We start from the raw sequence: 143,972 nt of genomic DNA, 5'->3' as shown, positions 1-143,972 counted from the left end.
AGATGTGGATGTAATCTAGATTAAAGTTGGGATTAAAAGCAAACGGGTTACTGCCTGAAACTAAATTTACTTTTTTTTTCCTCCCTGGGATCCCAGTGATTCCAGTGCAATCACTTTTGGCGTATTGTGGCATCTATTGGCCATATGGCATCCAATTTCAGGGACTATAGCTCTAGTGAGATTTATAGGCACAGTGGAATCTGTAATGGGAGCTATATGTGAGCATATGGCCCAGAGGTCATTAGTCTGAATGAGGCAGTCCAACTTTGCATGATGAGGTATGATGGATTACACAGATTAAGGCTATTATCCATCTGTATTTTCAATGGTTTAAGAGACATTGATACCCTGAACAACAGTATATGCATGATATGTCAAGGGATTCACATGAATCATAATTATAAAAACAGTTGCAGGGATGATGCATCTTCATATAAGCAATAAAGATGCAGATCAGGTAATAAATATGCTTTTGGCTGTTCAGATGGTTGGATGGGGCTCAGCAGTTTTACTGATGAATCTCCACATGAAAAAAGGTCAGTCAGAAGTCATCGCTCACGCGTTCTAACACCCATGCTACCATACTATTCAGTATGCCAGAAAAAGTATACAAAGTATGTGAAATGCAGTATGCTAAAAATACCAGGATTTCCTACCGATCACGTCAATACAAAGAAAACCGAGAGAGCACGGACATTTGACAGCTCACTGACAGACGACAGCTCATATGACAGAATGACAGACACTGCAATGACAGATGACATTCATGTGTCAGTACCTTTCCTTTGTACTCAAAAATGTTGCACTGAGGCTGTGATGGATATAAGAGCAGGAGGGTCAAGGTTCAAGCCGTACTGTCATGACGAAGTAGTATATTATAATTGTATGCAAACTTCATCCAACAGTATGTACTTTGTGAGGGCAGCAGAAAAAGTGTGATTTGGGACACACTCACAATTTTCATGCCACTCACTGTAGTGGCACAAAGAATAACATCTTATATTGCATTTGTAGAAATCTCTCAAGGACAATAGCGTTTTAATTGCAAAATGTATAACTATGAAAGCAAAAGTGGGAGACAAGCACTACTCAAATACTCACCATCATGAAGATCGAAAGTCGGGTGAGGTTTCGTACTGTACACCACAAAACTTTTCTGGAGCTTCACAGAAGAAAAGCCTTGCAGCATTCTCCTCAACAATTATTGAAATAGCTGGGGACTTGTTTTAAAAACTGAAAAACAACTGAAAGAAAGCACAATGTGATCCAAGTGTCCTGAAGTACAGAGATCCTGTTTTTATTTGAAAAGACGTAATTTACGCCCTTTTTGAAGCTGAATTCTTCACTGTAGCTGCTAAGCTAAAGGCGTTAGCATGTCGAGCATGTAAATAACATCTTTTCAAATCAATTTGGGATGTAAGGCTTTCTGGAGACTTGGATCGCTCCAGACGAGCTGTATGGAGCCATTTTATGTTTTTCTTTTACTTTTATTTTCCTATTTTAGAAAAATACAAGGGTACACCTTCTGAATTCAAGTTTTCTCTCCTTCAATCGCAGTTTGGTGTCCAGCGGTGTTCATTCTCAGGCAAACTGAGCCATGAGCCAATTAGCTAACGGTAGCTAGCTACAGCCAAGGACAGCTAGCAAAGACCGGCAGGTGTTGGTTACCCTTGTTATAGATAGCTATGCTGATGGCACACTCGAGGCGTATTTGAGTGTGTGATTGTACCCTGTCTAATGTAATGCACATTCTGACATTTCTGTCACCTCAGACAGGTCGACAATATCCAACAATCACCTCATCATGTGTTAAACTGCAGACTGCCATGATCAAACTTGTGCACCCAAAATGGAAAACGATCGCCATCTTTTTACCAGACATCAATACCTGCTTCACATTCCGTCTTAGTGACAAACCTCTTTCCTCCACATCACACTTTAAAAGACTATTAGCTCATTGCACTGCAAATCAGAGGGTGGATGATAACTTCAACGATTCAATGGTTTCCACACAAACCTCTCATTATATTTATGCTTGATAAATGACTCCCATTACTTCTGTTAATTAACCAATCTCTCCAAACTGCAGCCACTGGAAATAAAGCTGTGTTTTTAAGCCACTTGTTCAGCCTTTGATTTGTCTCTCCAAAATAAATGGGGGTAATATCAGTGTTGAGGCTGTTAAGCCAAATTGTGCGACTGTTTCCCAGACTGCAAAAACACTTCAAGACCATCAGGAAGAGCCGGTGAATATTTTGCACTGCTGAATGAAAATAGGACAATTCATGTTTATTTTAATGAAGATTTATGATCACATACAATGATTTTTTTTTTTCACAGAGGCTCATTATTTTTTTCTGGTATTCGCAGAGCCTCTCTTCTCAGTGTCTTGCACAAAAACACACAAAGAAACAGAGGCTGTTTCTTCGGATCTTATTGGGATGGATCTCCTGTCAACTCCCTCATCAGCCTCCTTTCTACTGGGGTCATGTCTGCAGGCTCATCACATACATTGTTGCTGCCAAAGACTCAAACCCCCTGCTAAACACAAACTGCACGGCTCTTACAGTTTCACTCCATGCCCAGAATAAGGCTCCCTGCATTGCGGTATCAGCACAGTATGTCTTTCTATATTTTTTCTTTCTTCTTACTGTCTTTTCTGAATTTTATTTTCAGACTTGTCTGTATCTCTTCCCTGCTTCTCTTTGTCTTTGTCTCTTCACTCTTTAAATCATACACTTACGTGACTGCTCAGCTGAAACAGTATGACCAAACCATTATTCAGAAGGTCAAACACCAGCGCATGTAAACACATCCATCAAAAGTTTGTAAAGGCATCTGACATCTTCTCTCTCTCTCTCTCTCTCTCTCTCTCTCTCTCTGACAAATGCTCTCTCACACACACCTACTCGCAATGCAGATTGAGGTTTTAGTGGGAGTTTTTCTTGCTCATTGAGAGTCTAAGGGCTGAAGGGGTCACCGCATGCATTCATTGTTCCCATAGCGTAGGCGTTGGGAAGCCCTTTGAGACTGTAGCTGTGATTAACAAGGCTGTACAGATAAACTTAACTCGAAAATGTGTGCTCTCTCGTTGCCGGTAAGTGAGGATGGAGGTGCATGGAGGTGAGGTACACTGTGAGGTGTTTTGATGGAGTAAGGTGATGATGGAGACTCAGCAGGCGCACCAGATGGATGGACTGTCATGTGTGTCTGCCTCCATCTAAAAAAAACTGGCTAACGCTTTAAACAGTTGGAGAAAAAAAAAGAAAATGAGAAAAAAAACAGTCTCATGGTATTGTCAAATTATCATTCTCTCCCACCACTGCACACCACTCAGATCCTACTGTAAGTGATCCAGCTCGGGGGAAGGTTTTCAAGAGTGACTCAGTTCTCCAGTCTCATTTTTAAAAAAATCATTTAAATATTAATGAAATAGCTAACTTTGAAAATTCCTGGGGCCACAGAAAGAGTGAGTGGGATGTGAGTGAGAGACTGCATATTCTAGCACATCTCCAAGTCTCACCATGTATATTTGTCTAATTTCTAGTTGAAAACATTTTATTACTCTTAATATATGTAAGTCTGAATCACCTAGAAAGTAGCTGTTTTTAGAGAATTTTCGCTTGTTCCACTGGCAATTTTATTTTACTTATTACAAGCTAGAAACATCTTGTATTCATTGGGGTTTTTTAACTTATTTTTGAATTGCCTTTTTTTTTTTAATAATTGTGGCAGTGACACAACTGTGCCACGCACTTTATACCTACAAACAGTTGTTTGTACAGTTGATCTTTGGACCTGTAACTGCTTTGAAACGGGTCCAAGGGACTTTCCTGACTTGTTCAAATAAAAAATACCCTCTTTCAGATCGCTATCATTGTAGTGTTTATGGCTGAGTCTAATGGGTGCATCAAACAAGCCCTTTTAAAATGGGCCCAGAAATATCACCAGCCATTATCAATCAGAATCACACAGAAGAAGTTAAGTTAAGAACATTTGTTTCACACAACTTTCTATAATCACCTAAATTGATTGTTCAAGTTATTGTATGTATATTTTGACATGTGTATGTCTCCTAATACATGTAACCTATTAAATGTATGGCAGTTTATAAAACAAGTTGCCCTCCATATAACTCTCACTTCTTGAGGTAGTTCTCAAAAAGGTTAATGACCCCAGAGCTAAGCTAAACGCTAGCTAGCTCTAGCTTCATATTAACATTCATACAGTATATGAGAGTGGTATCAGTCATATCATCTGACTCTCAGCAGAAGGCAGATAAGCACATTTCCCCAAATGTCAAGCTGTTCCTTTAACATGTCGTGTGTGTACTGTACATGCTGGCACGCCTCCAGTTACTGAAGTGAATGACCTCGTAGAGCCAGGTCTGATTTTCGTCTGGTTTTAAACTGTGAAGACCTTCCAGTCTCCACCCCCGAAGACATGAGAAGCAGCTTAAGGAGGTAATGGATATTTAAAATTCATAGCCCGCCTTACTTTCATCCTATATTTATATACTGATGAGGGTTCGGCAGCAGCAGTCAAGTGCTTTGGGGTCGTCTGAGCTGAGGGTTGTTTTGCAAGAAGTGTTTTAACTTTCGTAGCGTAGCTGCCACTTGACTTTCAGCGTTCTTCAGCCGTTAACTGATTGTGTTGTGTAACAAATGACAGAAGATTATGTGTGCAGATGTATATGTTGGCCTATACAGTAGATTTACATAATCAGTCCCATTACATCAAAACGAAACAAAGAAGGGGGGATGTATGAAACGATTATGGGGTGATATTGAGATGTTTTATGTATCAAATCATTTGGCCTCCAATGCAGTTACAGTATGTGCACCATGAAGTCGAGGTAGAAACACAAATATATTGTTGAGTCCTTCTCCTCTGGTTTGTGAAAGAAAATAAACCACACATTGATCGTTATTTGTCATCATTTAAACAATCATCTTTTTAAGAACAGATAAAAGAAAATTATATATATTAATATATAATAATATAAATAATATTCTATAACATTTCAATTTTTTTGTGACATGAGTTATAATTCCCATACTGCCTGTTGCAATTGCAGCACCACCACAATAAGACCACCTTGCACTGAGTTTCCCATTTTAGCACCATGTGAGGTTGAGCTCTTACCTCTCGTACTGTTCTTCCCTACAGCCATGGTTCCACTGGGCTGTAATGTCTTTTTGAATCCTCTCTTTGCTATGAGATATGATCAGTCTGTGTTTGCTCCCTGCTGTTTGCGTCAAGGTGGATGCACACCACAAGATTTCTGATAAGACATGGATCCAATTAAACCACACAGACACAGAAAATCAGGACAGGAAAAACCCTATAGATGCCGTATCCCACCATCTAGATGGAGAGCCCATGGCTCAGACTGGAAATGTAGAGTTTAATCAGCTGAACGAGTCTTCAAGGGGTCACGGGGTGTTTTCTCTCCCTAATTTAGATGAATGAAATGGAAAAGTGAAGAAAATCTCTGCCAACACTGCCTCACTGTAGGAGCACTAGAAGCAATTTGTTGAATAGCATCAAACGAGTATGTCAATGAAAAGGGAAAGAAAAGTTATTCTTCTGGATTTCTTTCTCGTATGAAAAGTGAAGTGAATGTTGGTTTATCAGAGGGCAGGAAAGAAATCAGCCTGAGGTTTGATGTGAATGTGAAAATGCTGGAACACAGAATTCCTTTTAGTGTGACAGAAATGAAGCAAGACAGAAAGACAGCAAGTGGTGAATTATCAAAGAGAGAAAGGGGCGGACAGAGCAGAAGAGAGTCTTTTTATCTGCCTTCTTATCACATATTATTCATAATGAGCTCAACTATGTGCTCGGACTCTGAATTAGCCCCTTACGTGGTGTCAACTTCAACCTTATGCCCCACCTTTCTTGAAAATAGCTTTACATACAAGATGCATACACACCTGCAAAAGCTACCTTAAGCTCAGCAGGAAGACAGCTTAAGCAGCAGCTATGAAGCCTGTAATTAAAGCAGAAGTCCTTCGACAGGAGGCTCGTCATACTGAATCACTATTCCAGAACCGTTGTCCACAAGGTTCATTTCAGTTGTGAATGATGACTACCAAAAGAGCATCTCAGTGGGAGAAACACCACAGTTAGAAACCAGAGAGATGCAAATTATTTTCAGCAATTAAAAGTGACTGGGGGGGCAAAATGTAATGGTTTGAAAGACCAGACTGAACGGGAGCTGCATCTGTTTATGAGGCTCATTTATCTGAAACATTTACATTTTGACCAACGTTCTGTCACGTAGCTGCTCGTGTGTTAGAACAGGTCACGCTGCCTAATTGTCCACAGTCACTACGGGATGCTGTGTTTGTGTCTCTCCCTCATCTGATGGATTGGTCCAAATAATCTCAAATAATTATATTACATATATGTAACATTTCCACATTAAAATATCTAAAAACAACTACACCTATCTTATATATTTTGTTGGGGTTTGATCATTCCTACAATGATCAAACCCCCAGAAATCCATAATTTTATTATTTTATTATATTATTTTATTTCATTTGGTTTGCTGTTACTATAACTTCTGGTGAAACATAGGTGACACCATGGATCTGTTAACGGAAATCTGGATATAGCGGAGCCCCATTCATACTTGTGCAAGCTGCTCAGAGGTGCATGAAGCTACAAGGTTTCCCTTCCTGGGTGTAGAATTACCCCGAGCTTCTGCATCGCCTCCGCATTATTTGTTTGCAGGTTTATTTGTTTGTTTAGTTGTTTATTTCTGACATCAAGTTCCAGTTTTCTGCCCTCCAAGGGAAAATGTTTGGGCACCCCTGCTCTAGAGAGTGTGATCAGTATGTTTGGGAGAAGTATCTCTCTGGCTCTATAGGAGGCTACATGTGTCAAATGATGCATAAGTATGATTTATATTTGTTCCAGTAGGATGAGTGAGTTTTACCTGCTAGTCTAGACTGCAACATTTGAATCATCAGATAGTGCCTGTGGGAGGATAAGTGCCCTTCAACTTGAAACATATCGTGAGTTGGCATCAACACACACATATTTGTGGCCTAATTGTTTATTTCTTAGTGTGAGAATGTGATTTAAGTGAGATAACAGGTTTGTACTGTACAAACAGATGCTTTCTTTTAGTTAAAAGCTCGGCTGTCTACTTCATTCTCTTTTGAGATGAATTTTCTCCATACTGTATATTTGATGTTGTATTGACAAGACTATAAAACTATCAGTGTAACTTATTTCATTTGTATTATGTTTATATTATAGTACATATTCTTATTTTTTCTGTCATTTTCTGTTATTCTAGAAACCACGTACACCCCAAGTGTAAACCTCTGAACCCTTTTGGTAAAGTACAAGAAACCTTTGAAGCATCGTCTGTTTTCCACCTGATACCTCAGAGCCATTCCAAACTCCACAACCTGCGATATTTATTAAGAGAGCTCAAACACCATCACAACAACTGAACAAGTGAAAAGCTGCCTCGATCATCTTAGTGAGTCATGACTTTGACCTGACCTTGCTCTATTCTGTATCAGATACGGATTTCTTCAATGATAACAGTCTCCAAATTGCTTTCGTCTTCAGACTTCTATTATCATCATCAATTTGACCTGGTATTCTGTCTTTGTGTACTGAAGGCAAAAACGATAAGAATGCCTTTCAGGGGTGTTATTGACTGTCTGTCTGAGATAGTACTGTCAATCAGGTAGTATGTAGTGTGATACTTGAATCACTCAGTAACTTCTGAAATGCTCTGATGAACAATGCATTACAGTGTCAGAACTTCTGAGAGCTGATTTCACCGTTTATAAGAGAAAGTTACTGCATTAGTTAAAAGACTGTATGATCTTAAGATACCTAAGATACAGTACCATATCTATGTCTATTCTGTTGTTATTTCATAATTGTAACTATTCAGTTGTTCTGGGTGGATTGTCATGAAATTTGGCACAGATGCCAAGATGGTCCCCACTTTTCCTCTAAAGCATGTCAAAATTTTCATATTAAATAAATATTTGAAGATCTGCCTGATGGATTGATCCATTATTTGGTACAGACATGTGTACAGAGTACTGACTTTTTCTTTTAGCATCACCATTTATTGACATCTTTCTTTTTAGTAACATCAACACAACAACTAGTGAATGGATTGCCACGAAAGTTGGTACAAATACAGTATATGTTGTACCCCAAAAAATAAATCATATTGACTGGCGAGACGCTTCTAGCGCCACCAGCAGGCTAAAGTTTTCATATATCCAGTGAAATACTGTACTATATCTCAACATCTCCAAGTTGGATTGAGGTGCCATTGGTGCATATATCCATGCCCACCTGATTTGTCCGATGCTGTTTTATGACCAAATAACTGCAACTCTAACGACATTCCCAGCAGCCTCAGCTGTTCTTTCTGTTTCTAGCGAATGTTAGCATGCAAACATGTCACATCAAGACGGTGAAATTGGTAAATCTTACCTGCTAAACGTTAGCATGTTTAACTGTGACCATGTTGCCGTGCTAACCATAGAGTAGGAGTGTGTCTCAGCAAAGCCTCACAGAGCTTCTGGCGTGTCTGTGGATGTATTATTTAGTGATGTTTATCAGGTTTTAAAATGCCTGGTTAAGAGAGGAAAATGCACGAGCATGCTTGTGATGGATTTATGTGTTGCAGTGTGGCACAGTGAGAACACATAGTATCTAATGGTGCTCAGCGTCAGTTCAATCAGGAAGCCGATCTTTTCATTCACCTCTCTCCCTGCTCCCTCTATTCACCTGACCATGGGGATTCCATGTACTCCCCCTGCATTGATCCAACCAGATTCTGCAACAGACACGTTCAGCCAATCATGTCTCTGCTGTCAAACTTAAAACCGCTCTCCTCTCTGCTGTCAGCTGTCATTTCAGGCATTCATGTGACCCTCCTCCACCCCATCCTCCTCCAGCTCATCATATCCAGTTCTACTCACCAGAATCAACTCCCCTGTCAACAGAACTCCAGGATCTTCCTCCTCCATCACCACCACCCGACTCTAGACTCCATCAGGGGGTTTTCCTATTCTACACACAGCTTCATCACTTCCCCAAATATAACTTCATCATGATGGAGTCTAACCACCAAACTTTCTCATTCTTTTTGTACACATGGCAATAAATATTCATGTTTACTCAAAAAATACATGTCACTCCTGATTGAAATGGGTCAATCTGTGTCAGCTCAGATCAGTGTTTGTTTAGATCTTTGATTTTTTTTAAATTTTACTTTATGTATATGCTGTTTGATACCAAAACTAATGTCAAATATTTTTCCTTGTCAGCTTTTCACCCCCCCCAAAAGAGCAAAGTCAATGTTATTTGTTCATTATCTCCAGAAATGTAACTCATACAGCCGTGACATTTGGTACAGACACAGACAACACTGCACAACAGATCAAAATGATTTAAATTCACAAGGCATTGTCATACTACTGGCCCATAAAAATGGAACAAAAAGCAAATGGGTGGTTTTGGTGCCCCAGGCAGTCGGCTAAGAAATATGCATGAGGACGTTTTCTGCTACGAATACAGTGTATGATTAATGTTGTGCCTAATTTCAAGGGCTCTTGATCAGAATCCAAGTTATGGCAAGCATATCAAGCCAAGGTTGCAATTTGTTGCAAGTCAGAGACGCCAAAATGGCAATGTGGACTCCAATGTGTGTGAAACAGAGTTTAAATGTGGGCACTTTGTGTGTAAAGTAACAAGTTCCTTACACATTGTCACCATGTTAAAATTAAACAACAAGACGAGACTATACAACCTGGAGAGAAAGATCAGAGGCACTGAAGTGGCTTTTAAGGACTTTCCTTTCTGCAAATAAGTGAATGTGTAATCAATTGAAAAACAAATCCCTCTTGCATCATTGTGTTCCTGTGTTACTTGTAGTACAGCATTAATCTCCAACTCACTTACCATATTATTACAGCAGCATGATGTGTTGAATTAAACATTACGTTTTTTGTAAGTTATCATTTCAATTTCTGTCTTCATGCTGGATACAAGCCTGGTATAACTCTGACTGAATGCGGAATAATTCAAATGTTCTATGATTCAATGAACTTTATCCATGAAACATTTGAAAACGCCCAGCTGCCTAAAACAATCTGAATTAGCCAGATAAAAAAGGAACACCAGCACCTTTAAATTGTTACATCAAGGCTGGCGGATAAAACAAATCCCTGCATCATCAGACACCAGAACATTTTCCCAACATTATCTTTGTTTATCCGTTCAGGAGGGGGGATGCAGACAAGCTCAGGGGAGTTATTCCCTTGTGAAATCTTTCTTTAAAAAAAAGAACCACTCCAACAGCAGCTGATCCCGCTCATTAAACCCAGGCTCTTCCTCCCTCTTGTATCTACCTGTAAACACCTTCGCATTTCCTGGAAACAACCTCCTGACTCAACACAGCTCTCACCTGGAGACCAAGCAGAGCTCGACATCAGCAGGTGAGATAAACCATTTACATGTTTGTACTATGTTTGAGCTGTGCGTGCTGCAGGCTGTGTCTTACAAACAGGAAACAAAAGTGTCCATGATTGTTTGTTAAATGATCTGTCGTTCCAAATGGAAGTGGTTTGGGGTAAGGAGAGGCTGCAGCAATTTTACTGGTGCTGCTCTTGTTTACTGTGGAGTTACAGTGCCTGGAGGACCAAGCAGGGATATATCACAATTTGGCAGCCATGATCTGGAACCAATATTTTGTCTGTCAGTGAATAAAAAGGGCAGCAGACATCCAGCGATATCAGGAGCTGTAGATTCTGTACATTATTGCTGGCTTAGATGACTGAGCAGAGGAGATTCCTATGGTTAACATTTAAAGGAATAGTTTGACATTTTCAGCAATCATCAGAGAATCCAGTAAGTCATTGAGCCTGGACAAGAAGTCAATGAGATAACCACTGCACAAAACCACAGACTGTCATTGTTTAACTTACAGTTTTATATGGATCCAGATGAACAAGATATATGTTCATTAGTGGGCTTTAGCTGGAAGATGGGTTTTTCTTTTCTGTCTAGCTAGTTCAACCTGTTTCCGGTCTTAATGCTCAGCTAAGCTATAGCCTCCTTCTGGCTCTATAGCTCCATGTTTAGCGCAGACTAATGAACATCACATGTCAACCAGTGAACATTATTTGCCTAATCCGTACCCAGAGAGGAGTGTAAAAACAACTTCTCCCTCCTCCCCCATCAAATATCTTGGTGTTGGTATGACTATTGGTACAATAACAAAATATTAACATGAGATTTTTTGATAAATAATCATCTGTAATATGGATCTAATGACTAAGTGGGCAAAAACAAATATAAGGGTAAGTAGAACAGGTAGAACAGTCTGGTAAAATTACCCTATTTTGCTGTAATGCAGCTTTTAAAAACAGGAAAAGGCAACACTTATGCCATATCACGACAAAACGATATCCAAAATCTAAGATGATATGTAGTTTCATATTAAGATAATGATATAATATTGATATATTGCCCCAGCCCTTAATGCCTGTCACATGGTTGGATTCTGACTTAACTCTAATAAGTGATACAATTGTGGAAATAGTAAGTGACAGAAGCTGCACTGCAGTCTGGTGGTTTGGTGACACACAATAAAGTTTACTGTCACCATGGTTGTATTGCAGTTCTTAATCTGTCTGAGTCACAGACTGATACATCACCTCATCGCTATGCATCCTGCAAACAGCTGTGAGAAATTTCTTTCAACTACTTTCAAGACAAGTGTACATGCTAGCTAGTTCAAGATCTTTTCCACACGAGGCCGTAGTGCTCACCCTGCTTTTGTCCACAGGTGCCGCCAGAATCAGCCCAAAAGAAAGTTCCTTGTAGCGGCTTTAACGCAGAGATATGTCAGAGCTGCAAACCTCAATATTCTTTTAAATTCTTGATTGCATATAGAGTATACGACCATGTGTTGACTTCTCATCACCAGTATAGATTTGTTTACCCGCCCACACATTTGTGGAAACGCTAATGAAAAGTTCTCATTATAGCTGGTGCTAGAAAAGCCTTGCATGGACATTGGATGACCCGTGTGCAATCGGCTAGTTGGCTGCCTCCCCTCGGCATCAACAACACCGCCATCTGGGTAAGCCCACACACACCTGTGCTTTCTGGGAGTGTGCCACAGCAAAGGCTGAAGCACTGAGGCAGAGGTGGAGGGCAGGAGACGAGCAGGGCTGGAAAAGAGGGGTCATTCGAAGGAAAGACTGTGCTTCAGCATATCCCTAATAGTCACTACAGCCTGTGAGATGTACTGTGCTATTCCCACGTAGATCAAATTCCTCCAGGCTTGAACGGCACATTTAATTCTGTGGGAAAAAAACATGCTTGTTCCAGGTGATGGTGATGTCAGGCATTAATGCATTTGGCAGAACCATTCTTACAAAAGTATCTGGGGATAAAGAGGAGGAGGTGGGTTTAGTGACGCACCTTCCCCGGCACCACTCGGGCACCGTACGAGCTGATCCGTGGATTAATGGTTATCCACGTCAAAAGGTCAAATCTATTTCCCCTCCGGCTTTCACCAAGTGTTGGCTGACTTTCTGTGTGTCTGCAGAATTTCTGACAAGAATTTCTGACAAGGTTGTCAGCTGCCCCCCACAGGAAGCCCACCCCTCCACACCCCTTTGTGCCGCTCTCCTATTCATTCACCAGAATATTCACACTCAGCTAAAAACAAAACCGACCGCCAAACGATCCTCGGGGGCTGAGAAAAGTGTGAAAATAGATGAAACTTGGATACCTGTATAAGGGGGTGCAGATGTGAAGTGTGTGCTGCACCACAGGAGCGGCGGTGAGTGTGTGGGTTGGTGTGAGTGTGCGTACATGACATGCTTTTTAAGTAGGGCTGAATCCGAAATGATCATTGACTAAGCCGTTTTTCAGAGAAGACAGAGTGCGGGAGGTGCCGAGGGCCAGTTTTAGAGAACCTGACTAGCCTAAAAATTAGCTCGAAATAACATCTTTAAACTTCCCCTCGCCAGGAACCAGCTGTGCAGAGTTAACAACATCGCAGTCCTTCTAATGAAATCATCAGAGACCAATCAGGCTCTGTCATGTTGCATATATGAATATGTATTATGGCTTCAGAAACACATTTCTTACTGATTCTGGATAGCTATAAGGAGAGTCATTGTATACCCACTTGCTTACTGATTAGAAAAACTAAAGCAGCAAACTGACTTAAATTACTAAGATTCAAATCTGTGATTAGGTGTGTTTGTGTGTGGCAAGGCTCCAGCCGGATCTGAGATAACACTTGTCTTTTATTACAATTACACGGAGATGGGAAGTAATGTTTACCACTAATCAGAAGTCCAGACTGTGAGCTGGTCACTTGGTGCCAGCACACTTTGTCCCTGTATGATTACCACCACATTCTTCCCTCTTAATGACCTTTGCTCATTACACAAGCTATCATATGATTGCATCACACACACCCAGACCGGCTTGTTAGCTTTTATAGCAATTATTGTGGTGCATGTGTGAGGGGCTGTTGGACACATTCAGGGTGCATCAGTATGCAGGGAGGTTGTGTCTTGTGTAACACTGCTGTTGCCTTGCTCTGCTTACATCCACAAATCATTAAAGTCTTGTTGTAAACACAAATCTTACAACACACCAACTCATGTACACACAACTAGATCCAGTGCTCAATTAAATAGCTATTTGTTGTGAATAAAGCCATCTTTGTTAGGGTTTTTAATTGGTCAAGCAGGGCTCAAAGCCCCATTCTTAGCCCCATTTTAGGGAGGTGAGGCACTTGACAACTAGAAATATACAGCCATATAATATATAGAAAATACAATGTTGTGTGTTACCATGTTAAAATTAGGGTGGCCCTGAGAGTCAAAATACCACAACATTTCAGAAAACGCAATGATATTTCACAAATTACCACAGTATTTGAGAAAACACAATCTTATTTCAAGATATGCTAATATATATATTGCTCATTTAATTTGTAAGGCAACAAGTAAACAGATAACAGGAGGAATCACAAGAGGAAACTGTGAAACAGATAGGCTGATGAAACAATGAAGCTGATGAAGCTGGTGAATTTGCAAAGACTGGGCGGTGATGGGGAGGTGGAAGGCGCGCGCAAAAAAGCAGCATTAATGAACTAGAGGCAGGAGACACTCTAATCAAAAAGACAGCTGCAAGATGATAGGCTAACAGTGAAGGTGTGTCGCAGTGTTGTTGGATAGATGTGCCCGGCTGATGTGAGCAGCTGATATCAATAACGGCCCCAGATCATGACAGGCAATTATGAGTAAGAGGAGTGAATGAAAGGATGGTAAGGATGAGAAATAAACTTAGGACTGAGCATGTGAAAGAGTAAAGGCTTCCTGGCTTCAGACGAAAACTAGCCTCTTGGCTAATTCTGGCATATTTACAGTGATGTTTATTAATATGCACTGCATTGTCCCTGAGAAATATGTTGAAAAAGATATTTCTGGGGAATGAAACCAACATTGCTGTTCCTAGAGCCACACCTCCGCCAATAGCGTGCCTGAAAAACAAGCCACGTTCAGCTAGAAGACCTTCCACACATAGAGTGAGGAAGCTGGCTGTCACCAAATTGTTTTTCCTTCAAAGACATGGACTTAACTGCATTTCAGAGTTATTGCATCACTAACTTTGCTGAATTTGCTGAAGTCTTCATGGAAAACACGAAATAAACAACAACAAAGGTTTAGTCAGCAATGTCTTGAAATAGCTGTTCTTATCTTTTTTTGTTAATAAAATCGAGTAAAAATACTCAATGTATGAAGGCAATGCTGCACATTAGGATGTGCAACATGAACCCTGATAAAAATTTAATGATTTTGAGTCAGACAGCACTAAGGCTCTTTTTTTAGGGCTTGTTTTGTGACATATAGGCGTAGCCTATACAGACAAACAGGTCCCTGCTGCAACAACAGCTCAGACATGAAGACAGATACAGTGTATTCTGGCTCGCTGAAGGAGCCTTTAGTGAAGAAGGCAAAAAGACATCAGAGGAGTCCGTCTGCCAATGAAACACAGCTACTAACACTTCCTTCTGTGCCCACTGTGTCAGGCCTCCCTCGCACCTATTCATTATTCAGATGGTGTTTCTCTCCATCTCTGCCACTGGTCTGCCCTTCCCAGTCATCCCCACCATAGATTTATAATTCATCGCCAATGCCTATAAATCTTTAATTGTTTTTAGAACACCCGTTGGGGATGTATAATTCAATGTTCTGTGTACTAAAACATGCTTTTTCCATGAAAGTGAAATATGGAAAATCCTCTGAAAAAGGCATGGACTGTTCTAATCATGATGTTATGTAACACAGAGCTATCCTGGAGAGCGAGCCCGGCCTACATAATTGTCTGGATGTTGGACAGATGCAGAAAAAGAAGATTCTTTTATTCCGACCCCCTCTGTCTCTCTATACCCGAGCAGAGCTGCGACGCTGTAACCTTCACCAGAACACGGAGCCGAAACTTTTAAATCTCTCAAACTAAAACTGTGAGTGGCCACAATAATATTGAAAAGTAGAAATATAAATATGCAAACGCACCAAATGGAACTCACTGTCTTGATGGTGGATGACTGCACTGTTTGACGGCGCCCACATCCGCAAAATGATACATTAGAATGAAGTGAAGTGTGGCACTGTGTAGTTTTGGAGAAGAAATTCAAACTCAGAATATTAATGAGGTAATAACACAAACTCAGAAATATTTATCTTTTCCATAACTGAATAAACAAGCTGTCCTCAGAGGAAAATAAGGTCCCAGAACACTGATTGAAGCTAGAAAGGTGGCAGGGTCCGCCACATATAAACAAAGTAAAACAGTATGAAAGTGTGTTGTCCTTTAAGGTCAGTTTGTTTATTTAGAATATTCGGTCAGGAAAACAAAAAGAATTTGTTTATTTAGTTTGTTTAGGCATCAAAAATCAGTCAGTGAAGATCTTTCTCTTATTAAAATTTCTTCCCCAAAACTACATGTTGCACCTTTAAATAGGCAAAAGCAGGCCAATGACTCAACCTAACGTTGTCATTAAAGTGCTTTAGCGTTGTGCTGACAGTCCCAGAAGATCTAATGTGATCAATAGACCATAAATAATCATTTGTTGCCCCATTAAAGCACCACTGCAAACTTTCCGTCTGCTGACTCTGAAGCTAAGAAAATTGGTCCAAACACTGTACACTTGGCTTTGCAAAGATTCTTGTCCCCAGTATCAGTCTGGCTCACTCCAAACCTTGGTGCTGTGCCTCTTTAGTGAACTGTAGGCCCATAAAAGAGGCGGCTCATAGGCTGCATTAAGAGTTTGCAAAAGTTTATTGGCAAATTGCACCACTGAGAGACACTCAAAGGCAATTTATGAGACATTTGTCTGAGCTGTTTGCGGGACAATGAAGCCATCTGACTGTAAAAAGTCTTGTCACATCTCCGTTTTTGCCTGTTCGTTACTGAGAAAGTCAACGTTACACAGTGATAGAGCCGATGATTTCAAGCGTAGGTTTTAAATGACTTTAACAGGATTACTTAGCAGTTTGATGACTGTTGGACTGCGTCATGACTCGGCCGGCACCTTGTTGCTTTGGTTTTGGTTTGTGACACATTCTGACACACTGAGCATCAGAGGATTCGTGTTAGCTTGCTGTGAGGCAGCAGGAGAGATGTGAGCATGGGGGAGCTTATCACATATGAAAGGAGTTGCTTGGCGCCACACTGTGACTTGCCCCATACAGAACCTTGTCTCGGCTGTCTGAGTCTGTAGCTTTATCTCAGCATGAGGGTGTTTATCATGTGCATATTAACATTGTCTGACCTTTTTTTAATTTTGATCAAAGTCTTGGCACTTCTAAGGTTGAATTGCTGTACAGTAGAAATTAATTGAAAACTGCTGCATTTCTGCTACCCAATTGGCAAAATAAATGTTGGCAATGTACATTTCTGCACATCTCGGATATGTTGAAACTTTCCATTCCTCTATGTTGCAACTTTAAGTTTCTTTAGATTACATTCTATATTTTATATTGTGCTTATGGTTGGGTTTTGTTGCCACCAACAGCTTTCGAAGTTTGGTCACTGGCTTGGCTGCCTTCTTGCCTGTAACTCCCCGGCCATCCCCTCCACCTACCGATATGAAAGGTCAGGTCATAACCACGTAATGTCAACGTGACATGACACTTTCTGGACATGTCAATGACGAGCAAATCATCAGTTTGCAGAATCATTAACTGCCAAGGAGGAGGAGCAGCTGTGGAGATGGTATCCACCTTCAAACACCTGGGCCTGCACATCTCCAACGACCTCACGCGGGCCACCAAAACAGCCAGCATCATAAAGAAGGCCCACCAACGCCTGTACTTTTTGAGGAGGCTGAAGCGGGCCGGCCTAAGCGCTGCTGTCCAGACCTCTTTCTACTGGTCTGTGGTGGAGAGCATACTGACATCCTCCATCACTGTTTGGTTTAGGAACTGCTCTGCTGCTGACAGGAAGGCGCTGCAACAAGTGATTAAGTCTGCTCAAAAATAACCAACAGCAGCCTCCCTTCCTTGGAGGACATTTGTGTCAGCAGGTGCAGAAGCAGAGTGTCATGTATTATGAAGGACCCCATCCACCTGGCACACCAAGTGCAGCTTCTTCCAGAAGCTTTGAGGCTCATGAACTCCCTGACTTAAAGTCTGTCCTCTGCACTTTGCACTTCTGCGACCACACACGGCTATTGATGCACTATTCCTTTAACATCCTGTTTGTTTTTTTAACTATGTGTTTTATTTATTATAGGTTTTTGGAAATGTATTTATTGTAGGGTCTATTTTAGTTATTACACTGTAAGTGTTATTTATTCTGGACCTGGGTAACGAATGTTGTCCCTTTATGTTTTTAACATGAACATATCTGAATATTCAACACTATATCCTGGCATCTGTGTGAACAGAATTTATCATTGCATTAGGGATACAATTCACCAATTATGTGCCAAACACACCACTCAACTACTTTGACATATGACTTTTGAAAGGCCTTGAAAGACATGGTAGGTAGCTTTAGAGGGACAGTTCGCCCCACAATCAAAAAAACATGTTTTTACTCCTACCTGTAGTGCTATTTATCCACCTAGATTATTTTGGTGTGAATTGCAGAGTTTTGGAGATATCGGCTGTAAAGATGTCTGCCTCATCTCTAACATTAAGGAGCTAGATGGCACTCGGTTTCAGGTGCTCAAAGCTCCAAAAACAATATACTTCAAAAACTCAACAGCAATGTCTTTTTCCAGAAATCATGACCCGGTCACTCAAAATATTCCACAGACGTTGTATGAAGTTTAATGTAGGAACTATTTTCTCTCTGCCAAACTACACGTATCACCATGCAGGATGTAAACATTAATGGCGCTCTTAACACCAGTACTCTGGATCCCACAGATTTTTTTTGCAAGACCTACCCTACTCTGTCTCTGATTGGTTTATATTTTTCACTAATGAAAGCCTCAACGGCATGGGGTTACATTATGTAATGTTATAAAAGGCCCAGTTCAGACCTTGAACATCCACTCACTGTGTTATAAGCTATAACGCAATATGTCCATCCTCAAAGTGTTTTCTCCGGTGAAGTTAAAGTTTTGAAATATGAAAAATTAAGCATAAACCACAAAAAGGCACAAAAAACACTTTGTTAGGATTAAGAAAAGGTCATGTTTTGGCTTAAAATAGCGTATCATTAGTTTGCAGAATCATTCACTGCCGAGGAGGAGGAGCAGCTGTGGAGATTGTAACCAACAATTAAGCATAAACCACATCATAACCAGGGTTGCACATAACTTTTTGAGGTTCGGTTCTCAAGGGAGCACCTTGACATGCTGCTTGGTATACACTCTTTATGCGGCGCCCTTATCCTACAAGCTGTCGTCATCGCTTTCCTCCTGACTGCTCTCCTCACTATCTTCTTTTTTACTCAAACGTGGTAGATGATGATGTAGGCCTTCATCTTTCTCCCTGGTTGAGCCTGTGATTTGCTGTTTGAATCCACAAGTCAACAGCTGACTTAGGGTTTAAACAGGGTTTAGACAAGTGAATGTGCATCAGAGACAAGAGTCTGACAGGCAGGATCTGTTCTTGCTTTTGGTTATATTGAGACGTGAAAATCCCCTCTTGCATGCAGCACTACTCAGTGGCAGTGCGAGTGACAACACAAGGACTTTCTGAATGTTGGTGTAGATACATGGATTGGTTGTCTTCACTGTGTTGACCAAGTCATTTACAGCGGGAAGCAGCCAGATGTTTTCCTGCTTGCTTCAAACGCATCCATTCCCTGACAGTGGAGTCTCTGTCAACAGACAACAGTCAAATTCTTTTGCTGTAACCTGAGGGAGTTGAACTGCAAAATGTCCTTGCAGATGTGTTTCAGGTCACTGTCATCACGTGGAGCCACTTGAATTTGAATGGCAGGTAGAAGCCTCCATATTTTCAACAGTGAATCTTGCCTCCATGCAGACCATCTGATATTGTGAAACTTTCCTAATTTCACAAATGCAATTCCTTTCTCAGCCCATATCTTCTTTAGTTGTTCTGTTCTTTTTGCACCCCTTTTTGTAAATTAAAGCTTTGCAACTTCACACTGGAGCAATTAAAAGTTACACAGCATGGAACTTTGCAATCAGTTGATTTGGCACTTCTCCAGAGTGTGGGCGGTACACAATGTGCACAAGGGAACCCCTGATGGCCACAATCTGACATCATTTTGGAACGACCCTGTTATAAACTCCATCAGTGCACACCGAGACCAACTTCTTCATCCACTCATTTTTTGATGAATGATAGCAAATCCTAAAACCAGAAAAATAGGCTAATGTAAGCTAGTTGCAAATTAAGCAAACTATTTTATATTTAATGTCTTGCTAACTTGGGGAGAAAGCCGACTAGAAAGAAATGTAACAGCTAATGATTAATGAACACACTTGTCACTATGATTGCTATCTTACCAGAGATGAATGGAGAAAAATCCTACTCCAGTGAGTAAACGTCTGTGTCCCAAAAATGGTTAGTACGCAAAAGGAATTCCCTACATGTTTTCTGCTGCACATCGTTTATTTTTACCGCACATGCGCACCAGTTATGTTCTCCCCTGATCACAACTGTCTGTTTGAAGGAAATAACTGGAATAATTTACATTTTCCCTTTCTGATTCATAATAATAGGGCTGCTCTCCCGTGCAGTAGACGATGTTGCTCCTTTATGTCTTCTACATGGATCATCAGCTGGTGATAAAACTGACTATTTGCTTGAGACATGTAACATAATATGTACAGCATGTGGCCATGCTGCTCATGCTCTTAACTCCGAATCACGTGCACTCACATGTACACACAAAAGCTTACAAAACAGTCTTGAAACTTTGCCCTGCATGCTGCGTGTGCCTTCGTTTTCAGCGTGTCGACACGCTGACGCATAGACAGGAAATGGGTTGCAAAGGTCTGTCCAGGTTCACAGCTCGTGCACGTGTGTTACACATGAACTCCAGCCCAGGATTTCACATGACAAGGCACATGTCTGACTTACTTAACATGCTTTTAAACCCTTCTCGTTGTTTTTGCACATTTAGATGCCTGTCAGGCATGGTGCACCTTCTGCTGTGTGATCGACACCACCACCACCACCACCACTTCATGTGACATGGCATCAGGTTACAGCACCACAACAAGCTTGTAGAGCTGGCCGGCAGGAGGAGCACCATGGCTTCAATCTGACCACAACAGGTACTGTATGGTGATTTTACACAGAATATCAAGTGTCTAACGTTTAAATTGTACAGTATTGTGACTGTTGTGATTCACCTTAGCTTGTATTGTGAGCTTTCAGGTCATGATCCAGATTTGGGTCTCGTCCAGTCACATGCACAGGGGGTAATCTCCATAATTAAAATGCTTGAAAATCCTTTATAAACAGGTTTTTTATGCAGTCTGCGAAGCACAATTATTATTATTTCTGTGTGCGTTATGTATTTTTCATTAATGGAGAGAGGAATTGAGCTAAATCCTATCATGCATCATAAATTTAATCTACTAGCACTGACTGTGGTCCACAGAAATGAAAAACAGCTTACAATGGCACAGTTTCACTCTTTATTCACTTCTGACTGATTTTAACACTGCTGTGTTCATTTCTCACAGGGTGTTTAAGCTGTCCTTGTGTCACAAATGATCTATTCTGCTTAAATAAAGATGTTTTTTGCAGATAAATGTCATATCCAATACCAGAAAATTTCACCTGGTGTACCTGTGGTGACTGATGTTTTATGTTAAATTCATAGCAGATTCATAAGAGTCTAACATGATGTTCATAAATAAACACGATGTAGCAGAAAAAGACCAATCCTAGCCTCTGGGTTTTGGTACTGTGGTTACACATGTGCAGACGGCTTTGGGGAGAGCTGGTTTGAGAAGACAGAATGAGATTTTATGTGTGGTGAGAAATACACCGTTAAAATTCTTCATAATAGATCTATTTCTTATGTATGAAGTCATTTCACAGGTGAAATAAAACAAAACTTTTGGAGAAGAAATTTAAACTTAAATTGTAATATTTACAATACTAATGAGGTAATAATACCAACTCAGAAATATTTATGTTTCCATAACTGAATAAACAAGCTGTTCTCAGTGGAAAATAAGGTCCCCAGAACACTGTTTGAAGCTAGAAAGGTGGCAGGGTCCGCCACATAGAAACAAAGTAAAACAGTATGAAATTGTGTTGTCCTTTAAGGTCAGTTTGGTTATTCATATTATTCAGTCATGAAAACAAAGAGAGTTTGTTTATTTAGATTGTTAAGACATGAAAGGCAGTAAATTCAAAAAATACATAGTGTCCCTTTAAAGTAAAGACTATATAATAGCAGATGACAAATGAGGCACAAGCATTAGAAATTCTATGTGTTACACAAATTTGGTGATTGCTGTACAAACAGGGAAGGAAATAACATTTTACTCGGTTATGGTTATGATGTGGTTTATGCTATAAAAACGTACTCCAATAAAATTAAAAGAAAGTCCCTTTAAATGTACTATGAGTAAACTTTACTGGGTAACAATTGGAAAAGGGGGGTTGGTGCTGATAATGTTATACCATACAGTATATGATATATAAGATTTTAATATGATAGATCTATTAAATTAAGGAACACCCAGCTGCTTTGTGTGTACTGGAGGAACATCACGCCATCCCATCACGGTTGTGCCATCACCAGGCAACTATGCACATGTAGATAGATTGTGCATACGACTGATTATCATTTATAAAATTGCTCTTCCTCTGTTAAACGTCAGTAGAATTAGGCAGAAAAGCAAAATTCCGGCAATTAAACAGAAAAGGCAGACAATATATAAAAGAGCTCTAAAGACTGTGTATGTTTAATAATCAGCTACTTTAACAGAATCAGATGGCCAACACAGAAATATATAGACAAACACAAACCACAGATAGCTACATTGAAACAAAAATATGTTTTTTTGCAAACAGCCTGGCATACACAAGACACAGTGTGTAGATGTTATACTCTAGAGAGAAGCACAGGCGTGAGGGAATTTGTTGTTTTACTCACCAGTCTGAACAGCATTCTGTGACTCTTGTGCCCCCTGAAGTCCTGCTCAAACTGCTTTAAGTTCAACTTCTCTGCTTGTTCATTCTCAAAGCATAAACCACCCGCCTGCCCTACTGGGCTCCTCAAAGTTTGTAAAAAGTCTGGAACTGAATTGGGCTCGGCGGTGTAAATGTAAAGAAGTACAATACTGGAAATAAAAAATGCTTTAAGGTGAATAATTTTTTTTTTTAAAGTTGTTACTTACATCCCTGTGTAAAAATGATCATTTTTATTGGTGTGTTTTCCCCGAGACGATTAAGTGTTGCAGATCAACATGGACTCTCCAGTGAAGGCTCACAAGGCGAGGACAGCAGTGGCACCAGCAGCAGCAGCAGCCCCTGATGGTGGCTACGCCTGGTTCATCCTGCTCTCCAGCTTCCTGGTCTTTGGCCTGACCTTTGGGGTCATTAAGTCCTTTGGCGTGTTCTATGTTGCAATACACAAATACTTTGAAACCACCGCAACAGGAACATCTTGGATTACCTCTATTGCGGTGGCTACCATTCATGTTGTAGGTAATTATCACAACCTTTCTTCTCTTTAAAGCCGCTGTATTTATACAACAACAAAAAAAACAACAACTGACAAACAGACGCTCTAGGACATCAATATGTTTTTTACTGTTCATTTTGAAAAATAATTCCTTAATTACACATTCATATCTTACAAATTCCCTCCACTCCTTTCTGACCTCGATGCCAAACACAGACTTCTTGAGCTTTTGACCACCAGGTGGCTCTCTCCTACATCTCAGGAGATTGTTCAACTGTAGGTGCCAAGACCTTTCTTGTATTTAATAAATTGTAACACTTAAATCAGACACAAAACTATAGGAAAATACAAGAAGTCTGTTTAAATTTTTGACCAAATGAGTGTGTGGGTAAATGAAATTATTATCTGCTGCAAATGTGGGAACTACCAGGCAGAGCAAGAGGCACTGGGATTAATTTAATAACTTAAACCTCTTTAAGTCTTTTAGGTTTAACTTAATGTCTGTTTTCAGTGAGAATATTAGTCAGACAGAATTATTTTTCAAGTGGTTCATAATCATACTTCAATTTTGTTGAAGTACTGTTTATGTCCTGAATAGGATTCTATGTAAGTGTCCTGTGTGTCCTTCTGCAGCTCCTATAGCATCTGCTCTGAGTGCTCGCTACAGCCATCGCTCCGTAGTGATAATGGGAGGACTGATCTGCAGCATAGGCGTCATGTTGGGGGCTTTTACTCGTAACCTAATTGAACTCTACTTAACAGTTGGGCTCCTAAACGGTGAGTGATTTAGACGCACGACACAAATTTAAAAGCATATGCACAACATGTGACATTCACTGGTCTCGTCTGCTGTAGGTTTTGGTTATGCATTGACATGGACCCCCACCGTAACCATGCTGGGCTTGTACTTTGAGAAGAGGCGGCCGGTGGCAAACGCTTTGGCCAGCGCTGGAGAGTGCGTCCTTACCTTTGTCCTGACACCTCTGTTCCAGCTGTTGATTGACAGCTACTCCTGGAGGGGTGCTTTGCTAATCCTGGGAGGTCTGCAGCTCAACCTGTGTGTTTGCGGGATGCTGCTGAAGCCCCTAAAAGCAACCAGAGATGTAACTTGTGACAAAGCAGAGGAGGAGGGCTTGCGCCTGGAATTGCTCCCAAAAGACGACTCAGAAGAGAGTAAACCAACCTACCTAGAGGCGGAGGAGCAAGGGATATCTGAGGCTTCTGATCAGGGGACAGTCAAAGCATGTCTTGAAGAGAGACCTAACTCAACCATGAAAGTACAAGACTCAAACAACAGGACTAAGAGAGGTGAACTCAGGACCAAAATCCTTCAATATGTTGATTACACCCTCATCACCAACAGCAGATTCATGGTCTACTCGATGTTTGGACTTTTTGCTGCACTGGGTTTCTTCGCCCCGGCTCTCTTCCTGGTTCCATATGCCCGTAGCAAGGGGATCGAGGAGTACCAGGCGGCTGCACTCATGTCCATATCTGCAGTGTTGGACCTGTTTGGAAGGGTGTTCTTTGGCTGGGTGGCAAACTTAAGACTGGTACAGACGGTACGTTGAGTTTAATGGTTGCCCAGGGCAACAATATCTTGAAAGCAGAGGTGTCAAATTCATACTCCAAACAAATATGGGGCGCCATATCATCAGAGCACCGGCTAACTGCTGGTAAGTGTATAATGCTGTTAGCTAGTTAGTTCAACAAACCATACAGCCAACCCCCTGAGGCTTGGGCTATATATTGGATTATCGTCTCTTGTACAAAGTGATATTATGAGAGTGGACCGCCAGGAGCTAGCTTGTTAGCATGCTAACTTCCATAAAGATCTCTACAACACAATGGCAAGAACCCATGTCAAAACTGTACTGTGCTATATTACTTATTATTCTTTTATTAAGTTTAGTTTTTGCATGTTGTAAACTTAAATTCTTACATATGCACTATTAAAGGAAAAAGTCAAGCATGTTCAATTTCTGGCCAAAGACGTATTTTGTGAGGTCTCACTGACTTTGACCTTTGACCTCCAATGTCTAATCAGTTCATCCTAGAGTCCAAGTGGATAGTTATGCCAAATTTGACCTTGAAAGGCAGATTTTTATACAGAGTCAAGCTTGACAAGACAGCAAATAAGCGTGCGTGAAGGCTGACACACAGTTTGTCTCTGCTCCGACCAGGTGCAGCAGTTGGCGGCTACGGTGATTCTGCTGGCTACTGTGTTGCTCCTCTGCCCGCTGGCCTCGTCGTTCTTAGAGCTGGCTGCTTTCAGCGCAGCTTACGGCCTTGCGTTCGGCGCCACGGTCGCCGTCCACATCACCGTGCTGGCTGAGGTTGTGGGGGTCCACAGGCTTGGCAGTGCACTGGGGTTCTTCATGCTCATTCGCAGCAGCGGAGGCCTGCTCGGACCGCCCATTGCTGGTGGGTGAGAAAGATGCTTTGATAGTGCGAGTACATGGTGTACTTACTTTGCATATCAAAACGAAGTGGATTTCAGCTTTGAGTTGTTGCTGTAAAATTCCCTGTGATCTGCTCCGCCGTGCTAACTGGCTGGCAGCAGGAAATAAACACAAAGCTGCACAGAGTGAAAGAACAGAATTGTATTTAATTTAGCGTACGTTAACATTTATTTTTGCTTCACAAAAACCCCAAATCATTAACTCAAGGTTACAGTGTCTATCATTTTCCTGGGCCCATTCTTCCAACGCATTAAATCTCACACAATGGATGTGCCTATTCACCGTTCAGCATTGTAACTACAGCCCAGTGAGCCTATTCAGCCAAAATGAGATTTTTATACCTTCATGACATGCAGCACCACCCTTCAATTAATCAGGAATTTTGTCGATGGTCCATCCCCCTGGAGCTGACGTTTTTATATTCAGAGAGCAGCTGTGCAAAAATTTTAATATCATGATACTTTATGGGTGTGTTAATTTCATGGCTGGTCGCTTTCTTAAACATTTGAATGGAGTTTCTTCACCGCTGACTTATCATTCTGTTTCCTGTCCAGGTTCATACACTGTGTCCGACACAACATGTGAACAACCGTGATACCAAAATGGCACAAAAAGGAGTAGAAAAAACAAAATGTCTTATAAATGGCAAATAGGATTTTCTTTTGTCTTTTTTCTTTTTTGGTCAAATTTATGGGCTTAGCAAAACATGATACTTTGATCACTTGGTCACTTGCAGGTGTAGCATACAGTAGGTTTATCAGAGTTATCTCACTGAAAACAGTTGGCTAATGTGTCCGAAAATAACACTGATAATACGTTGAAAACCAAAACAATGTACTGAAAGACACTAAAACGGTCAGTAGAGCTGAGAGCAGCAGATTAAAGCGATATGTCTCCGAAGCTTCATCACTAAGAAAACACTCTTCATAGTGATTATGAATATGATTAAAGTCTACTTGCCTGTCCACCAAAACTATGAACCACCACGCTCTGCCTGTGCACTCATAGCGCAGAGAAAGTGCAGTCTAAATTTCCTGATACCAAGAACTTCTGAGAGAGGCCTTAAGGCAAAGGGGTGGTATTTTTTTGGTTTGATACTTTCAAAATCAAGCCTACTCTCTCAGGTTACCAACCCCAGCTTTAACTTATGGGAAAATGCATAAAACATTCAACAAACACATGAAATATTATGGACAACCTCCATTTAAAGTATTTTGCAGGAATTTCACCCTTCTTCTCTCAGTGTTAAAATCCTCGTCTGCTTTTCATGAAGTACATTTCCTCTCTTGTAAGGAGGATGGATTTAGAAAGGAAAATCAATCCCGTTATCTGTGCACCTAACACGAACTGTCCCTCCAGACTACATTTTAAAGTAAACAAACAGGTTTGTTAGTGGCTGGAAAACTTCTCAAATGTGTGTTTTCAATTATCTTCATCAATCTATTCAACTGTGAAAAATAAAAAGTACTCAGTAGCTGTTAAACCAAAATGGCAGACGCCCCCAGTGCTCGCATCCACTAGAATAAAATCTTCTTTTCGTGTCCACTGAACATAAACAGTACAGTACTGCAGTCATACCACCCAAAGTGCTTCCTTCAACCCGCTGAACATTTGAGCCTGATTACTGAGGTTATGACCCATTTTCACACACAACTCTAAACAATAGCAATAAATTCAGCCTGCGAAACACCCAGCTTGACTTTGGCACCTAAACACAACAACCCCTGCCAGAAAGCGTCCTGCCTCTGAGCACAGGCAGCGGTAAATCAGCTGGGGAAACCTCTCCAGCAGAGTGGAAAAATAATACATCTACATAATTGGGGATTGGATTCATGTGATGGTATTTATGGATTTACAAGAAGGCTTTTGTGCAGCAAAAAACAGGGTAGAAGTGATTTGAGCTATTAAAGTGTGGCTGGTTGCTTTTCTTTCACTCTGCAGGATGTATGTGTGCAGGACTTTCTCCGTTTCTGTCCTTCTTCTGTTCATTTTCCTTTTGATATCTACATTAGTCCATGTTCCTGAACACCTCCTAATTAGGATTAAAGCACTGCCATCACATGTAAATGTTCAATTAAAGGTAACGCTAAAGGCTCAAACTGACCTCAAATAAAGTTAAGGGGCTAATTAAAGTGAAGGTGGTGTCCTATTTATAACTCAACATGGTCCCCCTGACACAGAAGCTATTTCTAACTTATTTACTGTACCGTTCAGTACTCTGAGCACTTTGAAGAGCAGGGAGTTGATGGATGTTGAGGATTCATCAAAGCGCTCTAATTATGTTTCCTTCACGGGAGGACGGTATGCTAAAATGAATCTTCGTGCAGTCCTCTCTTCCTTATCTCTGCCTCGTTCATAACTGTCAGTAAGTGAAGCCAAAATGATACAATTATTGTAATGGTGCTATGTTTTGGCCAGCAAAGGCGCATTCCAGTCAGGAATTATTCTTGTCATTAGATGAAATATGATAGTGTGATATGAAAGCTGCATATCGTTCACTCGCACTTTTCTTTTCAGGGTTCTTCATAGACAAGATGAGTGATTACGGAACGGGGTTCCTCATGGCAGGAGTGGCTCTCCTCGTATCTGCCATGTTCCTGCTCCTCCTCCATCAGATGAACCGCAGGGGTCAGGGGTCGACTACCAAGCACCATATGCATACAGACAAAATGGGACAAAACAGCCAAGAAGTCAAAGAGCTGGACGTGACATGAGGGAAGGAAAATTATTCCTGGTCCAATAGATGATGAGTTATAAAGAGATCTGGATCATGAAGACTGAGGCAGGGTCTTACTAATGGAGAAATATTAAGTTCAGAGAAACAGAAGGGGCCTTTCAGAGTCAGCTGGTGTTGGTCTGGTTGTTGGAGTCAATATCTCTGTCTGTCACACAGAGAAGAGTGTATGTTATCAGGGAATTATGAGACTAATAAAACATTTACACATTCATAGTGCAGCTGGTGTTTATTATCAATGGGCAGGCAGTGAACAGGAGACATACAGCGTCCTCCCTTATTGTAAACCAAGAGCTCTCTCATTGCTTAATATGATCATTTGTATGCAATCAACAACTGGCGATTACTAATTTCCTTTCTAATGTGATTAGTTGCTCGAGCTGTGAACTGAATGCCCTATTAAGATAGTAAATTCAAATTAAATTAAATCTGGATACTTCATGGTACCAGAATCCGGGGAAGTATTGTGAGTAGACAAATCGCCATTACTGTGGTGGCGTCTGCCTGCACTATCCGCACATTTGAACTCAAGCTGTCCTAAGAAGTGAATTGTTTGTCTACTGTTATGTTTCCTTTCTTTTGACAATGACGTGTAGGAAATCTGAATGAACCAGAGCAGTTCTCAGCTGCTCCAACAGATGTGGCAAACTTTAACTTTGGGGGAAAAAAACTCAATGGCAAAGCACACAAGCCATTACTCATGTCTGAGTCCTCATACAGTCTCTAAAGTGATATAATAAATAAAACTGAACTATCTGAGATGTTCTAAACTGGAGTAACATACTGTCACTCTCCTTTAAAGAAAACTGCAGATGCTGTGTATTTATGTCGCTGAGGTGCAAAATGTGTCACTACTGTGACAACCATCAAGCCTACTGAGTTTGAATTGTTCTCTATCAAAGCACAAGCTCAGAGGCTGATTCAAAAATCAGCAGCCTGTGTTTTACCCATGCTTTCCTTAAGTCAGACTTTGTTATGTAATGTTTTTGTCCTTTATAGCAATAATGTTATGTTTGATTGAATGCTGCGCTGCCAAACAAGAATGTGACTCTGGCTCCCTCCTGTGAAAAGCTACTGATATTGCAGCTGTAACCTTCACAGCTGCAGTACAGCGCTGAGAAGTGCAGATATTATTATCCCACAGGGAAGACTGGAGAATTTAGATGTAGACCAAACAACCAGATTACAGTAGGTTGCATCAGTTGTTGGTTCAGTGCTCAAACTCGACGCAGGACCCTCCGGTGCTTAAAGTCAGAAAGTAAAAGAAAGTGAAGAAGTTGAATTATAAGCTTTTCCTTATTTCTGAAGTGTAAAATTATGTGCAGAAACAAAAGAACAAGTTCTGAATGGTTCAGTGAGGTTCAGTCCCATTGCAGCCTGAACCCCAGTGAGGAAAGCTTTTCTTCGTTTTCTTCCTCTGCTGCAGAATGTTTGGTATGTGCAACCATCAAGAAAAGTAGCTTTCATAACCCCGAACCAACAAGAGGCACCAGATAAACATCTTCAACCTGGTATAATTCAAATAAAACGGGTATAAATAAACATGTCACTCTGCATAAATCTGCAATAACAAACTCCAAACCACGATTTACAAACAGTGGCCCACACTGGAACCCCTTCGCCCCTACGAACAGAAAAAAGCTACACACACACCACACACATACACACACACTCAGACACATGTACACACAGCAAAGGAAAGAGACTGCAGAAAAGAAAACTTGCCACAACAAGAGAGCTGGTCATGAAATACCACAAGCCTTTGATCTGCCAGACAGGAACAAAGACATAATCCATGTTTCATAGAAACTCTTCATGAAAACCAAACACACACAGAGACACACACACAGTATGGCATGGTTGACTGCAAAGAGAGAGAAGAGGCTATACTATCAGAGAAAGGACGGTTCTAAACTATCAGAGGATTTCTCACCTTAAATCTACTGTAACTTGATCCACAAAGAAGTCTGATCTTTTAATTGCACGTCAGCCTGCCTGCAGTACCAAACCTCGTATTACAGTAACACACAATGTCTCTGCACAGTAAAGGAAAGATATGTCTGACAGAGCAACAGAAAAAACAGGCAATGTGGACCTCCTTGACCTTGCAGTATATGTATTTAAGTAACCTTAGAGGTAGAGTGCCTCCACCAGTTTTACACCTGAAGTTCAGTTTACTCGTCACGAGGAGACTCGTCAACATTTAAAAACAGTTGTACAATGTCTTCTGTGTCTCTGAAGGGAGACCAGTGTTTGAAAAAAAATACCTGATGATGTCATCAGGGTTACTTCGTTTTGGGCGAGACACTTTCCATTGTTAATAAGTTACTATGTTTGTACTTCCAGTTGAGTAAGAAAGTGTAAGAAATGTTCATGATTTGTTCTAGGACGTAAAATACGTCAGTGAATACGCCATGATTGAATTATAAAGCGCTCATGTGTCTTAAAAAAGGTGGTTGCTAACCAGTTAAACGTCATCACACCGAACACAGAGACTCATCTATTCACGAGTCCATCTTTTCTTTTTTTTCCGAGCGATTGCATCTACGCTTCAAAGATCACAAAAGTGGTGTTTATTTGTGAAGATTATCGTGCTAAACAAAACTATAAAAAGTATATAAACTTGTTCGTGCCACAAAGTTTATATTCGGCAATAATCCAAAACCCAACTGAATAATCCTGTTGGCTTTTTGTCGAGGGAACCAGGGTGATGCTAACTTCCGGGTTAGCCTACAAAAACACATCATCCCTGCAGTCTGCTTTACAAACTGAGGTGGAGTTTGGAAGAAGCGGCCATTTAGAAGGTCTGGAGGGTCTAATGAAAGATGCTTTTGAGTTGCATCATCGGAAATGTAGGATACAGCATTTCTGGTCTATATGAAAATATATGAAAGTAGCACTCACGCTAAATGTGATCTTTGTTCACATAGGAGGAAGGTAGAGAGCTGGTGAGACAAGACCATGTGCTTTAACTTCTAGCAACTATGTGGGACCATGTCAGTCTTCACCTGACCCACAGCCCATGTGTGTGTGTGTGTGTGTGTAAAGACAGAGAGGAGCAGCAGAGATATGGGACTGTCTACATTTGACCCTATCAGCATCAGCTCCAATAAACCAGAAAACACAGTCTAACAGGACTTACTAAAGGGCCCCATGGTCACTTTGACCCCACAGTGGAGCCCCTGGGCTCAGGGTCGCTATAGAAACAGCTGAAATAGTTTTTCTTTCTTTTCTTCTTTTTTCTTCTCTTTCTTCTGACCTTGCTCCCGGGGGTCATGTTGAGGAATGCTGCACAGCTACCTGAGTTCAAAGCGCTCGGTAGCGGGGAGAGAGGGAGGAGAGGTGAGAAGAAAAGGAGGAGAGTGAAGAGAAGGGGAAGAAACTGAAATCAGGGGCAAGGGAGCGGCAAAAAGGGAAGATAACGGCATGTGAAAGAGGAGAAACTGGTTGGGATAGAGTTGGGAGAGGAAAACACGAGGAGGGGGAACTTAAAACTGAGAAGGGGCACAGGAGCAGCAGGCAAACTACAGTAGACAAAAAAAAGGCAAGGGTAAATGAAAGGAGCTGAGGAATGTGAGGAAAGAAGGAGAATGACAGAAAAAAGCAATTACCGTATACTGGGGAAACCCTCAGAGCTAGCTGAGTGCAGTCAGACTGTGTGCCTGTTAAAGGGCCTTTAGAGGATGAAGGATAATGATACAGGAATGAAATAGTCATGGAGGGGAAGCTGAAGTTGAGATCAGGCATGGCTTTTAACCTCCCGACTGATTAGAAGAAAAGAGACGGACATGGTGGTAATGAGAAATGATACGTGTTGCTACAGGGGGGTTAAATTAATGAGCACTAGGAGTGATCAGACCCACACACAGCCTCCAGTGAACGATATAATATGTAAGAATTCTGCATTAAAATGTCTAAAAACGAATAGACCTTTGTTTTATATTCTGATGAGTTACATTATCCGTGCATTTCATTTGGTCGCCCACTGTGAATAAAACTTTAAACAATACTTCATCTGTGAACACTTGTGCCAGAGGCACATAGATTTCGTCAGAAATTGTGGTTGTTCGCCACCAGCTGAGCAAACTTGCCCCTGCGTTACTTGCACAAGTGCTTATTCACCCCTGACAGAGATTACTTCTCTGTACATTAGATTTAAGCTTGTAAGTTGAGCCTCTCACTCTCACAGCAATCACCAGAGACTCGCTGCGATAGTCAGGTTGATAAACAGGACTAAAGATAAATCCACTTTTTAAAACCTCAAAAATTTAAAAAATAATCTCTGAGCTCTCCTCCAGACAGTAAACGGCTCCAGATCAGAGCAGAATCCGATGTGCTCCCAGGTGTTTATTCCTCCTGGGGCTCCCCAGCTCCGTCCAGCCTTCCCCACACAATACTCAGCAAATGTCTTTTGTTTTGCTTTGATAGAGAGAGTTTTGATAACAGGCATTACATACGGTCCTCCCTGCGTGACTTTCTAGATTGCAATCATAACCAGCAACATTTGTTTGCTGATTTGAGTGGCCCTATCCAAATCCAGCAAATTCAGTTCAGTTCTGTTTGAAAGATTTTGGCAGTTTAAGCATCGGTTCTTCATATAAACACACTGATTCTTTTATAAGGTTAAACAGATGTGAGGCAGAAAGATGATGGAAAAGTCAGGCAGGTGTTTGGTCTACGCGAAGCCCTCTTTGTCTGCTGTCAATTACTTCTCACAACCCTCTTTCTCCCTTTATCAACCCATCTGCATGTCCCCTGTCTTCCAGATTTTTCTTTTCTTTCTTTTCTCGCTTGATCTTCCTCGTCTTCTCTTATTTTTCCATCAGCCGGAGCCAGCCCGCACCTTTAAAACATCTGGCCCACTTTAACTCATCAAGATCATTGTGTTGCCATACCACACATAAAAGAAATGGCATCATATAAAAGCACAGAGAAGCAGCAAAACATCACATTAAATGCGTCACAACTATGTGTTTTAAAAAGTATAGATGCAGAGGAACATTATCAGATTATATCACCAGTGAGGAAACTTTTCCATTTCAGTGTTGATGTATCCGGTTGATAGTCTGGTAAAGTGGATCAGATGGCGCCAGCAGTACTCTTCAGGGCTCCTTTTAGTCAAATAAATCCGAAACACAATCTTGCTCTTTGTGTGCATCCATACTGTCTGTGTATGTGTGTGTGTTTTCTGTCCAATCACATCGCTCAAGCTTAAACTGTACAAACAGGACAGAAACACATCCCATCACTGAATAAACAGCTGCTCAGTCAGAGATTTATCTGCTCGAGGTTTACATTCTATTAGACAAACATTAAAACCAAATGCTAGGATGGTACTGAACTTTTTAAATGTGAAGCAGTAAAACAGAGCAAAGTAGACTTTTATTGCTGCTGATATACAACACATCAGAAGGAGAAAATTAGTTTTGAGTGTGCTGCGAGAGTCAAAGTGCCATAAAGACTTCCTGTATACAGTATTACAGAGATGTGTCTCCTTCTTCACTTGGCACAACTGTGCAGGGTGAAATCACATCAGAATAAATACAGACAAAGTTTAGGATTGTATTCCTCGTGTAATACTGTTAGTATTTTTCCTGTATTATAGTGCGTGCATGTTGAGAGGCTACAGCCAGTCAACTTCACACAAATCCAGAAGCCTAACAACCAAACCAACCAATCACAGCTGACCCCTGGCCCCTCTGACTGACCTTTGACCCTGGGTGACAGCCACGGTTTGGAATGAATGGCTTTAACAGGCTTCTGCTTCACTGACACAAGAGCAGCCCACCACAGTAGCATGCTAATAAACATGACAGTGACAAATGATGAATTCCACGTTCACTTTGTTAGCTTTCCATGTTGAATAGACTTCCCCTTTTATTTGTTGTATTTTTGGCCAGTTTCATGTCTGTATGGATGGAAACGTCCTGTTGGTAAGTCGGTCCACCACTGGATGTCTCCAGAATGGATAACCATATTCGTGGTCCCTAGAGGATGAATCCTACCGATCCCCCTGACTTTTCCTCAAGTTACCACAAATTTAACTTTGTTGCTTTTTAGTGAAATGTCTCAGCAACTATTAGATGACTTGCCATTAAATTTTGGACTGACATTCATGTTCCCAAGAAGATGAATGCCAACTTCTTTGGTGATCAACTGACGCTTCATCTAGCACCATTAATGATCAACGACCTGCAAAATTATTGCCATTTCCATCAGCAGTACTTTGTGAAGAGTGCTAATTAGCTAATGCTAGCATGCTACACTAAGGTGCTAAACATTACCTGGTGAACATTGGTGTTTCTGATATCGCCATGTTTGTGTTGTTCTATGAGCATCATAATTAATGTTGCTCCAGGACCATCATTAAAAGTAACCAGTCACATTGTTCTGATGTCGTAGCTTTGCGCCAGGAGTTTGCATCCAAGTTGGATCATTTAAATATACTGCTCACTTTTTACACTAACTTCACTTATTATTTTCAGTTTGTTTTCAGTTTTCTGTCTCTATTTGGTTTGGTTTTTCATAACATTTCTGAACATCCCTCTGTGTAAATGTCTCATCTCTAATATGCACAAAATCCACAAAAATAACAGAAGCACCCATTATCAAACACGGGTGTGTGTACTCAGACATAGATACAATGAATACATACTGTGTATACATTCGCATCTTGTAAATGTTTTGCGTACACAGACACAGAAACCACATACTAACAACACGTTTGCGTAAACCTCCATAAGTCCAGACACTGCACATATTCTGTACAGATGCACAGGCTGGGCTTCATTATAATACATACTCCACACATATTCCCATGTGGCTGACATTAAATCATACTTACTGTGCTCGTATAAACGTCACGTGTGGCTGAGGAGCTGCACTGACTGCTGAGCCACAGCTATCTCTGGACAGCGACCAACTATTACGCCATGAATCTGACTGGAATTAATCTTGACCATCAGAGAGTAGAAGCATGTGATACGAAGCCCCCTGAGACTGGCAGACACTCCACCCTGCAGAAACAGCTACAATGTGTCTTCGCCTCCAGAGCACGCCTCTCAGATGAAAGGAATTTTTGTCTTTTGAGTGGAGAGTCTGTCTCTGAACAGATTGAACAACAGTCGGCAGACTTTATCTCTCAGGTCTTCCTTCCTCTCTCTCTTAACTTTATCTCTTATACGACAATTCATTCAATTCAGAATTTACATTTGCTTTCATTCACGACTGTACAAATGGATGTCGGGTCCAGACTGAATGCCATATCTGATTTAACTGTGGGAGTAGTCATGTGTATCCTCTTGTGTGTGTGTGTGTGTGTGTGTGTGGAGTTGTAGTACAGTATGTGTGTGCTTGTGTATCTGAAGGCTAGAATGTGTTGATGTTTCACCTCGTCCTGTTCATGAATGCAGTTGTTGAGTTTATTTAATATTCATGTATACATTCCAGATTTAGACAGGAGGCAGGATATGGATGATGTATGTGGGAACATGTCTGTGAATATTAGCAGACTGTCTGTGACAGCAGCTGCAGATTTTCCCCATCGGAAGAATTGAAGCTAGCTCAGTGTGTGGTAGAGCTAAAAATGATGGAGAGATAATACAACACAGAGACCGAGAATTGGTTTTATTCCAGTGCATTTCATTCCATTACACCACATCAGGCTCATTAAACCCTAACACACAGTTTTGCCTCTCTGGCATCTAGTCATTATATTACAGAAGGTTTAATGTGGTTTTATATATTTAATCTTTAGTTACTCAGTTTTAATAAAGTCACCTCGTATCTGTACATCAGAAGTATATTCATTTTAGAAGATCTTCCTTACGGCGTACTTAAATGCCAGCATAGGACTACTTGGTGCTTCAAACAGTTAGATGTTAGAGGCGTAATGTTCTAACCCGAGGCACCAGATGGTTTGTTACACCACTGGCAAAGGCACAGAGGAAAGGCACTTTCGGTACACCTAAACCACACCTGCAGCTTCCAGTAGTTCACAAGACACGGATTGGTAAAAGGGTTAGACCTGTTAGGAGTCAAAACTGTAAGGAGCACGTGCCGCTAACTAGCTTCCAACATACATACACGTTACTGAGAATTCTGAGTTATAAATGTGCCTGTGTTTTTAAAGTAAACTGCATAATGCATGCAAGAACAGTCACTTGACAGATCAGTCTGAGACCAATAGCTAAAGCGGGCTTAGCGAAGGTCATTCCCAAAATAGCCTAAATGCATGATACTACCAAACCTTCAGTAGTGAACAGGCTCATCTCTGAATTTCTCACATATTCATTCATGCAGTCTTTTCCACTGCCCACTATCTCTACACCCCTCCCCTTCTGGTCTCTCGTTTTTCTCTCACTCCAACTCTTTACTCTGCCTTTTGTGTAAGTGAAGCCGGGGCCTCCCAGTGACATGAGCCCTGCTCCTGTAAAACTAATAATGACTGAGATTTGTGCGGGCTTAGCATTCTTTCTCCCTTTCAGTGCAAGACACTGAGAATGGGGTGAGGCGAAGGGACAGGAAGGGGAGAAAGGTCTAGTGGTAAGTTGGAGGGGGGTGCAGGGGGAAGATGTCCTAGTTTGAGAGGGTGCGCAACTTGAAGAAGGAAGCACGAGATGGAGAGAGAGACAGAGAGGCCCCCTTTTCCCTGAAACACGCCACATGCTTTCATTCTTCATGGGTCAGTGGCACTGAAATCACACTGCATCCTCTCCAAACACACATTCACACACATGCAGGTGTGTATTCCCCACCACACTGTCAGATAAATCACGCACATCCTGCCCCCGAGAGGAATCAGGAATGTAAACACGGATGTTGGGACGGTTAATAGTTAAAATTCACACTTGGACTCCCGGCGAGCAGTCAACAAGTGTTTACAAACCCCACACTTAGCAAAGCCACTTATTTTCCTTCCTACAAGCCTGCACGCAAGTAAAACATGTGAAGCAAAGCCGCAGAATATAAAATGTGTCCTGACCGCACGTTGACTCGATTCTGTCACATAAAGATCACCAGATGTGCTGCGAGATGCAACAAGGGGGCAAGGGGGGAGGTCTCACTCCCCCTGCCCTCTCTAATGCTCTCCCCTCCCTCCTCTCACCCCCCTCCTCTCCCCTCCTCTGTCCCAGAGACATGTGCGCACGCTGTGCCAGCAGACAGTTTCAGCTCTCAGCAACTGATGCACAGACAGCTGCTGTTTCTCCCTTTCCCCTCCTTTTGCTCCCCTCACTATTCTCCTTTCGTTTCTTCCCTTCACTGACTCCATTCATCCCCGCTGTACTTTCCCCTTCCTTCCCTCTACTCTGTCATTCTGCACCGCACTTTTTCCTCAGGCAGATATAAAGGCAGGTCCTGTTGGAGGGAGAGGGCTTGTGTAATCTCTGGCTGCACATGAGCACCGGAGAGTTATTGCTCCAGCTGGAAAGGCAAACCCACAAACGCGTAAAGGACAAAACTTTGGAATAAGGAGGAGAAGAAGGAATATCTCTGGGCCGGGAAGGGAGGAAGAGGAGGGAGATAAAGAGTTAGGAGTTTGGGTGCAGGACACAGACCATGCCGGGCTCTGTGGTGCTGCTGCTGTCCCTGTTGGTCCTGTCCACAGGAAATGATGCCAGAAGAATCAGGAAAAGAGGACTCAACCATAAGGTGGGGCAACAAACCTCACCTTTGACTTTTGTATGAGTGTGTGGCTTTCTTCTCTTTCTCTATTTTTTGGCAGCTTTCAGAATATCGTCCAAAGTGGAAGTAGGTCAAAGCTCACGGTTTTGTGGTACAATACCGGCTCTGTTACAGAGAGCTGGTTTCACACAGTGAGAGCAGTTCTGTGGCTGAGGTGAGAGGTGGGCACGCTGACCTGGTGTGAGCGCTTTAATCCAGGGATGAAAAGAACAGTGATGTAAATTAACTAAGTGTACTTAGCTAAGTACTGTGTTAAAAGGTCCAATTTGAAAGCCTCAGAAAGTTGATTTTTGAGTCTTATTCCCAATTTGTCAATTACTGACACTTTGGGATTGTAGGTCAAGTTGGCTGCCATCCCAAAGCCTCAGTATTTGACAAGTTGGGAATTCTTTCAAATTGGACCTTTCAAGAAACAGTTCCTCATTTCAGGAAATGCTCTGATATCTTGTTATATCAGAGGATCAACACTACTCTCATGTCAGTCCATGCTTAACATTAAGGATAGAAGCAACAGCGAGCAAAGCAGCCAGCTTGAATCTGTCCAAAGGTAATAAAATCCAGCTCCTCCACCTCCACCAGTGACATCCAAAACACAACTGCAATATTACCATTTTCTATTTTGGTTTTTGTGCAGATAAAGCAAACAAGATGAATCGTATATGTTGTTTTTCAACGTCAGTTTTTGTATAAATTGAAAAACTGTTTCCTGGTTTCAAGTCTTTATGCTAAGCTAAGCTAACTGGCTGATGGCACATAGTATACGTGCACATAGTATACGTGTAATTAAGCATGATTTTTAGGAACTATTACTTTCCCTGTGTACATTTAGTTAATGCTACTAGTTACATTCTACTTATGAGTTGTGGAAATATATTTTTTACTTGACTACATATATTTGACAGCTGTGGTTATTAGTTAAAGATAAAGATTTTATAAAGAAATCAAACGTGCACCTTTTAAAATATGATCCGTTGTTATCGAACCGAACTCCCAGAAGTTTATAAAGTAGTCAAAATTAGCTCAATTTCAACCAGCTAGACCTTTGAAAAGGAGATTCCGCTCTATATTTGTGATATTTGATATCTTTTACTGTAATGCTTCTGCACTTTTATGTAAAATTCTACTTGCAGTGGAACAGTTGCTTCTTTTGCTAGACCATCTGAAAATGTATTCCACCGCAGGAAAATACACAGTTTTTATGACACGCTTTGATTTTGAGGCATGAAAAATCGACGTTGACAGGAGAGTTTTTCAGTTTTGATGAGGAGCAGAGAGTGGAGTGTGCAACAGGTTGGAATAAGTCGCTGATTTTCAAGTTTCCATATGAGTAGTTGAAGGGCACACTGGATGTACAACTTTTGTCTGTGTGTGTGTGTGTATGTGTGTGTGTGTGTGTTCGTAATGGATTAATAGGGCAGGAACTGAACTTGCAGACCGGGCCCCTGCTTGTTAACTCAGCTCAGTGTAGCTGATTGATCATCTCTAACAAGGGCTCACTGTAGCGTGCTGCCTTCTCTTTCGCTCCCCCTCTCCGCAACCTCTCGTGCTTCAATGTTCTCACTTTCGGAGTGGTTTTATGCCCTCATTGCCCTTTTCCCTCTCTCATTTCTCTGCCTTTATCTCTACTCCCCTCTCTCATATGAATCAGTTACCCTCTCACCCTCCCTCTCTGTCCTGCTTTCCCCTTCCCCTCGTCCATGTGCCTCTCTCGGCTCACCACCACCCGTTTTCCCCTCTTTCAAAAATCTTTACTCTCGTCTCCTCCTGCTCTCAGGATGGGCCAAAAGCACCGTCTTGCTGGACTCCGCTTCAAAGCTGCTGTAATTGGAACATGCTGAGACGGCTATGCAGATCGAGTTTTCTCTCTGAACCTTTTCATCTCTGCATCTTTCAATCTCTCATTTTTTTTAACCACCTCCCCCACATGCACACACACACACACCCTCATTCTCATTCATAACACCGGAGCCGTGCAGAAAGACAAATTATAGTCACTGAGTATTTCACATAGGCACTGTGCTGTTGTGTCTTGAAAGGAAAATTGGTGAAAATGTTCAACAAACCCAAGGCCACCATGGTGCTCGCTACCTGGCTTTTTATTTGTGGTACTCATATATAAATAAACTAGGTTTCGCCAGATTTATTTATCTAAATGGGAATTCAAATTATTCCAAATCCCTAGATGAGGCCAATAATTAGGCCAAGTTATCAACATAATAAAGAAAATATGGATTTTTCAAAAAGCAAGCGATAGGTTGGATCAGCCACCTCTACTTTTAGTTTAAAAAAATTAAAGTTTATAATTAAAGGAGTGCTATTAAGCTTTTTTTTCTTCAGTGTGTTGGATATGTTCTTATGCGTGTGAAAGGTCTTGAAAGTAAAAAAGTCAAAGTCCACACCAACAGAAGCTCCTCTCTCCCGCAGAAAACACTGTCCCTGAAACGGCTCGTCAGTAGTCCTGCCTTTAATTCTGTGACTTTGTGACATCACACCACGTCACTCTGTCACACAGTTGCGTAATTGAATGCCTAGCAGCTAGTTTGGTACGTAGGGATTAATTAGGCACAGCTGCTCTGTTGTTAGTGGCGCTGGATCAGGCGTGTGTGAGCTGACCAATCAGAGAAAACTTAAAGACATAGACACAGAAGCCTTAAAGACACAGGAGCTAAAACAGACCGTTTCAAAAACAGAGGGAATACAGAGCTGCAACACTGGACAGTACGAGAAAACTGATGTGTTTTTGAGCATTAGCGAATGTAAACCTATTCAAGTAGTAATCCAAAATAATTGTGTTTTCAGTCGTGACTTCTTTGCCTCTATATCTCACTTGCAGTCTTGGACTTTACTCCCTTTATCAGATTTGTGTGTCAAACTCGTACCAGAAAAGGTGTGTGTTTGACCTCCGGGTCAGATGGTCTCAGGGATCAGAGTCATGTCCAACCGCTCTTATCTAGACCTCCCCTGACACAAGGTTCAAAGGTCAGCAGTAGCACTTTCCTAATTTCCTCTTCATGTTTGACAGGGGAAATGCATGTAATAAGGGTGTAGAGGTCATAAATAGGCATTAGAGGGAAATGTACGACCAGTAGGAAGATGTTTGATGGGAAGATGAGAGAACATGGGTGTGGACAGCTGGAGGGAAAGAGGCAAGGGGCGTGACAGAAAAGATAATAACAGAGGACTTAGGTTTAGTTTGTTCGTCAGCTTATTGATTACAGTACACACAATTAGAGTCATCTCACTCAACAATATTCAGGTGAAAACTTTTATCTCCAAAATAGTAATTACATTGTCTAAGAGCTATCCTGATGATAATTCATTTGTGACATTTTTATACAGTAGGTTATAGAAAGGTTTCATAAGCCCTAGTCTGTGACTGGAAGTGATACGTTTAAATTAAAAGTACAAGTCACCCAACTGTAGTAATACATAAGTGTAAGTGAACGCCTCAAGCACCTTCATCTGAACTTTCCAAATTTACAAGTTCTACCCTTTTAATAAATCATTGCGTCTGATTCACAGTCTCCAGTTTCATGCTGCACACACCTACGCACACACACACACACACACACACATACAGACCAGATGATTTAGTCTCATGCAGCCATAACACCGTCTGGCTCAGACACCTGCCCGAGCATGTCTGTGTGCACAAACAGTGTCTGTCGGCCACCATCATAAATCTTTACAGTTTCATTTATTTGATGTGATGTGGATCATTCGGACAGAGCCCGGTATTAAGACAGGGGCTCTACAGGTGCTCAGAAACATGTGTACTTCCTGTTCTTGGGCTGGCCTGTAGTTTGACTCAGCCTGGGGCCACTACCTAAAACAAAACAGATTCATACACTGCTTGTGCACTGATGGAAATGTGTAACTTTTAAAAAAGGGATCCTTTGTGAGTTACAATTAATTACTGACACAGTACTGTCTGACTGTCTTGCTTTACTATGGAGGAAAATTCTCGTCTGGTTTAATCTTTCGGATGTTAAATTAACTTTTGTGTAATGATTTGTCTTGTTAACAGACGTGGAATGTGACATTTTCATCCCTGAGCTGTTTTGTGTTTGGCCGAAGGCAATCATCAGGAAATAGTTTGCAGCCTTGGAGGCTGAGAGTTGACAAATCCTGGGAATGCATGACAAACGCAGTACAGCCACAGCCAGTTTGGGCTGTGGCCTACAAACGCCTGGTCTCACCACTGTTCAAAACAGCAACACGTTTTAGTAACATTGTCAGAATAACTTAAATTCATTCTAATGGAACTAAGCATTAAGTGGATTTTGGTTGTTCAACAGTCAGAGCCTTATTTTCCCTCTTCCTTTCTCCTTTTTATTGAACACAATGGGGTGCATTGGTGAACAAAAAGCAAAGAGGTAGTAAACAGAACAGGAGAGAGAAAATAAAGAGAGGCTACAGAAGCTAGTTTGAAGGTCGAATGCTATCCTGGTCTGCTAGCGAGGTAATGGCCTTTCAGACACAATGCTACAACAGCACCACTGCACTCTGAATCCCATTATTTCCAATGTCATCGAGGAATATATGTTGGAACTCTTCTTTCTTTTTTGTGGGGGTGCTAGATGTATAAGTACGCCCCATGAAAGTGTACATTTTGGGTGTATTGATTTTTTACAAAGATGGTTATTATTGTGTTCAGTCATCCAGTTTACCAGTAGTTTCATGAACTCTAAGCAGGACTAATCCCAGTCAGATGATGTGTGCCCGCTGGTTAGCAGCATATTACTAGACTTAAACTGCTCGGTGCCATAGATACACATACCAAAACCAAAAAGACAAACTCATTTCCACACCGACTGCTGCTTTACTTTTTTCAACAGGAGGCTCTGCTGTTCCAGACATTCCTTTTATTTGGCAGCAGAGAGATTTTCATCACAAACAACAGAAGGACAAAATTCGTAGCAAATCTGTGTCTGAGTATGTGAGACCACAGACATATCTGTATCCATAACAAAGGTCAGATACAGATGTTCTTCAATATAAAACTAGAAATGTTTCCACTGTCTTTATTTTTAACATACAACCTAACAAATTGTGGCTGGTGCACTACAAACAGAGCAAGTTAAGAATCCGGATGAGTTCATCTTTCATGGCCATGCTTCCTCAGGTTATGACTGACAGGTGGAGACACTGTTTCAGACTGTTTCCCCTACACTAATTAGCTGCATTCACAGCTGGTTTACTCCCGCCCTGTTGTGTTCACAACACCTCTTGTGGGTTCAGTCTGCTCGCCTGCATCTCAAGGTTAGACATCACCGCTCCACCAGCATGTTCACAGTTCCCTTTCCCAGCTGTGCATCTACCTGTTTGTCTGTTAGCACTCACTGAAACTCTCATTTCCGACTGATTTACAGGCTGCCCGTTTTCCTCACATTTTTAGCCTGCCGTGTCTCCATCTATCTGCACGTCTGTCTATCTTTCTGTCAAACTGACTGCCTGTACAGAGACAGGAAATTAGTCCTGACAACTCAAAAGTTAACCAGATGTGTGCTGTTGGCTACTTCATTTAGTAGAAATGGGAGAGCTGGTGCATTTGAGTTGACACTTAAATGAAAGAACACAGTTTTTCCTTGTTTGTGCACAACCTTGACCCCGCAGTGAAATATGTCCCTATGTTTGAGACTGGGTGTGTTTTCTGGTATGTGGAGTCTGTGAGCATGCACAAAGGAAGTAGAAAATCTCAGTATCTGTATGAGATCTCTGTGTGGAACCATGAACGGCCTGATCCCGGTCCAGTCATGGAGCCAGACAGGGTCTCCAGTGACTCCCCACAAAACCACAGAGAGTTTGAGAGTAATCGTTACAGCCACCACCATGCCACTGCTTTTCAACACCAAAGACAGGGGGAGAGAAAAAATCAAGGAGAAAGAAAAAAACAGAGGAAGAGAGATCTAGAGGAGGAAAACATGCCCTCAGACAGACGTGAACATCACACACAGGCCCCGCTGGCAGTGTCTACAGGGGAGCAGCACAGCAGACAGGAGGGTAAATAAACAACATAGAACATCAGAGAGATGTGAACAGGATTGTGTGATAGAGCTCAGGATGTAGAGAATGGCGGCCCTCCTGGCATACAGAGACACAAAAGGAGCCCGAGAGTGAAGAACTGAATGGCAGACGTAAGCTAAAGTACAGCGGGGGAAAAAAGGATGAAAGGATGAAGTACGTTATGTTGGCAAGTAAGGCTCAAGGATCAGTACAATCAACATATAGTAAAAATGAGTGACTTCTGCTGTGTACGGTATTCATGTGTACAAGAACAACACATAAACAGGAAGAGTACACTTGACCTTGTGTAGGAGACATTAGCAGGATGCTTTAGGAGCTGATCAGATATGAGACATGGGGCCACAGTCATTATGTCATTATCCAATCACAGCAGACTTTCTAGTCCTCATTCATAGATCTAATTTCACCGGAGACATCGTGAACCACTGTGGCTCCACGTTAGAGAGCCATGACTGAAGAGTATGAAGGACCTGTGGTCTGCAGTGTGTGGGAACATGTACAAGTAGAAGAAGAAGCAGTTGAAATAGTGGATTAGGAATTGGATTGTGTGAATGTTGGTGCCAATAACAAAACATATTTTTCAATAACTCACAGTAGAAAATATCAAATGTTCTATTTGCAGGTCTTGGGAATTACTCATGCATATGTGGAAAAAAAACAGTTTTATAAGGGCCCTGACACATCAGGCCGACAGTGTCTGCAGTCCTGGTTTCTGCGGTGTGTCCTGCACTGTTTGCACTGGTTGGCCCTTGTCTGCACCTTTTCAGCTGACTGAATATGTAGAAACAGGGTGAGAGAAATCACTGATTCGCTGTTCAGCGTAGCATATTAATCCACGAGAAGAGAAAAACGTGAAAAGAAAGCGAAAGCCCTTTGAGCCTGTTGCTGTAGTATCCATGATTTTACCCATTTAGTGTGTTTTTACTAATTTTTTGCCTCTGCCTCTCCACCAGTGGCATTTATCATGATTAGAAGTGGCTATATTGGCAAAAGTGGTGTAAAATGATAGGCTTTATCGTGACAACCATTTGCTACATGCAGTCCTGAGTCTTCGGGTTTACCTTTCGAATGACACATCCAGACTACCACCACCTCTTGGTATGGAGAGTTATTTCCTCACACACAGTTGTGTGAAGCTTTTTGGCAGAGACACATGGACTTGAGGCAACAGCAACAGTTGGCTTTCCTCACTGCTGGTGCTAATATTTGGGTTTGGTAAAGTCTGGGCACTAAAAGACTTTTGTATGGATCAAAAAGGGAGCTGCGTGAAGTGTGATGTCACTTGAGGCAAAACAGAGATGAAACAGCAGATCCAGTCAGAGTATGTGAAGCTACAGGCGTGTTTGTATCCATCACTTTGCAACCAAAGCACAGATATATTCGTAAATTTGAATGATTCACTTTTATTTACCATATAGTGTAGCTTCGTCAACCACATGCAGAGCAGCTTTGGCATTCATTTGGAAATGTGTTTCTCAGCCGCCTGATGAGTGTAAGTTCAATATTTACTTTCTTTTAGCTCTGTTTTGGTCTCCACCAACTCCTGATGGAAATATCTCTCTTTAGCTGCTAAACACTCTGAACGCTATGTTTGCCAGCTAATCGCTTTGCTGAAAACAGCTGCAGGCTGCATCTGGGAACTGATAAGAGCAATAAGACTGAATCAAACAGTCCAAAACAATCAGCTAAAAAGCTCCTTAAAGTGGAGGGGAGCTCTAGTGTCATTGTGGATGTGTTATATAATGACACATTTAACATACTTTTTTGCTGATATTTTAATTAAAAGAATAAGTAAACAAGGCCGAAAATCTGAAGCCCTCATCCCAAACTGTATCTACTTGAAGTAATATGCAGGATCCCAAAGTAACATTCATAAGTTGTGGCTGCAAGAGCGACACATTGCTCCCTCCGTCCCTCCACGGTGTGAATCTGGCCCCCCCTCCGCCCTCAAAGAACCATCCACCCACAAAGCTAGCCTCTGCCAGGACAAGTGAATGTGTGTTGGAAGTGAACACAGATACAGCATGAGTGATACCACGTCAGCGCCAAACATTTGCTTTCGTTTTTTTCTGGTTGGTTTGTAAGAGCGTTCGGTAAGCCTGCCAAATAAACAGCACAGTTTTAATGAGCATGTGCAACCCACAAGCTTATTATCTAATTACTGATCTGGTGTAGAAAGAAAAAACAAAAAACATCTCTCTCCCTGGGACACCCTCCCAAATTAATGGCTGACACTAGAAAGTCAGAGATATTCAGCCACATGACTGAACAGACATACGTTCAGCATGTGTGCTGAGCCTCCTCACACTGAGCCATGATGACTGTGTGACTGAGGGAGAAAGGAGGGGAACGAGCTGGAAACTTGATCACACTGTATCTTGTTATACAAAAGCAAATACAGTGTGTGAGAAAACAAGAGAGTTAATCTTGAGTCAAGGGCAGCTGTGGGCTTCTTGGGATTTTGTTGCGATATTCCCCATGTGTACATAACCCAGAACAATGACTGGCTGCTCATGCTGTGGTACAAAACTTGTGATATTTGACACCGGCAGTGTAAGCGAGTACAAACCCCTTAAATTCAGCCCAGGAGGGTTATGTATCATGTCCAAACCAATAAGTAGGTGCCATTAAAGAGATGCAGTTTGGTTGAACTTATTAAACTCCAGAGACCATGGCTGTGAGACAGATCCCATCATGTTATTCTCTGCAAAGCACGCAAGAGCAGATCTTCTCAGCAACAAGTAAGTGCATTGCTATGCGTGCACGTAGGCCTACACTTTACGTTGCCAAAGCCGTCTAAGTGTGAGAAGTGTGTCTGTGCTTGGCTCAGGGTCCTGTGGCCTACTTTCGGGCTCACCAGGGAAGTGTTTGCTCCCACAGTGATTCACCTTCCTTATCCAGATCAAGACGTTAGCAGGCAGGCATGCATACTAAAGCCAAGCCTGCAGTATCGCTGCTGTAGCTCTGCTGCTCAGATCCTTTGCTGCCCTCTGGTGGTTAAGTGCAATCTGTGTGAAATCTTTAATCACACTGAGAAGAGATGAGGGGTTTTTTTTGTTTGTTTTTTTCTCATCAAGTGGCAGGCACAATAATCATTAATGAAGTTTAACAAAAACATTTAAACTTGCTGTCCTCCAAAAGGACATCATTTCTTTAGGGACAAAATTATGCTACACAAGAAAAACCTTTGGATTTCATGGGGGAATGTTGAGAATGAGTTCAGGAGTCTCACAAGTCTGAGGAAAGAAGCTGCCCCACAGTCTGGTGGTACAGCTGTGGATACTTATGTATCCTTTGGCAGATGGCAGGAGGGTGACCTGTCTGTGACTGGGGTGGGTGTCGTCTTTTAGTGTCCTTTTGGCTCACCTCACTGATATCACTGATGCTCAGTTGATGGGTACCAATGATGCTCTTGGTGGTTGTGATCCCTTGTATGACCTATTCTTGGCCTGGTATTATTGCATAATCATCCACCGGGTGTTGACAGGTCCTCAACCTTACTATTACCTACTTAGGCTATTCCTATACCATGGCAGGAGCCTGCAGCAGCTTTTTATAGACCCAGACCCTCTGCTGATTGTATTCATATACAATATGTATCATATATATGTATCAACATTCTTATAGACTAACTGAAAATGTGTCTAATTTTCTGTCTCTTAGGACTATGAGTATGCCAACCACCCCCAGTCCACACAGCACCAGAAGAATGACCGGTGTCCGCCGCCACCCCAGATGCTGCCAGAAAGAGCCTGCGAGGTGCCGGGCTGCCGTTCAGACTCAGAGTGTGAGCGCCACAAACGCTGCTGCTACAACGGCTGCATCTACGCCTGCCTGGAGTCTGTGCAGCCTCCACCAGGTCAGCAGCACACAGATGGTTACACAGACAGCAGTGTGTAGATCTCAAGGTTGCAAACCAGAGAGTAAAGTTGTGTCTTAAGTGTGTGTATGTGTGTTTGTGATCTGAACAGTGTTGGACTGGCTGGTGCAGCCCAAGCCTCGGTGGTTGGGAGGTAACGGCTGGTTGTTAGACGGCCCTGAAGAGGTTCTGCAGGGTGAGTACACACACCTGACCAGTCAGTGAGGTCAGGAGGAACCACTTGTAACTGCGGCTGGTCAGCTTGCATGCACTCTGAAATGATCACTCAACTAGAAGCACAAACCACAAAACAGCCCTGGTGTATTTCATGTTTGTGTTTTTTTTCTAATGCACAGTGTGTTTTCTGCCCCTAGCTGAGGCCTGCAGCACAACTGAGGATGGAGACGAGCCTCTTCACTGTCCTACAGGCTACGAGTGCCACATCATCAACCCAGGAAACCCTGCTGCTGGCATCCCCAACCGGGGACAGTGCATCAAGCAACGTGGAAACTCCGGTATGGCTCGAGTAACATAGATGGGGGATTAACCATGTGATGTGCTACAGCTTTGAATCCAGGCCTTTAATATACACCTTCCATGTTAGTGTTATTTTTACAACCAACCTCCTGTTAGTCTGAACTAATTTCCTCCAAAGTTTGTGCTCCCAGAAGGCACCAGGGGACAGAGACAGGATGTCGGGCTGTGCCAGCAGCTGTCTTGGCAGGCCTGGTATCTCTTGGCAGATTACATGCTGTTTGGTGCCAGGTTTTTCCTATTAAATAGATCTATAAATAATATACAAGTTGGAGTGACCTGGCAACTCAGTAGTCTGCCTCAACTTATGATCCGTGGCTGATTCTTTTGGCAAAAATATCAAACTGATGACTTAATCAAAAAAACAAAATGTTGAAGGGGAGAGCAACTTCAGCTCAGGTAAGATGTGTTTTCTCATTGGTGATTAACAGGGCCTTCCTGTTTCACGCTCTGCTGTATGTAAGAGCCATAATGATTCATCTTTTACTGTAATTGAGTAATTGTCGATGAAATTAATTGCCAACTAATTACTACTACTTTCTAAAGAAAAAAGTCAAAATGGATTCCACCTTCTTAATATCTTCTGGTATCTTTACTCCTCTATGACAGCAAACTTTAACTCTTTATGTTGACGGTTCAATTTAATGTCGTGACAACGTTGTGCTTAGAGTCTGGTTAGGTTTCCGCACAAAAACCCCTTGGTTAAGTCTATAATTACCTGCTTTAGACGCCACAAATAAAGCCGAAGATGTCCTGGATTTGTTAAAAATATCTTTCTGTTTACTTGCACATATTGTAGAAATGTCAATGGTTTGCATAAACGTTAACTGCTGACGTTTTATTCTGGCGACGTGGCTGAATATTGTCTGATTAAAGTCAGGTGTGCTGTATGACGTCCTGTACAAAAACGGAGGCCCACATTATTAATTAATTGTGTACATATTGAGAGTTTAGCATATAATTCCTCACACCAAAACTCATCACGTATGTTCCACAAGTATATTCCACATGATTGTCACAATTTGGCCGAGAAATTCTGGGCTTTGGATGAACACATTATGATGAAGTTCTCACCTATTAAACTTTTCAATTTGAACTATGTGTTGTATTGTAGATCATTTAGTAGTTTACCTGGACAGTGTCAGTTTCAGTACAGTAGTCTCCTCTGAGTCATTAGCAGAGCTCTGTTTGGAGTCTTGGATGATAAAGCAGAGTTTCACAATACAGAAACAAATCCCTCATTAAAGTTTCACACTGTATCCATTAGGTGTTTAACTAAGTGCTTTCACATCTCATCCTCTATGACAGTAAACTGGACATTTTTGGGTTGTAGACATTACATCTTTGTTGGTTGCCAGATACTTAAAACAGCTGATAGTTTCCACAGTTTGGTCCCACAGTATTAATAATGAGAGTTGGTCTACTGGGAATATATTGTCATAAGTAATTTTGTTCTCCGACATTACAATGAGCCAGACCCAATACATTGTCTCAGCTTTGAAACCTGAGCAATATAATAAAATAAAGCATCGCTTTTAAATAAAAGATGAACTAAAGACATGTCATCAGCATATTTGAATAACTTGAAATCGCTTATGTGCAGTATCATTTCATTGGTGCCCAGTCCTGCGGTGCAGCTGTGTTTAAAACAACCTGGTCAGAAGGTACCATACTGTTTGGCGGGCTCTTCGTGGGTAGTCAGTGCACCCAGAATCGGAGAAGTTTTTGCTCAACTACATGAACTTTCAGCGCGTTAAAAGCCAAACTAAAATCAACCGATATTTTACTTGCAGAAGTGACAAGTTGACCATAGTGAGTATGGCATGCTCAGCTCCTCTATGGGTTTAGTGGATAAACTGTAATGGTGTTAATACAGTTATTATGGCTATAGGATGGAAGTCATTCATGATCTTTGGATCCTGGCTTTTTAGGTTCTAGTCTGATAATAGGTGGCTTCCATGTTTTAGGCACAGTGTGCAGTAAGAAATGGAATATTTTGGCACATGGTTCATGATGTTGAGATCTGATATCAGTTTTATTGTGTTTTGTTTCCATTTTGTCCTTTTTATTTACAGATGGACGTGGTCTACGGCACAAATACTTCAAGGACTACAAGGACTACTTAGGTAAGTGAGGTAATGTGGACAACTTGAGCCTGCACTATTACTGAACCAGAAATATTGCCAATCTGCCTGACATGATGACGGCTTTTTTCACCGACAGGTACCAGTTCCAACAATGCAGTAGGCTACGAAAAACATCATCACAAGCACCTGGGATGAAGTATGTTGTCAGCCACTTTGTACTAGTGCATCAAATAACCACCACTGCATCTTTAAAAAAAAAATCTTGTGTTTCTTTGTTATATCTCTCAGATCAACCTGACCTCAGCCTCAGCTACGACCATAACACAACCTCAGACATCAGACCACTCCTGTTCGATCTGCTCTCATCACACCTGAACCAGGATCAGATCTGACCTTTTAACCAGACCTACAGCTGCTACCTCCGCTCTGCAAAGCCCCGTCTTGCGGCCTCAGTAATGAAGTCCTTTGGGAGACGAGTCTGACGTACCTGAAGTACACAGCCAAAGAAACAAGTGCTATTTTTTGTCTCACTGTGTGGTGTCTGTGAAAGGATGGAGCAGAGGGTGCTGATGGTGAGGCAGAGTTGGGGAGAGCAGGGTGTGCACCAAAGCTGTTTATATAAATGTCTCACAAGGAAATAAGGAACCGCTGGTATCTTTTCACTTCTTTACAACCCTCTCCCTCCCTATAACTCATTCTTATTCTCACACACATACCCTCTGACTTTAAGGCTTGGTCAACGGAGAAAATCAAGACCATGTGTCTGTGTTACTCATTCTGTCTCTCTTGTTCTCTGAAGGTCAGTGCTCAAATTTCCTGATCTGGAATCTGGAACGTTTTATAAACAAATAGGAAGAAAAATACAGCTGTCGTGGTTGCATTTCCAAATCAAATCCAAATGTGATTTGATATTCTGACAAATAACTTTAGTCAAAAGAATAAATGCCATATGAGTGTGTGGATTGTGTCTGCAGTTCCAGCCAACAGATGCTGAAACTTGACTTGAAGGAAAATGAGTTAAAATGGTTAACCTTTAAGAACAAAAAAAAACCAAACACACACACCTTTAAATAAGACTTCCATACAGAAGCCCAAAAAGGCAAGTGAGGAGAAAAAAAATTGTGGTAATGTGGGCCCCCCCCCCCCCCCCCCCCCAATTCACCTGTGAAAACAAGCTGATGTGCTTGAAGTCCTTTTTTTAAGAAGTGGTGCGTGTCAGCCTCTTGTGGCTAAAATGAGTATTACAAACACCAAAAAAGTGTTTTTACAGTTAACACTAATTCAACTGCAAAAAGTTTTCCAACTGTTTTTACAGATTAACATTTACTTCAAAAATGATCTTGAAATAAAAATGCCCACCACAAAAAATAAAAGAACCTTGAAGGTTATTCTGCAAAAAAATGTTAAAATAATTATAAAAATAAAAAAAGATCTGACCTTAAGTCATAACTTCATAACTGTTAAGTCAGAGGGTTAGTTTTTGACACTGAAAAGATTGATTGGGGGTGGATTATCCCCTTCAACTTAACTCTGTATATATACTTTTATATCTGCATTACTTTCCTTACTGAAGTGACATTGTTGAATGTCATACAACAACTATCTACCACTTCAGTATGATTATTCAACCAGTTCATAATTTTGAATAATCATACTGAATAACTTCTAAATAATCCAGTCTTTATACGAAGCCTCACACTATCACAGGCCCTGTTGCAGTACAGACATAATAACAAGAAGGGGCTTTTGCACAGAGCAGATATTTAAAACTGGTGAAAAGACCTTCTGTGCTATTCTCAAACTTGCCTAGCTTCAGTCAAATGTTCAACAGTTCAAATGGTGCTAGGGTTCATTGCTGCCTATAATAACAGAAGAATAAGCTGGTCACATAATAAGCTGAAGGTGCAAAACTGAAGCTGGAACCATTCTCTATGTGCAGAAGTGATGTCTGAATGTTGCTTTCTGACTGGTGCTGTAATGTTGCCTTGTTTATTCTAAATAAACCACATTGTTGAATTCTATGTGAGTTTTTCTTTTTTGTCTGCAACTAATTTCAAGATTCAGGACTGAGTTGAAGTTATATGGTAAAATAACATGAAGATGATGATGCAAGTGCAATGGCATCACCACAGATTTCTCTTCACGTCGAGTAAAGTGTTTTGAGAGTTTTCCTGCCCTATTTTTGAATTATTCTTTAGCAGTGCAGATGACACAAATATCAGATGAATGCTGTGTTAAGTTTCAGCAGCTTGCAAAACGAGGCCTCAAGACCTCAGAGAGTCTTTCTGACGGTTTCAGGATACCCTCAGCAAAATGACAAATGGTTTAATTTTTCTGTCATGTCACCGCAGAGAAATTAGCACAAAAAGGTTTAAGAATGACTCTTTAAATCCATGGTGTTTTTTTCCTTTTCTTATTATATAAAAATTGCATTCCAAAAACATATCATACGAAGCCAGTAGTATTTATTATTTATTGTGTAAAGCAGATATCTTTAAAAACAATCTATATTTAATGCTTAAAAAAAGGAACATATTTTGATACAATGGCCTTTGTTGTCTGATTGCCTGACGTCAGGTGTGGTGCATGACAAAAAAAACCCAACCCACATTATTAATTCATGTATAAAACTGCACCGTGTATCATATAAATCCTCATGCCAAAAGTCATCACATCCAAGCATCAGGTGTATCGTGCAGGTTTTGCTCAACCAAATGAGTTTTTCCATCAGTGACAGTGAGGAGAGCAGGTGTTTGTTTACGCTCATCAAGCTTTGGACAGACACATCATGATCAAATTTGGCAAGCCTATTAAGGTCAAATGTTTAACTATGGTCTATGTTGTATTCTGCGTCATTTAGTAGTTTACCTGGACAGTGTCAGTTTCAGTATGTAGTCTCCTCTGAGTCATTAGCAGAGCTCTGTCTGGAGTATTGGAGGATGAAAGCAGAGTTTTATTTCACAATACAGAGACGAATCCCTCATTAAAGATTCACACTGTATCCATTACAGGTGTTTGACTGAGTGCTTTCACATCCCATCCTCTGCTTTTTCGCCACAAATCAGAGACATGCAAATGTTAGGTTAATCAATTACTCTAAATCGTCCATAGGTGTGATTTGTGAGCGTGAACAGTTGTTTGTCCCTATATGTCAGCCCTGTGATGACCTGGTGACTTATCCAGGGTGTACCCCGCCGTCGCCCAATGTCAGCTGGGGTCGCCCCAAGCCCCCCAGTGACCCTAAAAAGGATAAGCGGGTTCAGATAACAGATGGATGTGACTTTCTTTACTTGAAAAATGATCTTTTAAATTGACCAACATCACACGTGCAGTTCATGGCACAATTCAGGTGGGATCAATACAAAAACCTCGATTCAATACAAAGTTTAAGGTCCCATGGGGTCCAACGGAAAGGGGCGTGACTTGGGCTCTCTCTGAAGATCCTTCCCTTCTGATTAAAAACTACATAGTGCACCTTTAACTTTTCCAAAATACACATTATCTTTGTATAGTTTAAATCTTAAAGTTTGCATTGCTGGTGTAAACTTCCTCCAGCCAGGAGATGATGTGTTAGCCTCACCATGACCTGCAGTGAGAGGAAAATGTATAGCTCAGTGGGTGTCTGCTTCTCTCCCCCTTTGTCCCCCCTCTCTCTCTCTCTCTCTCTCTCCCACTGACTCTCTCTGACTCCCCCCTCTCTCTCTCTCTCTCTCTCTCTAACACGCGCGCACGCACCTGCCTAAAAGCTGCGTCAGAAAAGAGGGAGAATCAGACCGTCAGTGCGCACTCAGTCAGTGTGTTGACTGTAACAGCCACTGTGTTGTCGCTTCAGCCGCTCAGCATCACACAGACCGTCAGCTGTGTGTCGTCACCGGGTCGGAGCCTACGAACTAACCGCTGGGCATGTGGCGCGTGACCGCCTCATCACCGTCACCCAGTTCATTGATGACAACATGAGCGCGCCGAGCAGATCTTCAGAGAAAAGGTTAGCACGGTATGTTTCTATGAGTTTGAGTTTTAAACTCACTGTTTACCTACTTAATATTTGTTGCACACACTTTCTCTGAATTAGCCGAAGTCAGTGTGATAAATGTGTTTATTTTTATTCAGACATCATTTAAAAAAATTGTTTTGCTAGCTAACATAGGTTATTTACCATACGGACACCCTATTAGTTAGCTTATTAGCACCGGAAACTATCTTTACAGACTTGAAACCTCTATGAACACAGGCGGTCCTCCTCAGTGTGTTTGATATAAGACAAACCAAACAGGTGCCCAGAAGGTGTCAGTGTAGTTTATCCAATGGTTACTGCTCCTCATCGTCTTACAGCTGTGACTGTCTATAAGAGAAAAACAGCTCACAAATTCATGACATCTAAACAATGTGGTTTCTAATTTGCCTCAAGGTCAAGGGCGACATTAGCTGCTTTGTGCGAGAGATTTATTTTTGAGCCTTTGGCATCATTAAAGAATAGTTTCCATGCATATGTGTGCAGTCACATTAAACTCAGATTTTCCCTTTTGGACAGGAACGGCACCAGAAATAAGCTGGATAAGCTGTTAAAGGAGAGAAAAGGCATCTTTCCGCTACTGATTAAGGTAAGGGGGGTATCATGTGTCAATATTTAAGTTGTTTTCTTAACTTGTCAGCCTGACTGCTTCAGTATATCACTTTAAGTCATAGTTGTGGCTATGTTTTTGTTTGCCTCCAAGCAACCCTACACCCTGTGTCGTTCCGCAGGCCATCAAATAAATGTTATTTAGGAGATTGTGTGCACTCAGCAGAAGTGATTTATTAGGGACATGCTCTGCCTTGTGATGTTCCTGGCCTGCACGTCCGCGAGAGGAGGTGCCCTTCTCCTATTTGCAAACGTTGGGAGAGCAAAACTATGCAACCCCCAAGCCATTATAAGGCCACATACTGTACACCTGAGTTAAGTCCGTCATCTCCTCTTCCTGGAAAGTTCCACAACTTCCAGCTCTGCCCCACAAGGGCACGTTTGCACAGCAGTGGACTGAGGCAACCCCTCTGTCCCTGCGTGGAGGGATTAGTCTTCCTCAAACCTCCCTCGCTGAGCTCCTATAGAACACTTTATTCCACTTTTAATACAGTTTGGACGTCTTTGCCATGAGGCAGTGGAGCAGGAAGGACTGAATCCCTTTGATGTGAAACTCTGTGAAGGACACAGATGTTCGTCTCCCTGAAAGCTACCTGGACTCAGGGTTTATTCATAACAGAGACAGTTTGATGAGGATATAGATGAATAGGGAGGAAACACAATGTAGATACGAATATGGGACATGAACGACACCACATTCGGATAATAGAAATGAATGAATGGCTGCCTTTTGTGTGTGCAGGTGTGTTTGGGAGGGAAGGAAGTGGGGATTTCATGACCAACAAATGAGGATAACACGCAACAATAATCATTGTCAGTAAATTATAGAAACCAAACTCAGACTTTGTTGTTGTGTTTTATTTGCATTCTTGAGGCCGAACTCTTTAATGCTTAATCCCATCATGGTCATTTTATTTGCTTTCATCTTAGCACCCCCTCACATACATATTTGTATTAATTAGCAATGGCGCTTCCAACAAGTTGTCAAGCCCAGAGACACTCAAGATGAGAAAGCTGAAAATCTTTGAACATCAGTGAGAAACTGGAAAGAGCAGAATCTGAGGCATCGTTTGAAGCTGTTAGGGTTCTCGCTGTGAGTGGACTCCACGCTCAGGGTGTCAGTTCAAAAGATTTTCTCCGTTAGGATATCAACGGAGAGCATTTGCGTCATTACAAAATACAGACGCAAGCAGCTGCTCTCAGCCGATGCACCATATCCCCCTGAATGGCCTTGAGACTGTAGGAAGCAGCCTGTTTTCATGTTTGCAGCTTTGACACAAGATGAGTCACTCCTGAAGTGCACCTTTGCATCAAGGCTTCTTACATCAGAAAGTTCTGTCAGATCCTTCCAATAAATAAGTCGTGCATGGACTTACACAACTTATTTTGGGCATTTGTCCACTCGCTGAAAACTAATCATAAAGGTCTCTGCCAAAAATATTAATACTGAAAGTCTGCAGATCTGATGTATCAGAGCCTTTATGTGGGATTACACTTTATGTGCATGGATTTAAGAATATTGTAATTTCCGGGGTTGTGAAAGTTTTGAACTTCAAAAGTGAGTGGGAGCAGGCTACAATCAACAATCCAAAACCCAAAGATATTCAATACACAATTTTAATATACAACTTTATTGTCATTTTTCACTAAAATTAACTTTGCATCCTGAAGCAGTTCTGTTCAAGAGCTTTACTCACAGGTGAGACATATGGCTACACATATGACACATATTCCTCGCCGTACAAAGGACATCAAACATCCATGACCATAAAACACATCACATAATATCCCCAGATTCAGATGTTAGGCAGCAGCACACTGATTTTGGTTTAGCAACGGGAAAGACTGATGTATAAAAGAATTATTCAGCCAGTTGCATTTAAATGGAGGGACTCTAAACCGCCTATAGACCATTTTCACTGCAGACATTGTGACTTCAAAGCAGGAAAAGCACAGGTGTGACCAATAACGTTAACAATGGCTTCATTCTATGAAGTATCCCAATAGGCCTGTCAGTGAGTGAGCATGCACAATGCTAGAGCACTGGAACAATTTCACCGTAATAGAACGCAGCCTTCATTAAAGGTGTAAATGCCACCTGTGCTTTTCTTGCTATGACAAGTCAAAATGTCTACCATGAAAAGGGCCTATTGGAGGGCAGAAGTTGGTGTTCTCCGTTAATAACGTGAGGAGCCAGAAGAGATAGACTACTATTTGCAAGTCTGAGCATGCTATAGTTGTAGGTTGCTGTAAAACAGAGACAAACTGCTAATGGCTTTGATGTTACTCTCATTGGAGAGGCTGTAACCCGAGAAACTGTTTTTGCCTTCAAAGTGCAATTTGTAAGAATTTAAGTTGAAAACATTGAAAGATTTACTACAATTATCAACAGAATGTGAAGAAATAACAGTTTTGACATCCACCCACACCCACAATACATCTTAGCCACTGAGTGTCATCACTGGAGGCAATTTATCAGATTACATGCAGCTTCCTCAGGAGCCACCAAAGGCTTTATACTACTTTTTCCACATATTCAGTTGTACTCCCCAAGACCTGTAAACACACTTTAATATACAAAGATGTTGGATTTACCCTTTAACTGATAAAGGATCAATTGATCAATGCAGTTGTTTCTGTGCAACCCAATCTATAAACAGAGTCTTTGCACTCTGTCAGATCCCGACCTGGATTATTTTTTGTGCACTTCATGACCTGCTTTAGAGTATTGTTTATCAGGGCAGATCCGTGCACCTGGCCCAGCCTTCACCCCCACAGACTGTGGAATAGGGAGCGTGCCTCCCCATTATTCTGATGAACCCTGCCCCTGATAGGGTTTCTCATCACAGCTTTGTCCCTCGTTGACACCGGACCCCCCGAATTAAAGCCGGTCATTTACAGAGAGAGAGAGAGCTCACCTCCACTGAATTACACGCTGATATCAGTGTCACTGAGCACAGGGTTCACACTGCCACTTTACGGTTAATCAGAGGCTGCGTTTAAATTATTTTACAACCATTATAAGCTTGGTTGCAGTCCTTTTTAATCACTGCTCTGCTTACTGCTACTTCTGCATGTGTGCAATATTGTGCTGTCATGTGTGCAGTTTAAGTATTGTCCACGCTTGCAATCACTCATGTGTACCAACAGAAGGCCTAAGGCTTGTTGTCAGGGCCTTCACATGGACCTTGCTTCGCAACATGTGAATGTCCATGCTTCTGCACCATAATAGACCCAGGCATAGCAGCATCCTCTGTGCTGTGGATGACTGTTTTCCCTCCTACTGGTCCAAGGCTGAGCCTACTTGTGCTTCCATGATTTCACAGCTGGTTTTCAGGGCGAGGACAGTGTTGTGGCGTTACTCCAGAGCGGAAAGCTGGACCGAGACACTCCCCAACTCTGATAAACATTAATTGGATTCACAAAGAAATGCTGGGTAAACAGCCACCCAGGGAGTTTTTGTTAATGAGTGCCTGGCTTGGTTGCATGAAGTGTCTGTTTTCCTTTAACAGTGAGTCATGCAATACAGAGCTGCTAAACAGGGTATGCCAACGTCCTCCCCCATCGCACCCTCTCCTTCCATCTCCATAGGCTCAGCAAGAGTGTTGTGTAATAATTTGTGAGTCTTATCTAAAATATTGTTATATAATGTTGTCAGACTCAGTGAATCCCTCATACATGTTAATAATCATAACACATGATTTAATGGCTCTTTTTTATCTTGGAGTCAGTTTGCAAATATTATTTATATTATATATATCATTTCTAATGCTGCAACCAAGCTCATAAGTAATATTAACAACAACAGTAGTACTAATAAAATTAGCCCTGTAATAACACATCTGTAGCATTTTTAGATATGCTACAGATAAAAGGATAAAAGGCTGGCAGTTAACATTTCAGCACACCACTGATACATTCACATTTGTAAGTGTCATAGCGGCGGTCGCCAGCGAGGTGCCCACAGGCACCTGGTCACCTGCAGTGCAGGGCATCATGAACCTTGACTGTCTCCTATGCGTATGTAGCCTATTAAATGTATAACAGTGTTTCCCCCACATATACTTTACTTGGGGACACAAGTATATTTGGCGACCCATTTCAGCATCTTATACTATATTTAACTGAGGTGGAGGGTATGGCGGTGGCTTCAGTGGCTGCATTTCAAGACTACATTTTAACATTTCTAGGTGTGAATCTGGGACAATTCCCAGCCATGTTTGTGGTGACAGGTATTTTTTGCCAAAAAATTAGCCTTTCCTAATCCTAACCAAGTGTATTTTGTGCCTAAACTTAAACAGATCTTAAGCACAGCATTGCCACAACATAAAATTGAACCTAAGAACCTAAAGAAGTTGCAACATAAATAAATGTAAAGTTTCAACATATCTGTGGTTTGCAGGAATATTTATTGCCAATATCTATTTTGGTGATTGGGCCAGGGTGTGTCAGTATGTACCTGTAGCAGCTGCCAGTGCAGTAGATTACACCTGAGCCTTGGATAATGAAGGCATCAGAATCTAAGACAGGATCTCCTTTACAGACTCAATCTGTCCACTGTGTTTTGAGCCTCTTGTATTTGGCACCCAAAGACAACAAGCGTTCCAGGCCTCATTGTCCAAATCTGCCACACATGTCATCACATTAAGTCCTGCAAATTGCGCTAATTGTTACTATTTGAAGGCAGTGTATTGTCTGTGTCAATCTAGGTCGGACACAGGGTCTTTTGTATCCAGGTGGCAACAAAGACGGATCACCTTGCGAAGTTGTTGTGGAAGGTGACAGGAGAGTCTGTGCTTATGGGGTCAAAAGAAGAGCTGAAAACTCTCATCTTACCAGGGTGACAAAGCTCACCTCTGCCCATCACCCCTGTGAGACCAAGGAGACAGGCACGCAGTTTCAGAAGGGCAGGGTGCTGGGATACAGGCAGTGATGGAATAAGCCATAACTTAGCTGGTTTAAGCAATGGCAGGAAGATTTGAAATGAGTGAAAAGAGAGTGGGGTATATTCTAGGAAAGCTTAAGGTGGAAAATGAATACTGTGACTTGAACTAGAGATTTTGGTTCATTGGTAGAAATGTCAGAGCCATGTGAGGACAAGGTGTGGGGCCCCAGAGCTGCCACAGATGCCAGGCCATCATCACTCACACAGGCCTGGCTGCACGAGTGCCTCTCCTCCATCCTCAGGTTCTCAGCGCTGGCAGGGCAGAGTCTGGGGCATTCAGGTCAACACCTGCACTAAACATGATACGGGCTAAAGCCTGCAGTGTTGTAAGAATATTTAGCACCGAAACCTTTGACACACACATTTTGATTATGGATATAAACTTACACACGCACACACATGCACCTGTGCAAATTTTTACTCCATACCTGCCTCAGCTGTCTCGCAAGCGGGCCAATTATTTCATCCGATCAGCTATATCGAAATAACTGTGACGTCCTGTGGGGGCGAGTGGAGCCAGACATGGGGCCCTGGGTCGGGTCTCATCCCAGGGACGGGAAGCAGCAGATCTTGGATGAAAGAATGATTAATGAGGTAAGACTTCCAAGGATTTGGGGAGCGGAATATATTGCTCTCAATAGGAAAGACTGCAGTGTTTGAAGTAGAGGTTGTATTGGGAGCAGCTGTTGAGTGTTGAGTATTCCTCAATATTGTTTTCTTTGGATTTGAACAGAACATCTGAATGTATATAAAAAAATGGGAATCCAACAATGTCTACATCTCTAAAACTGGCAAGGACATCAGTGAACTTCTATGCCTACGTTTGTGACCTACATGTCTATGCTTTTGTCGCGATCAGGCGTTGATGGAACTAATGAAAGTAAGAATTTCATGTCTTCTTCAAATATTTAGGTCCCTGTGTTTCTTTACTAGAAAGTTTTAAAAAGTAAGGACTTTTTTGTGATAACAGTCATTCTGTCTGAGACTAACATTGTAGTGCCATTCTCTTACTTGACATTGTAATCTCTAACTTTAATGCCAGGGTCATATATACAGAAAGTTATGCCATAGTATTGGAAATAGAAATTGAAAGTTTTGCAGAGAATTGCTTGCAAAAAGGAAAAAAATTCTGCTGTATCAGTGAAAGTTTTGCAGGTGTCATGTTTCTTTGAAGGCTGTCCCTCTCACCATGGCTGCAATACAAAGCAATAACAGATGCGAGGAGAGATGGAAAAATATAACCTGATGCTCCAGATGGTTTGTTACATGGAGCAATCTGGAAAGTTTTTGGAAAAGGGCATGCGCTTACAAAAAATACTTGGCAGGTTTTTGGACAAACAGTCTGTCATGGCTAACTTCAGCCAATCAGATCAGCAGTAGGAGATCTTTACCACCAGCAGAGCCAGTTTGTAAATCAAACTCTGACTGAAGCCAGTCGAAAGAGGAGTGAAAACATATTTTCCATTGAGCACTTAGCTAAATAAGGTATACTAGCCAGTTCTGATATAACTCATGTTATAGCTGCTATGCTAACCTCTTAAGGAACTACCATTGTTGTTTTCAAACAAACAGTTGACTGCCCGTCACATCTAAACCATATGCCCACGCTCACACACTAGCATGTCTCGCATTTTAGCATTAGCTTGTCATGCAGCTCAGGACTTGCACTGGTCTTAGTCTTCACTTGGTCTTGTCAATACACTCTGGTCTTGGTTGAGCTGGTTTGACTACAACACTGATGTTAGACCACTAGTGCATAGCTTGAGGCCTGGCAAGATGGGTTATCAAGATCACATTAACGTGATCTTGCGAATCCAGCTGCCTTGCAAGGCGAGAATAGAGTAGGAATAGAGTTTCCTGAGTAATGACGTCTTTGAGCACTAGTCTATAACTGTGTCTGTGTGAAAGGTATTTGTTTTGGGTGATACCGCACTCGATGACAAGAAAATATGAGGACTTCATCAGGTTGTGTTTGCACTGGGGCACAGGATTAGCTAAAAGGTCTGTACTTTACACTAGACTCAACAGTGAGGGATTAATTTTTCAGACGCACAGTTGGGTCCATGGAAAAACACTATTGTTTATAATACCAGGGAGGCCAGGGAACGTGACCTGTGGCCCAATTCTGGCAATTTTTGTGACAGTCTGGGTCTCTGTCTGATAAAGTAGACAGACAGGAAGGGTTAGGGTGTCTGTTTTGGGTTATTACAGTATATGAAATTATGTGTCATGTCTTATGGAGCACGAGAGGATTACATGTACTCTGTGTATGTAGGTGGTCTTGATGGGCTGGCACAGTTGACACAAATATGAAGTACTGGGTCAACCTCCACCTCCACCTCTATTAATCCACCCACACAAACACCAACAAATACACATGAGTGGTTATGAAATATGAGGAAAATGTATCCTTGTCAGTGTGCACAGAGACTCTGAACACAAACATAATGATAAATCAGATAAAGACAAAGACATGATTCATTATTATTTATTGATTTTCAGCAGAATCATAATGTAATTATGATTAAAATCAGTGAGCCGAACAGTTTATTGCTTGAACATGAGTTTAATGATTATGTGATTTGCATGCATTTGCCATATTGAGATATATATCAAGATACATCAATCTTAGATGAATATACTATTAATATTATAATGATTAAAGCTGCAGCTAAAGATAATTTCCATAACAGATCAAACGACTAATTGTTTCAATCAAATAGCCCAGCCCTACTTGATATCTAGTAGGTATGGTTTGAAATAACTATAGGGGGCTGATTATATGATTTTATAAAGGATTGTTTGCTATCTATGCCTTCAATGATTCGCACTATTTATTGCCACAGTCATTTACAAGAGGTTGAGCGAGTCACCATTTCCTTTCAGTTACAGGATCTGTCATCATACACAACAACTTGCTGTCATCCTCTCATCAGTAGCTACATGTGCATATCACTGTGTACCCCACCCTGTGTATTTATATGTTACAGCAGTACAGAATGTTCCTGACCGAGGCCAGCAGCAAACATATAGTTCAAAGAAGGAGACCGATTAGACCTTGACAGTGCTTCACCACAATCAGACACTGGCTTGTGTCACTGGACACAGGGTGAATTAAGGAGTTTGTTTTTTTATCTGGCTGTCTTCACCACAGTGGAGTGAGCCTCTCCACATGGCTAATGAGATTTGGCTTGGCCTGAGCCCCACTTAATTTTCAGCTGTGTCCACTTCATTCACTCACATACACACACACACACACACACACACACACACACACAGATTTACTCCACCAAAGACACACTCATTCACTTGATTCAGAATGAGGACAATCAGGCAACCATTCAGAATGTTACCTGATTGTAATTACTTTGCAATAATAATAGCTCATCGGATGTTCTTTTAAAGGTCATATTAATGACATTGTTATGTAGATTTTTTTTAAATTTTTTTTAGAAAGTACATCTACAGAGCTCGTAGAGAAGTGTAAATAAAAATATCTCTTTTCCTCTTAAACATTATTATGATTACAAATTAAAAATTTTAAAATGTTTGTCAGGTCCAAAATGATTGTTTTGTTTATCTCTGTGTAAGAATTCTGACAAGTGGTTCCAGCTTCTAACAAGGTTTGTCAGCCAGCAGCTGCATCACATGGTGTCTGTGATCCATCAGCATCAATAGTCTTATTAGTTGCCAGTTGTGGAGAAAAAAATTGAACAATGTTTTACAGTATGGACTCTGCGCTCCCGAATGTTAGCAACGTTAATGTTAGCTAGCATTAGCAACATTAACTAATGTTAGATTGTGCATTGTAACTCAATGGAAGGGGGAGAAGGACCATGCCATTTAGTGGCTGAATGTTACCAGTAACACCTTTAATACACTATCTGTGTGCTTGTTTTTCATCTGCTCTGATGGTTACAGTACTTCTAGTTGAGTCAGTCCCTCCTGTGCAAATATGAACCCCAGGGGGATGGAAACTCAGATAAGAACCTATTTATAGCAATGGTTTCAGATTTGGAATGAATATCCATTTCCACAATTGGTTATACGGACAGAGAATTGACCTTAACCGTGACTTTCAATTCAATTCAATTCAAAAAACTGTATTTGTCCCCGGGGGGGCAATTTAAGGCACGTGGAGTAGTTGTACACAGACACAAACAAGTTAGCACGTTAAGTACACAGACACAAAAAGTAAGCATGTTAAAACAAGTTAGTACTTGGAAAAGATTAATGCGAATCAAATATAGATAGAATAAAATAGACAAGATAAAATAAGTTAGATATTTACAGTATTTACATGAGGTGCAAAGTCATATGTGGTTGAAGGTAAGTGTTACTTTGAGTCTTGGCCTGAATTTAGTCTGAATTTCCATTCATAAATAGCTGACACATGGCCACAAACTCTCAATGTGCTCTTCTTCGCTGATCATTTTCTTTTGCCATTAACATGCCACGTGTAAGTCACAACTGAGCCTATAATTGCCCATATGTCTGTGAGTGTGTCTAAGAGTGTGCGCTTGTGTCAACTTGTGAACTCGACCCATATCTCACATGGTGACATGCTGTCACTGAGAAGCCTGCTGTGCGTCTAAAACTGTAGATGTGGCAGTCCACCTGCCAGCCAGGTCAGACTACCCACACTCCTCTCTGCCAAATGGAAAGAGACTCTGTCACTGTCTGTTTTGGTTGGCAGCTCACCTGGCTTCAGTTTGCCTCGTCTGGCACCTGGCAGCGATTAGCCAGCGCCCAACAGAATGTATGGCACCGGGTTATGGCCCTCTAAGCGGAGGTCATTTGGCCTTGCTTTGACTGTGTCTGATCTGGTCTGGTGTAGCCTGTCAAAGCACCTGCTGTTCACTCTATCTAGATCTGGCAAGGTGGTTAATAGATGTGGGTATGCTGAGGCCCAACAGTCTGTCAAAGGACCCTGTTGTAGTAGGGTTCAGAGCCATGGATTTAATATTGTAAATGAAAAACCAAAAGATGTGTAGGAAGAAAAGAGCTCCAGCAGCTACCACTCTGTCATATAAGCGTCAAGACTGGTTGACGGGGCAGTAATGAAATACAGTCGCCTGGTGCTTCATGCTACAGAAATAGCAACACGTTTCCTGTCAACAAAAAAAGGTGATTTACAGATTTTATTTTTGGTTGAGGAGCAGAACACGTGTGAGCAAAGATACTTTTTGTCACTTAGAGGAAGTGTCCTTTTGAATGCATGAAAGAGCATTAGCGCTGGAATCACACCAACATCTGCCAAGATGTTCGCTGTGGCTGGGCAATATATACAATATATTTAGTTATAGTGATATAAGACGATTTATCTTATTAGATTTTGGATATCATTATGTGGTGATAGGGCATAAGTGTTACCAGGTTTTCAAGACAGCATTTCAGTAAAGTGATGTCATTTTCTGAACTTAGTGATGATTATCCAAAATCTCAAAAAATATTGTGAGACTACACTTATCTATGAATTCTACCTTCATTTTTATCTCAACTACACACTGGTGATGGTTGTGACTGTATCTTAAGCGGTTGTGATGCTATCATGTTATAAAAATCAGTCCACAAACTGGGCCTCCATTTTGATCTCAACTGTACACCTGTAAAGTGACTGTGTCACACTGTGCCACAGACATACAGGCATATTAACACCTGGCAAAATACTCAAAATTGTTTCTGTGTTAGTTCTAAAGGTCTCTCAATGATCATATTTTGCCATGATGACACACACACACACACACACACACACACACACACACACACACAAGCATAAAGTGAGCACTGTCGGCTGGTAATGAAACGCTGCACTGTAACCTTCCTAATGAGGTTAAAGGGAGAGATGGTACTTGAATAGTTTCTTGTCACCAGTAAATCATTTAAAGTGACACTTCACCTCACAATTTAAAAAATCTAAAATTTAAATTACATTTTTTTTGCCTCTTCTCTGCAGTGCTATTTATCCATCTAGATTGATTTGGCATGAGTTGCCAAGGTTTGAAGATATCGTCCGCAGAGATGTCTGCCTCTCAAATATAATGGAACAAGATGGCGCACCCATCCGAAAAACTCAACAGCAATGTTTCTTTCCAAAAATCATGACCCAGTTACTCAAGATAATCCACAGACCTTATTGTGAGAAGTTTTATGTAGGAAGTAGTATTTTCTTTATCTATCACCGCACAGAAGGAAGTGTGCATCTACTTATGGACAAGAGGCCAACTTACTAAGCTCACGAAGCCGGGTCTTGTTTGATGTTACATTACATCTGACTAATTGTTAAATAAACCATGACTTTGTATACAAAAGATCCGTTGAACACAGAAACAGTGTTACATTAATGTTTACATCATAAGCAAGAGCCTCCAATCCATGAGTTCGTGCACGTTTCCTTCTACATGGTGATACAGTGTAGTTTGGTGGAGAGACTGGATCATGATTTCTTGGCAAGAGACATTACTGTTGAGTTTTTCCAATGTATTTTTTGCCACTAAATGTATTTGTTTGAGCACCATGGACCAGGGGCCATCTACTTCTATTATATTCAAGAAAATAAAGACATCTCTATGGTCAACATCTTTGTAAACTTGGCAACTCGCACCAAAACAGTCTAGATGGATGAATAGCACCACAGGTAAGAGGAAAAATGTATATTTTTGAATTTGGGTTGACTATCTCTTTAATTATCAACAATGAATAATAACAGAGAGATTATTACAACACTTCGTTCCCTCATGACTACCTGCTGCCAGGAAGCCCATACTCAGTCTGTGTCCCGTCCTGCTGTGGACTCTGCAGTTCCCTGTTGCTGTGTGCATCAGGCAGGAGGCCAGGGGCAGCCAGGGCGTGTTGGGATAAGCTTTCACCTATGCACTATTTGTCAGCAAGACTGTTGCTGACCCGCATAGGTTTGTGGAAGAAGCAAAGCAGGTGGAGAACCATAGAAGAGATGGGGTAGGGGGGGTAAGACGGTGACAGCCTTACTGGCTTTTTTCTCCAAGATACAGTGGCAAGTGAGAAAGAAGAGGAAAATTCATGCATCTGTTGAACCCCATGGGAGGCCCATTAGAGCTGCACCTCCTCCTGCCTGGCTTACTTCCTCAGCCCCATGAAGAGCCCACCTGGGAGGATCATGGGATCTGTATCTAGAGTACCCCTCACTCTCTCTCTCTCTCTCTATACACCCCACCCTCCTCTCCTAACCTGCACTCCCAGAGGCCTCTTTTACAGGAAGCTAAGAGCCTGGCCCCTGCTGTTGTGTCTCCGGCTCAGGATGGGTCCCTTGTTGGGTACCATCCATGCGTCACTGGCAGCGGCAAAGACAGAGAGCACTACCTCATCAGTTATAGCAACAGCATCCTCTCGCTGTCTGTCTGCAGCCTGCCTCACTACACTGTCTGTGTTCTGGAGCAGAGATAAATAGTTTGGACGAATCTGACAAGAAAGAAAACAAAAGGGAACCAAGGTCTCAAATAGGTAGAAAATACTGTGTCACAGTCACAGTCCAGAGTGAAGGGGAGAGTTATGAGGAATCACAAGAAGCTCTGCTTTGAGAAACTATTCATATTTTTCAGGATTTGTACACATCTGAAGAAGACGATGGGACGTCAACACAACTGAACTCTGTAAAAAGAATTTTATTTTTGGAAATGGAGTAAAGGATCAACACCCTGACGTACAGTTTCTTGACTAAAAGCAGCAGGAAGTTCAGGCCTGGCAACATCATCATCTTCCTCGTCACTCTAAATTTTGCTTCCAAGGGTATCTCATCTGGTCTCTGAGTTGCTGAGTAACTAGAAATGGTTTTTGGAGGCTGAGGTGGGCTTCAGGGTGTGGTCGTGGAAGCATGGGGGAAATGTGCTATGTGGGAAGACGGGACCTCACCCACCTGCTGTGGTTTTAGCCTCCTCCATGGCTGCTGCTGGGGCAGGAACAGGAGGGTCCAACCTGAGGTATGTTTAGAGGCGAGACGCAAGATCAGACTACTATTTGTTCTACCCACATGCCCACACTCACCCTCATTCTCCCTCCCTAATCTGTTTTTTATTTCCTGTTCTGATCACTTAAGTCTCTATTTTTAGTATCGCCTACTGATAGCACAGTCCTCCTCATTTTGGCTTATGTCAGGCATACATAAATTGTGGCACTTTGTTTCATTAATCTTTGGTTGTCATGGTGAGATATACTGTATCTGCATTGTTTTGCTCCGGCTGCTTCTCATCACCAGTGCGTTGTTACCTGGGTGACAGGATGCACACAGCATAATAACTCTCCCAGGTGAACTGTGGCAAGGTTCACAGTGGCTGACTTGCTTGCAGTTTGATAATGTACTGTTTCTGAATATCACTTCAGAGCTAGAGCATGACTTCTGCTTTTCATTTTTTCTGCATGCATCAATATTAAAGGAATGGCTTGACAGTTTGGAACATGCACTTATAAGTTTTCCTGATGAGAGTCAGATGAGAAGATTTATACTACACCCATATCTGTTATGAAGCTATAACTAGCATCTGGTTGGCTTATCTTAGATTAAGTTTGTCCAAAGGTAAAAGAGTCTACCTAGTCTTGTCATCTAGTCTCGATCAGGTTGACTCTGTCGACAGTGTGTGAAAGTGTATAGGTGGTGAATGCTGGCTTTGGTTGTAACTAGTGCTTTAATGTTATCTTTAAGACAAGGAAAATGCTATTTAAATGCACTCATTGTTGTGAGACAGGAAATGACAGCGTCTGTACATTGTACATGATTAAATAGAAAATATATAATATGTTTATTAGTGAGTTTTATAGGTGGTGTGAGGCAGGTTTCATTAATATTGGAAGTGGGCAATGTCTATCGAGTTTGACAGTGTCTACAGTCAAATATCTTTATGGAGGATGATGACGTTATTGTTGGGGGTGGGGAGTGGACTATGATGAGAGTGGTATTAACCTTAACGTTATCTTACTGATGGCAACAAAGTGAGTAAACACATTTCCCAAAACGTTTGACAATAGATTTCTTTGGTTCAGCAATAATTTGATGTATCATATTTTTCTCTCATGCAGCAGTGTAGAGATGAAATAAGATGCAAGTCATTTTGTCTAAAATGGTGTCACAGTTGCACAGTAGCCCCGTCCGTCATGCTCCGGCTGTAATCTCCGTTGTATAAGATGAAAGCCTGCTACTGCAGACCTTGTCTTTATTAATCAGGCCGGATTTAAAGGAGCCTCCCACTTCTGAGTGTCCCTTATCCCTCTTGTTCTCTCTGTTTCCCCAATTCCCCTGAAGGGCCACTCCACCACCAGGGGCCAAACACACTCTGGGTCTCAGCATAAATACTAAAATCGTGTGTCAGTCCTTGCATGTTTGTGAGCAGCACCTGACATATGTTTGATATATAGCTCCAGTGATTTAACTTCATGATTATTTACTGTTTTTATTGTATGGTTATCGTATTGAATGCAACAACAGATTAGGGAATAAGGGAATAGATTATGAGAGCATAATAAAGACGTAATAAGAAGGGCAGGAGCAGCTTCCTCGATAGTTCATCCCATCATCCTGTCCCAAGGCTAAGGCTGATTACTGAAGTGGCCATCGCTGTTACATAACAGCTGTCATCTAATCATATTCATCTCCTGTACTCGTTCTGGCCTCCTCACCACATGGAGCAAAGTCGTTTTCTCCCCTGCAGTGAGGATTAGCTATTGGTAAACAAATGGTGACACGGTGTTAATGCTGTAATGTCTGGTTTCTCGTTACAAGATGTTCTTTCACTTGTCACTGTGGTCTGGGAAAAGCCTCAAGACTCGTTTTACATGGTTAAACTGAAGTTTGAGGATACTTTCTGCTGTCTGGGTTGAGATGATTGGGCATTCCTTGGTTGTATAAAATACGAAAAGTGTAAGTTTTAAAAAACACATACCTTTCCTTTTTTGTTCTCTGAGAATTTACTGTTGACAAAAGTAGCTGTCCTCTCACTGTCTGTTTGTGCATTTATTTGAAGCTGCTGTAAGCATTATCTTCTTATTGAAATAAGTATTATTCAGCTCTGTATTCTAAAAAACGGAAGATACCCTGTGCACAGCAGTGCTTCCCTTCTGGGTGTAGCCGTTAAAGGGTAAACCACAGGAGATAAAAAAGAATCTATATTGCAGTACACCAAGATACGATTGAGACTGTTTCATTAAGTTACATTAAAAACTGTCATGTCTCTCCTCCCCCTGCTCATGCAGTAAAAAACAAAATATTTTTTGGTATCCCTGCCCACTTTATCCAATCAGGACACTAAACCCCATGAAGAGGTGGTCCGGTCTGCTGGTGAACACGCAAAGAGCAGGACCCTTCTGTTCTGGTACTGACACCGGCAATGATGGAACAGGTAAAGCTCCTGGTCAAAACAGTAGCATACTTAATATAACTGAATAGAGCTCAGCAACGCTTGTGAGGAATTCTGTTAAAGAAAGGCTCTCTGTTCTTTTCTTCACATTTGAGGTATTTAAAAGTTGTTGTTTTGTTTTTTTAAAACATCTAGACATATGCTTATCTGCTGATATAACTATCATTCATTTAAAATCCATCCCAACTCAAAATCTATCTTCAATATAATCTTGAGCGATCCATCCTATATTGTTTTTCTTTTACTATCTAGCAGCTGGCTTATTGTATTTGTTGAAACACTTGCAATAAAAGACGCTTCGCTGGAAACAAACACGATTGTCAGAATCTTTCATTTGAAGTGAGACAGACAGGATTTCCATTTTGCCTCCATGACACGTTTCTGACAGCGGGGACCCTCTCTGCTGTGGAGCGAGCAGACTAACACTCAGCCTACTGTAGATTGAGTGCGGCCACGACGTGCGTGCGTCGGTGGGAACCCTCTGCACAGCGTCGGTGTTGGAGAGCGCATCAGCCACACAGCGTGGTGTAGGTGGAGGACAGGCAGGCAACGGATAAAAACAAATCTATATCGGGACAGCCCCAGCTGTCAGCGGCAGAAACCTGAACAGGTGGCCCCTTCAGTGTCTTAGCGCAGAGACCCTCAACAGCTTGCCTCGCCCGCTAATCTCCTCTCTGACGACAGCGCATTTACCTCGTGCGCGTAAAACCGGGAGTACGGCAGGTTTGTGCTCCGTGGATCTCATCAGTCTGCAGGATTGTACTCGCCAGTGTTGACTGAGTCCTCCTCGCGAAGTTGTGTCTTGGAGAGCGTCTTGGTTTTGAGTCTGGATTGAAGAGTTGGATACAATGACTCTGTGTTGGATTTTATAATCTCTCCTCCGTGTTTGGATTGTCCAGCAGCTGTAACGACTGACACTGATAACAAAGCATGTTGCCAGAAATAAATAACAAGGTGAGGAACTGTGATTTGTTAGTAAAGTGGCTGCTTGATTGATAAAATAGCAGTTTCTTGTGTTTTTTAAAAAAAGGCAATTTATACTCAGAGTGTGACTGTGATTTCATGGTCATGTAATGTAAGTTTGTATATTGTTATTAACTTACTTTATCTCCTATAGTATCACCCTAATATCTCTCTATTGTGGACTTCCTATATTTGCTTTTCCATGGAATAAGAATGTCTTTTGCCCAGATACAGGGCTTCACTCCAGGTTATTTCCATTTTATACCCGCCACAGGTATCCTTTTACAAGTATAAACTAAATAATAACAATTTACTTGACATTCTCTCTTTGATTTTTATTGATCAGTGCCAAGAATGTGAAATTATTCTCACTTTGGAATTATTTATGTTCCTCCTCCACAAGTTATCCCTCTTTGAATGCTTTTTTTCCGTCCGTCCCCCTTTTCTCCTGACCGCATGCCAAGTTATGATGAAAAATCTGATCCATTTCTATTTCAGTCGTTGTTTAGCCTACTTATTTGAGTGTTTGTTGTGCTGACAGATTCTGTAAGTCTATATGCGTTCTGGTGTATTCTTCACGCCTTACATGGAAAGTGATATAAATTTAACCCTTGCTGTTTTTGGATCATATAAGAACTTTGTCGTTTTTACTGTCTTTAGTAACACAAGTGAGAAAACTAATTATCCTATGGACTAACGCTCATTTTGATCATATGGATTGATCAGTGAGTGAGCTTGCTTAACATGCACACTTCCCTGTGGCCACATTTGATGCATCAATGACAACGAGGGGGCGGTGTGATTATACATGGAACAGTGCGTGCCTGACAGCCTATGGCGTGAGTGAGCAGTGTTTTACAGTTTGTTGATGTTTACCCTCACTAACTCCTGCTTTTATTGCTTTGCTGACCCTCTGACCAACTGACCCTGCAGGCGTGACCCTTAATGAGCCAAAGCTGCTCTCACACACCTGCTGGGATGATCCAGCAGAGACCCCCAGATAGAGACGACATTGACTTTGACCTCTTGTCTTCGCTTCCATTTATTTCCTTATTTATTCACGCATCTTTATTTAAACTGATCTGCACAATGAGAGGAAATGCCCACTTTGACGTATGTTTAATTTGTGCATTTGTACGCAGAAAAGACAATTTACAGTATCATACATGGGAATTATACTGTATCTGACTCTGTGTTTGAAGTATTATGTCATTTCATGTGTAAACCTGTGGGCGGATATACTGACTGATGTATCTACAGTGTAGCCTACATGTATTTAATACCTACTGTTTTGGCTCTTAAGAAAGCATTATTTACATTATTTTATGTTTTAATAACAAAGATTAGAAATAGAGAAACATGTTGCCTTATGTACTAACCAAAATATCTTTAACATGATTTGGGATTACAGTGACTTCACATAAATAGAGGTGCTCATTTATCAGAGGGGAATAAAAGGTCACAGTCACCATTTTTCCCTGGCGCTCGGACACATGTTATGATGTCACTGGGTTTCCACTGGCTCAGTGCTCATTAGCCAGGCTTACAGCAGGCCTTTACAGGTGCTGCTTTTTAGACACCAACCTGCCACATTGACCTACATGGCTCCTGCTGTCACTCACAGCGCTCCTGAGATTGTAACACGACTACATCATTGTACTGCACCCTTCCCTGGCTACATGTCGTTTGTCCTATTCGAGGACTATATTAAGTTCAACGCCGGTGATCACTTGCAGGATGGGTTCAGTGTCCGATCCTCGTCTGAGCTCGTTGAGACGAGTCAGTTCTGCTTCTCCTCCCTCTGAACGAAACCGTCGTGACACAGATCAGAAGTTGCTTTTGCTTCTCAATCAAAGTTAAGATTATGATCGGTAAGCTGTTTCCTATCCAGCACCTGTGGACATCACCACACCCAGCCTGCCTCACCCCCTCCCTCCCTCCTCTCCCAACTGGCCGTCTGGCAGAGCGAGTTTAGCACGTATCCCCATATGGGGCTTAGCTTTATTTCACCCATATGGTGTCAACCAACACAGCTGCACGCTTAACACTGATTAATCAGGCACGTGTAAGCTGGCTTGGTGTCAGAGCAAAGTGTACTGAATCATCCCAAATGTGTGTTGTTCTCTTTTTTTTAATATCTGGAACTCTGTTGCCTTTTTAAAAACATATTTATAGTTCCCCTCCAACACATTCAGTGACTCTCCAGTGTACGCTCGGAGACACGTGAGCAGACACATGTATGTGCACATGTTCACACACCTGCGCAAGCCAGCACATACACTGAGGATACTGGATCATTGTTGCTGGGGGTTTTTTTTCTACAGAAGCGATCTATTTTAGGATCGTAGTGCATTATTTCTGCCAGTCTGGTTGCAACCTCGCTCAGCTACCCACAGCCTGCGTGTTTGTGAAGAGACGGGAGAATCCAGGCGGCATGAGCACAAGAAGCTGTTTCATGATTATTTAACTTGACTGCTTTAATCTCTCATGGTGTAAAAGGATTCCTACATCTGACTTTGGAAATGATGTTGTTACGCTTTGTACTGTGTGAAAAATCATTGCATATGAAAAGTATGGTTACCCACAGTAATAGCAAGCTCCTTTTTCTTAATCTTTTAGTGTATTTTATGAATTGCTCTCATTCCTCCCACAGACGTCACGACCGGAGGCCTTCCCTCACCCTCACAGGCTCCCTGCAGAAGGCAACCGCCTTGGAACAAACCGGCCCTGCTCACAGGTCAGCACGTCCCCGCAGCAAGAAGCTCACAATACCAACATGTTTTACCAACAACGGCACCTTTTCTCCTTGTGTTTGAGAAAATATTGAATTATTCTATCAACACCCAAAAACATGAGAGAGAAACATTCCTACTGTTTTTTTACTTCACAATTTAGGTCACCTGCACGGACATTTTACGAATGAGATCCTAGAAAAACATGGATGCGACTGTACACATCTGTCTGCGCACATGTGGTTATGTAGTGTCATGCAATGCAGATTTCAACTGATATAAGTGCATCTCCCCGAAGCAGCATGCCCCCCAGTTATGTACATGAGCGTAACTGTGTTTACTTCCTCTGCCTGTTGTGGCAGGTGCTTGCAACTATATTTAGCCCTATCTCTATGCGTCATACCCAAGTTGGCAGATCCTGCAGCAGCTCTAACACGCGAAATGAAAAATTAGGACTATCTACTATATAGATGGAGAGCTTTTTCTTCCCTGGAAGGCTGTTCATAATTAATATGAAAGACTTTATTATGTTGCTTATACAGCACATTGCTAAAGGCTGCTTGATAGTATATAGGGGCAGCTCTGTTTTGAATTGTTCCACCTGAAATTTGAGTGGAATTACAGCTCTTAGATATGCACTCAAAATCCCTTTTGACACAGACACACTTCTTATTTTTTCCCCGAGAACTTGGCACAGCACAGTGGTCTCATTTTGCCCATCATTGCCAGCGAGTGCTGAGCCCGTCAAGGCTGTGACACATGTAATCGTGCTCTCAGAGCAAGCGGGATGGCAGTCAGAGAAAAGCAGGTTGCTGCTCTTCATCCCCCCCACAGAGCCGACACAAACAGACTCTGTCAGGACCCAGCCTCGCAGGCTTTGTCCCCATTTCACTCTCACCCTGATCAGTAATTCCAGCCGCTACATGGTGGGGGGGGGTCCCGGTCACCTGAGCCACCACAGACCAATGCATGTGAAAGGGCTGAAAACACAAACCAAATCTGACGAGGTGCAGCTAAACACATACTCGTGAAAAAATGAAAAGGAATGTAACAAGCTTGTAGCTATAGTGTAAAAAAGGATAAACCATTTAGACTTAGCACTTGCTGACCCGCTCTCTCTGGCTGCTTTTGTTGTCTGTTCACAGCTGGATCTGCTGCTGTTGAATCATAAACACAGACAAAGATCTTAAAGGAAACATATTATGCTCATTTTCAGGTTCATAGTTTTATTTTGGGATACTACTAGAATAGGTTTGATGCTCATAAACCACGTTACTTTCCTCATACTGTCCAGTGTAGCAGCACTGTGCTCCCCCTCCATCTGAAACGCTTTGAAGGTCCCTCTCCTGAATACCAAGTCTGCTCTGATTGGTCAGCTCACACACGCCTGAGCCAGCACCACTCACCATCTCAGCTCTGTCATGTTGTTAGCTTCACTTCTAATGTGAATATAGGCATAGAGTATGTAAATGTGTGACATTGTGGCATAGTGTGATGTCACAAAGTCAGGGAATTAAGGCGGGACTACTGACGAGGCATTTTAGGCACTTCAGGAGCAGTGTTCTCTGTGGGAAAGAGGAGGTCCCGTGCACTTTTTAATTTTCAAGACCTTTTACATGTACAACATATATAACACATTGGAGCTAGCTGTTTTTTTGGTTTTCTCTTAATGTAGTTGTGTTCCTAATTTTTTAAATCCCTCTGATTTTCAGAAGTTTGCTCCCAGTGTGGGGACCTTGCCTCAGCTTGAGCCACCAGTGGTCCAGGTGGTGGTCAGCAATGCCAAAAATCAACACCAGCAGTCGGAAAACATCCTGCCCCAAATCGCCAACAAAGCGGGCCAAAACAACTATCAGACACACCCGGTGAGTCTCTCACACACTAGCAGCATGTAATATACAACAGTAGCAGCTAGTTTTGTGTGTCATGATTTTTCCGATTGGAGGATGTAGATGTAAGCATACTTTTTTCTCCTGAGAATCAGTAGTGTTGTTTCAGGGTTAAGGCTCACTGTGACAGCATAATGTATTATTTGACCTTTATGTGCTCCTCATAACAACATACTTTCTCTGTGTGTGCTTATTGTGCAGGATGAGAGGCCGAAGCCCACACAACAGTTCGCCATGCGCTTTGGTGCAGCAATGGATAAAGTGTCAGTCTCCCGTAACAGCAAGATCTTGAGCAACAAGCTGGAGAAAGAGAAGTCATATGAGGGACAGAGGTTACCCATGTCCCCCATAGGTATGATACTATGATTAAGAATATAATACAAAGAATAAGAAAGGCACAGAGATGTTATTTCACTTCTTTAGGGCGTTCCAACACAAATATGTAACTAAGAAACAAACTCTCCTGATGCAATAAAAATAGCACATTGGCATTAAAGTCGATTCTTCGCAATCCTCTGCTCTTGGCAGAGTAATCAGTATAAAAGTGAATCATCCCCTTCTCCTCCTCCTCTTACTTCCTGTTGCAGAGGCACTGAAGAACTTCCAGGAGCGACTGACAGAGTTTGAGCAGGAGGAGATCATGGACTACGCAGAGATCTGGTTCATGGGTGTGGGCTCTCAGAAGATTGAGGGTTCCCAAGGCACACCGCAGAACAACGGATATGACGACGAGCATGGAAGCTACATCAGGGTAATGTGTTAGCAGGGGTTTTTAACGTTAGCAGGGACCACCTACTAAATACTGTACTGTATATTTAAAATATTTAATATATATAAAATATATTTTAAAATATTTATAAAATGATGTTGCACCTAAATACAGCTTGCAATGATTTAACTGGCTAATACGTTTCAATTACACATTGTTAGGCACTCGTTTTTATCCAAGGTGCTTTGTCATACAGCACAACATAGCAGACATTAAGTGTCTGCATGTACTAGTTTACTATTATGCTGCACAGTGATTTAGTGTCACGTTAGGGTAGCTTGCTTACATGTTTGCACCAGGTAGCCCAGGTATTTATTTTTGCTTAAAATATGTTGGATTCATGTTATTGAATAAATTATTATTGTTAAAAAACTTGAAAATACTCCATTAAATCCTCATTATGTTGTTTGACATTACCGCTGACCATTTTGCAGCCAGTTGGTTTCGACATTAATGTATGAAATCAAATCATGGCTGGTCTATCACAATGTAGTTATGTCATTGTAATGCTTAGTGATAGCAGTTACAAGCAGAGACTGTTTAGAAAATTCTTTGTTGTCTCAAGAGCTTTTGAACTTTTGTCAGCTGCCATTGCCAACAAACAGCTTTGTGGCCTGACCTACAAACATTAAACAAACAGCTTGAGAAAGATATGTGTGAGCATCTTGCACTGAAAAAGTCTTAGATGTTAGCGCCTGCCAGAGACGTTTGAATGCACCACAAAGAGTTTTTAAATTGTGACTAATTTAAAGGCATTGTTGTATCTCAAGCAATTTTAAAGAATGTTTGTCATTCAAACTATATAAAATATATGTAATATGTATTTGTTTTGTTTGTTATTGTTCCGTAAAAGGCTCCATCATTATTCAGATTTAATGTCAGCCCTTTTAAAGAGCCAATTTTATTCATTTACTTATTTTTATTTAACCTTTATATTTAACCGAGAATATTCCCCCTGAGATTCAAAATCTCTTTTACAAGGGAGTCCTGGCCGAGACAGCAGCATAAAACAGTTTCACACAAAGGAACAAGCAGCAACTTAAAAACAAGCAGCAAATTACATCAAGACAATTAATTTACCAGTGTTAACAGGACATATGCATTCAGTGATCAAGTGGTCCTTAATCCCATTTTTTATCATCTTCCATACAAATAATCAAGTTTAAGGTGTCTCTGTAATTCACACCAAGATGAAGGTGCAAATACTTTAAAAGCACCTTCACCAATTAAAGGAACGAATGACGTTCTGAAGGTTGCAGCTGCTGATAGTTTTAGGCGTTAGTAGAGAACACAACTAAAGAGGCAGTTAATGCAATATGGCCTCAGAGAAGTGTATCAAGGTTCCATTGTACCGCTGTACAAGGAGATCCAACCAAACCTCACGTGTGTAAAATCGTGCAGAGACATGAAACTGAAATAATGTCAGGACACAATGTTAGTTCTCATTTCACACACACACACACACACACACACACGACCAGATGCCTTGATGTGACCTTAATCCTGCAGCTGCACGCATCGCTCTGCTGGATTGACTTCATTGTTGAATTCTGTTTACAATAAACTGAACTGAGCTCATCAAACCCTCTGACGCCAGGCTTAACTGTCTTGTATAAACCAGGTGATCCACAGGGGGTCGTGTATTACACCATATGTAATGAAAGAGCTGTTTAAGGCTGAGTGACTGAGCATTGTCTTGACTCTTATATCTCTGTTGAGACTCATCTAACTGTCACAGGCTTAAAGCCACAGGAAAGTCAGTGCCGTAGTTGCTCCACACACAGCAGGTTATTCCTGTACTTCAGTCAGTTTCAGTGTTTTGATTTATTCATGTAGTTCATTTTGCTATTTTTTTTTTTTGTTAAAAGCAGTACATAATAGTGAAGTCTGCTCAAATATTCATGTACTCTTCCTCTTGCTTTTCCAGGTGCTGCATGACCACATTGGCTACAGGTTTGAAGTGCTTGAAGTGATTGGGAAAGGCTCCTTTGGGCAGGTCCTCAAATGTCTGGACCACAAGACCAATGAACTTGTGGCCATTAAGATGATACGCAATAAGAAAAGGTACATGTAAACCTAAACTTCTTACGCTTATATATTGCACTGACACCAAATCAGCTCAAATTTAGCGTATTTATTACAAAATTCAACAAAACCAATTACCTCAGCTACCAAGTAAAGTAGACTATTAACTTCAAGTTGTATGAGCTAAAAGCGACTTTACTTAAACAAATAGAGGAAACCAATTACCTTAAAATTACCATATAAAGTAGACTAATAATTTTAAGTTGTTTAAACTTTATAACTCATGCAAGTTAAACTTAATAGTCTACTTGGTAATTCTGAGGTAATCAGACCTTTCTGAGGTAATATCCTCACTTTTATAAAGTAAGCTTTTAAAATTTACAATGTAGAGTGACACTTTGTGCATGAAGTCAGTCAGTGACGGGAACATGCAATCCTAGTACTACAGAAGCCCTGCGAGTCAACTGAATACAGTTTTTTAAGGAACCTTGACAAAAAGGTTCCCAGTAAAACATGTATTCACTTGTTCTTAAGTCAAAAACACAAAGAGAAAACTATTAAGATCAGACTTTGAAAATCGCCAGATTTTTTTTCTTATTTTTGCATCTTAACAAAACAATATAATACGTTCTTGCTTTTGGCCCATGGTCCAGTTTCAGTTTTGACCCTCCGATTGGAAAGTTTTGGTCAACCCTGCTGTATAGATTGAGTTATTTGTCACATTCAAGAAGTCAACTTTTGGCATTCACGAGAGATCTGATACACCGTTGTGAGGTTTTCCCACATGTCCACACCAGGATTATTTTACATGTTAGGAGTCTGCCAAATGGTTTAGATCCTGATTTAGCATGATACAAGTCGGCACCTCAGGGTGTTATCTTACCTGTCCTTCCTCACTGTAGATCACAGTGGCAGCAACTGCTCGAGTCCTGTAGGCTAGATGCAGGAGACATCGGGTCTTACCGCTACTTCAATAATGCAGAAAACAAAATGGGTGCAAATGGCCACAGCAGTGCCAGTGTTCACCGATCTTATCTCTCCTGGAAGAGGACTGTGTACCCCTGACATTAAGAAATGTCAAGGGATTTTAGGGATTGATGTGCGGGGAGAAAACTGCAACAGACAACAGTATTCTAGTTTTTATCACCATTTGTTAGAATTTGACACTCAGAACTTGATACGTACATTTATTTATTTCGGGTCTGCTAAATCTGAACATTCAGAAATAAATACCGTCAAAATCAAATGAGCATTCTAATCTGCAGGTTTCATCACCAAGCTCTGGTGGAGCTGAAGATCCTGGACGTGATAAAGAGGAAAGACAAGGACAACCTCCACAACGTCATCCACATGAAGGAGTACTTCTACTTCCGCAATCACCTCTGCATCTCCTTTGAGCTCCTCGGGTTAGTATGCTCACACTGTACTCTGCGCTCAAGCAGGCAGACCTTCATGTTCAGAAGTGGACTATAAAGACATGACTGAATAATTCATCTGTTAATCAAAGGTATTCAAGGTGCGCCACCTTTCCTCAGGTACAACAGGAGGGTGAGATCACTGTACTGTCTTATCAAAGGCACTTCTCACTTGTCTCTATTCATTACTTCTAATGCAACTTGACTGCAGTCAATCAGGAGTTAAGTGATCACCTGTGTACCTTTCGCCATCTGTATTGCCACTGATATCTATTTGAGGGGATATAGTTTTGTGTATCACTCTGGCTCAATGACCTTTAGAGGACGTCTTGGGCTGCCACCTTGTCTAACATTACTGTCACCGAATCCTTTAGTTAAGGCCTTGATTAGGGCCCTATCTCTTACCCCCTCTTGCTTCATGGTGTGAAGGCTCCAGTTGCACAGTCTAAAGAAGTTTATGCTTATCACAACTGGCAGGAAATAGCAGGAGGATTCACTCTGTCTTTTTCTGAATGCGAGCACAATCATAGATTATTTCCAAGTGCAAGCCTGGCAGTCAGCAGATGGTTTATTACGAGTAATGTAAAGTGTAGAGTGACATTAAACTTAGCAGCCTTCTTTTTTCAGAGTGTTTATTTGAGGAACATGAGGAAGTTGTTAATGTGGTGCATCTTATTATTAGTGAATCCGTATTGAGCTCACTCTGCTATGTATTCTCAAGGTGTGCACGTGTTGGTGTTGTTCCTAGAAGCAATAGGCAATAGGCGAATCTGATGTGGCATCAACTGCCTGTACATTAAATAATTAAAGGTGCAGTATGTAAGAATTGGCCAGCTGTCAAATACTCAAAACAAATAGAATAACCATATATGTATATTAATACATGAAACATAATATATTAATATTAAGTACAACGTCAGCATCAGTGTGCAGGAAAAAGTATTTCAGTGGTTTCAACTCATCAAAAGTCAAGAAAAGGGATATATATGTATATCTATATAAATACAAGTTTTCAATTGAAATATCTAAATCTGAAGACGTAAAGACACATGAAATGTAAAATGCATATAAATCAATTATATAACAAAGGGCTATACTTTTCCCAGATATACAAGACTAATCAATTGCGAATTAATACCAAAATATAAGTAGATAATCTAAAATATATAGCCAACAAAATAAATCATCATAATGATAATAATATGGTTGGAAAAAAACAGTCTTCCGAGTATAATCTACCCATGTAATCCTGCCCCAGGTGCAGGATGCCCACACGGGAGAGCGGGGTGCCTATCCTGTTTGGAACATATTGTTATCCTGGTCACTTATAGTTTTCACACTAACTTCTCGTATTAATTTAAGTTTCTTCTCAGTTTTCTGTCACTGTTTGGTCAGGTTTAGGCAATAAAAAATACTCTGTTAGTCTAGATTGGTCAGTTTCAATGACATTAATTACGATGTTACAGGAACAATGCCAACACATCGTATCAGATTGTGTGTATTCCATATGCCTGTTTGAACAAAGTGCATGGATAGGAAAAGAAAAATCTAAAATGCAGTGAGAGAAATGTTTTTTTTTTTTTAATGTTTTAACAACATTATAAACTAACCACACATCACATTTGTGTCTTTCTTCAGGGTGAACTTGTACGAGCTCATCAAAAAAAACAACTTCCAGGGCTTCAGTCTGGCTCTCATCCGTCGTTTCACCCATGCTCTACTCAGGTGCCTGCAGATGCTGCACAGGGAGAAGATTATCCACTGTGACCTCAAACCGGTATGACTTTATGGCTTCTGTCATACCTGAACTTATTTTTGGGATACAGAACATGAAACACATTTAAAATATAGTATTGACAACAAAACTTGATGTGGACCACACCTTTGCACTGAATCACTGTGCTGTTTATACGGCTAAAGATTCACCAGAACAACCATGTGGATTTTGCGCCATCTTGTGGAGCAAAGTAGTGTTGCAGCGTGTTTGAATGTTCTTGCTTCTTCCTCTGAACAGGAGAACATCCTTCTGTCTCAGAGAGGACCAGGGAACATCAAGGTGGTTGACTTTGGATCAAGCTGTTACGAACAACAAAGAGGTAAGAGCAGAGAAAATGTTAAAATACTCTTTTTTTTTTACAATATTGGGCAGTGGTGGAATATAACGAAGTACATTTACTCAAGTACTGTACTCAAGTACAAATGTGAGGTATCTGTACTTCACTTGAGTATTTCCATTTCAAGACATTTCTGCTTCTACCCTTCTAAATCTCAGAAGGAAATATTGTACTTGACAATGTGTGAAAATATAAATAAAACAAACAAGCCGACAGTTAACATTGAGCTTAATCGAAACATAAAATTAAACTACTAGTTGATTTGACAATTATCAAAAACAAATCAGCGATTGTGTCAATAATGGATTAATCATTTAAACAATTTTCCGTGACAAACTGGTTTCAGTTTTTTAACAATTTGCTACTTTTCCTTGTGTTAAATTACAGTTGACTAAATCATTTTGAGGTTTGACCCATTTGTTGGTCAAACAACACAATTCATTTGAAGGTGTCTCACTTTACGGAAGCCCTAAAGGGCAATGCATTCATACATTTTATTTCCTCCTTTTTCCCGTGATAACGAGTTAATTTCATTTGTTTTCTCGAGATCTCGAGTTATTATCTCGAAATAACAACTGCTGTTTTCCCGAGATAACGATATAATTAATTAGAGATCTTGAGAAAACAAAACGATAGTGTAGTATATTAAATCATTGCAGGAAGCATCATTCGGTGTAGCAATGTCAGAGGAGCAGGAGCATATCGATCACTGTGTCACATATCTTTTCAATCAAGGCCTGACACAGGCTGAAATAGCATTATGCTATTACACATAATATACACATTAATGTGCGTAATCTAAAAAGAGGTTAGCAAGGCTTCAGCTATATCAGCGGCGCAATCTAAGTGAGCCTGATGTCGTTAACTACATAGCTGACCAGCTACGAGGTCCCGGGCGTCTCCATAATCTCAGGCCTATCATATCACAGTCATTATGTTGAGATCTCCAATTAATTATATCATTATCTCGGGAAAACAAAGTTTCGTTGTCTCGAAAAAATTATCCCGTAATCTCGGGAAAACTGCAGTTGTTATGTAGAGATAATAACTCGAGATCTCGAGAAAACAAATGACATTAACTCGTTATCACGGGAAAACAGAGGAAATAAAATGTATGAATGCATGGCCCTTTAGGGCTTCCATATAATTTTGTGCTCTTTTATTGTAAATTTAATATAGCATAAATGGTATCAACTAAAAACAATAAAAAATAAAAAACATTGTTTTTATGCATTTAGAACATTTAATTTAAACACTTTCACTAAACTAACATTTTCAATGCAGGACATACACTTGTAACAAAGTATTTTTCCAATGTGGTATTTCACTTTTACTTTTTTTTTTAAAGAAACTGATTACTTCCTTCAACACTGATATCCAAAGGAATGGCCAGGCCTGGCCCAGCAAACTTATATCTTATCTCCCTATCTTAAGATCTTCCTCACTTCCTCTTTTTTCTTTTCCATTAGTGTACACCTACATCCAGAGTCGCTTCTACCGCTCTCCAGAGGTCATCCTGGGTCACCCCTACAGCATGGCCATCGACATGTGGAGTCTGGGTTGCATCCTTGCTGAGCTCTACACAGGCTATCCTCTGTTCCCAGGAGAGAGCGAGGTGGAGCAGATAGCTTGCATCATGGAGGTATGACATGAAAATCATGATGTGCACACATTAATGGCATTTATTTTGCAAGTTTCACAAATTTAAATGTATAATATACTGTATAGAGTTGTTTGTGAGTTGCTTCAATGTGTTAAGATGTCCTGACATTTTAACTTGCAGGTTCTTGGAATGCCTCCAAATGATTTTGTTCAGTCTGCATCGAGGAGGAGGTTGTTCTTTGGTGAGTATTTATCTTCCTGTTTGGTGTCTATTTCTTATTGTTCAGCAATGTAGACTGTAGAGACTGTAATAGCACTCTAACACTGTGTTTGATAAATGTGTGCAGACTCAAAAGGAAACCCCAGGAACATCACTAACAGCAAGGGGAAGAAGAGGAGACCCAACTCCAAGGAGCTGTCTGCTGCGTTGAAAACTAATGATGCTTTGTTCTTAGACTTCATCAAACGCTGCCTCACGTATGTTCACTCTAAACATCTGTAAACATCTCTGCCACGTTCTAAATGGATTTAAAAAAATTGATTTGACTTAAGTTTGGCGTCAGTAGTGTTTTATTAAAGATCAAATAACAATGTGTACTTGCAGACTTAAATTATTTTTCTGTGTGTGTGTGTTTTCAGTTGGGATCCGACCAAGCGTATGACTCCTGATGAGGGGTTACAGCATGCGTGGATCCTGGAGGGGAATTTCAACAAAGTTCGGCCAAGAACCAGGCCAACAGTGAAGAAGACCTCCGACAGTTCAACCAGCACAGACAATAGAGGTGAGCTCAGTTTCCACAAGCAAGCTAAAAGCACGTAAATACTACTTACTTCATACAAAGACAACTAGTAGCTGATGCTAGCTGCAGACATACCATTAAAGTTGTTTTTTATTCACCTTATGCTGACATTTAATATCCTTTTCACCATGTTGCAGCAGAGAAGGTCAACTCAGAGAGCAGCACTACTGACAAGCTGAAGAGAGACAGCTCAGAAACAGGGACAAAGATGGCCCCCGCCGAGCGTCTGCGGCCCATTGGGGCCTCAGCAGAGGAGGAAGTGTGTGAGAATGAGGGCAAGTTCTCTGCCGATACCAAGCAGCAAGAAGGAGGTGGAGAGAGGCCTGTTCACATCATCATAAAGCCTCAAGTGGAAGTGGGCACAGAGAGGATGGATAGCCAGGAACCGTCTCAGTGTTTGCCCCCGATCATCTAACAAAGGGAATTGTGCGGCGTTCATGACAAGCAGGAACTGGGAGCGTTCACACTCAGTGTCCCACATCCCATCTGAGAGTGATTTGAATTGTTAAGTAGAAGTAAATGGACGGTTGAGAGAAGGTTGCATTTGTTTTGTCCTGCACACACAGAAAATGTAAATGTTATTCACACTCTCATTTGCTACAAACACTGCCATGTTGTGTTTGTGTCTATATGACGTCGCAGAACAACATGTTAGAGAAGTAAGAGGCAGAGGAAGGACTGGAATTTCAGGTTGGAAAGCAGCTAAAGAAACAAAATATTGATGTACAGAGCGGACACACTGATCTTCAGCAAGGAGGGACATTTCCTTTTTATTGTTTTAAATATAGTCAAGTGTATTTTTTTTTTTTCTATGGAACTTAGAGTTTGTACGACAGTGGTCATAAACCAGTTAAACTAAAATCAAATGGTTTAAAACCTAGTTCATTGCAGAGCCACAACTTCCTGCTGTCTCTGTCTCCTGTATTATTTATTGAACCCAATCTTTGCTGTGCATTGAAGTCTTCGATAAACAGGTTAGACTTTACACACTATACTTTCAGTTTCCATGTTAAAAAACATAGTAGCTGACTTAAAAAAAAGTGCATGGGTATAAAAATGATCAAATTGTTGTTTTTGCATTTTGTTATTTTTTCTTTTCAACATTTTAGCATTACTTTCATAATGGTAAAAGTTAATAATTGTGTGCAATAAAGGCTGAGCCAAAAAATGTTTTTTTAAAATCATGTTAAAGGAATAATTGTTACTACTTACTGTACTTTTTAATTGTAGAATGCAGGTGATGAAATATTGGTCATTAGTTATTTCATTTATTTATTATGGAATATGTTTGAACCTATGTTTCATATTTGTTAAACAATTTAATTCAACAATCATAAAAGATGTATTTGTAATAGAATGTATTGTATATTACTGCTGTAATTTCCTATGTCTGTGTAATACAGAACATATTTTAAGAAAATATTTCGGATATTTGAGGGTTTAGACAAGGTTTTACTTGTTGTGTTGTTTCTGTATGAAAACATTTTGTATGTCTGTGTTATTCATAATATTTTTTATATTAGAAACAAAAAGACAATCCTATTATTGATAGTTTGTGCCTTGCAGTATTAGAAATCTTGCACTTTACTATTGTGTGTGTGTACACCTGGATTAGAAACCGTTGGATGTCACACAGACGAGGGTTCAGAACACCCCGCCAGGATCCCTTTTATCTGACAGTTAGATCTAATATTACACAACATAACAAAACAATTGTTTCATTATCATGTACATGTACTTTGTACAATTGGTTAAAACGTTTTAACTTGAGAACAGAGATCTAATTGAAATTGACGATAGACTTGTGCCCTCACTATCTATTAGCTAAGCAAGCAGAGATCCAGAGAGGATGGATTGTAGCTGAAATGTGAAAAGTCAAGAGAAATAATTTTTATGTCTTTTATGATGAAATAAAAAGTTGTTTCAAAGAGTATGTGCTTTGATATTTCTATAGCTTTTTTTAATCGTCATTGTGTTTATGTTTGTGATTCAACATGAAATGAAACCAAGGCCTCAGTATTCAAATCTGAATCAGACCGCGGACTAAGTATGCAACAATATATTATAATTTTCTGCAGTATAAAGTTGTCACTTCTAAAGTTCTATGGTCTTAAATCAGAATAAATGTGCCATACATGAGTCTGCTAATTAGTCAGTACATTTTCACAGCCATTTGCCAAGTAAGTAACTGATATAACAGTTCAATTTAAATTGTAAATAATTTTATTAATGTGATGACATTGAACTTTTTGTATTCAATCATTGATATGTATCATATTTCATCTCACTATATATTTAGTTTGACATTTGCTATTTTCACTGTGCTATATTTAACAAAGATACAGTATGTCAGTAGTGTTCCTGCTGTTGCATACAGTACATGTGCTGCCACCTTCTGTTGAGTGCAGGAAGAGGTGGAGGCAGGAGTGGCTTGGACCCTCTCTACTATGAGTTATTCAGTGCATTGTAACGACAAACATATTTTGTCAATTTAAAATATATTTTTAAGAGTGATCAAATAATGAATTCATTATAATAAACATACTGGTGACACACTCCATTTCATGGCCTATTCTTGGCTTAGGACCATCTGATCTCTAATGGCCTGTCCCTGTCATAAAGGGGGACTACATAAAGCCATTAATACCAGTCACTGAGACGTGAGTAAGGCATGATTTGGAGAGGCTATTAAATGCAGTTAAGTAGTCTACAAAACAGACAAAGAGGCAAACCACGAGTTGTTTGAAAAGATGTTGTTTATTAACAACACAGAACTGCTCAACCCCCTCCAAAATGACCAGGAAATGAATTAAATGCTTATGTATTTATATGCTGGTGCCCTCAGTGGTCCAAACACTGTCAGAAAGCAGTGAAAACGTGCAAACAAATGTCAAATTACAAAAAAAAAAAAAAAAAGTCATGGGAAAAAAAGATCAGATAAGTAAAGCTACATATGCCTGCACCATAAAAAAAAGGGAAAAATCTGTGATAATCTGTCATAATTCAGTTTAAACATGGCTTCTCGGGTCTTCCACAATCTGAGACATTTTCATTTTAAAGTGTTATTTATGACTAAACATGTGCTTTCATTTCAAAAAAGACTTGACCACATGTTTATTCCATGAGCATATTTACGGCGCTACAGCTCAGTCCAACACTATCGCGATCTGGCGTGTCGTACACACGTATTTTGGCCCTCACGATATGCCGTAGTCGGAAAGATGGCGACCCTGGCGCTGGTTAGCCGTCCTGCGAGTGTCCTTCCGAGGATTTCAAGTGAGTACTGTCAAAACAGTGGGCATTTGATAATGACATAGATATGGTAGAAGACAATTTTTAGAATTCACATATTTACACACATGCTATATTAACACAGGCTCATAGTTAGACCACACTGTCGGTTCGAGTGACCTTGCTAACAGGCTCAGCTAGGTAGCAACCTGCTTGCAAGGGCTTTTGCTAGCTAACGTTAGAGGCTCATATTTAGACCTGTGAATAATTCTAACATCATGAGTTAACCTACCTGATCATGTAACCAACTCTATCACTACTTGGTTGGCGTTAATGAGGAAGGATGAGATGAATGCGATAGGTTAGACTGAACTTAAGACATTATCACTTCCAGTGGCCGACTTAAACGCGACGTCTGTCATAGTGGCTCAAAACTTTAGCTGTTTCCACAAAAAATACGTTCATCAATGACATCATAGGTTGTTATTCTGGAAATTTAACAAAGATTGAGATGCCGACTATTTGAGCATAATGAGCATTGTAAATAAAGACGCTGTCAATAGTTAGTGTCTGTACAGTGACACTAAGCTAGCGTTAGTTCCTGCCTGCTAACGGTATACGGATCATATCAACTTATTTTCTTGATTGTACAACAGTCCACAGTCCAAGGTTCCTGTTAGGAATTGTATCATTCGTAGGAAAGCATCCAACCCTTAACGTGGTCTTCTTGCTCTTGTGTTGCTGACTTTCATCTGGTCAGTGCATACAGTATGTATGTGTGTGTAGACTAGAGATGGAGTGAAGCACAATGTAATCAAAGCAGGAAATACAAAGAAATAGTGACACACAATATCACTGCACTGCAATGATCAGTGTCATATGGTCTGTGTGAATTATCTACACGTTTAAATGGCTGTTGATTCAACTATGTTTTCTTTTTTGGTTTGTGATGTTGAATTGTTTTGTATTATATTGAGAGGTGTTTCAAATGTCTGTCCACGCCATTTATGTCAATAAGGTTAAATTGCAGTTAGCATTAGTAACACCTGTAAGTATCATGCCATTCAATTCAAGAACACCACAAACCACAATGAGACAAAAAAAAACAGAAGAAGGAAACAGAAAAGAGCATGGTAACCTTCATGATCGAGGGATTTATTACATAATCAATTTTGGCAACATGTGCCTAAAAAAAATATCAACTGAGTGTATCTTAACTCTTGACGGGGTGTCCCTCTCTTCTCAATAGGTAGCTGCTCTCCTGCTGTGTTGGCAGCCGCTGCTGTTACCACAGTCCAGCAGAGGAAGCTGCACCATGCTGTCATCCCCAAAGGGAAAGGAGGACGCTCCTCCTCCAGTGGAATAGCGGCGACAGTGTTTGGTGCCACCGGCTTTCTGGGTCGATATGTGGTCAATAGGCTGGGTGAGTTTGAAAACGATAGCATAAGTTTGAGACCCCTGCTTTATGAGCTGCTGCTTATGAACACCTCACGCTCTGTCCCAATATCCCACATGAGATCTCATCACGATTTGAGTACAATTTTATATCGTAATGCTGTCTGAGATGCTGTCAACGTGTAATCCCATTTAGGAGGTCTTACTCTAAAGTTGTTTGATTGTTGAGATCGACAGTAATGTGATGTATGTGTTGATGATGTATAGAATCCATTGCCGCAAAATTATTATGGCAAAACAAGGGGCAGTGAAGCTGTGAGGCTGACGTATAGTGTTATCATTAGCTTTGATTTGCATTCAGTAATTCATGGTTATTTAGTGGTAGACGCACACAATGATATTCAAGAGCAGGTTGTCCAGGGTGACTAGTATATGTTACAAATATAATAAATATTTTTAATGTATTACTGCCATGAATTTCCAAGGTACCCTAAACCAATCCCTGTTTGTGACTATAATCTGATGATGTGCAGGTCGGATAGGCTCTCAGATTGTAGTCCCTCACCGCTGTGATCAGTACGATGTCATGTACCTCAGGCCCATGGGTGACCTTGGACAGATCATTTTCATGGTAAGATGCATCCAGACGCACAAGGATCTTGCATAAATGTCGCAACACTGCTGCATGGTGGAATCCTTAATCTGCATGTATTTATACGTTTAGAGCCTTAATTGATAAGCATCTTTTCTGCTGCAGGAGTGGGATGCCAGGAACAAAGACTCCATTAAACAGGCTTTGGAGCACTCTAATGTTGTCATCAACCTAGTGGGCAGAGAGTGGGAGACAAGGTATAGACTGAAAGACATCTGATTTATGTTATATTATGTTGATCATTTGGAACAGTTTTTTCATTTAAGATGGCTTGAAGATGCTGGTATAGAAATAGTAGGTCAGCATTTACATTCACACAAGTATTTTCCCTCTTTCTGTGTAAAGCAACTATAGCTTTGAGGACGTCTTCGTGTCCATCCCTCAGCAGATTGCTAAGGCAGCCAGAGAGGCCGGCATCACAAAGTTCGTCCATATGTCACACCTCAACGCTGACATCCGCAGCCCGTCCAAATACCTGAGGAACAAGGTAGAGGGCCGCTGTTTCTCCACATGGTGCACATCTCTCTTAGAAGTCTATTTATGTTTCTGTTGTACAATATATACATGTTGAAAGAGTCAAGAATGTTCATCTTTATAAATAATGGCTCAGCAAAAAGGCCTATAAATAATATCACAATATTTTTAGGCGATGCCATGATACAATATATATCTCGATATTTTTAAATCTCCTTTAAAGCACATAAACACTCAATTTAACTTAAACAGTTTCATTATTTTCTTCATATATTTAATTATTAATATTCTCTTGCCACTAGGGGGAGACAAAAACTCATCATTCACCAGGTGCAGCTGATAGCCAAAACACTGCAGTCTCTTCCACTTAAACAGGCGCACTATTTGAATAGGCCAGGCCATTGTCCATAGAATTTCCAGTTGTGAGAATGCCAGTATAGTGAGCAGCTGATAGCAGAAGAAGTATCTGTAAGAGGGAGAGACTGAGAAACATAATGCATCGTAAAAAAATGACCTGACAGTTTGTTTGTGATGTAGTCAGTTACTACATCCCATGTAGAACAAGCTGCAATACATCACGTATATGCAGTATCCTCAACAGCTAGTATTAATGTGTGTATAATGTTCCCTTACAGGCTGTAGGAGAGACAGCAGTGAGGGATGAGTTTCCTGATGCCATCATCATGAAGCCCTCTGAGATTTACGGGCGAGAGGACAGATTCTTCAACCATTTCGCAAGTAAGACAGTTGATTGTTCGCCTGGAAACACCTGCCTTCTAAATGCACACCCTGTTATTATAAAGCATGAGCAGTAAGCCAGCTAACCTGTATAAAGTTCATGTGAGGCTTTAATCCTTTTTTTCAGACATGCGCTGGTTTGGCAATGCTATTCCACTCATCTCCAATGGAAAGAAGACTGTGAAGCAGCCTGTTTATGTAAGTTTGCTGAAAGGATGCAGCCATTCTAATATTTTTACTTTTTATAAATTCAAACTCCTCAAAACAATTCCTCAAATATGATGAACATTCAAACATTTTGTGTGAATGTTTACAATGCTGGGACAGCAGAAACAGATTACTCAGCAGCTCCTTAGGGCTGATTCTGTGTTTATTCTATCTGAAGCTGAGCCTGTATTTTTATTCCTCCTCAGGTGGTGGATGTGGCCAAGGCCATCATCAATGCTGTCAGAGACCCTGATGCTAATGGAAAGACATATGCACTAGTTGGGTAAGTGGTCAAAACCAACTGACAGAATTTTGCTTCAGGCATGAAAACAGCTTGAGAAGTACATTTAAGGGGAAAACAAAATGCATGTCACGAGCAGTAGCATCATCCTCAGTGTTAATGTGCTCAAGAAAAAAATAACTTTTAGGTTATAAGAGTATGTGTGTATGGAAACATTGAGTCAGGATGTGTTGGTCCCTTGTTCATGCACCGGATTTGTATTCCTAGTGAGCACAAATTTACATGATGAAGACTTTCCTTCATATTTGTTTTTGTCCTGTTTCTCTTGTTGTCCAGTCCCAACCGTTACCTCCTTCATGACCTGGTAGAGTACATCTATGCCGTGGCACACCGACCTTTTGTGCCCTACCCTCTGCCCCGTCCACTCTATCAGTAAGTGCTTTATAAAGACAAGTTGTCTGTCATGTAACTGACTCAAGCAATCAACCACAGTGAACATATGTTGCAAAACAAGGCGGCTGAAAGTGTTCGGTCATGTGTGCTATCATAACACAGATAGGTGTGAGCGTCACACAGATCTTGTTTCACAGGTTACCCCACGTTTATGGTGTACTTGTGCTGATTGAACCTAGCATACAGTACAAACAAATGAAACTCATCAAAACATTCCCCTACAGAACCACTTATCAAAAGCTTTACAAGGGTGCAGTTGTTCTATAGCAATGTACAGTCATGTGATAACTTCGGTTTTTTCTTTTCAGCCTTGCTGCTCAGATTTTCTCAATGAACCCATTTGAGCCCTGGACAACCCCAGACAAAGTCGAAAGGGTAAGAAACCAAAATTTGACAAGAACCTTGCTCTGTACCTGTAACTGTTGAGCCTCTCATCAGAAAGCATATTATAATTCTATACTTTTTTATTTTCTAGTTTCATGCAACAGACCTGAAGTATCCAGGACTTCCTGGTCTGGAGGATCTTGGGATCACTCCTTCCACTGTAGAACAAAGAGCTATCGAGATTCTGCGTCGCCACCGCAGATTCCGTTATCTGGAAGCTGACCTGGATGAGACAAAGCCAGCCAAGACTGTCAACTATTAAATGACCAGACGACAACTTCTCAACATCAGCCAGAGCCTCTGGCTCTGATTGCTCTTTAACTATATTCTGTACATAAATAAAAAAATGTCCTCTAAACGTTTTCTTGTTTTTTATTAGACATGATGTGACCATTGCAGTGTCTCTAGAGATTATGAACACTCTCCAGTTCTTCATGTTATCCCAATTGGACTTACATTTTATCCTTTACTACACGTTAATCATAGTTGTTGGAAATAATCAGCCGAGGCACACCTTCAGGATGTATGTCATGCTGTGATGATTCTAAACCCTGCTGCAAAAAAAATGCCACTTGGCAAGGATTTGTAAAGTTCACATTAATATAACAAATGGTGAAGTTAAGGTTCAGATCTCAATACAGCTGAGAAATTTAACAGCACTTACAAAAAGCTGATGGAGCCTAAGCAGGTCGGCAAAGCTCAATGAGGACAAATTCCAAGTTCAGATGCTTGAAGCTTATAGAGTATTTAATTTGTCCCAAAAGAAAAAATAGTAAGCTAAGAAATGATACCATTTAGATAGACAATTTATAGAATAAATAAAAGATAATGATTTTAACTGTAAAACGCATTCAGTGCGTACACTACAATACTGCCATAAATAAAGACCAAACAAAGTATCCACATAGAATCAAGCTGTCATTGCTGCAAGATGCTTTCATACATTTGGAGCCTGTTCACATTGACTGTGATTCAAAGCCATAAAATAAAACATGATTAGCTCAAAGGGGGGTTGAATGCCTTGTAGACACAGTAAACACTTCAGTGTACTTTGAAACCTTTGTTATATTGTTTGCTTGATAGTGTCAATTTCCGCCCCCGCCTTCAAGTCGCCATATTCATGTACTATAGTGTTCTTTACAAGCAGTGTATCGACTGTGTTCATCTCTGAGCCGTATTAAACCATGCTCTACGCTATGCGTGCATGAAAAGACTAAACTTAAAGACTGAAGTGAAAATAGTCATTTAGGCTGCACGAGGTAGGAAGTGTTATCTTTAAGATAAGATATTGTGGAGCAATAATATTGTGAGAGCTTTACTTGAGCAGTAAAGTGTGGAACTGCTGGCACAGAGGACACAATGACATTGATGTGAGCTTTCAGGAGAAACCACAATGAAGGCATATCTGCGAAAAGCTGGAATTATTGCACCTTTTTTACTCTTCACATACATTCTCTTCTACATGACTATGAGTTGGAGAGCAGGCAAGTCATTTCCAGAAGGATCCACAGATCAAGAGGTTGTGAGGAGGAAACTGGACCGAATCGAACAGACCCTAAACAGTCTGGGTGAGTAGTAATTCAGATGTAACTTTAAAAGACTTTGTGGTGTAGTGTAAAATTCCGGCTTTGTGGTCTTATTATGTTGGATCTGGAGTGAAGGAAACACGCTATATATTGTGAATATACTACGAAGATCTGAAGTTTTTATGGGTAGCTAGTAATTAAAGAGGAAGACATAATGATAGATTTGTCCACAAGCACAAACAAGTCATGCAGCTGAAAGAGATTGCAGATTTTAAATAAATTCAGTCAACTGCAACTTAATCACCCTAAAATTATGAATGATGCATCCTTGCAATCTAGTTTTTTCTACCGTGTAGCTTCTGTATTATTGACTGTCTGTAGAACATTTTCAGTTCACAGCAGGTATTGGACCAGACATGACTGACTGATTTTACTTGACTACTCTTTATAGAGGCTTCATGAAGTTCGTGTAGTAACTGTTTAATTGTAGGGAGGATTGTTTGACACAGAGTGCTGGTGCAGATGATCATCATCACCAGCATTGCTGAACAGAACTGTAGCTTACACATTTGATCATTTATCAACAACTCAAACTTGATTCTCCACACTGTAGTCAATAATCTATATAGGCCTACTTCAGCATACAAGTCAAAAGGCAGCATGCAGGATTTGTCAGTTGTCATTGGCAAACACAAAGGTGCAGTAAGTGAGTCTGGAGAAAGACAATTGACTTTCAAATACCAACACTTGGGTTGGCAATAGACAAAGCATCAGTTTTTGATGACCTGGGAATTGATGACCTCCAGAATTGCTGACGCACAGAAACTTCCCAAACACAGTAAAGAACTATGAACAAAAGAAAAAACAGGAGGTTGAGTGATGACTGAGAGGTATTATTTTTTATGTCATGTTTGGTTCTTAGAAAATCTTGCAGAGCATACCTTTAACATCCTTCAGTAAAACAATCCTCCCTCCAATTAAACAGTTACTATATGCGTAAAGTAAAACAGCCCCAATATACTGTATATAAAATCTCCATGCCAAGTGAAAATCCAGCATTCAAGACGCCCGGTTATACTGTCCACTAAAGATATTAATGGAAACCTTCCCTACAATCTGGGTAAAAAAAAATTCTCTAATGGTGTGTTCAGACTGAACATAACAAAACAAAAATATAATATAGAATATAACTGCTCTAAATTTTACACAGTATTTCAAATTGAGTGAAACAATTTTTGCATATCCCAAAGCTTCATGATCCTACTTTAAAAACACAGAAACAAGAACAGAAGAAGAGAAACTGAGTGAAAACACAAAGAGCTGGAGATCCTGGTAAGTTTTGAGATCAGTCACAGACTGAACTGCACTGAACGGAACTAAACTAGACTCAACTCAACTGAAATCAACTCAACTAAACTCAACTGAGCTGAACGAATATTGAAATATTCTGATAGAACAGTTCAAAAGTCAAATAATGGAGAAATATAAGGGAGAACTTTGCTCCATATACATCTTGTGAATGTTGTCTGTAATGGACGAAGATAGAAAACTAGGCGGCTAGATGTTGTATATTACATTTGATTTGAATAAGAAACCAGTATGGACCATGCAGCACTGATAAGCTTTCCAAATCTTTCAGTTGCAAGTTGCAAAACAGATTTACACTTCTACTGAGAGACTGTCAGTGATAACTGAACGGCACTGCTTATCATTTCCATTTCCAACCTTCTCTGCCTTTAATGAACACAATCCACTAAAGCAAAGCTGATAGAAGAATCTGGTCAGAAGAGCAACGGACTTTTACCAAAGCTGGAACAACAAACACTGAAGATTGTGGTGCCAAAGTTATATCCAAACTCCATCCTGTTTGAGAAGTGGGGTAATGGCCTGCCAGAGGAGGAACAGAAGGAGGCTGAAGGACTGTTTCAGATTTATGGATACAATGCCTTCCTGAGTAACCAGCTGCCACTGGACAGGAAGCTTTCAGACACAAGAGACCACAGGTAACTTTGTTCATATCCTGACTTATGCCTTAACTTGACATGTAGAATAATTGTCCGAACGTCTTCTCTTACTGTGCCAAAGAAATATCTAGCCAGAAATACATGCATTTGCCAGCTCATGCCGGCTCAAACAATGCTCACACTTTACAGCACATGGTGCAGCATGTAGTCGTTCTCCCTGCAGTTCAATCCCCTCGAAAAACTTGCGATTGACACTTGAACCAAATTTTTACACCTGTCACTTCATCTCACATTCAGATGTCTGAAAAAGAATTATCCCAAGGACCTTCCAACCCTCAGCGTGGTGCTGATCTACATAAACGAGGCTCTTTCTATCATTAAAAGGGCAATAAGAAGTATCATCACCAACACTCCAAAGCACCTGCTGAAAGAGATCATTCTGGTAGATGACCACAGCACTTACAGTGAGTGTGACTGAACTTGTCTCAGTGTTCACATCTACATCAAACACTTTTGTTGAGTCTAATCCATTTGTTGAGTATTTAGATGATCTAGTTATGTAGCTGTTACTGTCCTGTGTAATCTACGTATATAGATTTGACTGTGGACTACATTTTCAGATGACCTTCGAAAACCGTTAAAAGACTACATAGGTCAGATTCACAATGAGAGACCTGGACTCATAAAGCTAGTGCGGCATACACGACAAATGGGCTTGTCCCAGTCCCGGATCTCAGGTTGGGAACATGCCACAGCGGATGTTGTGGCCATTTTGGATGCCCATATTGAAGCCACAGTGGGATGGTATGTACAGGTTTTAAATTAAGTCGTATATTTCAGAGAAACAACATGTAAATGAAGTGCTGTGACATTAATATCTCTTATCTCTACCTTAAGTTTACCTCCCCCTCTTGAGGTCTTCGTACTGTTTCATTTTGGCTTACTTTCCAGGGCAGAACCTTTGCTGGCCAGGATCAAAGCTGACAGGACAGTGGTGGTGTCCCCTGTGTTTGATAAGGTCCATTTTGATGACCTACATGTGGAAAGATATATACCAGCTTCTCATGCCTTTGACTGGGCTTTGTGGTGCATGTACGAGTCCTTCAGTCCACAGTGGGTGAAGATGGCGGATGAATCACAGCCTGGGAAGTATGTGGAACAAGCAGTGTTTTATTTAGCCATTTAACTGTGAGTGGGATGATTAGGTCAGACCCTCACCTAGAAGAGTTACTTTATCACTTTGACGGTGACTCTAAAATTGAAATTTAGACACTTATACAAAGGAGCATCCAGCGATTTTAGATCCTATGAAGCGTTCATATTTACACATTTGCAGTAAGGTTGGTGAAAAATCTAATGTTCCACCTTCCACTCTATAATAATAATAATAAAATATTATGTTTTTAAAGGCAACATTATGGAACAATTTTACCTTTAAGTAATAACTTCAAAACAATTTGATGGCACACTGATTTGTAACGAGAGAAAGGTGCCACAGTCATTCCCACTCTGCGCCCTGAAGACCTATTCTTACACAATCCAATCGCCAGAGTAAATGTTGGCAAAGTACGTTTCTGCAACATTATTTTTCTTTAGGTTTCAGCACTGTGCTTACACTCCATCTAGATTTAGGCACAAAAACACATGGTTAGGGTTAGAAAAACATCATGTGTTGGCCTAAAATAGCTGTCTTTGCTACCATAAACACAGCTGGAAATTGTCCTGAGGTCACCCTAAAAAATATCCCACAACTATGTCGCTGAAACTGGATCATATTTCATGTAGAAAATGTTTTCCCGCTGATGTCCTCCAGCTGCTCTGTATTAACTCTAAATGGTTTAGGGAGTGTCCTGATGAACGGATGGCTTTATTTGTTGCTTAAGTAATTGCTGGTAATTGTAGTTGCCATTAGCTAGTTAGCACAGTGAGCTGTGCAGCTAGCTAACTCTGCCTTATATGGACTGGAGGCTCGGATCACCAGGGGATTGATGGTGTTCACTGTACACCGCTAGCCAAGGACGAAATTTTGATTTCAGAGGTGGGGGGGACACAAGTTCTTCTAGTTTTCTATTGCTACTTTTAAGTTTACTGTTCACTTTTTTGGTTTGAATGGTTGTAAAGCATGTAGCAAAACATTTTCACCCAATTCTGTGTTTCACCTTGTTAGTCAACTTCACTCCAACTCAGTACCACCAATTTTACACTTATTTTTGGAATATATGGTAAACAGACCTCATTTCTGCTCTTCCATCTTGTGCTCCTTTACTGCCTGAGCATCTACTGACCCCTGGCTGCTGCTGACCCAGCTAAGATAAACATTACAAAAGGTGGAATATCTATGAGCAACTTATAATTTAATTAATTACAATAATGACAACAAATATTGCTCATGAACTCTCTGCTTAGTCGCTACTATTTCTTACCAATAAAATAATACATTTACACATTTACACAGACTTTTTAGTACACCGGCCTCAATATAAAACTGTACCTGGCCAGTTTGCTTCTTTCATCTGACAAAATATAAGATGCATGGTGTTTGAACTTTGAAAGCTCTGATACAGATCATCATCACCCTCACATTTGTCACAATGCTTAATCTCATGACTAACACATGTTTATTCTTTCAACCTCACCTGTGAGCCTCCAGCCTCTCCTCCTCTACCTCCTCCAGCCTCTCCTGCTCTACCTCCTCCAGCCTCTCCTCCAGCCTCTCCTCCTCTACCTCCTCCAGCTTCTCCTCCTCTACCTCCTCCAGCCTCTCCTGCTCTCCCTCCTCCAGCCTCTTCTCCTCCATCTCCTCCAGCTTCTCCTCCTCTACCTCCTCCAGCCTCTACTCCTCCATCTCCTCCAGCCTCTCCTCCTCCATCTCCTCCAGCCTCTCCTCCTCTACCTCCTCCTACATCTCCTCCAGCCTCTCCTGCTCTCCCTCCTCCAGCCTCTCCTCCTACATCTCCTCCAGCCTCTCCTCCTCTACCTCCTCCAGCCTCTTCTCCTCCATCTCCTCCAGCCTCTCCTCCTCTACCTCCTCCAGCCTCTCCTCCTCCATCTCCTCCAGCCTCTCCTGCTCTCCCTCCTCCAGCCTCTTCTCCTCCATCTCCTCCAGCCTCTCCTCCTCTCCCTCCTCCAGCCTCTCCTCCTCTCCCTCCTCCAGCTTCTCCTCCTCTACCTCCTCCAGCCTCTCCTCCTCTACCTCCTCCAGCTTCTCCTCCTCCATCTCCTCCAGCCTCTCCTGCTCTACCTCCTCCAGCTTCTCCTCCTCCATCTCCTCCAGCCTCTCCTGCTCTACCTCCTCCAGCTTCTCCTCCTCCATCTCCTCCAGCCTCTCCTGCTCTACCTCCTCCAGCCTCTTCTCCTCCATCTCCTCCAGCCTCTCCTCCTGTATCTCCTTCTGCATCTCTACTATCCGTCACCTGACAAAAATATATTGATACATGACATGAACAGTGGGACAATTTGGGGTGCAACAATCATCAATTTTGATGATACGGTTATAGAGGAAAAAGCTTAGTTTCACAATTATCATGAGTTTGGATATAAAATCACATTTGTAATCCGAGGTTTTATTGTATTTTTCCCTAAATCATTCATCGTTGGTGTTTTTTAAACAGTTGCTGCCTTTCAGCATAAAAATAATACATGAAAATAAGTGTATCTCTTCGGCATTAAATAGAAGCTTTTTTTAAATCTTTGCATTGTTGGGGCTCTACGGTTATAATAATAATAATAATAATAACAACAATAATAACAATACATTTGATTTATCAGCACTTTCAATACAACTCAGAGACACTTTACAAGATTATTGAGAGCTTTGTAATTGATGAGGAGGATCTTGAAGTGGATATGCTGCTTTATTGGGAGCCAGTTGCAGGATGGGTGTAAGGCATTTCTTTGAGTAACTTACACTTTGACTTCTAAAGAAATCTCTTATGTCCACTTTTCTTTTTTTTAGACATCCTGGCTGCGCCTAATTACCAAACATACATACGCACGCACGCACACACGCACAAACGCACGCACGCACATGGACACCGATTCAAACGTTAATGTAAATGAAACCTCTGATATTACAATCCTTCTAGCTGACGTGACCCAGGCTGAACAAACGCCCAATTTACCGTGGCAGATTAATAAGGACTCCTGGGCAACTAGCAGACCGGTGTGCAAGCAAGATGGAGTGACAGCGGGGCCGGCCAATCACACAAGAAACGGCTGAGCCAATCGAGGAGCTTGTGGGCGGTCTAAACTCAGGGAAAACAGGCTTCAGTTTGAGCGGCCGTTTTCCGCTTGGTCCTAGTGCTTGTCGAGTCTCTGTTTACTATAGCGTAACATTGTTTTTGGACGGTAAAAACTGCAGGGAACCACAACGGCCTTTTGAAAAAGTGCAGGGGACATGTCCCCTGTGTCCCCCCCCCAAATTACGTCCGTGCCGCTAGCACAGAAGCTTTAGGCCATCGGTGGAGGCTTTCAGACCCAAAGAGGGGAATGCTGGCAGGGAACAATGCTGGAATGTGCACTAGAACGGTCCCCTGCGAGCGGGCAACGCAACTAGGCTCAGCAGCCTCTTCAGATATCCAAAGGAATAAGGTAGCACACACACAAATCTTGAGGACACAGTTGACGAACCTCAATTTCACTACTTTATTCTGGCTATGTCAGCCAACATGCTAATGTAACAGCCTTAATTCTGATTTGCAAATTGAGCACTGATAACAGAGCTCTGATGAAGGACACTACACCTAAATGTAAGCGTGTTGGCTGACATGGCCAGAACAGATTTGTGAAATTGAGATTAGTTAACTCTGTCCTAAAGATCTGTGTGTGTGCTACGTTTATACCTTTGGGTATTCAGCAGCTGGAACATATGGACGGGGTTTGGCACCACAAAATAAAACACTGGGAAGGTGCATCCTCTCAGCTGTCTGTATTTACAACAGGGGTGTAATTAATTGCAATCCCAAACTATAGGGGTGTTAATGGCAAAAAATACCAGCTCTTGCATAACGGTGCTTTAATATGAACTGTCACAGAAAATACAATACACCCTGTGTGCTTTTTTCTTATTTTTATTTAAGGGGAAACAAGCAATAAAATAATTTCTACTTTTGTGGCTGTTGTTTATGTCACTGAATTGCTTTTCAAACAGTAAAACATTTTTGGTTTTAAGAAAGGTGGAAACGTGCAAGTCATATAAACTTAACTGCACCTTAGTGAACAAAGACGACCTGTTAGCATTCTTATCTCGAACTAAATGATCGATCATAAAAGTGCTTATTTGTCAGGCTACAAAAATCAGTCTGCATGTCGCTGGTTACTGCATTTTCTCTGTAAGACTTCTTAGCTAAACATCAACATGTGAAAAGGCAGTACGAATGTCACAGCATTACTTGTGCTACTGTTATGTTTGTTTTGGACAGGAGTCCCTCTGTTATGGGAATCTTTGCAGCAGACAGACACTTCCTTGGAGAAATTGGTGGGCTGGATGGTGGAATGAAAGTTTACGGCGGAGAAAATGTTGAACTCGGGATTCGTGTGAGTAGTAGCCAACACTGTTAAGTCATTATAAAAAGAAATAACATGGAGCAGAGTTTAAATCATCAAAAGTTGAAGATTTGCTTAATCACTAATGACCATCTGTGTCTTAACTGCCCAGGTGTGGCTGTGTGGAGGAAGTGTAGAGGTTGTGCCTTGCTCCAGAATAGCTCACATTGAGAGGGCACACAAACCGTATGCACTTGATCTCACCCCTGCCGTGAGGAGAAATGCCTTGAGGGTTGCAGAGATCTGGTTGGATGATTACAAGAAGAACGTGTTGATATCCTGGAACCTTCCTCTTAAGGTTGACACAATGATTTCTGGAGGTTATTTTTACTATGCAGTCTCAATTAGTAATACACTACATTGATAAAAAGCTGATGAAGGCTGGCATCTTTAATGTCAACATATTCATCTGTATGGATACAATGTGCAACAGGCTAACCGTGCTTATCACATTATTACACAACAATGTAATGTAAAGTCACTTACTAATGCAAAGCATTTGCCAAGGAGTGTCACACTTTTCTAGCAAGTGCATTTTGCATTACAGCTATCCTGTCCTTGCCCATGTTTTACTCTGTTAGACAACTGTCTCTTTTCTCCCGGAAAGCTTTTTAAATTTTAAAACATTATCCGATAGTATACTATACTCATATTCATTAGAATCTGCAGACAATTCAATGGTAACAAGTTGTTATGCAGCAGGATAAAAGTATCAAAATAGAAACTTCTAAAACATCTCCACTTCTTATCTGCCGTCCATCCATATGATCATTGTGTTAAAAACCATCACAATATTTTCACCAAAATATGGCCAATTACACAAATGGTGGCAGCTCATCACTACCCTTTACAGCTGCAGAGGTAACAGACTTTTTACATAGCAGACATTGTAACATGTAACATGTGCTTTTCCTGCTATGACAATTCAAAATGTCTGTTGTGAAAAGGGCCTATTGATAGTAGCAAAAAGACACACATCAACACGGCATCTCTTCAGTTTTAACCATATTCCCAGGATAAGCAAAAATGTCACCTTCACATTAAAAGCTGCCACTGGTTCCTTCGGCTTTATAAATATGAGATTTATTGTTTTAGATGAATGTAGATTTCACTAAAGGTTTGCATTTTTCATACTCGGGTAACACTTTATAATGACCGTCATAAATAACTGTAAATGTTTTAAACGTTAGTTAATAATTCTTTGACTGTTAAACAATGAAATGCTTTATAAACAATCTATTAAGCAAATGTAAAGGTTTATAAACATCAGTTGCAACTTTATAATGGACATCCAAATAATGTTTTTAGATGAATTACACAGTATTTATTAACATTTACAAAGTAGTACAAACATCAGATGCAACTTTACCTTAAAACAATGTTTAATAAATGGTTTATAAAGCATTTCATTGTTTTATAAAATAGATGTACCACGAAGGACTCATACATAGTTTTGTTTTTTTTAAACCCTTGTGTTTTAAAAAAATGACAATAAATGTACCTTATAACCTTGTTAACAGGGGAAAAAACTCAAAAACTAAAATGTTATTAACTTCAAATGTATTATTTATTAATGATGGGTATAATAAGTGTTACCCATGCATCTTCAATATGTATATAACAGAATCATGGAATCGATATTGGTGACGTATCCGAGAGGAAGAAGCTCAGAGAACAGCTGAAATGTCAACCTTTCAAGTGGTACCTGGACAATGTTTATCCAAGTCTGGAAACATGGGATAACCTCTTGGGTTATGGTGTGGTAATGGCCATTTTCACTCATTCATTTACTGATGGAACAGTTCATATTTTAATGTATTGTATTAGTGAGCCTGCAATATTTACCGTCAGTTCAAGGCTGTATCTAATGACTTCCATCTTAACTGAATATACTTACTGTATAACATCCTGTGGAAAAGCCTAAAGCATTTAACCATGCTAAAAGTTATGACTGAACATTTTAAAAGATATAAAACACAATCAATGAATGTTCACACAGTGGTCACAAAACAAAGAAATAACTCTTAACATGACACTGACCTTTTCAGCTGCAGAACAGTCTTCTTAAGAGAAATTGTTTGGACCAGGGAGCCATTCCAGGAAACATCCCCATCCTGTATGAATGCCACTTCCAGCAGCCACAGGTAATCTAAGAACATGATCCCAAAAAAATGACACTGAAATGATATTCATAAATCATCATTTTAACTCAACATTTATCCGTTCAACAGCATTGCTACTACAACACAGACGGTGAAATCATCATTGGGGGGCTTAAATCTCACAAATATAACAGTAACCGCTGCCTGGTTGACCCGGGCTCCGGTAGTACTCCTGCTCTGCATGAGTGTCCGCTAGCAAAACTAACCAAACTCTACATGCACTGGGACTTCAAACAAGTAAGATCTTAGCTGGCAACAACCGTGTTAGCATTTTGTTCAGACCCCCGTACAGGGACCCAATCTAGTACAGTGTATTTTTAGATACTACCAGTATGAGGTGCCAGAGTCATAAATGGTCAGATGCTACACTTGGTTGCTTTAAAATGTTATTGTGTTGGAGCATTTATGCAACCGTCTCATAAATTCTCTCTCTTGAACAAACGTTTGCAGGGCCAAGCGATCAGAAACAAAGCGACAAACAGATGTCTTGAGGTCGCCCAGGGAGAAAACTCTTACTATGAGGTCATCATTCAGCAGTGCAGTGGACAGAGCTGGACGATTGAGCATCTCGTCGCAAATTTTTAGGTTTAGTGCTAAAACTGAATTCATGTGAATTTATGGGCGGCTGTGGCTCAGGGGTAGAGCCAGCGTCTTGTTATCAGAAGGTCGCTGGTTTGATTCCCCTGGTCTTGCATATCGAAGTGTCCTTGGGCAAGATACTGAACCTCAAACCGCTCTTGATGTGCTGGTCGCCACCTTGCATGGCAGCCACCGCCATCAGTGTATGAATTACTGTAAGTCGCTTTGGATAAAAGTGTCTGCTAAATGTAAATTAATCTTGTGTCATTTTTTTTACTGATTCACCAAATATCAAAATTTAAACTGCTAACTTCTGAGTGACTGCCCTTCTTAATATTTAAAGTGGCTCTATATAAAATGTTCTAGTAATTTACATGAACCAAAAACATATGTGAACGGACTGTAATGTGATGTGAAAAACTTCCCCGTCTCTCTTGTTGCCTCACGTTAGTCAGTTTCACACAACAAATTTTAATTTAATTTTCAACAGAGGTCAATTCAACTGATCTGGGCACAAATCTCAAAGTACATTTCTGAACACTCTCCCACAGATTAACTGTTCAGTACAGTTCACTGACATCATTGGAAGGGTTAATATTATTTTTTATAGCACTTCTGGTTCAATGGCCACAACACAACTCCAAATCATACCTCGACACAAAATGTGTAAAATTGTGTGTGCATTGGTTTCTATCAATGACATGACTTTTCATTGTGATCAGCAGGACTTTGGATGGGCTCCAGCCTGTGTCCCTGCACAGAGTAAGGGGGTATACTGTAGATAATGGATTGATACTTGTAATCAATTGTGCCGATCCAACACAGATAAACAGAAGTATCCTCAGCCATTTTCAACAAATGTATTCAGTCAGGTTATATTTGGTGTTCTTGTGATGCCTACGTGTTAACACTATGTTGGTTTATATTTGCTGTGTTCATTGTGACTTCATGTTGTGCACATTTTGTATCCTGACTACATATCCCACAGGTGTCAGAGTTAAAAGATGTTTGTTACCTGTCATACTGTGTCATGTCATTTCATGTATTGTGAGATGCAAGCAACCACACCTCATATTAGCAGCACACAATTTAGTTTAGCTCGGTATTCAAGAATGTTTATATAGAGTACAAGAAAATAATTGTTCATTATGTTCTTAATGTTCTTATGTTACAATTTTTCTCTTCAAAAGGTAACAAAGAGAACGGATAAGACTACTATTAAAGTACCGGATAGGAGTAGTAGCACTGTTAACATCTTAACAATACCCATCCCTTCTCATCAGTAGTCCTGTCTTAATTCTGTGACTTTGTGACATCACACTACATCACAGAGTCGCACAGTTGTATAATTTATACCAGCTACTCTCTCTCTCTACAGAGAAGCAGTGACCCAAAACAAAATCATGAACCTGAAAGAGGACACAATATGTCTCGGTTAAGTGAATTTCTACATAAAATTGAACATTTTTAAAAATTACTTAAGGAAGACACTGCTTCCTGAATGACATATAATGTGAAAGACTACTTATAGCAGCTTTAATTTAAACTACTAAGCACAAAACTGTGAGAATGTTGTACAAATACCAGTGTATAAAATGATTTATTTTTGCCACATTCTTACCACATCTCATGGACTTCGATGTGTGCATCCAGGATGGCCACCACGTCCGCAGTAGCAGCCCTCCATCCAGAGGCCCTGGCGGTAGCGAGGCCTTTCTGCTTGTCGTGCCTCACTCTTGTGATACGCAGATCTGAGTTAAGCTGCTCAAGCATCTTCACGTAAATGTCAAGGTCCCCCTTCAGGTCCTCTGAATTGTTTCTACACTGGTTACCCAGAATGCCAAGCACACTAAGCATGTTAAGGGACAGTTCTGATCATATACATGCCTCACAGTCCAGTATGTTGTCAATGTGTCAGATTTGAAATCGTAGTTAGTGATAATGAACTGATTAACATTTCATTCACCCATGTCTCCGAGTTAGGATGAACAAAACTCAACTTTTTGTTGATATATGCTTATTCCCTTTCCTGCTGAGAGTTAAATGAGAAGAAAGATACCACTCTCATGTCTGTTGGGTAAACATACTGCCAGCACCTGCTTAGCATGCTTAGCTTAGCATGAAGACCAGAAACAAGGAGACACAGCCATCCTGGCACCTCTAAGGCACACTAAAAGACACTTTATATCTTGGCAAGCAGGCAACAACCGCAGATTTCAAGAGATTGCATTGTCTGTCAAAGAAATAGGTCAGCACACAAACTCCTGTAAACCAATAAAGAAATTGTCATTACGCTACAGTTTCTGTACAGACTAAACAAACAAGATATAAAACATTAATTAGTAAGATTTAGAGGTGCTTGTAAGTAGATTCTGTTTTTTGACGTAGCCAGGCTGCCTGCTTCCTTTTTGACCATCTTTAAGCTAAATTAAGCTAACCTGCTGCTGGCTATAGCTTCATCTTTACCATACAAATATGAGAACGCTATCAATCTTCTCATCCTAACTCTTGGCAAGAAAGTAAATAAACATATTCACCAAAATTCAAACAACTGCTTTAAAGGGGCAATATGTAATAATTTTATATTCAAAAATGTTCAACTGAATTGAAAGAAATAACGCTATGATATCTATGTATAGTGTTGCAGAAATATCTACTGCAGTTAGCATGCTCACCAACTAGCCCCAGCCCGTCACATGGTTTATCCGCTTGTCCTGCCTTTCAGCATGTTTGAATAGTCTTGGGTTTGCACAATCTGATCCTTTGGGAACCAACCATTAGAGCTATTGTCATCCACCATTATTATCTCCTTCAGCAGGTTTTTAGGGGTGCGGTCGATGATGCTGCGCAGGGCTCTTTTGATGATAGACAGGGCCTCGTCCAGGTAGATCAACACCACTCCAACACTTAGCAGGTCCTTCAGGTAACTCTTTTTCAAGCACCCATTCATTCAGAAGCAAAATCATTTTTGAGGAAAAATAACCACCAGTCTTTAGTCTTTAACACAGTCTGCTATGTGAATGCTTTATCAAAAGACAAACCATGTGCACCAGAAAGATGATGGATATACTTGGCAAACGTGAATGAACTGGGTGGTGTCCATAAGGGAGCTGGTTTACTAAGAAAGAAAATAATGAATAGGACATGGAGATGTAATGCAAGTGCACTGAACAGGAACATAAACTTAAACATGTTTCTTGTGCCCGCTGTCTGGTTGAACCAGTTGGTCGAGTAGGATGAACTCAGCGGGTGCGGGTGTTCTGAGAGGTTTTATTCACTTGCTGGGACTCGGTGTTATCAGCATGAGAGTGGTGTCGTTAAAGCGGCCAGTCCTCATATTGGTGGGGATTGGGCTCGTCCTCTTTGTGAGCATCTCTCTAATGAGTAGATATGAGTGCAAAGCGGTTGCCCACAAAGAGCCAGACACACCACGTCTGAGCAGGAGCTCTTCTGATCTGGAGGCCAGCATCGGCAATATCTGTGAGTTGAGGCAATCATTCATCTTTCTCCTGTAGAGGATGTAAAAGTTGCTGTTTTTTGTGTTCATGAAGTTTAATTCATTCCTTACTACAAAGGCAGATGGGAAAACGGAAAGATGCAATTTCTTGGTTAGACTCACCTATAAGTGTTGTTTGTACCTAAACAAAAAACATCATCTTGACTTTGATCATCTTAGACAGGGCACTTTGTTAGTAGAGACACTTGTATTAGGCTTTAAAAAGTGTAAAGCAACTCACTTTATGCATGTCAAGCTCAATATCACCGATTTTTAAAAAGCATTATAAAAAAATTGACAAGGACAGAAAACTGAATAAGAATATATTATTCATGTTAATGTAATTAATTCATGTCAACATTTTAAAAAGTTCACATTTTTTCATAAATATCTAAATATAGAAAAGGATTGTCTATCTCTTCAGATTTAGCAGATCTATTGTCTTAATATCATCTAAAAACATAGTCCATCTGTTGCACTCTTTTACTGACCCCGCTGTGCCATCGTATTCTGGAATACATGTCATGTAGTTTAAAATAGCTTGTGGATATTTTCATATTTTAGTTGACTGATGACTATCACACCTTTCACCTGGAGAGGATCAGGATGTAAATACCGGCGTGTATCTATCGTGAGTTCTGTTGATCTTGTCTTGCGCGGCTTTCGTAGTGCAATCGGCTGTGAGGGAGACTTGCGTGCACGCGGGAGCGTGCCTCCAGGCAAATATAGTATAGTGACTGTTCAGGCTGTAAAAATGTACTAAATGACGTCATTTCGAGTAAACTCTGGATGTCGCCACTTCAGGAAACTTGGATTGCAGCGGACGAGCAGTATGGAGGAATATTACAGAGTGTAGTTTTATGGACCTTTTCCGTCTCGGGCACGTTGACGCCCGTTATATGGACTATTGCTGCAGGAGGGTACCCCCGCGGGTCTCCAGCTGTACTTTAAGGAATAAGAAACTACATCGGACTTCTCATCAGCATGAGTGTGCGTCGATAATGACTGAATTTCGTTCTAGAGTGAACTATTCCTTTAAAATAAATAGTTAAGTTATAATATAAACTGTACCTAAATAAAGTAATAAGCAAGATAACAATCATGTGCCATTTCAGTCTTTTGTAGTGCAATTTATCCATTTAATCTGGCACTGCATGCAGGTAACCCCATGTGACATGCTGGCTCAACGCATGAAACATGAAATGGGGAGACCACGCTGATTTGCACCTAATAATAAAGAATTTATTATTTAATAAAGAGGAATTTAACAAGGACTAAAGAATTAAAGAATATTAAGATAAAGAAGTGTGGTGTAAGTCAGTAAAGTGTAGTTTAACCAAATAGTGTCATGCAAAGTCAGTCTAGGGGTTCAAACAAAAGACAATGGAAAGCCAAAACGTCGGGAGGAGGGAGCAGACACGATTGTCTGAGCGCAGAGGTTTTTATGCTGCTTTTATGCCATCTGGCACACCTGACACCAACCACCTACTCACACACACAGACAGGAAAAGAGCACAGGCCGCACCAGCATGGGCGGAGTTAAAAACAAGGCCTGGGCCGTCACACCCCAGTAAATGTGATTTCAGTGAATTGACATTGACAAGTCCTGTTGACTACATTTTGTTAGAACAGGAAATAAACACACTGGAGCGTAGGTTTCCCTGGTTGCCTGAAGTCCCCCTCAGTTCACTCCACCACTAGTTTGTCAAAGGTTTTATATGCTGCCAGATAAAGAGAATATTAGTTTGTGTGTCACCAACTTATTAGACAAAGCTCCTTGATGTGTTGTTGTAATATTAGATAAATGGCTTCCAGTGGAACTTTTGTTTTTTTTGGTTTGCTGTGTATTAGTAATAGATGAGATCAGCTCTGTAAGGTGGGGGTGGGGACACCAATTATCCTAGCAGCTGTGTTGGTTATGTGTCTAAGTTTAGTCCAGTTTTGATTAGATAGCATGTTGGACTTGGAATCCAAGTGGGCCATGTTCAAAGCCTCCGTTGTAGAGACGGCTGCTAGGAGCTGTGGTCAGAAGGTCATTGGTGCCTGTCGTGGCGGTAACCCAAGAACCCATTGGTGGACACTGGCGGTGAGGGAGGCAGTCAAGCTGAAGAAGGAGGCCTTTCAGGGACTTTGTGGAGCTCCTGAATCCAACTAACACATCCTCTGAAGTAGAGGTAGAGTCTGGAGAATCGGGGGAATACTCGTGCATATCACTGGCAGAGGCTGCTGGGGTAGTCAAGAAGCTCCCCAGTGACAAGGCGCCAGGGGTGGATCAGATTTGCCCTGAGATGCTGAAGGCTCTGGACATTGTTGGGCTGTCTTGGTTGACATGCCTTTTCAGTGTTGCGTGGAGGTCTCGAACAGTACCTTTTGAGTGGCATACTGGGGTGGTGGTTCCCATCTTTAAGAAAGTGGACTGGACGGTGTGCTCCAATTACCAGGATATAACACTGCTCAGCCTCCCTGGGAAAGTTTACTCCAGGGTGCTGGAAAGGAAGCTGCAGTCAATTGAAGTTGTTGAACAACTGTGGATTCCATCCTGGTCATGGAACGATGGACCGGCTCTTTACGGTCTTGCTGGGAGGGGCATGGGAGTTTGCGACCGGGTCCCCCTGGGAGTACTGTGGGGGGTACTGGGGGAGTATGGGGTACCAGGCCCTTTGCTACAGGCTATCCAGTCCCTGTATGACCAAAGTGAGAGCTGTGTCCGTATACTCGGCACTAAGTCAAGCCTGTTCCCAGTGGGTTTTTAACTTTGCCAGGGTTGTCCCTTGTCTTTGATCCTGTTTGTGATTTTCATGGACAGGATCTCGAGGCACAGCCATGGTGAGGAAAGTGTCCAGTCACTAATATCTGCAGATGAAGTGGTTTTGCTTGCTTCTTCGGCCTGTGACCTCCAGCAGGCACTGGGGCGGTTTGCAGTGTGAAGTGGTCGGGATGAGGGTCAGTACCTCTAAGTTCTCTGCTGTAAAATGGTGGATTATGCCCTCCGATTGGGGGGAGAGCTCCTCTCCATGAGAAGTTCATTGGTGATGGGAAAATGAAGTGGGGGAGATGGACAAGAGGTTTGGTGAGGCATCCGCAGTACTGCGGGTGCTGCTCAGGACCATCATGGTGAAGAAGGAGCTCAGCTAGAAGGCGAAGCTCTCGATTGACCAGTCTATCTACGTTCCGACCCTCACCTATGGCCACGAGCTGTGGGCAGTGACCGAAAGAGCGAGAACGTGGATACAAGCGGCCGAAATGAGTTTTCTCCGTAGGGTGGCTGGGCTCAGCCTTAGAGATAGGGTGAGGAGTTTGGTCAACCGCGCGGTGCTCGGAGTATAGCTGCTGCTCCTTCATGTCAAAAGGAGCCAGTTTAGGGGGTTCAGGCATCTTGTTAGGACACCTCAATCATTTGCAGATCATTTTCAATCTATATCCAATTGAAACAAGTACAAAAACAAGATATTCAATGTTCAAACCATTAAACCTTATTGTTTATGTAAGTATACACTTACACTAAACACTTAGACTAAAGTCTGAAATATGCAAAGTGAGAAGAACCACAGCATCCCAACTCTTTTTGAATCAGGGCTGCAGTATCAATCAAGAGAATGTTTCATTGCAAGGAAAAAAGTTCTATTTGCATTTAGAAAACAATTTCTCTCCCTGTCATTCTTGATCTCTCTCATTTGTCCAGACAATATACTCAAGACGTTTGAGAAAAATCAAGAAATCATGCAGAAAATGCTGGAAGTGGAAAGAGAGGAACACAGAAAAGCTGCAGAACAGCCACCAGCCAAAAAGGAACCAGAGCAGAAAGAAAAACCTGAAGCAGAGATCCAGGACCAAAAGGAGCCGCCAAAAGAGAAAAAGTTCAAGAAAGTGTTCCCCTACTCTCCCCTTTTTATTAACTGGGGGGGAAATCTGACTGAGGAAGAACAAAGAGAGGCAGAGGGTTTGTTTCAGAAGTATGGATACAATGTTTTTCTGAGCGATCGCCTTCCTCTCGATCGAGCTCTTCCGGATACCAGAGATCCAAGGTACGATTTTCATGGTCTTTGGATGTGATGTCAGACTTGTCATTCTACTTCATACAAAGACAAAGGTTATAGAAACTATCCCTTATGGACACCACCCAGTTCATTGTTTGCCAAGTATATCCATTATCTTTCTGGTTCACATGGTTTGTCTTTTGATAAAGCATTCACACAGCAGACTGGTGTTAAAGACTAAAGACTGGTGGCTATTTTTCCTAAAAAATTATCTTGTTTCTGAATGAATAGGTGCTTGAAAAAAAGTTACCCGAAGGACCTGCCAAGTATCGGAGTGGTGTTGATCAACCTGGACGAGGCCCTGTCTGTCATCAAAAGAGCCCTGCGCAGCATCATCGACCGCACCCCTCAAAACCTGCTGAAGGAGATAATAATGGTGGATGACAATAGCTCCAATGGTTGGTTGGTTACCAAACATGCTGATGATCAAACATGCTAATGGGCAGGACAAGTCAATAAACCACATGATGGGCTGGAGCTAGTTGGTTTGTTGAGAGGATTGATGGCATTCTCATATTTGTATGGTAAAGATGAAGCTATAGCCAGCAGCAGATTAGCTTAATTTAGCTTAAAGACGGTCAAAAAGGAAGCAGGCAGCCTGGCTATGTCCAAAAACAGAATCTACTTACAAGCACCTCTAAATCTTAGTAATTAGAGTTTTATATCTTGTTTGTTTAGTCTGTACAGAAACTGAAGCGTAAAAACAATTTCATTATTGGTTTACAGGAGTTCGCGTGCTGACCTATTTCTTTGACAGGCAATGCAACTTCTTGAAATCTGTGGTTGTTGCCTGCTTGCTAAGATATAAAGTGTCTTTCAGTATGCCTTAGAGGTGCCAGGAGGTGGATTTTGTGCCAGGCTGGCTGTTTCTCCTTGTTTCTGGTCTTCATGCTAAGCTAAGCATGCTAAGTAGGTGCTGGCGATATGACGTGACATGAGAGTGGTATCTATCTTCTCATTTAACTCTCAGCAAGAAAGGTAATAAGCATATATCAACAAAAAGTTGAGTTTTGTTCATCCTACAGTAACTAAGAGACATGGGTGAATGAAACGTTCCTCTCATTTCAGATCCCCTCTCCCTGCGCTTGTGGGTTTTCCCTCCACCGGCATTGTCTTCCCCTGCCCTGATTACTTTCACCTGTTCCTATTACCTGTTCCCTCTGGTGTGTGTATATAAAGTCCCTGTGTTTCCCCTGTCAGTTGCCAGTTCGTCTTTTGTCTCTGTACTAAGCGTTCCAGCCTTGTTCCCAGTGATTGAGTGTTTTTTGGTTTTTGACTCCTGCCTGTTTTTCCTCGACCCCGTGTCTGCCTAACCCCTGCCTGATTTGTATGCCTTCACTGACTAACCTCCTGTGTACCGAACTTTACTAAGTAAAAGACTTTTTACTTCATCTGAACTGTATCAAGTCATACTTTTGAGTCCATACAATTGTCGTCACCCAGTCGTGATAGTAATCAGTTCATTATCACTAATTCCGATTTCAAATCTGACACATTGACAACATACTGGACTGTGTGGCATGTATATGATCAGAACTGTCCCTTAACATGCTTAGTGTGTGCTTGGCATTCTGGGTAACCAGTGTAGAAACTATTTCTGCCTTTCTGTCGAGCCTTTTCTCCCCTTATATGAAAATATATGCCCACATTCTCTTTTCAATTCAGAGGACCTGAAGGGGGACCTTGACATTTACGTGAAGATGCTTGAGCAGCAGAACCCAGATCTGCGCATCACAAGAGTGAGGCACGATGAGCAGAAAGGCCTCGCTACCGCCAGGGTGTCTGGATGGAGGGCTGCTACTGCGGACGTGGTGGCCATCCTTGACGCACACATCGAAGTCCATGAGATGTGGTAAGAATGTGGCAAAAATAAATCATTTTATACACTGGTATTTGTACAACATTCTCACAGGTTTGTGTTTAGTGTTTGAAATTAAAGCTGCTATAAGTAGTCTTTCACATTATATGTCATTCAGGAAGCAGTGTCTTCCTAAAGTTATTTTTTTTTAATTTTCAATTTTGTGTAGAAATTCACTTAACGGAGACATTGTGTCCTCTTTCAGGTTCATGATTTTATTTTGGGTCACTGCCACTCTGTTTTAGCTCCTGTCTCTTTAAAGCCCCCCTCTAAATACCCAGTCTCCTCCGACTGGTCAGCTCCCACATGCCTGAGATTTTAATGGTGCTATACATCTCTTATCAGGTACTTTAATGGTACTCTTATCGATTATTTTTGTTACTTTTTGAAGTGAAAAAATGTAACAATTTAAGAACATAATGAACAATTGATTTTTCTTGTACTCTATATAAACATTCTTGAATACTGAGTCAGCACTATTTTGAACAAATTACTATTACAGAGTCTAAATATATATATATTATATATCTTAGCGATTAATGGACGCATGTTATGACCCACTCCGTACTTTGGAAATCAGGAAGCGATGCAGCAGTAACGTTGTGGATGACAACAGAAACAATCCTCCTTGAGCAGTAATGGATAAAGAAAAGTGTCAGCTTCAAAGCCATGCCAGAGTTATTTGCATTTACTGTCGATGTGAACTGAGGTACCACCTGAGTACATCGAGTCTCAAAGACCACTTGCTGGCCGAGCACACAGCTGATGCAGAGAGCACTCCTCTCCCACGCTAATGGGTGGCTACAGCTTGCAGGCCGACTAACATTGTTTAGTTGCAGTAACCTTTACAAGTGTAAAGTTGGACACTACATTGTCTCAGTATTACTAAGGAATGTTACATTCAGGTCAGTATGCCCATCTGTTGTTGCTTGTTGGGCTTGAGTTAATGACACTTTGTGAATGACACATAACAAAAAAAAAAGTTTATTGCAGTGGTGGTGTGAACAGCCTCTCCTCTCTTCCCCTTATACAGGGCGGAACCTTTGCTGACACAGATCAAAGCTGACCGAACGACGGTGGTTTCTCCTGTGTTTGATGTAGTCAGCTATGAGGAACTCAAGGTTATTCCATACCTTGCAAAAGCACAAGCCTTTGATTGGAATTTATGGTGCCTGTATCAGGATTTTTCGCCAGAGTATTACAAACTCAACGACGGCTCATTGCCTGGAAAGTAAGTGAAATCAATCAGTCTTGTTGTAATCTACATGCGTCAAATAAATATAACGACCTGGTTTTATTAATTGTATCTTGGATGAGGTATTTCTAATAATTTAACAGTTCACTTGTATGGCAACGCTGTTGTACAGTGGGTTTTCAATGAGACATAAATACCAGTTCTCTTCCTTCACCTCAGGAGTCCCTCCGTCATGGGAATCCTCGTCGCTGAAAGGAAGTTTCTTGGAGAAATTGGACTCCTCGATGAAGGAATGAAAGTTTACGGTGGAGAAAATGTTGAGCTGGGAATTCGTGTGAGTTGACTTCACCATCCAACATCAAATCCTAAAGCTGATAACAGTATGACAGGCCAAAGAATGAAGAGTACAGATCCTGGTTTCAGTACAATCCTGTCACATTTTGGAACTGTTTACCTCTAAATCACTGAGACGGAGGATAAAAGGACTGCTGCTGTCATATCTTGCTAAGTTGTCTCATAGTATTATTAACTACCATTAGCTGCTAGAGCTGTTTAAAAGTCATTTACTACACAAATGAAACCAAGGTGTAATAAAATCGCTTAAAGAAATGAGTCTGACACTTTTGGAATACTGCAGGCTCATTTACTTCCTTGACGAAAGATGGATGAGATTGACGACAGTTTAATGTCTGTTTGGTAAATATGAAGCTACAGCTAGCAGGCAGTACTTGGCATTAAGACTGTAAACAGATGTAAACAGCTAGCCTGACTCTGTCCAAAGGTAACAAAATCCACCTACCAGCACCTCCAAAGTTTAGTATTCAACATGTTACAGTTTGCTCAAAGTGTACATGAATCCAAAGTTGTCTAGGAGCAACAAATTCCTTAAGTGTTTGTTGGTACCATGGCGAATTTGATATTTTTAGAATTATGAAGGTTTATTAAACATAAGTAATTTATGAGGCAGCAGCAGGATTCTTCTAGGGAGGAGATGGGACCCTCTGAACACTGTTAAAGGACACCTATTTTTATACTTTTTTGTTATGTTCCTTTCCTTCAGTGTTTTACAAACATTCTTGTGTATGATCTTGAAAGTTAAAAAGGTCGAAGTCCACACCAACAGAAGCTCCTCTCTCCCACAGAAAACACTGCTCCTGAAACGACTTGACAGTAATCCCACCTTTAATTCCGTGACTTTATGACATCACACTACGTCACAGAGTTACACGTGCATAATTTATTCTAAGCAGCTAGCTTAGCATGTAAGGATTTATTTAGCGCAGCTGCTCTGTTGTTGGCTGTGCTGGGTCAGCCATGGCTGAGCTGACCAATCAGAGCAGACTGGGTATTGGGGTGGGGGGGGGTGCTTTAAAGAGACAGGAGGGGGAATAAAGTGCTGCTGCACTGGACAGTATGAGAAGACCGATGTGTTTTTTGAGCACTATTTCATGTAAACCTATTCTAGTAGTAACTCACAATAACATTTTTAACCTGAAAATATAAAAGTGTCCTGTAAATGTGTATATGATTGGGCAGGACTGCCCCCAGATAGTCAACACAGAAGAAGCTCTTAGCTACTGTAAATTTTTTAAGACTGTTAGTGAAGTATAAAGTTTGGGTTGTTTATTTATTTTTTTGCTCAAATAGGTGTGGACATGTGGAGGCAGTGTTGAAGTAGTTCCGTGCTCCAAGATTGCCCACATCGCAAGATTTCATAAGCCGTACATACCTGACCTGGACGCTGCCATGAAGAGAAATGCCCTGAGGGTAGCAGAAGTCTGGATGGATGAATACAAACACAATGTCAACTTAGCCTGGAACTTGCCACTTGAGGTACTTAAAATGTAGTCAAGAAGAACAAGAATAATTTATAGTTATTTAGTTATGAGTGCATTTTAACACTGTCTTAGCTCCTGAAGTTCTTTAGATTTCCTCAGTTACAATATCACAAACATTCACGCCATGTTCTTTGCCTCTGCAGAATCATGGAATTGACATTGGGGATGTCTCCGAGAGGAAAAAACTCAGAGAGAGGTTGAACTGTAAACCTTTCAAATGGTACCTGGAAAATGTGTATCCCAAGTTAGATCCCTGGGACAACCTACTTGGCTATGGAAGAGTAAGTTTTCTCTAGTACTTTGTAAGTGTGGTACTGCAGGGTGTGTGCTACATATTGCCACACTCAACTGTGTGTTGTAATTATTGACTCCCACCTGCCACAGTGGTTGAGCAAGTTTCAATGGATTTGACAAAATAATTAACTTCCAACTTTGCAGATGAAGAATCTTGATGCTGACATGTGTCTAGACCAAGGCCCAGTGCCAGGTCACACACCCATCGCCTATCATTGCCACATCTATGGACCTCAGGTAAGTAACTAAATGTGGTTGCCAAGTTTAATGATTATAGTCTCTGGAAAGTTAAACAAAATAAAGTTTTCCCTGTTGTGGCGAAAACTGCTTGCTGAACACTTTCTTTTATATTTTAGTACGCTTATTACCTTGTGACTGGTGAGCTCTACATCGGCGGCATCAAGTCCCACAAACACAATGACAACCGCTGCGTAACTGACATCGGCAATAAAGAAACCGAGCCTGGTCTTTTCACCTGCAAAGAGGCTATGCAGAAAGGAATGGGGATTTACTGGGACTTCAATCAGGTACGACACACTGAACTTAGAGGGTGGATGAGTTTAGGGTGACTCGTATAGCTGAAAACATCACCTGTCTGAATATTGTATGATGACAGAATGAACAAGCACTCTTGACAACTTTTCTCTTTCCCCAGGGCAAAGAACTGAAGAACAAACAGACAAAAAGATGCCTGGAGATAAAAGACAAAAAACTTATAGTACAGGAATGCTCTGGCCAAAGATGGGAAATCCAAAACGTAATCAAAGCTTTTTAAAGTGTTTTTGTGTGGGGAGCCAACAAGAAGTGCACTTCTCTGCTCATAGGTCAGTAGATAGTAACACCTGAATGTGTGAAGTGCTGTGACTCCTATAATTATTTAAGTCTGCTCTATTTAGGATGGAAAAAGTGAGTGATTGATGTTAATGTATGTGAAATGTATTGATTTTCCCTAAAATCATCATTTTGGATACAACATGTTATGGATGGACATTAAGCATTAAGTATTTCTTATTCGTACTATTTATTAATCTGCCTTTTTGGATCAGCTGCATAATTACTTTTTGGACCAGGTGACTCAAAAATTCTAAGGTTTTCTATTTAAAAATGAGAAAATTGTTTCAAGATCCAAATCTATACATTTAATCGACTGATTAAATATGATTGTTTTACCTACTGTGCTTGTTAGATTGAATATATAAAAGGGCAACTCTTGAAGCGGTTTGATCATCTAACAATTTGGGAATAACAATCAGATAACTGGATTTTATAAAGACAACACTAAAACCAGGAGTCTGCTTTTCTTACATCATTAAATTAATCCAGGCTCTAATCTGTTATATTTCAGATGTTTATCACCAATTATAGTCAATCCATTCATAAAAGCTAATGCAAGTTTAGCCTTGATTTTCTTCATGTTAAAACCTGGGGCATACCATAGCATAGGTTAACCCTAACTCTAAGGCTAACCCTAATTCATACCCAAGACAAATAGAGGGCAGCATATCACCAGAGTAACTGCTAACTGCTGTTAGCTGTAGCTGCCATTAGCTAGTTAGCTCAGTTAGCCTTGCAGCTGACGGTTTGGACTAACGCGCTAAGACCAGTGTTTTCACTGCTACCACAGGAGCTTCGGACCAGGACGGGCAGGGACTAGCTGGTTAGCATAACAGCTGATTCTTCACATTCTGTTGATCATTGTTTTTTAAGCATTTTCTTACATATTGCCCCTTTAAATAAAGTTAAAGCAATAAATTCTGTCAGTAAGATGTATTGCTATGACTGTTTTGGAGCAAATGAAATAGTTCTGTAACAGTTGCCCAACTATGCAAATGTTGCTACTTTTGGAAGTTATACTATGCAATACTTTGTTGCTGTTAGGTGAATTTCAGGTTTGAAAATATACATTTGTTTTTGTAATCTACTTGTACATTAGTATGCCCTATCATCTGTTACAGCAGTAACCTTCAAGCAGAGACAGACAGTAAGGCAAATCATAAGGTGAAGGAAACAAAGGCCTAAATGAAGTGAAGGCCAATGAAGGTATAAAAACAGTAAATTGAGAAAACAATGAGAGAGTTGATAGATTTAGGAAGATAAGATCAGTGTGCATTTCTGACATTCAGCAGGAAAATGGCCTTCTACAACGACTCTTCAGTGGGTGACGGGGTCCTGACGGTTTAAAGCTACTGTACTATTTAATCTAATTATCAAAAACGTGTTTTTTTATATTGTTTGTTGTTCACATAGGATTACACTTTTTAAATATTACTGTTTAAACAGTATTATCCAGGCTTTGGAAGAGTCAGCTCGTTCAAAGGCACGTTTACTCATTTGTTTAATAGCACTATCCATTTGCATTTGAAAATAACTATGTTCTTTGTCTTAAGTTTTGTTATATAAATTACAGCGAGACATCTAATGACTGATCGGACAGTCCTGTGCAATCTTTGGACATATACAAAAAACATACACAGTTGTACTTACAAAATTGCACTGATGTATCTATAAAAAAGGTCATATATTGTCTTTTGTCTTGGATCTTAAGTTTGAGAATCTATACTTTTTTATTGTTTATTTATTGTTGTTATTAATGGGTGGTTGTTCAGTGTATCAATGGTCAACACATTTTTCTGCTTGTGTAGAAATATCTTTTGAGGGACTGTGAAGTTTTTAAGTGTGTGTGCTGTGTCATATTTTATTATTATCAGTGTATAAAGGATCTTGGTGTTTTCTAAAAGCTTGTTGAACGATACAATATAAGAACCATTCACCTTAGTCTCTTGTGCTCATGTCTTTTTCTTTGCAGAACGGGTCAACTCAGGGTCAACAAAGTTTACTTTTATTGTGCTGAAACAAAGGCCTATGTTATATTTTATCAAAAAATGTTTGTTATAACAGTTTGGAAATAAACCTGTGAAACTGGTTGATGTTTGAATTCTTCTTGTCTAGCATGGTGTTATAGAGCAAGTCATGCTTGTGATCACTGTTTGTACCACAAGGCGAGAGCAAGTCTGCAGAGGCGTCGCCACACAGAGAGTGACAGACGAAGTCAAGACGATGGGGGTAAGCTATGCTAGGTGTAGCAGAGGAATGCTAACCACAGTATAAGCAGTAACACAACACTGTACTGGTAAAAGTCCTGTGTTGAACATGTTGATTGAGATAAGTATATAATGTAAGCAGGGTCCGAAATTAACTTTTTGACTCACCAGCCAAGTGGACTGGTAGATGAAAAAATCCACCGGCCAAGCATAATTTACTGGCCAAAATAATAAATTGCCTTTTTGTGTTACATAAACATTAATTTCCATACATTTCATTGAGATAAAGTATTATGTTGAATATAAACTTAAAGAAGAGGCCACAGCAAAGTTGAAGCGTAATTCTTTTTAATATATTGATGAATGTATTTGCTATCAACAGGAGTTAAAGCAAGAAAATCTATCTATCAATTGTTCTATGTCTCAGGTTTTTTCCTTGGTACAGAACAGCTCATCACCAGAGCCGAGGCCTTTTCACACAGAGTCAGAGTTATCGCTGCAGCGGCGGTTCACTAATTCTCCGCCGCTGGTTGTCCACACAGAGCTGAGCAGCTCCGGAGTAAAACGTGAACCAGAGTGTAATTCACACAGCAAGCCGGCGCTGCGGCTCCAAAGGATGCGTGACGGTACGCGTCATGGTGATGACGTGTGGGGGGTTTTTTCAGCGTGTTTCCCCCTGTGTCCAGCTGTTAATCTAAACATGTACACACTGACTGTTTATAATCATATGGATGCTGTTATAATGTGTAGTGATTGAGATCCTGACCCACCAAACATCCTGGAAAGTGACAAAGTTAGGCTACGTTTTTCGCTCTAAATTACATAACTACATAATCACCATCAATGAACAGGATGCTGTCTGACTCTCTCACTCGCGGGGAGGGAGGCTGTTTATGGGGGAAAGTTCACTGAAGTCTCGATCGGGAGGGCTGACCGTCACCGCGACAAACAGTTGGTGAGTTAAAGGTTTTTGCCGGGGACAGACGCTGTTTTTCGGGCAGAAATGTGACGAAGAGTAGGACAGACACTCCATTAATAACTGCGGTATTTTTTCCTCATATAGGCCTAAGTTGCCAAAGACTAGCTACGTTACGGTTGTTTGGTCCTGTAACGTTGCTTTGTGGGACAATTCTCTATATTTTGCTGAGTGATGGACCTGTTTAGTTATCAGACAGTGAACACCATCAGATCGACACACCCTCGCTCTGCGCCGCCGGCTTGTCCGTTGATACTGGTTCGGTTCGCCAATAACGCGCCTCTGATACCACCTCCGGAGGCGCATCAGAGGCAGAGGGAAATTTCATCCCTCGCCGCATCTGAGACTTTCACACAGTTTGTGTGTGTGTGTGTCCCAAAGCGCAGTAGACTCTTAGTTTTACGTACTATTATGGTACAAACATTTACCCGCCAGAGTGGCGGACAACCTCCTCGATTTACTCGCCAAACAGAAATTTTACCCGCCACTGGCGCTTGGCGGGTGTTAATTTCGGACCCTGAATGTAAGGTATAATGAGTAAAAATGTACTTAAAGTAGCCTACTAGATGTAAAAGTAGGCTACTCAGTGCAGAAAAACAAATGTAACTATTATACATTATACTAGTTTATTATGACTTATGCATTAATATTAATATTAATTAATATAAAATTGCTGGTAATTAGTAGTCGCCATTAGCTAGTTAGCACAGTTAGCTGTGCAGCTAGCTAACTCTGCCTTATATGGACTGGAGGCTCGGATCACCAGGGGATTGATGGTGTTCACTGTACACCGCTAGCACAGAAGCTTTAGGCCATCGGTGGAGGCTTTCAGGCCCGGAGAGGGGAATGCTGGCAGGGAACAATGCTGGAATGTGCACTAGAACGGTCCCCTGCGAGCGGGCAACACAACTAGGCTCAGCCACCTCTTCAGATATCCAAAAGAAAAAGGTAGCACACACACACATCTTGAGTACACAGTTGACGAACTTCAATTTCACTACTTTATTCTGTCCATGTCAGCCAACATGCTAATGTAACAGACAGGGCTTCATTTGTGCCGGATCCTGCCAGGACCTCCCAGATAGAATCCGGCACCTCCTTTATCTATCCTGTCCTTCTTTTCTTTCCCACTGAAGTTTGTCAAAAATTGCTTGTTTGCCTATTTTGCAGACATTGTAAATCTGATTTTAAAAAAAGATAGAGGGAGCGGTCATGTCACGCAGCGATGCCATGAAACGTAATTAAACGTGTGAGTTAAGCTGGCATGTGGTTCATGCTTTTCTAGTGTCTATATGTTCTGGCATATGGTCACTGTGAACTCCACAAGTAAGTTAGGCGGTTGTGCTGTTAAATGATGAAATGACTATGGTTAATTTAAGATGTGTGCGTAGGTGCAAGTCTGCGACACTGTCTCTAGTACCTTAGTGAAATGGATCGGAGGCGATCGATCAGACAGACAGACGGACAGAACATGTCACTGAGCTTGGTTTCTTGGTCTTTCAGCCTTAATTCTGATTTGCAAATTGAGCACTGATAACAGAGCTCTGATGAAGGACACTACACCTAAATGTAAGCGTGTTGGCTGACATGGCCAGAACAGATTTGTGAAATTGAGATTAGTTAACTCTGTCCTAAAGATCTTTGTGTGTGCTAAGTTTATACCTTTGGGTATTCAGCGGCTGAAACATATGGACGGGGTTTGGCACCACAAAATAAAACACTGGGAAGGTGCATCCTCTCAGCTGTCTGTATTTACAACAGGGGTGTAATTAATTGCAATCCCAAACTATAGGGGTGTTAATGGCAAAAAATACCAGCTCTTGCATAATGGTGCTTTAATATGAACTGTCACAGTAAATACAATATACCCTGTGTGCTTTTTTCTTATTTTTATTTAAGGGGAAACAAGCAATAAAATTATTTCTACTTTTGTGGCTGTTGTTTATGTCACTGAATTGCTTTTCAAACAGTAAAACATTTTTGGTTTTAAGAAAGGTGGAAACGTGCAAGTCATATAAACTTAACTGCACCTTAGTGAACAATTCTTATCTCGAACTAAATGATCGATCGTAAAAGTGCTTATTTGTCAGGCCACAAAAATCAGTCTGCATGTCGCTGGTTACTGCATTTTCTCTGTAAGACTTCTTAGCTAAACATCAACAAGTGAAAAGGCAGTACGAATGTTACAGCATTACTTGTGCTACTGTTATGTTTGTTTTGGACAGGAGTCCCTCTGTTATGGGAATCTTTGCAGCAGTGTGTGGGCGTGTGAGTAGTAGCCAACACGGTTAAGTCATTTTAAAAAAGAAATAACATGGAGCAGAGTTTAAATCATCAAAAGTTGAAGATTTGCTTAATCACTAATGACCATCTGTGTCTTAACTGCCCAGGTGTGGCTGTGTGGAGGAAGTGTAGAGGTTGTGCCTTGCTCCAGAATAGCTCACATTGAGAGGGCACACAAACCGTATGCACTTGATCTCACCCCTGCCGTGAGGAGAAATGCCTTGAGGGTTGCAGAGATCTGGTTGGATGATTACAAGAAGAACGTGTTAATATCCTGGAACCTTCCTCTTAAGGTTGACACAATGATTTCTGGAGGTTATTTTTACTATACGGTCTCGATTAGTAATACAATACATTGATAAAAAGCTGATGAAGGCTGGCATCTTTAATGTCAACATATTCATCTGTATGGATACAATGTGTAATTACACACTAGCTGTTGGGAAACGTTCAGCTTGTTGGGTCACACCTCAACAGGCTAACCGTGCTTATCACGTCATTACACAACAATGTAATGCAAAGTCACTTACTTATGCAAAGCATTTGCCAAGGAGTGTCACACTTTTCTAGCAAGTGCATTTTGCATTACAGTTATCCTGTCCTTGCCCATGTTTTACTCTGTTAGACAACGGTCTCTTTTCTCCCGGAAAGCTTTTTAAATTTTAAAACATTATCCGATAGTATACTATACTCATATTCATGAGAATCTGCAGACAATTCAATGGTAACAAGTTGTTATGCAGCAGGATAAAAGTATCAAAATAGAAACTTCTAAAATGTCACCACTCATCTGCCATCCATCCATATGATCATTGTGTTAAAAACCGTCACAATATTTTCACCAAAATATGGCCAAGCAGGTTTTTAGGGGGTGCGGTCGATGATGCTGCGCAAGGCTCTTTTGATAACAGACAGGGCCTCGTCCAGGTAGATCAACACCACTCCAACACTTAGCAGGTCCTTCGGGTAACTCTTTTTCAAGCACCTATTCATTCAGAAGCAAAATATTTTTTGAGGAAAAATAACCACCAGTCTTTAGTCTTTAACACCAGTCTGCTGTGTGAATGCTTTATCAAAAGACAAGCCATGTGCACCAGAAAGATGATGGATATACCTGGCAAACAATGAACTGGGTGGTGTCCATAAGGGAGCTGGTTTAATAAGAAAATAATGAACAGGACATGGAGAAGTAATGTTAGTGCACTGAGCAGGAGCATCAACTTAAACATGTTTCTTGTGCCCGCTGTCTGGTTGAACCAGTCGGTCGAGTAGGATGAACTCAGTGGGTGCGGGTGTCCTGAGAGGGTTTATTCTCTTGCTGGGACTCGGTGTTATCAGCATGAGAGTGGTGTCTTTAAAGCGGCCAGTCCTCATATTGGTGGGGATTGGGCTCGTCATCTTTGTAAGCGTCTCTCTAATGAGTAGATATGAGTGCAAAGCGGTTGCCCACAAAGAGCCAGACACACCACGTCTGAGCAGGAGCTCTTCTGATCTGGAGGCCAGCATCGGCAATATCTGTGAGTTGAGGCAACCATTCATCTTTCTCCTGTAGAGGATGTAAAAGTTGCTGTTTTTTGTGTTCATGAAGTTTAATTCATTCCTCACTACAAAGGCAGATGGGAAAATGGAAAGATGCAATTTCTTGGTTAGACTGATATGTTTTCTAACCACACCAGAATGTAGATATCATACCCAGAAGAGTAATGCCACACCTATTAGTGTTGTTTGTACCAAAACAAAAAACATCTTGACTGATCATCTTAGACAGGGCACTTTGTTAGTAGAGACACTTGTATTAGGCTTTAAAAAGTGTAAATCAACTCACTTTATGCATGTCAAGCTCAATATCACCAATTTTTAAAAAGCATTATGAAAACAAGGACAGAAAACTGAATAAAAAAATATTATTCATGTTAATGTGATTAATTCATGTCAACATTTTCAAGTTCATATTTTTTCATAAAGATCTAAATATAGAAAAGGATTGTCTATCTCTTCAGATTCAGCAAATGTACTGTGTTAATATCATTTAAAAACATAGTCTCTGTTGCACTCTTTTACTGACCCCGCTGTGCCATCGTATTCTGGACATGTCATGTAATGTAAAATAGCTCATGGATATTTTCATATTTTAGTTGACTGATGACTATCACACCTTTCACCTGGAGAGGATCAGGTGTGTCAATGATAGAGTGAGAGAAAGAGAGAAATATTCATGCAACTACGACAACTAAATTTTAAAAAGAAAAAAAAAAAAATGTGTTCAAACCTTTGAAGCATATTCTGTTGCTTGAATATATATTACAAATGCAATTGTTATGGTTTGTACCGAATCTGGACCCAAAAGCACGACTCAGACTACAGGTTTCAGCAGAAAATAACAAGTCTTTTAATGATCTCACGTGAAACACAAGTGCAAGGGGGAGGAGTGGTGAGTGTAGTCCCAGGATCCAATAGTGGTTCGTGAAATCTCCAGTGAAGGTGAGTGAAAGTCTCAACGTGGCGTCTCACACTGAGGAGGGAACAGGTGAGCAGGCTGCAGGCAGGCAGGTCCACAGGCAGGCAGGTAGGCAGGAGCAAACGGTGGAACCGAAGCAAGCTCAACAGTCTAAGGCAAGATGGAAAAACACAGCAGAATTAGCTACACTGGCTAATCACAGGACAAAGGGCAAAAAACACGGTGGAGTCAGGAAGCACACAACCAGGGGTACTGATGAAACGATCTGGCGACAAGCAGGAGTGAATCCAGAGTATTTATAGCAGGGCTGATTGCTGGAGTGGCTGCACCTGGCGCTGCCTGTGGAGGGAGACCACGCCCACAAGCACACACACAGGCTGTGTCCAAATTCAGGGGCTGCAGCCCACGAAGTGCGCATTTGAAGGCCAATTACGTCACAACACTGCGCGAAGGCTGTCCAAATTCAGAGGCTCCTTCAAACGCAGCCCACAAATGCAGCCTAGCCTTCCCTCTTTTCGGAGGACGCACCGCAACTATCCTTCGCGGCCTGCCATTTCCCAAGATCCTTTGCGCACCGCTGCTCAGTTGAAACAGAAGAGGAAGCAAGAGAAAATGGCGACAACAAGTGGCGCAGACATGACATTTAAATTTAAGTAATGGGTTTATACTCGGTTTTTATTCATTTGAACATCCAACGCCAGATGTTAAACTTCAAAACCTCCAAATTTCAACTTTCAGTTAAAATATGTGACGCTGGTGATGCTATGGTAAATATAGTTGTTATTCACTAATGGGTTAATGTTTATTTTGTAATGTTGATGATTCAATTTAGATTTGACACATGTTGTTGTTTTTATACACACACAAATAAATGTACACGTTTGATAGATTTGAACCAAAACAGACTTTAATGCATCTCTTCATTCACAATCGTGACGTAAGGGTAAGGGGCGGGAACATCTGGTGAGGCAACCAGGAAATACTCCGAAGGCTAGACCGTCCCATTTAACAACGGTGGACGAGGCCTTCAAAGACCTGTCCGAAGGACCCGGCCCTCGTGGACCGCGAAGGCTAGGCCATTGAAGGCTGCAGCCCCTGAATTTGGACACAGCCACAGAACAGACAGGGGGAGAGACACAGGAGGAACAACAGACAGGGAATGACAACACACACATGAAGGGAGAAGGGAGGGCTGCCATGAGGATCATGACAGCAATATGACAACAATAAGGAATATTGTATTATAAATGATGTGATCTATATCTTTAATTAGAATTATAATTCTGACATTATAATGTCTGAATCCTGTGTCACTGACCTTAACATGCAAGCAGGGCGGGATTTGGCACAGCCATTCTAGGCGCATTCCCTTGTACTCCTTGCCACTAGTAGGCCTAAGATCATCAACTACCTACATGTTTATCATACATTGTGAAAGAATTGAAAAATATTAAAATCTAAGTGAACCTCAGATCCAAAGATGTATTTAAACATAAACAATGTTAGCTGTACTTTTCCTTTAAATACATGACTAACCAAATGCTTATAAAAACCTTAAAATAAATAGTTAAGTTATAATATAAACTGTACCTAACTAAAGTAATAAGCATGATAACAATCATGTGCCATTTCAGTCTTTTGTAGTGCAGTTTATCCATTTAATCTGGCACTGCATGCAGGCAACCCCAGTAAATGTGATTTCAGTGAATTGACATTGGCAAGTCCTGTTGACTACATTTTGTTAGAACAGGAAATAAACACACTAGAGCGTAGGTTTTCCTGATTGCCTGAAGTCCCCCTCAGTTCACTCCACCACTAGTTTGTCAAAGGTTTCATATGCTGCCAGATAAAGAGAATATTAGTATGTGTGTCACCAACTTATTAGACAAAGCTCCTTGATGTGTTGTTGTAATATGAGATAAATGGCTTCCAGTGGAACTTTGTTATTTTTTTGGGTTTGCTGTGTATTAGTAATAGATGAGATCAAATTTCAACAGATGTGCAACATTTATGAGTTGAGAAATATAATATTCATATGAAACTATAATCTTTTATATTTATTGTGTTCTGCATGATATTGATGTCTTTATCTTATGGTTTGTGAGCTGCTGTAAGACTTAAACTTAGACTCTATTATCCCAAGGGGAAATTCCTTTTCACAGCACCGTACCCGTCAGACAGACAGTAATACTAAAACGGTTCATACAACAACACACAGTAAAAACAAAACAACCAAATAAAAACACAATAGAAAACATTACAATCCACACTCGGGTATGTTCTGCGAGGCCTGTTGTTTAGGGCAGCTATGGATGAGGGGACCAGGCTTTTTCCAAAGCAAGCCCTTCTGCACCTCAGTGCCCTGTACCTCTGCCCTGAGCACAGCGGGGTGAGGTGGATGTTGACTGGATGTGTGATGTCCTGTTCTATTGAGGTTGCAATGGCTATATTGTTCAGCTTTGTAAGGTTGGGCATGGGGACACCAATTATCTTGGCAGCTGTGTTGGTTATGTGTCTAAGTTTAGTCCAGTTTTGATCAGATAGCATGTTGGAACTGGGCCTCCTCCTGGAGCCAGACCCGGGAGGGGAGCCCCCCGGCGAGCGTTTGGTGGCCAGGCCTTAGCCCATGGGGCCCCGTCGGGCTTCTTCTGGGGGACTTAAATGCCCACGTGGGTAACGATGGAGATAACAGGAGGGGGGTGATTGGGAGGAACGTCCTGCTTGATCTGAACACGAATGGTGCTTTGTAAATGGACTTCTGTGCTAGTCACGGACTGGCCATAACAAACACCATGTTCAAGCATAAGGTGGTCCGTAAGTGTACTACACCAGGCCACCGTGGGCCAAAAAGGTCAATGAGCGACTTTGTGGTCATATCATCTGATCTGCGGTGGTATGTCTTGGAGTAGGATGAGATGGCAGCAGAGGCTGCCGGACAGAACAGGTAGAGGCCCTGGTCCGTCGGGTCTTCAACTCCTATCTCCGGAAGAACTTTTCGTGCATTCTGGGGGAGGTTGGGGACTTGGAATCCAAGTGGACCGTGTTCAAAGCCTCCGTTGTAGAGGAAGCTGCTAGGAGCTGTGGTCAGAAGGTCATTGGTGCCTGTCGTGGCGGTAACCCAAGAACCCATTGGTGGACACTGGCTGTGAGGGAAGCCGTCAAGCTGAAGAAGGAGGCCTTTATGGGATTTTGTGGAGCTCCTGAATCCAACTAACATGTCCTCTGAAGTAGAGGTGGAGTCTAGAGGATCGGGGGAATACTCGTCCATATCACTGGCAGAGGCTGCTGGGGTAGCCAAGAAGCTCCCCAGTGACAAGGCGCCAGGGGTGGATCAGATTTGCCCTGAGATGCTGAAGGGTCTGGACGTTGTTGGGCTGTCTTGGTTGACATTCCTCTTCAGTGTTGCATGGAGGTCTCGAACAGTACCTTTTGAGTTGCCTACTGGGTTGGTGGTTCCCATCTTTAAGAAAGGGGACTGGAGAGTGTGCTCCAATTACCAGGATATAACACTGCTCAGCCTCCCTGGGAAAGTTTACACCTCTAAGTCTGAGGCCATGGTTCTCTGCTGGAAAATGGTGGATTACCCCTCCGATTGGGGGGAGAGCTCCTCTCCATGAGAAGTTCATTGGTGATGGGAAAATAAGGCGGGAGATGGACAAGAGGTTGGGTGAGGCATCCGCAGTACTACGGGTGCTGCTCAGGACCATTGTGGTGAAGAAGGAGCTCAGCTAGAAGGCGAAGCTCTCGATTTACCAGTCTATCTATGTTCCAACCCTCGGCTATGGCTACGAGCTGTGGGTAGTGACTGAAAGAGCGATGCAAGCGGCCGAAATTAGTTTCCTCCGTAGGGTGGCTGGGCTCAGCCTTAGAGATAGGGTGAAGAGTTCGGTCAACCACCGGGTTCTCAGAGTATAGCTACTGCTCCTTCATGTCGAAAGGAGCCAGTTTAGAGGGTTCAGGCATCTTGCTAGGACACCTCAATCATTTGCAAATCATTTTCAATCTACATCCAATTGAAAAAAGCACAAAAACAAGATATTCAATGTTCAGTATGCCTTAGAGGTGCCAGGATGGCTGTTTCTCCATGTTTCTGGTCTTCATGCTAAGCTAAGCATGCTAAGTAGGTGCTGCCAATATGACATGACATGAGAGTGGTATCTTTCTTCTGATTTAACTCTCAGTAAGAAAGGTAATATGCATATATCAACAAAAAGTTGAGCCTTGTTCATCCTAACTTGGGGACATGGGTGAATGAAAGGTTCCTCTCGTTTCAGATCCCCTCTCCCTGCCCTTGTGGGTTTTCCCTTCACCGTAATTGTCTTCCCTTGCCCTGATTACTTTCACCTGTTCCCTCTGGTGTGTGTATATATAGTCCCTAGCCATTTCTCAATACCCAGTAGGCCAAGTTCGAACTTGTGAACTCTGGGAGTCTGGCCTTGCGGAGTTCAGTTGGAAGAACGAACTCCCGGGGGACGGGAGGACCGGAGAATGGGAGGACGGTCAGTTCCACTCCTCTGCCATTGCTATCACAAAATGCATTCCGGGATACGAAACTTCCCGAAGTCCACACAAGTCTCCACCGATGCATCCTCGATGAAATGGGCAGGGCAAGAACACATCCGGGGTATTCGACCGTACTTGGCCAGATGCGAACTTTGAATTGGAACAGTACTTGGTCCGGCGCTGATGACGTTTCCCAAGTCCACAAGAACAGAAGTACAGAGAAGAACGTATATTGAGTAACGGCTCCTGTGTTTCCCCTGTCCGTTGCCAGTTCGTCTTTTGTCTCTGTACTAAGCGTTCCAGCCTTGTTCCCAGTTTTTGAGTGTTTTTTGGTTTTTCACTCCTGCCTGTTTTTCCTCGACCCCGTCTCTGCCTAACCCCTGCCTGATTTGTTTGCCTTCGCTGACTGACCTCCTGTGTACCGAACTTTATTAAGTAAAATACTTTTTACTTTATCTGAACTGTATCAAGTCTTACTTTTGAGTCCATACAATTGTCGTCACCCAGTCGTGATAGTAATCAGTTCATTATCATTAACTCCGATTTCAAATCTGACACATTGACAACATACTGGATTGTGAGGCATGTATATGATCAGAACTGTCCTTTAACATGCTTAGTGTGTGCTTGGCATTCTGGATAACCATTTGAACCTGGTTCAAACCATTAAATCTTATTGTCTATGTGAGTATACACTCATTGTGAATTTAAAGCCTGAAATATGCAAAGTGAGAAGAACCACAGCATCCCAACTCTTTTTGAATCTGGGCTGCAGTATCAATCAAGAGAATGTTTCATCTCAAGGAAAAAAGGTTCTGTTTAAATTTAGAAAACAATTTCTTGACTATTATTTTTTTCATCTAGTCTAGTTTTCGTGCAAAAAGTTATCTTGCCTCTGGCTCATTTTGCTCTCTCCCTGTCATTCTTGATCTCTCACATTTGTCCAGACAATGTACTCAAAACTTTTGAGAAAAAGCAAGATACCATGCAGAAAATGCTGGAAGTGGAAAGAGAGGAACACAGAAAAGCTGCAGAAGAGTCACCAGCCAAAAAGGAACCAGAGCAGAAAGAAAAACCTGAAGCAGAGATCCAAGACCAAAAGGAGGCGCCCAAAGAGAAAAAGTTCAAGAAAGTGTTCCCCTACTCTCCCCTTTTTATTAACTGGGGGGAGAATTTGTCTGAGGAAGAACAAAGAGAGGCAGAGGGTTTGTTTCAGAAGTATGGATACAATGTTTTTCTGAGTGATCGCCTTCCTCTCGATCGAGCTCTTCCGGATACCAGAGATCCAAGGTACGATTTTCATGGTCTTTGGATGTGATGTCAGACTTGTTGTTTTACTTCATACAAAGAGAAAGATTAAGGAAACTATCCCTTATGGACACCGCCCCATTCATTGTTTGCCAAGTATATCCATCATCTTTCTGGTTCACATGGTTTGTCTTTCGATAAAGAATTCACACAGCAGACTGTGTTAAAGACAAGAGACTGGTTGAAAAATGATTTTGTTTCTGAATGAATAGGTGTTTGGAAAAAAGTTACCCGAAGGACCTGCCAAGTATTGGAGTGGTGCTGATCTACCTGGACGAGGCCCTGTCTGTCATCAAAAGAGCCCTGCGCAGCATCATCGACCGCACCCCTAAAAACCTGTTGAAGGAGATTATAATGGTGGATGACAATAGCTCTAATGGTTGGTTGGTTACCAAAGGATCAGATTGTGCACCAAGATGATCAAACATGCTAATAGGCAGGACAAGTCAATAAACTGTGTGACGGGCTGGGGCTAGTTGGTTTGTTGAGAGGATTGATGGCATTCTAATATTTGTATGGTTAAGATGAAGCTATAGCCAGCAGCAGATTAGCTTAATTTAGCTTAAAGATGGTCAAAAAGGAAGCAGGCAGCCTGGCTACGTCCAAAAACAGAATCTACTTACAAGCACCTCTAAATCTTACTAATTAGCATTTTATATCTTGTTTGTTTAGTCTGTACAGAAACAGAAGCATAATAACTATTTCATTATTGGTTTACAGGAGTTTGTGTGCTGGCCTATTTCTCTGACAGACAATACAACTGAAATCTGCGGTTGTTGCCTGCTTGCCAAGATATAAAGTGTCTTTCAGTGTGCCATAGAGGTGCCAGGATGGCTGTTTCTCCTTGTTTCTGGTCTTCATGCTAAGCTAAGCATGCTAAGTAGGTGCTGCCAATATGACATGACATTAGAGTGGTATCTTTCTTCTGATTAAACTCTCAGCAAGAAAGGTAATAAGCATATATCAACAAAAAGTTGAGTTTTGTTCATCCTAACTTGGAGGCATGGGTGAATGAAAGGTTCCTCTCGTTTCAGATCCCCTCTCCCTGCCCTTGTGGGTTTTCCCTTCACCGTAATTGTCTTCCCCCACTCTGATTACTTTCACCTGTTCCCTATTACCTGTTCCCTCTGGTGTGTGTGTATATATAGTCCCTGTGTTTCCCCTGTCCGTTGCCAGTTCGTCTTTTGTCTCTGTACTAAGCGTTCCAGCCTTGTTCCCAGTGATTGAGTGTTTTTTGGTTTTTGACTCCTGCCTGTTTTTCCTCGACCCCGTGTCTGCCTAACCCCTGCCGGATTTGTTTGCCTTTGCTGACTGACCTCCTGTGTACCGAACCTTGCTAAGAAAAAGACTTTTTTCCTTTATCTGAACTGTATCAAGTCTTACTTTTGAGTCCATACAATTGTCGTCACCCAGTCGTGATAGTAATCAGTTCGTTATCACTAACTCTGATTTCAAATCTGACACATTGACAACATACTGGACTGTGAGGAATGTATATGATCAGAACTGTCCCTTAACATGCTTAGTGTGTGCTTGGCATTCTGGGTAACCAGTGTAGAAACTATTTCTGCCTTTCTGTCGAGCCTTTTCTCCCCTTATATGAAAATATATGCCCACATTCTCTTTTCAATTCAGAGGACCTGAAGGGGGACCTTGACATTTACGTGAAGATGCTTGAGCAGCAGAACCCAGATCTGCGCATCACAAGAGTGAGGCACGATGAGCAGAAAGGCCTCGCTACCGCCAGGGTGTCTGGATGGAGGGCTGCTACTGCGGACGTGGTGGCCATCCTTGACGCACACATCGAAGTCCATGAGATGTGGTAAGAATGTGGCAAAAATAAATCATTTTATACACTGGTATTTGTACAACATTCTCACAGGTTTGTGTTTAGTGTTTGAAATTAAAGCTGCTATAAGTAGTCTTTCACATCATGTCATTCAGGAAGCAGTGTCTTCCTAAAGTTATTTTTTTTTAATTTTCAATTTTGTGTAGAAATTCACTTAACGGAGACATTGTGTCCTCTTTCAGGTTCATGATTTTATTTTGGGTCACTGCCACTCTGTTTTAGCTCCTGTCTCTTTAAAGCCCCCCTCTAAATACCCAGTCTCCTCCGACTGGTCAGCTCCCACATGCCTGAGATTTTAATGGTGCTATACATCTCTTATCAGGTACTTTAATGGTACTCTTATTGATTATTTTTGTTACTTTTTGAAGTGAAAAAATGTAACAATTTAAGAACATAATGAACAATTGATTTTTCTTGTACTCTATATAAACATTCTTGAATACTGAGTCAGCACTATTTTGAACAAATTACTATTACAGAGTCTAAATATATATATATTATATATCTTAGCGATTAATGGACGCATGTTATGACCCACTCCGTACTTTGGAAATCAGGAAGCGATGCAGCAGTAACGTTGTGGATGACAGCAGAAACAATCCTCCTTGAGCAGAAATGGATAAAGAAAAGTGTCAGCTTCAAAGCCATGCCAGAGTTATTTGCATTTACTGTCGATGTGAACTGAGGTACCACCGGAGTACGTCCAGTCTCAAAGACCACTTGCTGGCCGAGCACACAGCTGATGCAGAGAGCCCTCCTCTCCCACGCTAATGGGTGGCTACAGCTTGCAGGCCGACTAACATTGTTTAGTTGCAGTAACCTTTACAAGTGTAAAGTTGGACACTACATTGTCTCAGTATTACTAAGGAATGTTACATTCAGGTCAGTATGCCCATCTGTTGTTGCTTGTTGGGCTTGAGTTAATGACACTTTGTGAATGACACATAACAAAAAAAAAAGTTTATTGCAGTGGTGGTGTGAACAGCCTCTCCTCTCTTCCCCTGATGCAGGGCGGAACCTTTGCTGACACAGATCAAAGCTGACCGAACGACGGTGGTTTCTCCTGTGTTTGATGTAGTCAGCTATGAGGAACTCAAGGTTATTCCATACCTTGCAAAAGCACAAGGCTTTGATTGGAATTTATGGTGCCTGTATCAGGATTTTTCGCCAGAGTATTACAAACTCAACGACGGCTCATTGCCTGGAAAGTAAGTGAAATCAATCAGTCTTGTTGTAATCTACATGCGTCAAATAAATATAACGACCTGGTTTTATTAATTGTATCTTGGATGAGGTATTTCTAATAATTTAACAGTTCACTTGTATGGCAACGCTGTTGTACAGTGGGTTTTCAATGAGACATAAATACCAGTTCTCTTCCTTCACCTCAGGAGTCCCTCCGTCATGGGAATCCTCGTCGCTGAAAGGAAGTTTCTTGGAGAAATTGGACTCCTCGATGAAGGAATGAAAGTTTACGGTGGAGAAAATGTTGAGCTGGGAATTCGTGTGAGTTGACTTCACCATCCAACATCAAATCCTAAAGCTGATAACAGTATGACAGGCCAAAGAATGAAGAGTACAGATCCTGGTTTCAGTGCAATCCTGTCACATTTTGGAACTGTTTACCTCTAAATCACTGAGACGGAGGATAAAAGGACTGCTGCTGTCATATCTTGCTAAGTTGTCTCATAGTATTATTAACTACCATTAGCTGCTAGAGCTGTTTAAAAGTCATTTACTACACAAATGAAACCAAGGTGTAATAAAATCGCTTAAAGAAATGAGTCTGACACTTTTGGAATACTGCAGGCTCATTTACTTCCTTGACGAAAGATGGATGAGATTGACGACAGTTTAATGTCTGTTTGGTAAATATGAAGCTACAGCTAGCAGGCAGTACTTGGCATTAAGACTGTAAACAGATGTAAACAGCTAGCCTGACTCTGTCCAAAGGTAACAAAATCCACCTACCAGCACCTCCAAAGTTTAGTATTCAACATGTTACAGTTTGCTCAAAGTGTACATGAATCCAAAGTTGTCTAGGAGCAACAAATTCCTTAAGTGTTTGTTGGTACCATGGCGAATTTGATATTTTTAGAATTATGAAGGTTTATTAAACATAAGTAATTTATGAGGCAGCAGCAGGATTCTTCTAGGGAGGAGATGGGACCCTCTGAACACTGTTAAAGGACACCTATTTTTATACTTTTTTGTTATGTTCCTTTCCTTCAGTGTTTTACAAACATTCTTGTGTATGATCTTGAAAGTTAAAAAGGTCGAAGTCCACACCAACAGAAGCTCCTCTCTCCCACAGAAAACACTGCTCCTGAAACGACTTGACAGTAATCCCACCTTTAATTCCGTGACTTTATGACATCACACTACGTCACAGAGTTACACGTGCATAATTTATTCTAAGCAGCTAGCTTAGCATGTAAGGATTTATTTAGCGCAGCTGCTCTGTTGTTGGCTGTGCTGGGTCAGCCATGGCTGAGCTGACCAATCAGAGCAGACTGGGTATTGGGGTGGGGGGGGGGGGTGCTTTAAAGAGACAGGAGGGGGAATAAAGTGCTGCTGCACTGGACAGTATGAGAAGACCGATGTGTTTTTTGAGCACTATTTCATGTAAACCTATTCTAGTAGTAACTCACAATAACATTTTTAACCTGAAAATATAAAAGTGTCCTGTAAATGTGTATATGATTGGGCAGGACTGCCCCCAGATAGTCAACACAGAAGAAGCTCTTAGCTACTGTAAATTTTTTAAGACTGTTTGTGAAGTATAAAGTTTGGGTTGTTTATTTATTTTTTTGCTCAAATAGGTGTGGACATGTGGAGGCAGTGTTGAAGTAGTTCCGTGCTCCAAGATTGCCCACATCGCAAGATTTCATAAGCCGTACGTACCTGACCTGGACGCTGCCATGAAGAGAAATGCCCTGAGGGTAGCAGAAGTCTGGATGGATGAATACAAACACAATGTCAACTTAGCCTGGAACTTGCCACTTGAGGTACTTAAAATGTAGTCAAGAAGAACAAGAATAATTTATAGTTATTTAGTTATGAGTGCATTTTAACACTGTCTTAGCTCCTGAAGTTCTTTAGATTTCCTCAGTTACAATATCACAAACATTCACGCCATGTTCTTTGCCTCTGCAGAATCATGGAATTGACATTGGGGATGTCTCCGAGAGGAAAAAACTCAGAGAGAGGTTGAACTGTAAACCTTTCAAATGGTACCTGGAAAATGTGTATCCCAAGTTAGATCCCTGGGACAACCTACTTGGCTATGGAAGAGTAAGTTTTCTCTAGTACTTTGTAAGTGTGGTACTGCAGGGTGTGTGCTACATATTGCCACACTCAACTGTGTGTTGTAATTATTGACTCCCACCTGCCACAGTGGTTGAGCAAGTTTCAATGGATTTGACAAAATAATTAACTTCCAACTTTGCAGATGAAGAATCTTGATGCTGACATGTGTCTAGACCAAGGCCCAGTGCCAGGTCACACACCCATCGCCTATCATTGCCACATCTATGGACCTCAGGTAAGTAACTAAATGTGGTTGCCAAGTTTAATGATTATAGTCTCTGGAAAGTTAAACAAAATAAAGTTTTCCCTGTTGTGGCGAAAACTGCTTGCTGAACACTTTCTTTTATATTTTAGTACGCTTATTACCTTGTGACTGGTGAGCTCTACATCGGCGGCATCAAGTCCCACAAACACAATGACAACCGCTGCGTAACTGACATCGGCAATAAAGAAACCGAGCCTGGTCTTTTCACCTGCAAAGAGGCTATGCAGAAAGGAATGGGGATTTACTGGGACTTCAATCAGGTACGACACACTGAAGTTAGAGGGTGGATGAGTTTAGGGTGACTCGTATAGCTGAAAACATCACCTGTCTGAATATTGTATGATGACAGAATGAACCAGCACTCTTGACAACTTTTCTCTTTCCCCAGGGCAAAGAACTGAAGAACAAACAGACAAAAAGATGCCTGGAGATAAAAGACAAAAAACTTATAGTACAGGAATGCTCTGGCCAAAGATGGGAAATCCAAAACGTAATCAAAGCTTTTTAAAGTGTTTTTGTGTGGGGAGCCAACAAGAAGTGCACTTCTCTGCTCATAGGTCAGTAGATAGTAACACCTGAATGTGTGAAAGGCTGTGACTCCTATAATTATTTAAGTCTGCTCTATTTAGGATGGAAAAAGTGAGTGATTGATGTTAATGTATGTGAAATGTATTGATTTTCCCTAAAATCATCATTTTGGATACAACATGTTATGGATGGACATTAAGCATTAAGTATTTCTTATTCGTACTATTTATTAATCTGCCTTTTTGGATCAGCTGCATAATTACTTTTTGGACCAGGTGACTCAAAAATTCTAAGGTTTTCTATTTAAAAATGAGAAAATTGTTTCAAGATCCAAATCTATACATTTAATCGACTGATTAAATATGATTGTTTTACCTACTGTGCTTGTTAGATTGAATATATAAAAGGGCAACTCTTGAAGCGGTTTGATCATCTAACAATTTGGGAATAACAATCAGATAACTGGATTTTATAAAGACAACACTAAAACCAGGAGTCTGCTTTTCTTACATCATTAAATTAATCCAGGCTCTAATCTGTTATATTTCAGATGTTTATCACCAATTATAGTCAATCCATTCATAAAAGCTAATGCAAGTTTAGCCTTGATTTTCTTCATGTTAAAACCTGGGGCATACCATAGCATAGGTTAACCCTAACTCTAAGGCTAACCCTAATTCATACCCAAGACAAATAGAGGGCAGCATATCACCAGAGTAACAGCTCACTGCTGTTAGCTGTAGCTGCCATTAGCTAGTTAGCTCAGTTAGCCTTGCAGCTGACGGTTTGGACTAACGCGCTAAGACCAGTGTTTTCACTGCTACCACAGGAGCTTCGGACCAGGACAGGCAGGGACTAGCTGGTTAGCATAACAGCTGATTCTTCACATTCTGTTGATCATTGTTTTTTAAGCATTTTCTTACATATTGCCCCTTTAAATAAAGTTAAAGCAATAAATTCTGTCAGTAAGATGTATTGCTATGACTGTTTTGGAGCAAATGAAATAGTTCTGTAACAATTGCCCAACTATGCAAATGTTGCTACTTTTGGAAGTTATACTATGCAATACTTTGTTGCTGTTAGGTGAATTTCAGGTTTGAAAATATACATTTGTTTTTGTAATCTACTTGTACATTAGTATGCCCTATCATCTGTTAAAGAAGTAACCTTCAAGCAGAGACAGACTGCTTGAAGGTTCACTTCACCAAATCATAAGGTGAAGGAAACAAAGGCCTAAATGAAGTGAAGGCCAATGAAGGTATAAAAACAGTAAATTGAGAAAACAATGAGAGAGTTGATAGATTTAGGAAGATAAGATCAGTGTGCATTTCTGACATTCAGCAGGAATATGGCCTTCTACAACGACTCTTCAGTGGGTGACGGGGTCCTGACGGTTTAAAGCTACTGTACTATTTAATCTAATTATCAAAAACGTGTTTTTTTATATTGTTTGTTGTTCACATAGGATTACACTTTTTAAATATTACTGTTTAAACAGTATTATCCAGGCTTTGGAAGAGTCAGCTCGTTCAAAGGCACGTTTACTCATTTGTTTAATAGCACTATCCATTTGCATTTGAAAATAACTATGTTCTTTGTCTTAAGTTTTGTTATATAAATTACAGCGAGACATCTAATGACTGATCGGACAGTCCTGTGCAATCTTTGGACATATACAAAAAACATACACAGTTGTACTTACAAAATTGCACTGATGTATCTATAAAAAAGGTCATTTATTGTCTTTTGTCTTGGATCTTAAGTTTGAGAATCTATACTTTTTTATTGTTTATTTATTGTTGTTATTAATGGGTGGTTGTTCAGTGTATCAATGGTCAACACATTTTTCTGCTTGTGTAGAAATACCTTTTGAGGGACTGTGAAGTTTTTAAGTGTGTGTGCTGTGTCATATTTTATTATTATCAGTGTATAAAGGATCTTGGTGTTTTCTAAAAGCTTGTTGAACGATACAATATAAGAACCATTCACCTTAGTCTCTTGTGCTCATGTCTTTTTCTTTGCAGAACGGGTCAACTCAGGGTCAACAAAGTTTACTTTTATTGTGCTGAAACAAAGGCCTATGTTATATTTTATCAAAAAATGTTTGTTATAACAGTTTGGAAATAAACCTGTGAAACTGGTTGATGTTTGAATTCTTCTTGTCTAGCATGGTGTTATAGAGCAAGTCATGCTTGTGATCACTGTTTGTACCACAAGGCGAGAGCAAGTCTGCAGAGGCGTCGCCACACAGAGAGTGACAGACGAAGTCAAGACGATGGGGGTAAGCTATGCTAGGTGTAGCAGAGGAATGCTAACCACAGTATAAGCAGTAACACAACACTGTACTGGTAAAAGTCCTGTGTTGAACATGTTGATTGAGATAAGTATATAATGTAAGCAGGGTCCGAAATTAACTTTTTGACTCACCAGCCAAGTGGACTGGTAGATGAAAAAATCCACCGGCCAAGCATAATTTTTACTGGCCAAAATAATAAATTGCCTTTTTGTGTTACATAAACATTAATTTCCATACATTTCATTGAGATAAAGTATTATGTTGAATATAAACTTAAAGAAGAGGCCACAGCAAAGTTGAAGCGTAATTCTTTTTAATATATTGATGAATGTATTTGCTATCAACAGGAGTTAAAGCAAGAAAATCTATCTATCAATTGTTCTATGTCTCAGGTTTTTTCCTTGGCACAGAACAGCTCATCACCAGAGCCGAGGCCTTTTCACACAGAGTCAGAGTTATCGCTGCAGCGGCGGTTCACTAATTCTCCGCCGCTGGTTGTCCACACAGAGCTGAGCAGCTCCGGAGTAAAACGTGAACCAGAGTGTAATTCACATCCATTCCAAAGGATGCGTGACGGTACGCGTCATGGTGATGACGTCATGGTGATGACGTGTGGGGGGTTTTTTCAGCGTGTTTCCCCGTGTCCAGCTGTTAATCTAAACATGTACACACTGACTGTTTATAATCCTATGGATGCTGTTATAATGTGTAGTGATTGAGATCCTGACCCACCAAACATCCTGGAAAGTGACAAAGTTAGGCTACGTTTTTCGCTCTAAATTACATAACTACATAATCACCATCAATGAACAGGATGCTGTCTGACTCTCTCACTCGCGGGGAGGGAGGCTGTTTATGGGGGAAAGTTCACTGAAGTCTCGATCGGGAGGGCTGACCGTCACCGCGACAAACAGTTGGTGACTTAAAGGTTTTTGCCGGGGACAGACGCTGTTTTTCGGGCAGAAATGTGACGAAGAGTAGGACAGACACTCCATTAATAACTGCGGTATTTTTTCCTCATATAGGCCTAAGTTGCCAAAGACTAGCTACGTTACGGTTGTTTGGTCCTGTAACGTTGCTTTGTGGGACAATTCTCTATATTTTGCTGAGTGATGGACCTGTTTAGTTATCAGACAGTGAACACCATCAGATCGACACACCCTCGCTCTGCGCCGCCGGCTTGTCCGTTCATACTGGTTCGGTTCGCCAATAATGCGCCTCTGATACCACCTCCGGAGGCGCATCAGAGGCGGAGGGAAATTTCATCCCTCGCCGCATCTGAGACTTTCACACAGTTTGCGTGTGTGTGTGTCCCAAAACGCAGTAGACTCTTAGTTTTACGTACTATTATGGTACAAACATTTACCCGCCAGAGTGGCGGACAACCTCCTCGATTTACTCGCCAAACAGAAATTTTACCCGCCACTGGCGCTTGGCGGGTGTTAATTTCGGACCCTGAATGTAAGGTATAATGAGTAAAAATGTACTTAAAGTAGCCTACTAGATGTAAAAGTAGGCTACTCAGTGCAGAAAAACAAATGTAACTATTATACATTATACTAGTTTATTATGACTTATGCATTAATATTAATATTAATTAATATAAAATTGCTGGTAATTAGTAGTCGCCATTAGCTAGCACAGTTAGCTGTGCAGCTAGCTAACTCTGTCTTATATGGACTGGAGGCTCGGATCACCAGGGGATTGATGGTGTTCACTGTACACCGCTAGCACAGAAGCTTTAGGCCATCGGTGGAGGCTTTCAGGCCCGGAGAGGGGAATGCTGGCAGGGAACAATGCTGGAATGTGCACTAGAACGGTCCCCTGCGAGCGGGCAACACAACTAGGCTCAGCCACCTCTTCAGATATCCAAAAGAAAAAGGTAGCACACACACACATCTTGAGGACACAGTTGACGAACTTCAATTTCACTACTTTATTCTGTCCATGTCAGCCAACATGCTAATGTAACAGACAGGGCTTCATTTGTGCCGGATCCTGCCAGGACCTCCCAGATAGAATCCGGCACCTCCTTTGTCGCTTTCAAATAAATCTATCCTGTCCTTCTTTTCTTTCCCACTGAAGTTTGTCAAAAATTGCTTGTTTGCCTATTTTGCAGGCATTGTAAATCTGATTTTAAAAAAAGATAGAGGGAGCGGTCATGTCACGCAGCGATGCCATGAAACGTAATTAAACGTGTGAGTTAAGCTGGCATGTGGTTCATGCTTTTCTAGTGTCTATATGTTCTGGCATATGGTCACTGTGAACTCCACAAGTAAGTTAGGCGGTTGTGCTGTTAAATGATGAAATGACTATGGTTAATTTAAGATGTGTGCGTAGGTGCAAGTCTGCGACACTGTCTCTAGTACCTTACTGAAATGGATCAGAGGCGATCGATCAGACAGACAGACAGACAGACAGAACATGTCACTGAGCTTGGTTTCTTGGTCTGCTGATTTTTGTAGGTGTTTGGACATCTTTCAGCCTTAATTCTGATTTGCAAATTGAGCACTGATAACAGAGCTCTGATGAAGGACACTACACCTAAATGTAAGCGTGTTGGCTGACATGGCCAGAACAGATTTGTGAAATTGAGATTAGTTAACTCTGTCCTAAAGATCTTTGTGTGTGCTAAGTTTATACCTTTGGGTATTCAGCAGCTGAAACATATGGACGGGGTTTGGCACCACAAAATAAAACACTGGGAAGGTGCATCCTCTCAGCTGTCTGTATTTACAACAGGGGTGTAATTAATTGCAATCCCAAACTATAGGGGTGTTAATGGCAAAAAATACCAGCTCTTGCATAATGATGCTTTAATATGAACTGTCACAGTAAATACAATATACCCTGTGTGCTTTTTTCTTATTTTTATTTAAGGGGAAACAAGCAATAAAATAATTTCTACTTTTGTGGCTGTTGTTTATGTCACTGAATTGCTTTTCAAACAGTAAAACATTTTTGGTTTTAAGAAAGGTGGAAACGTGCAAGTCATATAAACTTAACTGCACCTTAGTGAACAATTCTTATCTCGAACTAAATGATCGATCGTAAAAGTGCTTATTTGTCAGGCCACAAAAATCAGTCTGCATGTCGCTGGTTACTGCATTTTCTCTGTAAGACTTCTTAGCTAAACATCAACATGTGAAAAGGCAGTACGAATGTTACAGCATTACTTGTGCTACTGTTATGTTTGTTTTGGACAGGAGTCCCTCTGTTATGGGAATCTTTGCAGCAGTGTGTGGGCGTGTGAGTAGTAGCCAACACGGTTAAGTCATTTTAAAAAAAAAATAACATGGAGCAGAGTTTAAATCATCAAAAGTTGAAGATTTGCTTAATCACTAATGACCATCTGTGTCTTAACTGCCCAGGTGTGGCTGTGTGGAGGAAGTGTAGAGGTTGTGCCTTGCTCCAGAATAGCTCACATTGAGAGGGCACACAAACCGTATGCACTTGATCTCACCCCTGCCGTGAGGAGAAATGCCTTGAGGGTTGCAGAGATCTGGTTGGATGATTACAAGAAGAACGTGTTGATATCCTGGAACCTTCCTCTTAAGGTTGACACAATGATTTCTGGAGGTTATTTTTACTATACGGTCTCGATTAGTAATACAATACATTGATAAAAAGCTGATGAAGGCTGGCATCTTTAATGTCAACATATTCATCTGTATGGATACAATGTGTAATTACACACTAGCTGTTGGGAAACGTTCAGCTTGTTGGGTCACACCTCAACAGGCTAACCGTGCTTATCACGTCATTACACAACAATGTAACGCAAAGTCACTTACTTATGCAAAGCATTTGCCAAGGAGTGTCACACTTTTCTAGCAAGTGCATTTTGCATTACAGCTATCCTGTCCTTGCCCATGTTTTACTCTGTTAGACAACGGTCTCTTTTCTCCCGGAAAGCTTTTTAAATTTTAAAACATTATCCGATAGTATACTATACTCATATTCATGAGAATCTGCAGACAATTCAATGGTAACAAGTTGTTATGCAGCAGGATAAAAGTATCAAAATAGAAACTTCTAAAATGTCACCACTCATCTGCCATCCATCCATATGATC

At 41.1% G+C, this 143,972-nt stretch overlaps 6 protein-coding genes across 9 annotated transcripts; all 6 read left to right on the top strand.

Moving 5' to 3' along the window:
• The first annotated feature begins 20,442 nt into the window (after window positions 1–20,442).
• On the top strand, window positions 20,443–28,407 carry LOC311263847 (monocarboxylate transporter 2). Its single transcript, XM_084364183.1, has 7 exons — window positions 20,443–20,513; window positions 20,644–20,797; window positions 22,929–23,192; window positions 23,803–23,946; window positions 24,025–24,731; window positions 25,353–25,593; window positions 28,149–28,407. The coding sequence occupies exons 3-7, from the start codon at window positions 22,952–22,954 to the stop codon at window positions 28,343–28,345; spliced, it is 1,530 nt and encodes a 509-aa protein (XP_084220309.1). The 5' UTR covers window positions 20,443–20,513; window positions 20,644–20,797; window positions 22,929–22,951; the 3' UTR covers window positions 28,346–28,407.
• A 9,145-nt stretch (window positions 28,408–37,552) lies between these two features.
• wfdc1 (WAP four-disulfide core domain 1) lies at window positions 37,553–51,704 on the top strand. Of its 2 annotated transcripts, none has more exons than XR_014623426.1 (7): window positions 37,553–38,016; window positions 47,740–47,935; window positions 48,048–48,131; window positions 48,310–48,450; window positions 50,545–50,604; window positions 50,693–50,752; window positions 50,845–51,704. XR_014623426.1 is itself a non-coding variant. In XM_084364483.1 (7 exons), the coding sequence occupies exons 1-6, from the start codon at window positions 37,924–37,926 to the stop codon at window positions 50,749–50,751; spliced, it is 624 nt and encodes a 207-aa protein (XP_084220609.1). In that variant the 5' UTR covers window positions 37,553–37,923; the 3' UTR covers window position 50,752; window positions 50,845–51,704. The 2 variants fall into 2 exon arrangements, 1 of the variants encoding a protein (XP_084220609.1); XM_084364483.1 differs by having other exon boundaries at window positions 50,545–50,595.
• Window positions 51,705–54,348: 2,644 nt separating this feature from the next.
• On the top strand, window positions 54,349–86,746 carry dyrk4 (dual-specificity tyrosine-(Y)-phosphorylation regulated kinase 4). 3 transcript variants are annotated; one of them, XM_084365122.1, is made up of 15 exons: window positions 54,349–54,541; window positions 55,088–55,157; window positions 74,121–74,204; window positions 75,912–76,064; window positions 76,290–76,440; window positions 76,676–76,839; window positions 78,785–78,921; window positions 80,148–80,288; window positions 81,936–82,074; window positions 82,312–82,393; window positions 83,881–84,053; window positions 84,195–84,255; window positions 84,361–84,490; window positions 84,653–84,795; window positions 84,951–86,746. In XM_084365122.1, exons 1-15 carry the CDS (start codon window positions 54,510–54,512, stop codon window positions 85,226–85,228), a joined length of 1,938 nt encoding a protein of 645 aa, XP_084221248.1. In that variant the 5' UTR covers window positions 54,349–54,509; the 3' UTR covers window positions 85,229–86,746. The 3 variants fall into 3 exon arrangements, with proteins under 3 accessions (XP_084221248.1, XP_084221247.1, XP_084221249.1); XM_084365121.1 differs by having other exon boundaries at window positions 54,349–54,550; XM_084365123.1 differs by lacking the exons at window positions 54,349–54,541; window positions 55,088–55,157 and adding an exon at window positions 70,977–71,458.
• Window positions 86,747–87,980: 1,234 nt separating this feature from the next.
• ndufa9a (NADH:ubiquinone oxidoreductase subunit A9a) lies at window positions 87,981–92,950 on the top strand. The gene is made up of 11 exons (XM_084364906.1): window positions 87,981–88,089; window positions 89,294–89,467; window positions 89,973–90,070; window positions 90,197–90,288; window positions 90,437–90,578; window positions 91,201–91,303; window positions 91,431–91,501; window positions 91,717–91,793; window positions 92,088–92,183; window positions 92,513–92,579; window positions 92,680–92,950. The coding sequence occupies exons 1-11, from the start codon at window positions 88,035–88,037 to the stop codon at window positions 92,848–92,850; spliced, it is 1,146 nt and encodes a 381-aa protein (XP_084221032.1). The 5' UTR covers window positions 87,981–88,034; the 3' UTR covers window positions 92,851–92,950.
• A 1,100-nt stretch (window positions 92,951–94,050) lies between these two features.
• On the top strand, window positions 94,051–118,091 carry LOC311263240 (uncharacterized protein; the record flags this gene model as incomplete). The annotated part of the gene is made up of 23 exons (XM_084363162.1): window positions 94,051–94,156; window positions 95,874–96,117; window positions 96,376–96,542; window positions 96,699–96,882; window positions 97,030–97,227; window positions 101,499–101,613; window positions 101,735–101,920; window positions 103,247–103,384; window positions 103,671–103,766; window positions 103,854–104,021; window positions 104,235–104,354; window positions 106,017–106,065; window positions 110,029–110,553; window positions 111,542–111,884; window positions 112,128–112,294; window positions 113,562–113,748; window positions 114,788–114,985; window positions 115,169–115,283; window positions 116,597–116,782; window positions 116,931–117,068; window positions 117,226–117,318; window positions 117,438–117,608; window positions 117,737–118,091. The coding sequence occupies 23 exons, from the start codon at window positions 94,051–94,053 to the stop codon at window positions 117,854–117,856; spliced, it is 4,014 nt and encodes a 1,337-aa protein (XP_084219288.1). The 3' UTR covers window positions 117,857–118,091.
• Window positions 118,092–129,054: 10,963 nt separating this feature from the next.
• On the top strand, window positions 129,055–137,846 carry LOC311263239 (putative polypeptide N-acetylgalactosaminyltransferase 8; the record flags this gene model as incomplete). Its single annotated transcript, XM_084363161.1, has 11 exons — window positions 129,055–129,196; window positions 131,290–131,632; window positions 131,863–132,029; window positions 133,286–133,472; window positions 134,510–134,707; window positions 134,891–135,005; window positions 136,322–136,507; window positions 136,656–136,793; window positions 136,951–137,043; window positions 137,163–137,333; window positions 137,462–137,846. 11 exons carry the CDS (start codon window positions 129,055–129,057, stop codon window positions 137,579–137,581), a joined length of 1,860 nt encoding a protein of 619 aa, XP_084219287.1. The 3' UTR covers window positions 137,582–137,846.
• Window positions 137,847–143,972: the final 6,126 nt, after the last annotated feature.

This window comes from Pagrus pagrus, assembly GCF_965226575.1.
Source record: "Pagrus pagrus genome assembly, chromosome: 10".
NCBI lineage: Eukaryota > Metazoa > Chordata > Actinopteri > Spariformes > Sparidae > Pagrus > Pagrus pagrus.
Note: the sequence above shows the minus strand (reverse complement) of the source record. Positions and strands in the feature narration are given on the sequence as shown.

Coding starts and splice junctions, on each gene's coding strand:
- dyrk4 (XM_084365121.1), top strand. CDS start 54,510: ATGAGCGCGCCGAGCAGATCTTCAGAGAAAAGGTTAGCACG. Junction 80,289..81,935: donor ATCTCCTTTGAGCTCCTCGG/GTTAGTATGCTC, acceptor GTCTTTCTTCAG/GGTGAACTTGTACGAGCTCA. Junction 84,256..84,360: donor GAGGAGGAGGTTGTTCTTTG/GTGAGTATTTAT, acceptor AAATGTGTGCAG/ACTCAAAAGGAAACCCCAGG.
- ndufa9a (XM_084364906.1), top strand. CDS start 88,035: ATGGCGACCCTGGCGCTGGTTAGCCGTCCTGCGAGTGTCCTTCCGAGG. Junction 90,071..90,196: donor TTGGACAGATCATTTTCATG/GTAAGATGCATC, acceptor TTTCTGCTGCAG/GAGTGGGATGCCAGGAACAA. Junction 91,502..91,716: donor CTGTGAAGCAGCCTGTTTAT/GTAAGTTTGCTG, acceptor ATTCCTCCTCAG/GTGGTGGATGTGGCCAAGGC.
- LOC311263847 (XM_084364183.1), top strand. CDS start 22,952: ATGGACTCTCCAGTGAAGGCTCACAAGGCGAGGACAGCAGTGGCACCA. Junction 23,193..23,802: donor GGCTACCATTCATGTTGTAG/GTAATTATCACA, acceptor GTCCTTCTGCAG/CTCCTATAGCATCTGCTCTG. Junction 25,594..28,148: donor GCTCGGACCGCCCATTGCTG/GTGGGTGAGAAA, acceptor TTTTCTTTTCAG/GGTTCTTCATAGACAAGATG.
- wfdc1 (XM_084364483.1), top strand. CDS start 37,924: ATGCCGGGCTCTGTGGTGCTGCTGCTGTCCCTGTTGGTCCTGTCCACA. Junction 38,017..47,739: donor AAAGAGGACTCAACCATAAG/GTGGGGCAACAA, acceptor TCTGTCTCTTAG/GACTATGAGTATGCCAACCA. Junction 48,451..50,544: donor CAAGCAACGTGGAAACTCCG/GTATGGCTCGAG, acceptor TTTTATTTACAG/ATGGACGTGGTCTACGGCAC.